The 144,179-nt window shown below is 35.2% G+C and overlaps 4 protein-coding genes across 4 annotated transcripts; 3 read left to right on the top strand and 1 right to left on the bottom strand.

The window, feature by feature from the left end:
- The first annotated feature begins 41,174 nt into the window (after nt 1-41,174).
- LOC102801547 (gamma-aminobutyric acid type B receptor subunit 2-like) lies at nt 41,175-84,684 on the top strand. Its single transcript, XM_085501693.1, has 20 exons — nt 41,175-41,663; nt 58,648-58,785; nt 61,918-62,088; nt 63,076-63,177; nt 63,967-64,032; nt 64,424-64,615; nt 65,081-65,308; nt 69,521-69,581; nt 70,117-70,197; nt 70,493-70,643; nt 72,188-72,320; nt 73,394-73,501; nt 73,829-73,951; nt 74,536-74,649; nt 75,318-75,542; nt 79,723-79,887; nt 81,101-81,245; nt 81,337-81,451; nt 82,634-82,977; nt 83,986-84,684. Exons 1-20 carry the CDS (start codon nt 41,376-41,378, stop codon nt 84,012-84,014), a joined length of 2,979 nt encoding a protein of 992 aa, XP_085357819.1. The 5' UTR covers nt 41,175-41,375; the 3' UTR covers nt 84,015-84,684.
- Nucleotides 84,685-88,880: 4,196 nt separating this feature from the next.
- On the bottom strand, nt 88,881-105,221 carry LOC100374263 (protein saal1-like). The gene is made up of 11 exons (XM_085501272.1): nt 105,039-105,221; nt 103,653-103,837; nt 102,432-102,737; nt 101,090-101,173; nt 99,788-99,867; nt 98,783-98,958; nt 96,308-96,431; nt 95,158-95,240; nt 94,320-94,487; nt 92,339-92,517; nt 88,881-91,194 (listed from the first exon to the last, which is right to left on the bottom strand). Exons 1-11 carry the CDS (start codon nt 105,049-105,051, stop codon nt 91,066-91,068), a joined length of 1,527 nt encoding a protein of 508 aa, XP_085357398.1. The 5' UTR covers nt 105,052-105,221; the 3' UTR covers nt 88,881-91,065.
- A 6,923-nt stretch (nt 105,222-112,144) lies between these two features.
- On the top strand, nt 112,145-112,726 carry LOC146740573 (gamma-butyrobetaine dioxygenase-like). Its single transcript, XM_085501842.1, has one exon. The coding sequence runs from the start codon at nt 112,145-112,147 to the stop codon at nt 112,724-112,726; it is 582 nt and encodes a 193-aa protein (XP_085357968.1).
- Nucleotides 112,727-114,976: 2,250 nt separating this feature from the next.
- LOC100372811 (gamma-butyrobetaine dioxygenase-like) lies at nt 114,977-124,229 on the top strand. Its single transcript, XM_002732622.4, has 5 exons — nt 114,977-115,591; nt 121,547-121,652; nt 122,373-122,572; nt 122,867-123,033; nt 124,034-124,229. The coding sequence occupies exons 1-5, from the start codon at nt 115,032-115,034 to the stop codon at nt 124,207-124,209; spliced, it is 1,209 nt and encodes a 402-aa protein (XP_002732668.2). The 5' UTR covers nt 114,977-115,031; the 3' UTR covers nt 124,210-124,229.
- Nucleotides 124,230-144,179: the final 19,950 nt, after the last annotated feature.

The raw sequence follows: 144,179 nt of genomic DNA, 5'->3' as shown, positions 1-144,179 counted from the left end.
CCGATAGAATAAATATCGCCGCGCGCATCGCGCATGATTGTTAAACATCTAAACGCTCAAAAGGGTAAAGGGTGTCACGTGAAACGTTATGTCGATTGTTTCTGTCTCATGCTTGGTGGCCGCTGTTTGTCACGCTTTCAACTGGTTAGGTAGATGCGTCCATGCAACACAATGATTTTTAACACTATTTTTATATATCAAATGAACAAAAACAGTGTACTCGGGTTATTATGAGATGACCGCGATTAGTAATATAATACATTAGCCCCGCAATCATTCATCCATGCGACATGATACATTGAGTGATATTATGCCAAGTATGGCAACTGATGCCAACTCAATACGATACACAAACTATTTACCACATTATGCCTGCAGACTCCGTACTCAATTAAAACAGCATAGATATATGTTAGTTCGTGCAACTAATCTGAAGCAGTTGGCTTATGAGTTCGCCTGGCGTTTGCTAAACCATGACGGAGAAGATGTGTTAAAATGTGTGTTACTCTCTAACAAATTATCGCTCTCGGGTAAATGATTGTTTGGGAGCGAAAGATACTTTCATATCTCTCTAACTGATAGGGCGATGCCATGATGTTATGGCTGTCATAATAAGTCACATGACATGTACAGCAGATTCAGTACCACAAGCTACGAAACTCCAGTGGTAATGTTATTCTTGAAACTGGCAATAATTTAATTTCCATTGATTAATTTCCACTTCGTAGTGAATTATATAGGTCCAATGTCACAGTGATCATTCCAGTCAAGCAGCACAACTACAACGAACTAGCCACAAAGTCCGCGAGACAAAACAGCTGATCAAAGTGACATAAACACCATTACATGAGTGTGCGACTAACTGACGTATGGCATGACGTGAATTTCGTATCTGATGTGTACTCTGTTTTGATTTCTAAGATATGGGGGAAAGCAAATGGGTAACCGTACCTTGAAAATACGTTTTATCTGTACACTATATCGCGCCTCTGTGAAGGTTAATTGTAGGACGTATTTAGTGCGTGCTTGAATTAAATCGCTATTATTATTGTGATATTATCTATGCAATGCAGCAACTAGAAACTTTAACCAAAGTTTTTTTTTTTCAATGAGGTCGTGACATAATTACCGTGGAAGGTGTGACGTCACAAATAATACAATAACACCCATTATTGTTAATGTAAGGCACCTTAAATGTGTCTGTTGGTAACATATATACGTAACTTTATCCACATTGCATTACACATACTGAACAGATACAGTCAACGTCAACCAACATATGTGTCCAGTTATATAATATATTTGGGACAATGTAATAAAGAAAAAGTTACACCATACTTATACTTTGTGCCGCAGTAAAAATGTTTTAATTATGTGGCATTAGATATGGTCAGAAGCGGGCCCACTATGCGCATTCACATAACGTTTATAGCTAGTGTTTATCGGAATTAAAGGGAATGACATAAAACATCTTTTACACGTGGCGTGGTATCCCGGATTTCATGATACAAATTACAGTTTTTTCATGCGAGAACAGTTTTTGGCTGCGTTGACTCCCGTCGCATAGTCAAACAACATGACTGTATCCACAGGAGTTCTTTCTAAACATGAAAGTAGTTTTTTTTTATTTTAGCCGTTCATTTCAAAATTTTTATTTTTAAAAACCAAATGTCACTACTACAGATAAAGCTTTGAAAATCACAGCTTAACTCTAAATCTAATTTGCTTACTGCTAATTTATTTATTGAAATTACACCAAAAACCAAATACTAGTAGTTTTCAGAAAACATAAAGCGGGGGAGTCGTCACCTGCACATGCGTCAGTTGGCTATAGCGTGTCATTGCGCGTCTACCCATGAGCTTTTGCATTTTTAGCGTGTGTTGTTATCCATCGCTTGAGACACAATTTCCGCGCATGCGCAGCTGACGACCCTCCTTCTTTAAGTTAGACATGGACCAATTTATTATTTGCTGATGTATTATAATTGTGTATTTAGTGTCTTTTTTTATTATTATTTATTTATTTGCATACGCACATATATTCATTGCAATTTTTTTACTATTTACTTGTGTTGACTTCTTCTGGGACATCGCCTAATTAGCGAGATGAAAACAGTGCAGTTCAAAGTATCCTTTCAGAAATGCTGATCGCCCACTCTTTTTGATTTTGAACCTAATTTTGGTTTTAAGTCATTTGGCTCGTTTTGGGGTAGTTTGGCTCGTTTTGGGTCATTCCATCGTTTGTCAATGCCCTACATGATATGCCTTGTCCCAACTCCGGCCAAATTAAGGACTGCACGCCGTCGCTCTAATACATTTGTTGGTGCATAGGGAGCTCAGGAACTATAATCAACTGTATGCACTCCATATGAGCGGGAGGTTTATAGGCTGGTATCTAGTGTAAGAAATAGACAAGAGATGAAGGCTCATATATTTTAAACTTAAAAAAACAGACGAACAGAATGAAAAATAAAATCTATAACAAATTCCAGGTTGAAGAATATTAGTTGCTCTTTCAAATTTCGCCAAAGCCTTACCTATATTTTACCACTGTGCCGTGCGTTCGGGTCAACCGTTAATTATTCATAAATAAGAATCGTAGGACATCGTCCCTCAATCCCTCAATCTCATCTAGTTGGTCACCAGTTAAACTTACAAATTGTGTTTTCTTTGTTGGAGGTTCACAATCCGTTTAAAAGTCACAACACGGAGGACAAGACATGTTTTACACGTAAACACAGCGTTCTAGCGTTGGTTCAGGATTGTGCGGCGAACGACGATCACCCGAGGACCGACACTCACAACTTGGATCCCGCCATTAACAAAAAGCAATATTATGGTTATATAATTTTCCAGATGTTTTATTTTGGTACTTTTTTCAACATTTTTTTCAAAATGCAATCACAATTTTTCCTAAAAATCGAATAAGTATTACTGGTTTTATGCATTTCCGCATTAAGCCTGTAGTCAATTTATGTTCCAGGGCCACTTTGTTTACAGTGACTGTGCATTATAAGCCAATATACCATTAACTGCATATGCAAATGTTGTGTTTTGACCAATCAAATCGATGGATTAACACCACAAATATATTGGTATAATATAATTTATAATAATGCATACAGACCATAAACACAAAACTAAAAAAAATACATGTTTTTGTAAGACCAGCCAATTGAAACCCACAGCATAAATGCACCAATATTAATTTTCAATCAATATATAAGTGTAATGTAACTTGTTGTGTTATGTTGTAGTTAAATCACAGTTAACAATTCAGCTAATCAAGCTAACTTTCCATTCTAGGTTTATCAAAAAAAAAGTAATATTTCAAGCCGTCCGAGGGCGCTTGCTTATTTTTCCACGAATAAGCACGACTGTTTTTAACTTATTACTCCTATAGGGATATCAAATAAATTACAGAGTATTGGCCTCTGGTAATACTTTAAACGATTATATATGCGAAATAATAATGAATAGTATACTGTCAATTTAGTAAAATCGTAACGAAATAATAAAGTGTGACCATAAATATCGTTGTTTTGTAATTATACCGTCATCGTCCATTTTACTAAATAAAACAGCGTGGAATGTGTAACGCAAACAGTAACCAGCGGAAAAGTAGTAATGTAAAATATATTAAACGAAAAAAATGTATTGTATTCTCGGAGACGATGTATAGTCAACGCCTATATATGAATGAGACGCCGACATGTTACATTACGTGAGACGCTGCAGGCCACCTTGGAGAAGTACAACACCCGCTTAGAACATCATACAATGCCCTTGAAAATACGGTATTTAAGTTATCTAAGTTGCTAGGTAACCATGTGTTCGACAATGTGTATTTCATGTGGGGACAGGGGTTACTATAATACTGCAAGTCATCTTGATCATGAAGTTATATTTTTACTGTACAACTATGCCAGTTTTGGTGGTGTATGTCCTTCATATCTTACGACGAACGTCAACAACCTAAGTCACAAGAACCATCTCCGCTAGGCAAAACAATGATGATTTGATGGCTGGTGGATTAGGAACGGTACATGCTATTCATGTGGCAGTGGCGAGCGTACTAGCAAACTTAAATGCTGATAAGTACAAAGGTCGAATTCCCATCACATCATCACTGTTACTGATTGTATGAATAATGTCAGTTAACCTTTGCATGATTTTAAGCGAGCATGGGATTTGAAATTGGTCATTATAGAATCCATATATATGCAATGAATAGCATAATGAGTAAAACATCATGATAACAGTAAAGCGATTTGTGCTTTGTGACATAAATAAGAGAGTGATCAAATCCAAATAAAGTTAAAGTGGATTCTCCCGCTCGCTAGGTGATTACTGACGCATTTAATAATGTTATTTTAGATGCACTGAAAAGAACAGGTGTACAATTGTCGGTTTAAATAATACAATGACAATAACGAGGTAGAAATGCAAAAAACAGCAAACACTACAAAATAGTAATTTCCTTCTACTGCAAATACATCATCTGTTCATTTTGAAGTGTGTCATTATACCTTAATGTCGGGTTGATTAAGTGGATGTAATACATCTATAATGAATCATGTTACATCACACATATTGCGGCTTACATTGCAGGTAATATGTACGTGCGATATTGCACGTCAATAAAACATACTGAATTATCAAGTATTATAAATTGAAACAGCATATTAATAAATGAAATGACAAACTGTCAAATCGCGTACGCGCATTGACTTAATAATACGTTCTGGTAATTCAATGTACATTTTGTTGATACCAGTTCAGATAATTCATTGACATTGACTCCATATAAATGCATAGTATTCGAGTATAATTAATAATGTGTAATAACAAATATATAATCTCAATATTGCATGAATATCCTGTCAATAATCATTTACCAAGTGAGCATGGCATAACCACACTGCCAGGCTTAAGGTAAGTTTGAACTACCAACACTAAAATTGTTATTTCTTGTTGTGAGTTTGTCAATGAAATGTTCAAAATACAATCCTACACTATATAGCATTCTCTATCATTCAACATTATTTCAACGTTATGATTAAATTTCAAAATTTATAATCACGAATATTAGTAATAATTGATTAAGAATAATCAATGGTACACATGTGACCTTTCTGAACTACGCATTGCAATTTTGAGGAACTTCCGAGAACATGTATCTATTGTATCGTTCAAGCTGATAATAATAAATGTGATGATTTGAAAGGTCTATTTAATTATAGTTGTAGAATATCTCCCACGTTCCCTAAGTTACAAGAAAATTGGTAAAACAGAAATAGTTAATGTCTAACTGGTTAAGATTATGATAGTCATCAGTTAACTAAATCCATAATAGTCCTACAACGCGACCTTCCTTATGAGTGTCCCATTTGCTATTGTTCTCTTTGGATATTCAACAACGTGTCATACTTACTAATAAGTGTGACAATCGGTTCCATTATATATATATATATATATATATCACTTTTGCCTACAATGAACTACATGGATGAAACGTCAAACTATTGAATCCCGATGGCTCACTGGTGAAATGCACTACATTATGTGGTTTATGTTGTGGGTTCAAAACTTTTCTTGACCAACTGTCACAGTGTAAGCAAGCATTGTTTTAGCTACATAACTATGACATAGTTTATAAAATTCAAATCAGATCGTGCACTTTGTGGCTAGGACTAAGCATTTTTTTAAAGATTTGTTTAACTATTGAAAAAGTTGGGCAATGAATATCAAATGAAAAAAAACATGTAGAGCCTCCAACAAACGAGCTTTTGTGTTATTGGTAAAAACAGGTGTGAAAAGGGTCTTATCGATGTCAAGTTGTATGCATTGAATTGTGATCCATGAGTAAATGACAAACAGTATAATACATCTTCTGCATTTATGTACACAGGTTCTCGTGGTATAAGTCTGAAACCCTCACTCAAAAGTGTTGGTTCACAGATAATGACCTACAGTTTCGCGTAAGCGCTATTGTGCAATTTAGTCGATCCTGATCGAACTGTGGGTTCATATCTGTTAAGCCATACTTTGTTGTCGGGGTGTTTACATACAAGTGACCTTCAAATGACGTCACAGCTCACTTTTTTACTGAATGATCGTGATATTAGATTGAAATTTAACAAGTGAATGAAATATGTGCAATGATCGTCAATCAAAAACACCTCACTGGGTGCCCACGTTCTGCTTATATGGTAGCATTTATTACCTCTCGTATAAAAAGTGCATTCTTAAATGTGTATTCCTACTGGTATGTATATCGTGCGTTAACACATCGCCATGACTTGTTGACAGTTTGTGCCAATCAAAATTTGCTTATCAAGAAGACACGATACCGGCGATTTAATTGTGATTTACGGGGAATACGCGCATGAACATACATCCGTACCTAGTCATTGAATTCAATGTTGTTTTGAACCACGTTATGAAGGCATCTGAAATGAAAATAAATCTCCGAACACAATTAGTAGGAAAAACAACATTAGGATGAGACGAAACCGGCATTATTAGCCACGCTAAGGAAATCAGACGTCGTTAGGAGTTCATCCTCGCATTATACACACTAAGTGAATACCCACGTAGTTTTCCATTGCGGATATCTAACAAATTACAAGTAAAATTTGTTTATAATCAAACTGTGTATCAGTTCAATGTACCTAGGGTTAATAAATATAAGGTGTGCATGTACACTCTTATTTGATGACAGAATGAATATAGTAAGCAGCATGAATAGACGATATGTGGTCCGAACCAACGATATGTGGTCTCAATCAATGAAATGTGGCCTCAGTCGACTATATGTTTTCTGAATCAACTATATGTAGTCTCAATCAACGGTACGTACAAAAGCAATCCTTTTACAAATGCGAATAAATGTAATGAGGTATCTAATAAATGTTACAAAATATAACTGAACGCAACGATACAGGAGGAGGTTAAACAATATTAAAGTTTAATATTAAAGTTTATTATATTCGTGAACACATGATCTTTTTCCATGACCATGAACATGATCATTAGATCAACTCAACCATAAAGAAACCTTTTTTACTAATACTACTAGTGGCATTTTCTTGTGGAAGAAATACATGAACATATTTAAACATTATTTAAACATTTAACCATTATTATTATTATTTTAAAATAAAGTTCCAGGGCATATAACAGCCCCCCCCCCCACCAGAATAACATCTCTAGTATAATCTAAAATTACAGACGCACATAAAATCTATGCGAGGTCATTAATACAATCGTGATGGCAAACAGACACAAGGACCAGTACGTAATTGGTATGTATTCAGAGATAATTCGTGCGTAGTACCAGATATAGCGTGTGATATTTGCGAGTATAAAATATAAATTATATTACTTCAAACTATGAAGCAATATTAGACGCGAATAATCCCTGGTCATTTATGCAACTGCAAGTGAAATGTGAAACTTACCACGAGAAAATTGACGAGTCAGCGTAAACAGTAGAAGATCGATATATATATATATGGCAGCTATACGGAAAACATAGTTAAATCCCGAAGCTGAGCTACCTTAATAGTTAATAATGTAACTGAATCGTTTTGTTAAGGCTATAGTATCATTCATTTTTAGCACCTGTATGTGATTGCTGTATGTTTATTCTAAAATATGGCATGGTCAAAAATCGATATTTAGATTGTTTCAAATAACGTAATCCTAAACAAATTTGTCGTAATTGAGTTTGACAAGTAACACGTACATTATCATAAAAAAACACTTGTCTAAGTAATGTCGATTTTCCTTTCATTCAGTAGTTGGCTAGCATGCAAAATGTGACGATGTATATTAAAAATAGCATGTTTAATTCATTTCAAAATCTTGATAACTGATCTTCATGTATTGTCCATGAATCAAGTACTATAACACCTCTGTGACTGATGTATCCATGCCCGTCAACAAATGTCGTCTTCCATTAGAATGAACATTAATTGACATTTTAGCTGTACGTATGCTTAGCATACTTCACTATCAAGAATCGATGCAAATGTTTACTAACTTCCCTATACTGAGCAAATAACCAGTGCAGCTTGTGCCTAGTCAATGTTCAGACGTATTGTGTCTATTAATCTATATATTGTCAAAATAGTCGAAAACATAACTTACACAGTAATGATAGGACCTTAATCCTGTTTTGTTTCATGTGTGTCAATCAGGTGTCGTCGACATTATGCCAGATTGTCCTGTTACATTTATACGACGGAACTGTATTTTTATACGACAATCATTTTTATATAACCGGAAATTATCTTTATTCGATGCGGTATCTACTATTCTAACATACACACGCATAGCTATGCATCATGTTATGATAAACGTGTAGCATTGTGGTGTACGGAATATGAAATCACACGCGCAACTTTATTTCTATACAATCTTGTACAAATGCACTAGAACAGTCTCTGTTGTTTCAGAGAAAGTCCAACTCACGCCGATAATGACATCACGCCCCGTTGCCTAGATATGGATATTTTATTCATCAGAAACGCCAAAAATATAAAAATAATCTCATGCCAAACAGTGGAAAGAATTGTACACGTTTGAAAAAAAATCTCCTTGAATGATATAATACTGTTCTACAGAAAGTGGTATCATTTTTTTATTTTTTTGATAACCAATGTACAACCGGGATAGCGGTCACAGCGGAAGATTGCGTTTACGGTGGTACAATAACTTGAGTCATGCTGGTGACTGGAAAGCTCCGTGGTAAAATCACCAGTGAGTCCAGTGAAATATATAATTATAGTAGAACCTGGTACGCGTGCCATTGACCTCACATAGTAATTTGCATGTATCTAACAAGTAGATAATGAGACGGAACCTAATCAATCTTCCATTCATACTTTGCTGATTATAACCCAATAATAGCATTATCAGCAAAATATACGCATAGAAAAATGAAATATAGTCCATCTTTACAAAATGGATAGATCAATGGACAAGCCGCTTAATTCTCACGGGGCGGCAATTTTAAGAAACGAATACTCGCTCTTTTGTAAGATAATAATGTAAACCTAAGCGGTGGTCCATTAAATAAAATATGTTTGTGAAATATGCCATCGATACTAGGCGTGTAATGGTAATTTTAGAACAAACGAAAATCACTACATATAACCGCACACTAATATAGAAAATATCTATCATTGTTTCCAGCCATCGTAAAGCACTTGCAATTTCCCACACCTTCTTTAATTTGGTTTTGAATCAGCGACATTCTTTTTCAATTCAGGATCTCTAATTATTTTTAGATCTTGCTGAGTAGACACGAATTTAAAATGTCTAATGGCATCACTTGTATTTTTCAGATAAAACCAAAATATCCATGGGTGTCTTAGGTATCATACTGGTTTATGGTGTGTGTGTATATATGCTGTTAATAATACCATCATCATACTGTTCTATTGATCTTAGTTTTCGAATATATAAAAAATACAACTCTGCGAGTCATAAATTACAAACGTAACGAGAAAAGTACAATCAATCTCTTAATTTGACATTTCATAATACTGCGTCTCTGTGTACAACGCCATGGGACATTGTTCGGTTCATTTGAAGATGTCTCTCAGATGTAGTTCCTCTGGCTAATATTTCAACAATATTTATCGACTCGAGTTTCTACTTGTTTATCAAGGAATAACATTAAACAATATATCCCGTTGATTGGATTTTTACCAGTGGGACTCTTCTCATGCTAAGAAATCATTCGATGTCAAACATATAAATATAATGGTTGTAAATCCCTATATCATAATAAAAACCGGTACTACATAACATGATTAATGTATGTAGTTATGATAAGTAATACAATCATGAACTCATACATTATGACCACTATCACAATGACAATATGAAATATCTGCATACTAGAAAAACATAAATATTTTAATAAATCATAAATACGTATAGCTAAATTATAGTCAAATATGGAGTTTTTGACATATTCAACACTACGGCAATGATTTAAATCTCTGTGATGACATGGCATTATGAACTTTACAGGGAATGGCAAAAGATATAATGAATTCATATAATGTAGAAGAAGATATATTAACTGTGTTTATTTTTAGTGGGCGTGATGGTGCAGATATTGTAATCGATATTGATGAGTTGAATAAATATTGTGTGTGAGTCTAGAGGATACCACCTGTTTTGATTTCAAAACACAAAACGTGCAATGGAATGTAATATAACATTATTCTATTATTTGATGACGTAACACAATGTCAAAAATGAACATTGACATGTTATAATTCGAGTCTAAAAACTTCGAGTCAACATCCCTGTATTACACAGCTGGTGTTTTTTTTTATGGAAGCAATAGTATATAATGAATATGAAAGAGTAATATAATAATATTTTCATGTGAAACATGTCTGTGGTATTAGACACAAAATATTTTCAGGTATATATCATATTCACTACTGTACATATAGCAAAGTATAGTTTTGCCCTCGGGTACGTGCTTAGTTCAAAGTTCAACCTATTTATCTTCACCTTATGTTAAACATGTCGTCACGTAAATATGACGTAACACTTTCATAAATATTTTCAAAATATGGTAAATCTGCCGAATTTAACGAGGATATTAGTTACCTGTACCTAAGTTATTTGCAAACATCAACCCTAAAAAAAGATTCCAAGAAAGGAAAACCTTGGTAATTTTTCTGTATTAGATGATAACTCGATGTTTAGTAATGGCCCTATTACAAATACTAGACATATACAGCGGAGATTCTTGCAATATTTTAAGCCAGGAAAGCTGGTTGTCTTCTAATCTGTTTGGTCAAACGGAAACATGACAAACTATTCGACGTTGCGAAGATAGAACAAAAAGAATTTTCATTCATTGCAGCATCTTACACCCGGTTTATGTCCGTATAGAGTAATATGCAAATATATACTAATGTTGAAATACATACTCCTATGCAATAGCAAGTCGATAGGTGAGTGAACTAGAAATGTGTAGGTTTTTTTGTGGAGGGGGGTTAAATTGTACGGCCAGTGATTCAAATGTGAATCTCTGTAAATCATGGTAATGTCTATAGTTTTTGATTAACATAAATGCGCTTTAACACTTTACAATAATTCCAGCATGAGTAATATATACGTATTTGTACATATGCAGATTAGTTATATTATGTACATTAGGGATGTATTAATCATAGTATCTTGACTCACAGAATGTGTAATACATGATAAAATAATATGCTTTTTATTGACATTCGTATTATAATCTAAGCATAGAGTCGCTAATATTGCCAAGTTCTAGCACGATATTGTGTTGTTCGTTACGTAGCCGTCACGGAGATAACTAAATTCATTAATTTAGCTTTACGCATTTTATGAAGTTTTCTTTGTCTTGAACCTTTCTAGAGAGAGTTCCATTTCTGCCATTCAACTAGTCTGAAAAGCGCAAGCTAATATTTGTTATACATGTATATGTGCGTGGAAACAATTACGTTTAGTATTCAACAAATGTCTGCCTTCGTACTAAATATAATCACCTAGGAACATAATGAATATAACTATTATCAGAAAGCATGTAATTAGGACAGCCAATGAATTGATGTAATCATTATAAAAAGTACTACATATTGTCAGTGTTAGTAGATTACATACTACAATGATAACGACATACGAGTTACGCGTGTGCTCCATTCATCGCCGTTCCCCGTATTCAAATCAGAGAACTAAGATTATCTTAATCACATTCTGTGTATTGCCTACTAGGGTCGTTACTTTTTTTAATATGCTCACAACGGTATGTGATAATAGGCTAACCTTTGACAGTAACAACATTTTGAGTGACCACGATTCACTGCATTGAGATAAGCTTTCAACGGAATTGATAGCAAAAGCTATATACAAAATTTAATAAACAAAGATAAAACACACATCAACGCCGCCCCCTTCTTCCTCAACCAATTCCATTCACCATTTATTCCCAATGAAACGAATTAATCCTAAACAGCTGAAAATATTACATGAGCATATAACATTATATGTGTATAACCTTTTACGCGTGGTTAACGTTTTATAGAACCCGTAATACGTGATTGTCGAGATAACAGAGCGCCGGGTAGTTAAAATCTTTCATCCGAGACGTACACCTAGTAGATTTATAGTTGTACAGTTGTACAGTCCAGACTGCAGTAAACCCGCGTTTTATTCCCTATTTGACGTGAAGCCGAAGGCATTCATAATGGCTACCCGTTTATATTATTATTACTACTCTTTACGCAAATTAAGTTCAAAGCTTTAGGCGTGCCGGGCCTTAATTATGAAATGTAGTTTGCTCATAGTGTGTGGAAATTATTTAGTTGCTTGGCGTACATTTTTAATTATAAAAATTGTAATTAAAAATACACAATGCATGTATTAAGTACACAGCATACATAATTACGCACGTTATAAAATAAATATTGAATAATGGAAAGCCTAGTTGCTAGGCAGCTATATACAGACAAACACATTTATCAAAATGTATGTATCATCAACGCTACAATGTTGTAGATTGTAAATCCATGTCACTGTAGATAAGTCTAATATTGCTACAGATGCATCCATTGTATACTGGCGAGCATATACTACCATAATGGCAGTATGTCGCTTAACATCAGCATTCTTGACTAGTTGATTGGCGTAGACGAGAGAGGGCGCACTGAGTTGACAATAAATAAATGCGAAGACGAATTTATCCCGCGCCCACAAATGCTCGTGAAGATTTTATTATGCAGACATGAAACATTTCTGATAGTTCTGAAAAGTATCGATTTGATATATGGCTGGATGCTTCAAAACGACCCGGTTAGAACACGGATTAATATATATATATATATATATATACATTCTACGCTTATACACCGAGTCGGAGTTGCTGTGGAGCCTACTCGGAGCATCAGCATACTTAGCGACGTTCATTTATGTGACATATTTACGCTTTGGTACGTCTAATATCATCAGTTTTTATTTATTATATATATTCGGTATTATCATGGAAGAATTCAGAACTATCGAGATGCTAAGAATGCTTTTATTGCAACTGTTCGCTTTGCTACAATGCTCCTGTGAACGCACGGTTACTGTTGCCAAACCAATTGAGAATTTACACATTGCGGCATTGTTCCCGTACACATCCACCAATCCAGAGACTGAAGTTGCCTGGGGTGTGAAACCAGCTGTGGATCTTGCTCTGAGACATGTTAACCAAGACAGTAATGTTCTGCCCATATACAATCTAGAGATGGAATCGTACGACACGAAGGTAGGTTAAAACAATCAGTGCTCTTTCAATAAATCTAATTAACAGCCTGGCATTAAAGCATTATCCATGCGTTGACGGATGGATTCACCAATGACGTAAATCCATTCAACTTTATACTATTTGTGCAGAGCGTGACTTTCTTTATTCATAATGTAATAAAATCCAATTTATTGTGATCGTTTTATGGCAAACGTGGCATGTGCTACAGTAACTACTGAGGGTATTCAATGCAGTATATCATTCGCTATTGAATCACCAAGAATTACTGGGCAATAACTGAAGTTTATTACTTTGCATGTATAACTAATGAATGGGAAATTACATGTGCAAATCATAGGTAATGCAATGAAAACCAAGTATGTACCTGTATGTTATCGGTTACAGTGTAAACTGAACGATAATACCTTATCAATAAAAATTGTCGCAAAAATGTCAGTCCACGTGACACTACGCGATGTGTAATGTAAGCACAGATTTATGGATTATATTGTGCAAAAAAAATTGAATCAATCAATCACAGAAACAATGAAAAAACGAAGTGAGTAAAATGGATGAATGAATCGGCCAATGAATGAATTTATCAATAAATAAATGAATGAATGAATGAATTGCACAAATATTGGGAATTGACACGCACACTCATACAAGTGTTTCATAAAACCAGAGGCAAAATAATTTCATTGCTTCCTTTTAATAGAAGATGATATAGTTTATATTACCAACACGTCGTCTATCATTAAATAAGTTGGCGAAGAGATCGTAAAAGGAAGTAATAATTTCTACTCACATATGACCTATTGAAGATTGATATGATCTGTAAATTGCTCTGTGTGCAATCTAGCTACATATAAAGCGAGTGTGACTTAACAACCTAGACAACACTTCGAGATTTTCCCCCAAACAAATTATAATTACACTGGTATTAAAATATATTTTAGTAGCTGTGACTCGTATTTTGATTGATTTTTTTCAGAGCTTAACGCATAAATCAAATGTCTCTATTGACACGCGATTACTGTTTCCATGAGAGCAGTCGTACACAAAGAAATAGTGGTGTGACTGGCTTACAAATCTATTCACTGATGATATAACTAGGAATTGCATCTTCGTCATAGCACCATCTTAATTATTAGTTATTCTAGGTCATACACGTGATTAGAAGTAGTTTTTGTTGAGACGCCCTAGACATGCATAAAACGCCTACATCATAAATCTTTCTACAGAAATCGCTAAACATTCTTTGCATAGTTTGAAAGCCTAAAGGCATGTTTTCTGATTTTAATTGTTCGCCTTTTCTTTCCATGTATCATTGAGGGTTTGTGATTACATGTGTAGTCACAAATCTGTACTACACAAAGAGCTGTACTATTCTTCCGTCTGTCTTTACATAATTTATGTAAGTGTATAACACTATACTATGAACACACACAAAAAATTCCCATTTACATAAAAGATATCATACACCAAAACACAATAATATATAGAAGAAATATGGCCTGCACTCATTTACATATACGTTTGTGTAATCAGTTGGGTGTGGGTATTAAATCAGCTGATAACTCTAAATATTAGAAATTAGAAATGTAGCGTTTTCGGATTGCCATTGTAAATTTTGACCAGCATGAAGGATGCGCTCTATTTCTTTCCTGTCTCGTTTGTTTTATGAGTTATGATGCAATCTGTTCTCAATTTTATTAAGTTTAATAAGTAATTTTGGTTCGGCTGTATTAGCACCATGTGTGTTAATTCAACGTTTTACGAGGTTACATAAAGCGATTGATTGATTGATTGATTGATTGATTGATTGGCGATGATTGATTGACTAAGAAAACATTATTCAATGCAGCAGCTAGTACATAACAAATATCAAAACCGTGTTTTACAGTCGGGTTGGCGTTTAGCTATTGGCAGTAAAGATAAATAGGCAAATAATTTGAGTAATCGTTCTCGTAACATCCTGTCGTTTGCCGTACCTTTATATTGTCTATTTACACTCACACGATGTCCGTGTTATTATATCTGCATCGGTATACAGACGACCTAATCGGATCTGTATTCAGACTAAACAAGTCATTCACCCGTTGTCTCAATAATGTTATCGAATAGTAAAGCATCAATCGATTCTCATTCTTCAGTTATTGTGTTCAGATCTTATCGGTCGATGATGTAGAAGAATTGGCAGGTGACCTTGTCTGCGCCGACGTTACATTTATCAATATATAACTACTACAGGCTTTGCATGTTCAAACAGACACATGTAATTGGGATAATTTGGTCTATTTAGTATTCATGAGTCGTATTGAAAAACCTGAAAAAATAGAATACTGCAACCTACGTCGATCGTTTGATTCTGCTCAGCGTAGACCAATTTGTGTTCTATTTGTATACACTTCAGGATCGTCATAGGTTTATGGCAATTATACGGCCTTGATTTCTGTCTCCAGAGTTTCACGCTTTCCCCCCACGGGATTGCAATCTCCTTGACATGCCTTCTGCCTATGCATATAGTAAGCGAATGAATCAATGTGGACATCCGAATTAAGGTTTAAAGTTTGCTTGAGCCTTTATATGTGGTCGCTCGTTCTCTAACAAAATCATATCAGTATATTAAAAACATTTTGTGCTTTGAGAATGTCAAACCGTTTGTGCAGTATTCCCACGGGGTCGTTTTCCATAAACAGGTATCCACATGTGAGTACTATATTATTGATGCGACTTAAAATGTTGGGATGTCGACATCTACTATATGGCGTTTATTAACCTTATCTTTCTTGCACGATGTATAACAATGAACATATTTTAAAATGAGATCAGGAAACAAGTACAACTAGTTGTACGAACTGAGACCAATATTCTGGCTGCAGTCAGGTTTAGATTACAATTACAGTGAAGGCCACAAAGTTGGGCCCTGCTTATAAATGTATTTATCATATTTATCAAAAAAAATGTAAATATTAATCATCAGCTTTCATTCAAATTCAAACATTTAATAGTGATCCATGATGTGCGCACGCAATCACGTCACGTGACATTGCAACTGCGACCGCCCACTTATTCAAAATGCGGCAATTGCTTGTTGGATATTGCTAAACTAATTCAATATTCTAATTAGAACTAATGGTGATTTCACAATACCATTTCCAGATTGGTCAATTCGACTTTTAACTTTCATTTTGATTTATTACACTTAATATCTATGAAACAGCTTTCTACTCTTTTAGTGTACCTCCTTTATTTATTTAGTTATTCATTTTTAAAACTTCTGTTTAGCTCTATGGATTACTAATTCCCGTAAAAAATACGATATACGACGAAATTATCGCGTTGCTGTAGAGAAAACTCATTCCATTCTCATAAATCAATTAACGCTTTCATTGGCATATGTTCCTGAACTAAAATAAAGAGAAAAGTCCTAGCGTTTATTTTCAGTCCGGAAACATTAAAACATTTTTTATACGCATGCGTATGCAATCGCGTGTTAATTTACAGTCTCGAGAAACATGCTTTATTCACAAGCTAGTGTACCCAACCTTTACCTGCGCGGCTCTTTCAGGCTCACACCACCTGTCGTGTTAAATTTACGGCCGAATCTTATATCAAAGTTATAGCTAGATATTCGTTAAATTGTTTGAAAACTCATGGTCTGACTCTAAATTTCGGCTTTCCCTTTTTTCTTATTACAGTCGTTTTGTGTATGTAGAATCTGTGATTGAGCACAAGGTAGGTTAACTGGGGTACAACACCCCCCTGTACTTTGAAATTACTTTTACTTGTGACAAACTCTGGAGCCTACTATAAATAAACCAAGTCTGACTGAGCCAAGCAGATAAGTGGTGGAGGAATGCAGCAAATGCCCTTTGTTTACGTATGCGTGTATCAGGTGTGTTATGTTATGTACATCCGGGTCGCTGTTTTCTGCTCACCATTCCATTGTTCTTCTACATGAACACGGATAATATGTAAATTTAAACAACAGCCGGATTGAAATGACAGGGAATTACTGGAAATCTCTATATTCCTGATTGTGGCATCGACCATTTCTTTAACGGGCGATCTTATCGGGAATAAATGTTACATATATTAACAAATGTAGCAGGTATCAAAACAGTAGTTTAGATAGATTAAGTATTATCATCATAGCTTGAGATACACCCCTCTTCTTTGGGTTTATGGCTTTAAAATCAGAGGACATCGGATTGTTTCCTTAAACATGAGATATGAAAATCAAAATGAAGATACAGATGCTATGTATACCGTTTGTTATATTTACTATTACAATAAAGCATTGTACAGTCCCAACTGAATCATATTATCATATATACTGAACTCGTATGACTGATCCATCGCTGTATGACATTTGTGTAGGCGATTGACAACACGTCTGTCGTACACTGTACGCTTCATCGAGCGCGACACATCTCAAGTCGTTCAGTCACGATGAGTTGTATCAGTGACTCTAAAACCACGATTACACAGTTTTCAGTCTGTATGGCGTCAGATTTGTTCAAATTCGACATGTTTGAACTTTTTGAGTCGTAGATGCAATGCGATTTGAAGTGTCTATTGATGCATGCGGCAGTCACTGAATGCATTCAACGGTTGTGAAACGTTATCCAAAGAGATAGCAATAGCGTATTCACATGATTCAATAATCATGATGGCTAATTTCTAGACGAACGAGACAGTAGACAGTTTGGTCGAACAGGTTTCAAATTGTCTAGAGGTTATAAAAGACAGTACTGTCCACTTTCGCATTTCATTTCTTGTAGCAGGCTGTGAAAGTAGCAGTATCTACCTGCTTCATCCATGCTCTCATCCAGACAGCAAAGAATTGCACAGTTTTTTTCAAGATGATTTAACTTAAATTTATCAATAGTTTATTTTAAACGAACCTATAATCTGGTTCATAAATAAATTTGGTGACGGCCGCTCATACGTACGTGTCTATATCGTTTATGAAATGTACCTTAAATGCTTTTATTTCACGCAAAACTACTGATACCTAATCGTAGTTGTAACAACCACATCTTGCCATGAGTCAACGTCGATGATTTACTCTATTTATTCATTTAATCCTATTATATATTAGTTGTCAATGTATTCCTCAACACACGAATTCGTGTCTGTCTATCTATTTGAGGTACTGCTACTTCTTGTATAGTAATATCTACTAGATTCACGTAGAAACATTCACGTATAAATATAATAGTCTCGGCCTTGAATCAGAATGACAGTATTAAATAAAGTACATCTGATTAGTGAACCTACAATATCAAATTTATTATCCTCATTCAATAATTTTCATTTGATACTTACGAGTTTAATAAACTGACATTATAAGGCCGTGTATTTGATGTCTGTTTATCGCATATACCCGTTTCACACCTCTTAAAAGAAAGCAAACAACTAATACGGGAAACGTAATTTGTGAGCCGGTTTTAGGGTGCCACTGGCGTTAATGAATACCTGGTAAAGAATATTTTTTTATTAGTGAGGATTTCGTGACTCGTGTGTATCCATTTTGTAAAATATTAACTTAACATTGGAATAAAACATTACTTGGAATTACATTTACAAATGCGATCAATATGTACACAAAAAGGAAATAATAACCAAGTTTGAGTATACATGATTAACTTTTCATTTAACTGTTATAATCATGGTGTAGAATGAAAAAATCCCATACTGTGATTTTTTTGACACGTTTAACAAATTGTATCAAGGCTACAAAAACTGACCCGATCTCCGGCATTTCATACGTTGTAGTCCCCGGAGCCTATTTAAATGTGTTTTTGTGATATGAAATTTGAATATGAACTAGCCTCTCATAGAAATATTTTACATCTATTTTACATCTGACGAAAACATTTTAAATCTTTCTCGTGATCACTATCGCTGTCAATGCCTGTTTACAATTAAATTAAAATCTGATGTATTGTACGTATGTTATATAATTCATTTTATAAGTACTAAATTATTATTATTATTATTATTAAATACATTTTACATTCTGTTTGTAACCATCGGCATATTCAGGTCAGTGAATTTGTGACCGGTCGTGTTTAGTACAAGAAAGTATAGAATCAGATAAATTGAAAAAAAAATAAAAATATATTGTTTGTCACAATTATGAGTAATGGAACAGTAACTATATTCCAAACGTATTGAGATTGGCTTTGATACAAATATATGCAAATTGTCACTGGAACACAAATGTCAACCTTTTGTGTGTATCTAACCACCGTTTCTGTTATATTCGCTGGCCAACCTTTTTTTTGATCGAGGTATTATCTTCAAAATTAAACCACAATAAAGTAATCAATACGATACGATCTAATTAGGTAATTATTTGTTAATTATTTCTCCCAGTGTGCAATCTGTCATAATCTTAGCTGTGATTGGTGGTTGCTTGAAAACAGGTCTGAACGTGATTTCTATATAACTTAGAACATATTCTTGTGAGCTTAAGTTAATACCTAAACTTACAACAATCTGCCAGCAGACAAGTAATAAAATAAAGTACATATATACAATACATCGTAAAAAATAGATAACATGTATGTGTATAGTCAAATACCATCTTCATCGTGAAATAGAAATTTGAACCTGGCTCACATCTTTAAAAGCATCGGTAGATTGACAGCTAATAATACAAGAATAAGTTGCTAATTTATTGGTAAATCACATGAGTATTTTCAGCTAGAAATGCGTGAAACAAACTTAAAACCGTGGACAAATTAAGGCTGGAAGAATTAGAAAAAGTGTAATATAGAATAATTAAAGTAATACATTTCATAACGAATTCAGCCATGGTGTTCAATGTTCGATATATTTAAATATCTTCATTGCATTTGTGCTATTGTTGTATTTTTTCTTATCCAATGTGCATGTGTTTTTGAATGAGAATGTAAATCCGTATCCAAACCTATTCTCGTTATTCGTGTTATACTAAAGTTGAATCATAAATAGGTCGTAGACCCCAGCACGTAACAAGGAACCAACATTCCTTCCTCTTCTCCTGAAAGTTAGAGAGGTCACTAGGTCCTAAAGCTCAAATGGGAGTTCACTTGTTATTTTTGACGTTTATTTGGCAACACGTCAATTAAAGCTCAAAGGACTGTTTCAGTTTCTCTAGGGAGGAACTACATCCTTATCGACAATGGTAAGGTGAATGTAAGTTATTCTTGCTCTTGTTACGGAGGTAGGTTACTGATGTATACATTTATTGTTTAGCTTAGCCATCTCTCAAATTACTGCCTGTCATGATGTTGTCACCATTCTCTTCTCCAGTAATTTCCATTATGTTTTACCCTATCGTCTTGACGTCTATTCGAGTCTTGTTGAGGATGCTGCCTTATCAGTTATGTCTTTAAATCATTATATTTTGTAATTTAATAGTAATTTGATAGTAGTGCCCGATTTCATCAGTTTTGTTTTTTCCCAGGAAGATAAAATTAAAAAGACAATTGCTTTTACAGGTTGTGTCCATGCATTTTACCATTCAGATGACCTAACCCCTGAATGTTAGCTGAATTTAATTTGGGAAGTATTAATACTGGTTGTAATCACATCAATAGAGTAATATATAAAACAAAAGTTCTTGCTTATATGTAAATGCATACACATATATTTTATACACTAGATTTTGTTCTTGTATAACACAAAAACCATGCCGAAAAATTTAAATTGCTACAAGGTATATACGTTGGATACTGGTAATTGTTTTGATGTTAATTAACACCTCAAACTAGTAAATATGTTTGGGTTGTACTAAAACTAAATCACATGTTGGGAGTATATATGCATGACTTGGTTCTATAGAAATCAATGTTACGGTATTAACCCCGCGATTCACAGTTTTCACTCTATCTGGACCATAAATTCAGCTGTCAGCGCACATTCATCTAATCTGAGATACATCTCCTGTGCATGACTCATGACATTCTGTATCATGCGACATGGCATTGAACTTATTAACTGTCATAACCATTATAGTATAACCATCAATAAGCTTGGGTTGAATTTGATAATTGCATGGCTTATGGATCAGATAAGTCATCTGAACTGTTAATTGCTCCTTTATTGCGTTCACATTAGCACACAATATAAATTATTCAATCTAATTCGCAGAATACTTGTTCACGAATGTAATTGAAACATAGTAATATATTTATCTAATTTGGTTAGTTGAAATGTATTTTTGATGGAAAGTGTATGTATTCTATTTAATATTGTATCTAGGTAAAATTCTTAATAACTATCTAATGCTTCTGAATCATATCATGTGAAGCAAAGATGTTTTTATGGGGACACCCATGCAATTTGTGAATATACTTTGGAAAATATTTTTTTGGTCATGATCATAGACTTGAATATTCGCGTATGAGTTCATCTTGACATACAAGTTCCATTTAGTTATTGATTATGATTTATTTGTTATTGTGTATTTCAGTTAAATAAGAACTCTGTTCATGAGATATTATATTTCGAGCACCTCTACATATTAACAATAAAACATTATAACTGTCATAAAAACAACGCAAGACATCAATTATGCCTTAATAAGGTATTTTAATAGTAGGGCGAGGTATATAAATTTAGAAAAAAATAAATAAAATACTTATCTTATTTCGATCGAAGTGAAGATATCATGGTGTGGGTACACATTATGCGGCTTATGTTGGTCTGTATGATGAGCGACAGTTATAAACTATGAAATGTAACGAGTGCTGTAGTTGCCCGGATGTCCCTAATCGCAGTTCCTTGTAATTTCCTGTCTTATTTGCCGAAATCGTAATTTGATTAGATTTTATTTATGACTCATACCAAACACATTTCCAAAGACCAGCTCTGACAAAAGTTAGGTTCTATTCATACAATAGCCATTTCGAATTGAACCTACTGTTTGTATCATTCCCGTCCGATGTGACGTTTTTCCAACGAACCGATAGCTCGTGATTTACTGTTGGGTTGAATGGTCTCTATTGTGTACTGTTTAGTTGGAAGTCGGTTAAAATGTGTCATTTTCTTAAACCGCCAAGTTAATATTTTTCAGATACTTAGATTTAAGCGAATAAAATTTGCTTCAAATCATACGATCATACAAACGCAGCTTAAATTAAATTACCTAAAAACCTCGTAATCTTCAACCCTGTACACAGTGTTCTCAAAACATGAATACAAATAATTGTCGTAAAATATGATTCAGACTAAATATGCAGAAAATGACATCATAGTACTACGTGGTTTCTGTATTTGCGAGTGACTGTTTTTAAACGTCCTTTCTGTAATTGAAGAAAGAAATATTGCAATGCATTCTGTTTCCATACCATACAGTCTTTGGAGTATTTTAGGTGAGAATTAAAATATAACAATACGTTACCATACATATGTTGCTTTGTGGTCGTAAACAGGTTTGCACCCAACATTTATTTAGTTTAGAGCACTGTCGCGAGCATTTACGTTTCTGTGCATCAGGAAATCTTGCAATAAATTAATCTATTTCAAGAATCATAAATGCACATCTAAAACTGTATACTTCTAATGCAGATGTTTGAACGGTATGTTTTATATGTTATGACATGTACACTGTCAGTTGTTTTTTTAGGACACTGTGATAGTACGTTCAACTTCATTAGAATATTTTATTGGAATTATAACAAGAAATAAATAATAAACGAAATTAATAAATGATACATTAATCTATAAACTCATGATGCTGTTTAATTTATAGAGCATTCTATCACAGCCTACGTACTTAGTAATCATCATAAACTATCCATAAAGGATCGTGTTATATAGATGAATTGTGGAATGAAGGATGTTTTAATTTAAAATGAATAATTAATGTTATATGCTAGGTTAAAACGCACAACCAAAAAAGATGTATGGATGGGTTAGAATTTATGTCAGACTAACTACTCTGTATAGTGTATGCAGTATAACTAATCTAGTGAAGTGACAAGATAGTTAACAATGTATCATAACTGAAATTTGGTTATTGACATAAAATTACAGAACATGATTTACTTTGAATTAAAAGACATGCAGTGATAATGTAATGCGCATTTTCTTACAGTGGCGACGCAGGCCAAAAACGGGGGATGGATCGTCGTCTGGATATGCGTCCATTCGTTCGTATTCAACCGTGTCTCATAAATGCTCCAATGTTTAAACTTAAAACATACATTATAAATTATATTGGACATATGCACTTGCATTTATTTCATGATCAGTTAAAGATGTCTGAATCCCAGTCATTTTAAGTCCACAAATGTATCAAAAACGTGTTTACCATTCCGGGACCGGATTTTATTTCTCGGACCGAGGTCAAAATTGCCAAACAACTGGGCAAATAAGTCTTGAAATCACACATTCTCACACAAATGATTCAGAAACTAAAATGCAGTTGTACGTGGTCGGCTTTTGTTTTGTTTAAACTGGCGGTCACCCTGGTTAAAAGAATGTAGCTACGCGCCAATCAATTTTCCATACATATAGGTCATATATATGGCGTCAGGTACTGTGTCTTTGACAATGACTTGTTGATATATATTCCATGATAGACGGTTTACAAAATGAGGAAACACGTACCCCGGTCAGAACTAAATTCTAAAATAATATACAGGTATATAAAGTCCTGATTTTAACCATTTTCTGATTCAGAATACCTGGTAGAGTAGTTTATGGTCATGTGACCAGTAGTTATCGTGCAAGGTATAATAAATATAATAGCACACATTCACTTTGCAGCACAGTTTAGATTGACTCGGCAAAAAATGATTTTAGTTTTCTACTACACACCAATGTTTTACATGCATTCAACATAACAGCAGTTTGAAATATGATATTAGAATGCTTTCATTTGATGTTCGTAAAGGTCGCTGGGGTGGACTTGTGTAATCTCGAGGGCAGAAATAATTGATTGCATTCTTGTCCATTGAGAAATTAACCATCTTTTGTTATTAGAAACTTCCAAACCATTTTGTGACATCTTTACTTTACATGACTCTGATGCACATTTGTCATCGTCCGTGAGGTCCCATATTTCATCTGATTGCATGTGCCTGTAAAAGTACACGCGACAAATGAGATTGGGGGCGGCATGTGGCAACGAACATAAAACACATTGCCGAATTGCCACAGAAAAATGTAAATACAACTCACTGACCATTCTTCGCCATGTATTTTGTCGAGACGATAACTGTACGAAGAGACCATGGCTAGCATATTTGTTAACTGGTTGAGTTCAATCCGAATTGCGTTTATTAGTTCACTTATTTATAAACTAGATCAATTCGCAAGAAAAATAATTACTTAAGTTTATAATATTAGATAATACCAGTATCATTGCGATTGAAAGATATTACGAGGCAGTCTCCAATATTGATAAAAAGGTTAAATAATGATCCATCATATGATGACTGCTTAACGTCGATTGTATTAGGATAATGAAGATTATATAAAAACAAAAGAAGCTTCATATTTTGAATTAGACAAAGTAGGCTCTCGCATGCACGAATACTGTTAAGTGATCTACTCCTGCTTCAACTTTGTGTGTTTTTTTAATTATTGTTTATATGTGTAATTTGTCTTACCTGTAATAGATCTGTGCTTGCACTATTTGAGTCGTGGATAGACATCAGGATGTCATTTGAAGCATGGAAAAAATTGTTTATTTAGAAAAATACTTACGATGTATTGCAAGTTACAGATAGTGTAAACTCCCCTAACGCCGTTAGTGAAAAAGGAATTACATCCCACATTCAGTGAGTTTGTGGATGTCGACATACATGGTAAGCATCGGAGAGGATTGAAAATAAACACAAACTTCTAGAAAAAAATACTATGATGGTAGTTTAGAGAAACGAACACAGGAACCTTGTAGAAATTTGCACTATGGCACAATTTTTTGTTCATTATCGCCTCCATAGTTAACTGTACAAAACTGGTGTTGATAGTGGATTATGCAGGTGCATAGTGTACTATCAGATATGTCATAGCTTCATCCACCGACATGTGATGTCATGGAAACAAGCTTGTTTGATGTACTTCCCACAAGACATGTAACCAATTTCTATAAAGATTTATTTCAGAACACGGTTGGTAACTCCGTCGTTACTCATTTATCATGCTATAATAAAAAATTACCTGCTCTTATTACAATTATCGGTGTGTAGGCGGAGTTTAGACAATAGGTTTTGACAAATAAATTCATGTGAATGTGATATACGTTGTGACATAAAAGAAAGATAATATTAATTAATAAAAACAAATGTTACAAAAAGAAAAACAGAGGTCGTGGCGCACTAATGATAATAGGATTTCATATGCATTTAGGTCACTATTACATACACCTATTATATGTGTTTATAAAAGGGCAATCTGAGGATTTAGGCACACTCTGTATATCGCATTGCTGCACGTTTGGATACCTTGTTTACTTTTATACTAACCGACTATTATATACTTAGACCTCATAAAAGCGAGCTTCATCCACGCTATGTACTCAACCTTGTAGAGTTTATTCAGGGATTCATAAGTTTTGCTTCAATGAAGACATGCCGCTTTTGTAAACCATTACAAAGTTATATGCATCGCCAATTTATAGTTTGGCGATTTAATGTACGCACGTTTGTGCATTGTTTGTCTATCTTCCAACTGCTATTTTGTGAAATTGACCATGTTTACGACCACGATTACGAGTCATGTCGAACTAATAACAATTGGCTTCGGTGAACACGCTATAATTTAATTATTTCGCATCAGATGTGCGACTAATTGACATTTCTGACCTAATCTTAAAACCTAATTTACTGTTCGCCGCATTCAATATTAATGCTAACAAAAATAATTCCGCTTCATGTCGGCTATTGCTGGTAAACTGATTTAGTGTTGATACATTGCACACTGGTATAAATTTCAGTCAATGCGTCCTAAGTTTGTAGGTATTTTCGGCATTAATGCCGTATTGTTATCTTAGTATATAGCTATAAGTAATCCCACAAAAGCATCATTACAGATTGTACAAATTATCTCAGCAAAATTGTTGTAATGCGCACCTTGATGCAAATTGTCTCACCAATTACGATAGTTTGCTTTTTAGTCTATGGCATATGCATTTAATAATCATCTGTCCAGAACAAAATTTAATTAATGTTTGGTGGGGCTTCTGATAACAAGAACAATATAATCGTACTAGCCGCATTAACCCATCATTCCGAAAAAAATGAAATGTTTATTTTTCGTCCAAGGAGAATTATCTGGGAAATGTGCTTCTATATGGTAAAGATCAAAAAGTCATGCACGCATAATACGTCAGCGGGTTGACCTCGTCAACATGCAACTGCATGCAAAGAAACGGGTCCCATGGCCCATGTAAAAAAGAATGTTTTGGCATGTGGGTATATGCGAAGATGACATGTTATAGTTTGTCTGATTCAAGAGTACAATGTGTATAAGAAGCCGAATATTTCAGGCACGTCAATCATCCAGTTCGTCACGAGAAATGGCCTAAAGCTGTATTACTTGTTAAACTTATTTAAATATGTAGTTATTTGAATGAAGCGTTCGCGAGTTATTCTTGTCAGAGCCTAACTGATTTATTTTTTTTATCTGAAATACCTAAAATCTCAACATACAACGCGGTTTTGAATCCACCTAGCCTAGGAAGTATGAAATATTCCATTTACCTGTTCGCTTGAACAGATGATAACATGATTACATTTAGAAAAAGAAGGACAAGGCAACTTAAGAAGTGGATATACATTGATCTGCCGACTTGCTTCTCATTGAATTTTGATTAATTAAGTAGGCCGCATTAGAGAGACGTCAGTTTCGCGCGCGATTTGATGGAGCAGCAGCAAACGCCCTAAGAATCTAAATAAATGCTCGTCAATGTACGGCTGTTTGTTAACAATTTCTGATACCATAATTGTTGCATTTGGTAGACGGCACATAAAACTTCATTTGTCAAACGCTACAAACGAAATATATCTGATAATATACCTCTAAACTTGATTTTCACACATGCAATGTGTCGCATATCTCCAATCTTATGTAAACAAAAACAACTACTTATACTATTTAAAAAATCGTCGGATAAACAACGCACTGTCAAGTAGCTCGATATATATTCTAAAGATTGCGCGTTAAACAAGGTCCAGTGACACCACTCACGTGTTTTATTTCAAAGGGAAATTGAATAAAAGGTTGTACTTGTAAAAATATAAATAAAACGTCAAGCGTCCGTGAAGAAAGCAGAACACGTTTCTCCTGTCACTTATATTCAAGCATCTGCGTATTTATTTGACATGAAAGCTTTCAACCACTCAATAACATATCTAACAGACATTCTTCCAACTGTCTATTGATCGGATATTTCATAATTCTGTCCCGGATATACATGCGACAATCATTCCACGTCATTCAGTAAATATGCCGCGACTGACTTACCGAGATACTTATTATATCAATTTTAGTGAGGCTTGTGTGTTTAATACATTATTTGGGGGGATCCTAGAAGTACTAATAGTAGATAAGGCCATAGTATACCAAGAGAGAATAATGTGGTGGTAAGCAATGCAAAACGAATAGAGGGAGAGTTCGTGACTGTGTGTCTTACATATTTATCATATACATTCAATACAAGATACAGCAGGAGACGCATTATTCGAGTTTATTACGATTTTATATGTCACAGGGACATTGTTATTTCAGTTACGTGAAAATACTGTATCTCGTGTATATGGCGTCGATATTGCGAGAACATAAGGCAAACCCATTGCTAAGTAGGATGTAGGTCAAACTGCAAAAAAAACATTGAACATTGATTTTCCTCGCACAGACCTGCGTGAACAGCGACCTCTGTTTCATTTCAAGTTTTACACAGTTGGTTATGTAGACTGTATGTATTTATGATTTGTTGCAAATTACTTTAAGCGGTGATTTCTTGTGAACCTTTTGCCTCGGTATATGGATAGTAACACTACCTTGTTGTACGCTATTTGTCAACGTTGACGATCACTATCATGAATGCATGTCTGAATGAATAGCGCTGAATCATTGGAAATATTATACTGCATCTGAACAGTTTCTGAATAACAGAAGACTACAAGATTGAAATAATTTTGTTTGAAATATTGTATTTCATTACAGTAACTGTCGATGTTTTCTGCTCCCTGCCTCAATATAAGTACATGAACTACATGACCATATATCATCAGATAATATACAGTTAATGATACTGGTATACTCGAGGGTATCATTGAAGTATATATCTTGCTCAGAAATGCATTTTACATGTACGCATGTCATATTCAAAAGAAAGACTACCATAATATGGAAACAAAATATATGGTCCACCATATGGGGAAATTTGAACACTGAATGCATTCAAGGTCAAAGTTACTATGTAGATTATTGCCTTCAGGTCATATATCGTATATCAGTTAAAAAATCCTTTATGCCAGTCATAATCTTAAACCAATTTTCAGTAAAACAAGAAGTAATTGGTAGATAGAACAAATCAGCATGTATGCATGAATGGTAATGTCAATTGTGCCGTATTCTACGTCCATTAGTCGTTGCTTGGATCATAATACTATCACTCTAAGTCCCCGAATTACGCATTCTGACATATTCACTTCCTTTTAGCGACGCACATTTGCAACGTTATCTTTTTTTTCTTCTGTTGATAACAGCATGTCGACAATAATGAGTTCATTCGTTTAACGATAATGACCACAACATAAAGACTGACTAGACATAATTGATATAAATGACACAGTAATCAAATATTTCCGTGCGCTGTTTGATTTGCATGAGTACATAAGATAATTAACTTCGTTGATATAAACAACAAAAAGAATAATACGTGCGCGCGATATTAGTTATTCTTAGATAGAGTTTATACCCAAATGACCGTCGACATTTTGCTGAATACGAGAGGACCAAGACTTGTATTTGCTCTCCAAAAAATATCTACCGTTTCTATGATTTACATAATAAATTGTACATGCGAACATGAAACTGAGTATTCTAACACACGATCACGGCAATCGCTTTGCCACTGAATAGAAAAACACTATTGGTTGCAAACAAGTCTCGTGACTCTCGCTCTAAGTGAGATCTTAGCGGTCATTTGCATACATGAATACATGCGTAGAATCCACTGTTACTGTTAGTCGCTCATTATTGTAATTATTATTTGCAATCAAAATGTGTTTTACTTCTTGTATCAAAAATTAATGTAGAACACGCATGAAACGCCGTAGCCCTGCAACGTGCGTGTGGGTATCATACATGCAGACACACACTGTAACGCAAATGGATATACTTGATACATTCGTGCTTCATTTGTAGTTCTTTTATATCATTATGCTTTTATTTTCACTTATTATGAATATTGTATTGCATATATTACATATATTACGGTTTAACATACACGACTGGTTTCAACGAATTATGATTCCTAATTTGCATATTAAATATACTGGTCACAACAAAACAGAAGTCCCACTTAAGGGAAAATCATGCGAGGTGCAAAAGTTGTTCATTAGAAATCGATAATCGATGGTTAGCAATTGGGCTGTTTAATTTAAATTACATATTCGATAGAACCGCTGCAACTAGGTTTTTGAAAAGATAGAACAGCATAAAAAATCAAGTGTTCTGAAACGCCGAGGATATTTTCAATGCCAGTCTGTGTTCGCCAGTGTAACGTGTAACGACATGGTTTCTGTGTCCATCGCATCACTTTTTCTCTGACATAACAATGACACATGATGAAACTGTACTGTTTTGAAAAGAATTAATTGGTTATCGACATCGATAACCTTTCTTATATCGTGCTATACATTCTTGTAATAAATCTTGTATCATGTAATTACAAAACATGAAAAATAAATCGAGAACCCACATTTGAATAAAAATTATGTAAGACATGCATTTGTCTTAATGTTGTTCGCGTATCCAGTACATGTTTTTATCGTTTTGTTGTCATCAGTCACCCTGGACTACTATTAATTGTAGGCCATATATTAATATTGATGATTTGTGGTTAGGTATTGTGACATCATTTATTGTTTCTAGCTGGGAGTTCCGGATTTCACGACTTTCGTAAATGTCGCAGTGAGAAGTAATACAGTACTGTAACACATAGTCAAAGATTGGATATCGGCAAATTTAAAATTGCTATAATTGGACGATGACTTTATGAATGGTATATGTGCGTCGGTAATATGTTGTACAACTTTCTAGTGGCATACATCATACAAAATTGAATCCCCGTCACTTATTGTGAACACGTGTCATTGAGAGTGTTCACTCACATTAGCATATCATTACCTGTATTGACACCCACGGAAATTAAATAATTCAAATCCAGTCTGTTCTATGGTAATTAATCTTAGCACGTGTCAGTGAATCCAGGTACGCACTCGATAGAGCGATTCAGAATTGGATTCACTACTAGACAGGTTCATTTTCAATTTACGCAAGAAAATAGCATATGGCGATATGCAGAGCTAATTTTTATTTGAACTGACTCACACATAAATATATTACAGCATGTGTGTAAAAAACGTAATTTCACCCTTGAGTGAAAATAAATCCACAATGGAGATTTAATCAATCGACATTATTCAATTGTACGACCTTAATTCTATGATCAAGTTAATCCACTTAATTCAAGCGCAGATGAAAATGTCTCTAAGATGCAATTCACCTCGTCATTTATTCCACCATTGTGAGTGCTATTCAACTTGAAAATAACATAGTTTTAAAAGTACAGATTTATTTTGGCGGGTGTGGCTATTTCCCGTTTGTAAATTATTGCTCTAAGAAAAAAAAATAAAAGCTAAATTTATAGTCGGTTAGAACAGCGTGAACAGTGTAGCAAATTGCAATGCATTATTCCACAGTCCGGTGAGCGTGTGATTAATCTAATATAATTTACATTATCATTGCTCGTCGGCTGAGGAGATATCATTTCCCTGAATCTATTATGAAAGCCATGACGCCCTCTAGTGATTGAATGTGGTTACGTTTTCTGCAAATATTTTCCTTTAAATAGATATTCATTATCATATTTTGGTAGGTAAAGTACTTGACTTGTTTTTCATGTTGTCATTATTTGGTATTGTCAGAACTGAGCTTAGTTGCATATCGAAAGGCATTACACAGAGGAAAACATAGATTACCAAAAAGGTTGTGTACACTGACTGTTTTTTTTTCTGGGAGCTCAGAGGATTTTGTAGCTGCGAATTTGTAAACTGGTGAAGTATATAAATAGATTGTCTTGGGAAAAGCATAAATAAATTGATTGAATCAAATAGAGTACACGGTGGAATTTGATAGTTGGTAATCAATGCATTAACATAATGTCATAAACCTAAATTATTCCCCCGGGCACACATCATATAAAGTACTGTGATAAGGTGTGTTCACAGTTCCGATAATATGTTTGATATTCATTCTAAATTAGATTGTTTTAATGATAAGTAAATACATATACATATTACATTATTCATGATGGTTTGATTTGTAATTTTCATCGTTTGTATCTTTCTACATGATTAATGATTAGTTGGAAAATAGGCAATATACACATACATCATGTTATCCACCTATTTCAAGCATTAAACTAATAATACAATGGCAATAATGACAAGTAAATATTGATATAAACGTCAATACATGCAAATTAAATTTTCTATAAAAACGCATCCCCCAAGGCAACGAACCCGTTGAATTCCAAAAACAGGCAATAGGAGAGACGACTCGACCTGAACGTTTACAATTGGTGGCCATACCAATTCGCCAGTAATTAGAAATAATAATTACGTTTAAAGCTTTTTTCATATAAAAACACTATCTCATTCTCATTTAATCCTATCAAATTTATTTTTGTTTCATTTATAAATTGTATCCGCTTGACACTGTTAGATAATAAATAGTACAAACATTTCGTAATTTAAACAATTCAGTGATTTCGGTATCAAGAACCCAATTATTATTCAATTCTGCAATTTATATTCGTACGTAATTGAGTTTAAAATGCAAAGATTCCAAAAATATGAAATGTCTTTCGGCGTTTCGCAAGCAATATACGATTTGTCATTACTTTACTCCACAATTCATGTGTCTCAGATTTTGTTTATATAATAACCAAAATAGGTAAAAAAGAATAGGAGCTTTCCGAGTTGCACACATAACCGACTCTGTGTACACATACTGCTCTTTGGAGCGATTACACTGTTTGTGTGGGCGACTTTGACTATACTATCAGTATTAAAATGTGTAATAATGTCTTTTAAGTTAGTATTTTTAGTCTTGGTCGGTGTTTATTAAGAACACTGTAGATTTTGAGGTATGTCTGTTCGATATTATCGATCGTAGGAATGAATACCTGTTAGGTGCTTCATTTCTCTGAAACTAAGCAAAAGTATATATAAATAACCGGCATAATCCTCTTTTCTTGACTTATTAATACTATAAATTATATTGAATATACTGTCTCTAATCACTATTTTTTAGAGTGCAGTAAATGGTAGCGTTGTAAATGCATAGATATGAATCTGTAGTATGACTTGTGATGAGTAATGTTGTTAACAAATTATTATATCCCCACATTACGTGCCACCATAACAAATAAATTGACTACTACCTCTATGGAGGAATCATGGGTCAGTGCAATACTGAAGATGGCAAATATTTTTTTTATTTTTCGCTAAAATAGGATAATTACACATAGCAGACAGAAATTTAAAAGCAGGACATCACATAGTGCTGTTAATATTGTTGTGACATGTTTTGATTTGATTTTTGCGTCTTGCTTGTACTTGTGATTTTAGAATACGTCTAGCGCCGTAAATATCTGATCAGTTCAATTGATGGGTAAATATCATTGTTAGGAGAGTAACTGAATCCTTCAGTATTATTGTCACCATTCCAGGAAAACTACTAGTCATTCTGATTTGGCATCCAGTCTGTTTGTTTGAATATATGACTATAGAGCGTCGTATTGGAGATTATAATCATTACCAAACCTAAACGTATTCTGAAATTACCCGGAAATAGTTCTCTGTTTCTAATCATCACTACATGATTTTAGTACAGGAACGCTAACTAGTTAAATGTTATTATCAGTTCCATAATAATTGTATAGGCACGATACATACAAATTGCTTACATTGGCGCCGTCTCCTTTTTTATTTTTCCCAAGAGAAAAAAGGCGCGTTAATTACGTCGGCGATGCCAAGCATGGCCCTTGTTTCATTTTGTCTATTTGCCATTTTAATTTAATATAACTCAATTTATAATTCAAATGAAAAAAAACTTCATTTCTCAAAACACATGTCTGAGGCAATTGAGAATTTCATGATGGAGTTTGTCGCATGGCGTCTGTTAAGATGTAGTTGCAGATTATTATAAACTGATGTTACGTAATTATGTTTAATTTATTTATAATTTTACATATATAGAGGAGATCTAATTAGTGGCCCGTGATATCAGATTTTTTATAATAATTGTCATAAGAAAATACGACACGAGTTAATAAATCTTATATCATGGGTCACGAAATATGATTTTTTTTTATTAATCACATGTATCTGTTTCGCAGCTATCTCCTCAGCTGGAACTAATCCAAAGATTCTGTCACAATCGTAATTTGAGTGTGCTCGTCAAAATATTCTTAACTTGTCTAGGGGCCTTAACACATCTCACGGCGGATACCAAATTGAGGTTGAGGGAATTTGAAACGGCGAATTCCCCATATACGACTATAAAAATTAAAACACCCATTGACGAACGTCAGAAACTAACAGTATATGGTAGGAGCATCCAGATTTGTAATTATTACAGTTACTACAAAATATATTGTCTCGCAACCACACGTATGCTTTGGCATTGCGTGTAAGAACCAATCAGATTTGCCGGTTAGATATGTGATACATCAGGGCTTACATGTGCGTTTTGCATGATAATGTGATAAATGAAAATATAATAGCATATGTATGTTGAGTGCTATATAGTGGCGTGCGATAACAAAAATGCGATGTATATTCATTTGACGCCGTTGTTGATTGGAGTAAATAGTCTTTCCATATTGTGAGTAGAACGATCAATGTATATTAGTTGAACTCGTTAAAAAGATTTACTGAATGCATAATTATATAATCTGTATTGTGGTACAACCAGAGAATCCCTTTTAATATCCCATGTAATTGATTTTCACTAAAACCCCGTCTTCTTTCATTTCCGTTTTTGTTCTATTGTATATTACTCACACAAGAAACACATTAAGCAATTACAAATAGCTGCATTTATTTTTAGACTGCATTAAGGTAACTGGTCCCCACTTAAACTTGCAGCTCTGTCGTTCAGCGCCAATTAGTGAAGATCTGAATGCAGTGTATTGCATTTTCAGTAACAGTAATGGAGTTTAGATAGATGGTATTGTGTAGTAAATGCTATTTGTTAATTCACCCAACAGAAAGAGAACTGAAAGACTTAACTATTGTGGGAGGGTGTGTAATTGTTATTTTTACATGGTTAACACTTAATTGTATCTCATTATACTGTTAAAATAAGGGGTTATTTTTTAACGCCGTTAACATCACAGTTCCTTGCTTTTGAGTCGATATTCAGTGCAGTCAAGTCTCAATAATTAAATCAACATTTTACTTAGTGCACAATAGAAACGAATCGAACACGTTTTAGTGTTTGAGTTCAATGTTAGTTATTAAACGATTGAATGCCCATGTACATTCACTAATTTCTCTAAGCGAAAATAGTTTTATGTTTCATGTAAAAAAAATTAAACAGGCATATTATTGCCAACTTCCTATAGGTTGGCCGTTCAAACCCAGGTGCTGATATAATAAACACAACTCCAAACGAAAACTACACTACATATCAGATTTACCGCATCGCTGCACTATTCAAAATAACAAAGATGCAACACAGTAAACATTACCGATTGAATTAAATGAAAACGCATCGCATAAACAGGAGTGAATACATGATAAAAACTCTAATGAAATCTTAAGGTCCTCAAGATGTATATGAGAAGTCCTGGTAGTGTCGTTATATCAAGTGTGGGCAATTCCCAGCCACAATTTTATCGCCCGCGTGTAATAAAGGTGTTACGAGAGCATATAATTGCCGAATATTTGTACCAGCTATTCCGCTACTTCGATATACGAAACATATACATATTCTGCACCATTGTCATGGGAAGCATTATTTAATAATTTGTTTCATTAGTATTATTCGACTTGAAAAACAAATTCTAGGAAATAAATTAAAAAAGGAAATAAATTACTTATTCAAGGAATTGTGCTATAAATGTGTTTTTACTCCAAATTTAGCTGTTACATTGTCCTTGTGCAAAAGCATTTCCGGGTATTCCAGTGCCAGTAGGAGAGTTGTCAATGTTAATTGTTAAGAGGCAATGTCATTCTGAATGAATGAATGAATGAATGAATAAATGAATGAATACTGCGGTATTTATACATGTACGCTGACCTGCTGTGTTTGTGTGTGTTATTTGTAACCAATTTGGGCTATGTTAACAGTTAGATATTACGGAGAACAATACATGAATATACAAAGACAATTTGATGCATAGTTTGGAAGTCGTAAAAAGTGTTTGCACATATGGAATTCACCAAAACAAATGAAAGTAGGAGGTAGCATTTCTAACAGGTTTATGACTGATGGTCAAGGATATTATGGTCAAAGAATTGTGTTTTTACCTAACAAGATTGAATATCACCTACTGCCAGCATGTTAACAAAGCTGTGTATGGAAGAAATTGAGCCTGCTGAACGTCTTACGTGGAAACGTCAATTGTTCAAGCCGATTTATTTAATGCCAGTGACAAAAATAGAAATAAAATAATGTGCACGGTATTATTATGATGCTTCACGAAACTGACGGGAGTGATTCACCTTGCTTTGTTTGGGAAACATCTGGCAAACCTACCACCTATCGACTGTAAACAAGTTGATGTATCTGTGAATATGCAAAACATTACTTTATTTTATGCAAGTTTAAACAAATTAAACATGTGATTCCATTGAGTGTCAATTCAGAAGACGTACCAACCATATATGTTGCATGTGAGGTCTCCAGTTCATACGACTCTTTATTAAGGCTCTATTTTTTACGATCAGTATTTCTACCAAGGAGATATCAGTATCTTGTATGCATGCATTGATTACAAACAAAATACCAGCAAAAAAAAAGTGGTGCGGTACGTGGACAAGATATTCGGTTTACCCAACGAATAGTGTGACGGATTTATCCCTTTCAAAAAAACGTAACTAAAACAGCCTAATTAAAAAATTTTCAATTGAAACCGGGAGTAAAGCTGCTTGTTTCCAAACTTGCCTCAAAATATCTACCTGAATTAGTAATACATTATCTTAAAAGTTCAAATTGATGAATTGTGAGAAAGGCATCTTTTACATGGCCTGCCGGCATACTTCTTTGTAAATTTAATTAGTCCAGATCATGGATAACCAATGAACTATCGTATTATCTGTATATCGATTTCTTGTTCTCTTATATGAATTGTGTTTATTAAAACAAATCTTATTGTTGTCCATGTAGATTGTAACATATTAATATAATATATATAATATATAAATAGTATGTCAGTCGCAACTTGTGTAATTCTGAATTTTGATTATAAATGTAGTTCCGACATTTTTAAGTGTAAGTCTAGAGCTGTTTTAAGACAAGACTGACTGATAACAAAAACAGTTCAATCACGGCAGCTATGTATATTGACATAGTGAGAGACAGCAACTACTGGAAAAGCGAACTTTGCTGATATTTTTATCAAACCTTGTTCTTAATTTTGTCTCTATTCCTTGTTTTGTGCTATTCAGTAAATTATTATTTTTATTTGTTAAGAACTGGTTCTCGAAATAAAATATGGTGGTCTGCCTTTACTTGGTTGTCTGTTTGTCTGTAGTGGGGGGTCATATCGGTATGATTAATGCTCGTACAATACTAATTAAGTAAATTATTCCTAATTGCATATATTTAGTTGGCATATTTATTTGAGATCATATAATTTGTATCTCAAATAATATGAGTGAAATTAGCATTATCTAAAGTAAACCATAAACATCATAGAATCAACGAATGGATTAAATTTAAACGGAGAATGCACTCAGATAGCACAGGGTGGTGACCTCTGCTACTCTATGCACCCTTTGACACAGTACAATCTCTATACAGGACAGGCTCCGTGCAGACTTTGCGGTATTCTCGTAATACCATTATATCATGTTTTTGTCATGAATTAATATTGATTTATGTATCAAAGAAATCATATAGGTGGTAATGAATAAGTGAAGAAACATTTGTGGTCGTAGTTGAATACAAATAGAAAATGGGGAAAGTTAACAAATATATAAGAGCATTTATGGTTTATTGTAGCAATTAAAAATAACAGTTTGGGCTTAATATAAAGATCCACTAAAACAGAAATGGTAGAAATGTTCCACGAGCTATCTCTCGTTCCTATTGCCATCTAATCAATATTGATCAACGCTGAGAAAATTAAAACAATCAGAGAATATATAAATGACATTGCTCTGTTTAGTCATATTCAATGAGAGAAGGGTCAGTAAATTAAATCAGTTGTGTATTGTGTGTGTGATTGATGTTATTCGAACGTGCTAATTGAAAAGAATACAAAATAAAGTTCCCGCCAAACGCCTCGATGCGTTAAAACTTGATATCAAAGAAAATAGGTTTTGACAGAATTTCGCTCAGGTGATGATAACCTCTGACCTATGAAACGAGATAATGGAAACATTTTTCAACTTCATCTTCCCTGGAATAAAACGGAAAGTTGTTATTAAGTGCTGTTGAATAAATAGAGCTGATATGTATTTCTTCATTATGCATTTAAATAAGATACTTATATTCTAAACTACTTCATACACATGGTTTGCTTTATATTGTCATAACTCCTACAGACACAAATCTGTATTGACAAACTGACAAGAAAATATGTTACATGGCGATAACCAAGTTCTCATTTCACGCCTGCGTTATAGGAAAAAGTTGCATTTTCCCGTGTGCAGCTTTGTTGTGCCTGAGAGTAAAGTAGCTATAAATTCACATATACATACATTATTTAACACATTACGATATGTGCAACGTGTTTCGATCGAACAGTCGCTTGATCCATCGCTTAATACTCTAAATTGGAAATCTTATAAGATTTACTTAAAAATTGAATTGCCGTTACCGTGAACAAACATATTTGATTTATTGCTGTTTTGTCCAACGTAGATGAGCGGTATTGTGCGAACAGTTTAAGCTTCATGTCGGAATGATTATACAACTGTGATTATATAATTGTGTCACCGTGATTAAATTTGAAAAAAAATGAAATTTCATCATTAAAAATATATATTCTATTTTTCTTGACTTAACCGAGACATGTGAAGCACATGCATAGTTTATAACATTTGTTCAACTGTTAGAACAGTTTTGGAAACAAATGCGTCAATCCATGTTTAACTGGCTTGTGAAGCTTGACAAATAAATATATTTTACTTTCGGCTGAAAGTAACGTGTGGTATTTAGATAAAGATTAATCATATTACCGACAGTAGTGCTTCGAGCAATACAACATGTTTTCTTCGACCTCAGTCCTGAATAACCTCTTTATCACACGTACAAGTACGTGCAATATACAACATATGTCCACAAGCAAGTGGACGAGCGTGAAAAGTAAACAGTCGAAGTCTGTGAGGAGCGGTGGACCGGACAGTGCGCGTACTGCAATACGCCTACTCGCTATTGATTAAATATTTAAATCGAAATAGATAATAAACTAGCAAATATTACTTATTTAGTAGTTACGTCGTATCAATTAGAATGTGGATGTTTGATTGAATGTGAACATTTCAAGAATATCCACAGTATGAAATGGAATCGTTATAGACTGTTACCATGGCATGCTCTAAAATAAACATAACGTCATCTCGTCTGGGCAACAATGAGTGAAATGTCATAACACAGCAGACTATCAGAGGTATTGGAACAATAGAAACACGGGGATATCATAGTTATTTTTAGGATAATGCACAATTATAATATAACTAATATTAGTATTAGATCCTGCACTGTAATAGGTACAGTATAAGATGTACCCAGGGAAAGTAGGCCGAGTTATAATATACCAATAGTATAACTAAAACCTTAAAATGATACCATGATGAGGCACATCCATAGTAGGTAATGACACCTTGCGACTGTAGGTTCACTTCTTTACATATACAAACGTTCATCCCAACGTATATTGTCTCCTAGGTGATTTACATATCCACTTGCGGCATTATGTTAAAAATGATAACTTTGCGATTAATCAACGTCATTGATAACATACAATACAAACACATTATGATCGATTGTAACCACGTGGTCTTTATATGACACATTTTAGTTCACTCATTTCTGATTACAATTGTTTCGTCGTATGTTTCGTCGCATTTAAAGATTCAGACGCTTCTTTGATGTATGTTTTAAAGCGTTTTTTTTTTGTCTCCGAATCACGCAATGAAAGAAAATCAATCTTTGAATGAGTACTCTTCGCATTGATCGATAACAGTAACGAGAACGTTCGATCTTCAACAACTCGATATAATTTCTATCAATTAATTAATTGCGCAATATATCATCATCACATGTTCCTGATAAAAGATAAGTCGGTATAAAGATAATCGATACTTTTCTGTTATTTGCTATGATAAAATTATATACTAACTGACGTCATTAAATAATCAACAACTATTTCAGCCATGATAAGTATGATCTACATCACAACATCCTCGCAGTGCGTACCTGCAGCCATGAATGTTCAAAAGAACGCAACCCTAGCGCGATTGTGCAACTGTGTATAGGTGAACACTGTACGTCAGATATTTGTAAACGAACCGAAAAAACGTGTAACTATTAGATTTTAATGAAGTGCCTCAGGAGTGTTACATTGGCCACGTCTCAGAATAAATCAGCTTCTACAAGATGTTTTTTATGATTAAATTCAGATGATTTAATAAATAAATTGCGTATTCTCTTGAATAAAGTCTGTGGGAAGTCCAATCCTATTTACGAGAAACCTAATCTACAGTGACAACGAGGAGTGCTTTATTTATTTATTTCTAATATTAAGAGGAAATAGAAGGTGCAGATGATCTGCATGAGTATGTGTATATTATTATAAACATCCATCTGTGTAACATACATGAAGGTATTGAAATGTATCAGATAGTTCGAGTAATGAATACGGAGTACTGTATTATGGCCGTACAATAGAACAGCTATAAGTTGTCAAATGTATACAATGTGTGAATACAGTGAAATCTTGCTAGAGCTGTGCATGTGTACAGTGTGTTAATTTTAAATAAGTGCAATTGAATTAGCAATTGCTTAACCAATATAATGGGAATGTGCCGTTTTACAGACATTGATTGGAATCTAATTATTATGTCCTGGTGGTCGTCTATACAGTCAAGTCACGCCCATTATTACGTGCTCGAATCTACGCAAATGAAAACTGGTTGGTTGAGGGCAGCTTTCAACTCCTTCATGTTTATTCGAAAGACGCTTATAATACACAGCCTCTTCAATATATCCACAGAGTGAATCGTTTTTACTTGTATACTTGAAGTACTGGGAGTAGCGGTGAAAGAAGTGTGCGTGTGCGCAATAAGTGAATGCTAGGAAATACAGCAGCGTGGAAAAAAAGAAACGATGAGCGCCTGTAGGCGTGAAAACGGTATGTGAATGTGTTATTATATACTTCACAGCGGCGATGTGGACTGTACCTGCATTTTTTTAACAATATTAGTAGTGTGGTAAGAACACAAGAACAAAGTGGTTTCTCGGCGACGATGCTGCTTATTCGCAAACAAGGGAATGGCAAGACTGTGTGTCATTACGATGAATTCTATCGATGTCAGAAAAATGTTTTTGGGTTTTAAGCTGATTCTTTCACACATTCAAGACACGATGCACTATTGATGAAAGAATGGAGAATCACTTTATATATGTTCAGACAATCTTCATACATATACTATTGTATCTGTGTCTATGTGACTGTAACAACGAGAAGATTATTAATGTAGATGTCCGTGCTCCTACACTAAAGAAATCTGAGTTGCACTTTGTCGCTTTGATGCCATTTTCATCGAAAGGTAGAGAGAGTAATGTGGCTTGGGCATCTAAACCAGCAATTGATCTTGCTATACTTCATGTCAATAATCACAAACACATTATGCCAGGATATAAACTGATGATGGACCCAGTTGACTCGAAGGTAAGACTGTTAGAAAGTGATTCAGTACACGAAATGTAAATAGGATTGTTAGGTATAAAAGAAAAATAGCTGGCTCCTACTGCTCTAACATCAAACTTCAAATGAAAGATATGACAGATAAATAGAATTTCTCACCAACTAAACAGCTGCAATATAATAGACATTCTATAGACATTGTAAGCATACAACGAATCGTATTAAATTTCAATAGCAGTAACATTATGCTTAGAGAAATTACTATGTTGTATATATAATGCCTTGCCCCAATCAGTTCAGGTCAAGTATTGATGGTCATTTGAAAATTAACTTGTAGGTCGATAACGTGCAAACTGTCATTAATTCTATAGATGTGTTAGTGGTATTGATTGTAGTTTCAAATAAAGGGATTTCACTGAGTGTATCTTTTCCATTATGTATGTTCATGTCGAATTCATCTAAAATTGAGTATTTACAAGTGTCCGCCCATCATCGGGGAGATTGTGGGTTCGACTCCCATTATCGGCTGCACATTAAGAAGTGAAGACAGATTTTATTCAGTCCAGTTGTAAGACCCGCGGATTGTTTGTAATTGGGAGAATGGCGTCCTTTCGAATTGGAATTGAAGCGATCGTTCCCTTATGCTCTCTCTATCCTCAGTGCATGTTAAAAATTTAATTTTTCTAGTCGAAAGGGTAGCGGTTACCGCGGGACAACTGACATATTCTTGACAATACATGTGTATGCTCGAATTGTGCTGTCTCTATTTTCCAAGTCTTCCAAATGGACTCCGAGCTTTCTGTTAGTATGAGTGGGTAATATGCATCTTCAATACGATAAACACAAAATATAAAAATGAATGTTTGAGGACATACGATGTTGTTATATATCTGATAACGAAAACAATAGAATTTACCAGTAATTTAAACTCCGTAGGACGTGTTCAAAAGTATTAATGGCGGGTTTAAATGTCTTTTTTATTTTGAAATTGTGTGTCGCGTTTATGTCACATTCGAATATTATAGAAATATTGACCCAGGTGAAGTTCGATATAAAAATTGTTCGACCCGAAGTAAGCATTGTTGACCGAGGCGAAGGCGAGGTATCAACTTGCTACGGGTGACTGTTTGACATGACACGTTGACATTGCGACGTTTACACATGATGCGCTCGCACACTAATAAAAACACTTGGACCAAAATAAAATGCAATTTAACACATTTCTGGTTAAACGGTCAATTTAATTAAAACCACTTGTATGTACGATACACAACGAGCAATACAATTACCTTGATGGAATAAATAAAAGCACAGTACGTCGGCATACGACGTGGGTTTTTTTTCTAACTTTTAAATCTTCAGGTGCACCTGTAACCGGCTACGTCATTGTATTGAAACTTTATAATGCAATATGCATGTAAGCTAATTCTGAGTGTGTATGACCTGCAAATGTCGACCCTCCATTAAAATGCAGACATGCTGCATTAGGTATTACATTAATTTTCCCATCAAACGATGCGACGACTAAACATCACGTAATAGTTGATTAATTGGAGAAAACAATTGATATTGATGATCAGACATTCCGTATATGTAAATACAGCGTGGTAATGATATTTAGACAACGTGTGACCTTAAAGTCAAACAAGACATTATTTATGCTCTTCGATAAATAACGCCTAGTGCTTAAAAGGGATTACGACATTTACAGAGAAAGGTGGCAACTCTTAAATTTTAATGTGCTTAAGCACGTAAAGGTAAAAATGCTTTCTCGATGTATTGTCGAGGAGATAGTTTAAAAGGTGATAACAAAGCTATGATTTCCCAATAAGCAGAGAATTATGTGGACATGTCAGGAATTGTAATCATATGTTGGACATCGTCATGGTATGAACAGCGAAGGGAGCCATGCAACAGAGTTATAATGGTGTACTTTCTAAATTGCATCCTGGGGGCGAAACATATTGTGTCGCTACGTTTTAAACGATGAATTATTAGTATCATAATACTCATAGCTTCAGCAATTTATTACAATGTTTTCATATTGACAGTTTTATTTATTGTGTGCTTTCTGCGCCTCATATTACGTTTTGTGGTTCCCTGTTCAGAATTGTTGCTTGTTCAGCGTTTCAGTCTATGTGTATATTTTGAAATATATTGTTTTCTTTTTGATTGTTTAGTGGCCAAAGTCGCACAAACGAGAACAGCTAGTCACTAATCTATCACTCAAAATCACACAATACGGTGTGATCACTTTAAAGGTGATCCATTACAACTTTACATAAAACAGTAGCTGCGACGTTTACCACTTTTTATGCCACGGGACTGTATTTAATAAGCATCAGCTGCTTGTGGGCCTGTCTTGATAGTAATTCGTTCAACTTGGGTGTAAACGACCTACCTTAAAACACATCATGCTATTGCATTGGCGCATAGAGTTAACATTCATTTAAAGCATACACAGCATCACGCACCACAAAAAATGAACACCAAAGAAGTGAACAAATACACAAGATTCATTTTAAAATCTAAAAACGGGTCTGAGTCATCTTTTTCTCAGTAAGCATTCACACTGAACTGCAATAATGATCTGAATGTGCCGTTATATAAAATAGATCGGTAGATTACATCAAGGAAGAAACATTCTATCTTTCCCAGCAGATTACATCGTTTGATTGGTGGCAGTGGAAATACAAATCTGGAAAGTAGTCTATGAGATCAAGTGTTGGAAAGAAGCTTTATCGCTTTTGTAGTGTTAGTAGCGCTTATGGGCATGCATGTACGGCAGTACATTTGAGGTAGTAACTGAATGAAGGCTTATCGTTGGACATGTTTCCTTTCTTAATGAACATGGCCATATCGAATGCCTCAACAACGAATTCACGGCGAATACAAAACAGCTATTTCTGTATGTTGTTCTATTATGCAATTTAATTTTGTAAAGAACAATATAATCGTTGAATAATACAATACAGTGATTTACATTATAATAATGTTAGAGATATAGAAATACACTTAATTGTTTCCCTAACTGGCATCTTCTACTTGACAGCACATGGTTTATGAATAAGTCATTTAAATCTTTACTTTCACCAGTATGTAATTAGAACTTGCATAGCATATCAGCTGAGTCAATATTATTGACTGAACAGAGCTGTTTTCAATTGATACTTTTACAATGTATATCCATTCCTCTTCTGACTGTCAGTCTTGTAATTCGATTTTGTTTCATTTGCAATTACAACAATGTCTTTTTATTTTATATTACTATTCTGGCAGTTTATTTGCTTTAATTTTACCATGATGTCATGTCTAATAGCTCACATTCTTAATAAATACTTAGTTTATCCCGGATTGCAATTAATTGTGATTGGAACGTTAAAAGCAACTACGCAGCTGGCGTCTAATTCGTAGCATATCACTGCTACATAAAGAGACAAAAGATTAAATTATTTTGTCGAGGTATATATTTACATGTATATATTGTATTTATAGTTGGGCGACATCTGGCGTAAAGGTGCTATTAGATAGGCAGGCTGATGCATTTCTATACTACAACAATTTACATACATAGTAATTACAGTGGTCGACTTAAATGAAGTAGTTTAGCGCAAATAGCACTGTCGACAAATCAAAGCTGTAATTCCCCTAATTTTGATCTGATTGTAATTATATCCTTTTTTTGAAAGTGAGTTTCAATACTATGGCTATGTTCATATAATGTAGATATGTATATTACGTTTCTAGGCATTTTCTACATAAATGTATATTCGTGTCTACCTCTTTATAAACATTGCCGTGTACTACACATCTAATATCCGGTGTAGATAATGCATCAAAGGGCACTCGTATACATTCCGAATATTGTGAATGCTGTCTCGTAATGTCGAGCAAGATAATCACTAACTGCGATTGTAACTACTCATTTCACCAAAATTGCTTCTCTGCGTGAGGTTGTGTAAAGTTACTATTAACATATGAATACGCTATGATATTCACGTATTTCGCGGAATGCTAAGAGTCGCCCCACTGTTTAGAGAAACCGACTACACTGTAAATTAAAAACATACATGCCTTCTTGAGGTAAGTGTGGGTGTAAATTGACTATAACCATACACATAAATGGGAAAGGAAAAAGCTATTGAAAAGTGACGTCGACAAGGTGCGATGGAATCCCAGCGTGATGCGAAATGAAACTCCGTGATAATAGCTTTTAATTTCAAGTCATCAAAATACAGCGGAGGATGAATGTTATATCTCACTTTTTCCGTTTATCATGAATAATACAATATCTTTCTAATTTGGAATATGTATTTTCTTCAGAAAAGTGTTCTGTTTTCGGAACATGGAGTTTTACCTCATCTATAATTTATGAATTATGAATAACATCGATATACAATTACGTCGCAATATGTCATCTTTGACGCGTTTACCCAATTAAGAGGATTTTTCCCTGTATAAATTATTTAATCTAGCGAGAAATGAATTTTGAAATATCAAGATGCCATCTAATGCTTTGACATTATTTTACGGTTTAAATATATCTAAGTGGCTGCAACTTCTATTTCTGATACCATGTGTGTATATAGGTCGACTTCAGAAATGTATTCACTCAGTATACAACGGTTTTCGCATTTTATTAAGATAGGTATATATGCTATCGTAGCGATCATAATATGTTGATTATCAATTGTGTCACATTTTAATCTAAATTTATTATTCGATCTTTTTAAACTGTATAAATATGTCTTCTAAAATAGTGATTTGGGGTGTTCTGCTACTGTAACTTAGTGACTGTAATATTATATGTTGTATTTCTGGTAATTACAGATATTTTCTGGATTATTCAAACCCGTTTATACTTGTGGCATCATTTTTTATGCTTCCAAATTTGTTTAATTTATATATATATTGGTAGTTTCTCGTGAAATGTGAAAAGTCGGTGATTCTTGTGCATCTTTTTTGCGATGGAACGATATATTAAGTCTTCAATACGACTCCCAGTTTTAGTAACACCACACTTGTCACACATCATTTACTAAGCTTGGGTTTGTGTTAGCCCTTGGCGAGGTGATCATGATATCCTATATATATATAAATTTAACTTGTTTTTGATGAACGAAGACATGGCATAGTTCCCATCATATTTAGGATGCTGATAATGTGTATATTTTTTATTGATTTACATTCAACAACCTAAAATTTTCTGTCTTTCCGTTGAGGTGTAATAAAAACTGCTAATTATTTAATTATTTAAATTGCCAAAGGATATCTTATTCTAATTCTGAATTGTCAACTGCATAAGTTGCATGACATTTTTTTTACTTTTTATCATACATAGATTATCTAAAGTGACAAAGTGTGAAAGTTATGTCTGTTTATTTGTGAGAAAAGCCGTTAAACTATTTACCCACATAGTAATTTTAAAATAACGGAATAGATTAAAAAAATAAACATGGTGAAGAATTATGCTGTCTAAAGCCATATATTTGAAGTATATCGTCGACAAGAGTCATACGTCATAAATTAGGCAATAAAGACAAGTTTCGTAATTCCATAACTTGCTCTCCGTAATAGATTATCGGTAGTAGTCCACACAAGCAGAAACATCTAACAAATATGTTCTCTTATTTGCATAGCACGTTCATGATATGCATACATTCAAACAACTTCAATATGTTGACTTATATGCAATTAACTTAATTAAGTTTCAGCCAAATTGTAAATACGTATTGTAAAGCTTCATTCAATATAAAGTGTCAAATTCATTTGAAACCTAATAGAAATAACTTACTAAACCAATTTCCAATGTTGTTTTCAATGCTATATAGCTAAATGCAATAAAATGCAATCCATTACACATAGTGGGAGAGACTGAACTGGAGTGTAAGAACCTCCATTTGCGCATTCTTTAGCGAACATATTTAACACCATAGTTCCAATTTCCGAATTGAAAACTAATGTTGTATGCATATAACATATCGGCACCAACAAAAGACCCTATTAAAATCAAACACGATGACATAACAGACATGTATTGAACTTATAATGTGTTTATATTTGGAAACATTTACTATTTTTTGAATAATCTGTTTCTAAAATATCAATATACATAAAACATTGTTTTTTTCCGCTCTTACACGTATACCTTATTGCTGACAATGATGATGATGATGATGATGATGCTACTAAAGCATACAGGATTTAGTTTTTAGATTCTCTTAATTTTCTAGTGGAATTCCTATTATTTATCATAATATTACGCACCCTTTGTGTAGTGATTAATGTAGAAAAATATGTTTTATCAAGTATTGTAATATCTTGTTTTCGGTCCATTTATACATGACTTAGTGGGCAATACAAAAAATAGTTATTTCAAAAAAGATAGCATAAATTAGCCAATGGTGACAAAAAGTTGTGCACTAAATATTCATTGTCCAACTGAAAATGTAAGACAATTGATGATAGGACTGCTTACTTATTAGGCTCATCAGATGCAAGTATCTACCAAATAAACATACAACCAATTTAAATTGTTCATCACCGATATCAGGTTCTGATGTCTGACCATTCATGACGGGATTGACAACACATGTGTAGCATGTGGTATGAATTTAAAACAGATAAATATGTTAATCTCGCCCCCTCAATATCTGTTGAATTGAATATATATATATTTTTATATGTTAATTAGTACGGCCAGCATCAAAATATATCACTTGTTATATAATACGTGACTAGAGGATAACTCACGAGTAAACCTACAATAGATTACAACAGTTTATTATTAACGAGTGTATACCTGCCAGGTCACCCATATTATGCGCATGTCACTCGCATTCGAACGGAATTTGTAGCGTCAGTATCCTGTATAATATTATCCACATTTTATGTACGTGGGAAATACTTTTGTTAAGCGTATAACAAACAGCCAACATTAATTACAAAGGTTGCCAAAACTAGATATTCTAACAATAGAAGTCTACTACATTAGCATCTTTCATATAATTAGAAAACTCGGGACGTCGCCCATTTTAAGTTGGCAGGTATATGAGTGTAGACAGTACCATTTGTTTCGAGCATTTTATAACATGAGTGTAATCAATTTGATATTATAAGGTCAAGAATTTGACATCCTGTTAATCCCTTACATTCTTTTCGTAGCTTCTAAATGCAACTAACAACTTACACTGAACGCAATTTGTGAGCGCATTTTCAAGACATCGTAGAGCATCATGGTTCATTTGCATTTTGTTAGTTCGCCGTATTGCGATTATAAAATATAATTGTATTTATGGTTTCGGAATGCATCAGTTAAATGATTACTAATTTTGGAGACAATCCAAGTCTCAAGTATACTGCAAATACTGCAAAGTATGCACTCAGACAGTACGCCGTCGCATCGCACTCCGCTGCGCGTCGGTCGATACTCCCGGTGTACTGCCTTCGTGCATAATTTACGCAATAACCTTTTAGTATGAAGACATGAATATGATAATAATAATAGTGTGAATATATTATACAATCATTATTACAACACTGAACTGCCTTGATGTATATGATGTATGTTTTGCGTTGCTTCAAAAATCGTTACTCACATGTTGTACGTAATAGTTATGAAACCTCAAGCTGTGGTGATACATCGTGGAAAATGACACATAGTCAATGTAAATAGGAAATTGATTTTGTAGAATTTAATCGCAAAAACCTAAGGTGAAACAAGATTTGATTCATTGTACCATGACCTTACTTGGTACCCGCTGAGCTCCAGAGAGCTTACTACAAACGCGGCTCAAACGCTAAATGATGCAACGCGCCGTAATACTACATAAATACGCCATGTGTTGACAGACTCTCACTAATCATTAAGATTGAGTTTCTGTAACTTTAACCTTTGAATTGAAGACTCGAAGGTGTTGAAAATAAATGTGAAATGTGTTATATTAATTCAGTCTCCAGTTTCAACTCATCGCTCATTCTGTAGTGTAGTCTGTGGCAACTGCATTCGTAATGTCTTTTAAAATACACTTTTATTGTGTTTCTTTCTGTCTCTATACAATTTAGTGGGAACGAATTACAACACTAACTCGCTGCTCCTGGCCAGCATTGTAGTTATGTTTATTAGTTGTAACACACAATACACCATTAATATATATGATGAGTTTTGTAATTTCAAAGAGCATTTGCAGCATGATTAACCCTGGAAATAATTTAAAACTCGTGCAACACAATTCAGACAATATATTTCGCAACTTTTTCTCGTAGCAGAGCGTATCAAATTACCCAATTGGTAACGTGTCACGGTAATTTATTTGTTTTATTTTCAACTCATCCTCTAGCATTCCTTCAACATTCCTTCAACTAAATGTATTGGGAACAATCTTGTTAATCAGTCGGCCATTAATAAATAGGCATTGTTCTAAAAAAAAGGCACGTGGCGTGAGAACTATTTATTGGGCAATGTACCCGGATGAATTTGTCACAAGTAGAATGCCCTCTGTTCATTTGTATGCATGCGTGGTACTCACTTCCAGTTTTGATCAATGTATTTATGCTCACATGAGATTTACCACTTGTGTTGGTTATAAATCCGAGGACTAATCTAATAGAGTGAAAAGAAGCACGTCATCTTGCTGTATTCCCTATGCCGCCGCTGCTGGGAAACTCCGCCTTCTGTTTTTGTTACGAAAAGTCCAGCTGTAGATAAATTACAATCGCGCGCATACGGATAAACTCACATGGCTGTGTGCGTTATATGATGGACGCTTTTAATAAATAAACGTTGTCCTTCTTCTTCTTAGACAATTTATTCGTACTGAAAATGTGTTTGAAAACAGTATTAGTATAATTTATCCTTTTGCATAATGAAAGCAATACCGGAAAATTGTCAAATGTTACATATTTTATACAGCTATGTAATGTTACGTTTATACCCAGAGTATTGTGGTAGTAAGTGTAAGTGGCCATAGCGTCGCTATTATACCCGCTCCCAGTAGGTATTATACATACGTGTGCGAGATTGGAATTCTCGACAAATTCATTCATTCATGATCACCAAAAATGGTACAAAGCGAATATTACCAGCCTGGATGGACACATCACATGATACAGAAACCACCAAATGGTTTACATTTTTTATATAACAGAGTGAACTGTAGCAAAACTTTTGGATTTACTTCTCCTCTATATACTAAAAAAGCGAAACTTAATTTCAATTTCAACTCAATTTTTGCAAATAACATCAATATACTAGAAAAGGATTTACTAATATTACTTTAGCTGAAGTCGTTTTTTTTATATTACATTTCTGTTAGAGTCACAGCGAAAATATTAGACCTCGTTAAGTTTGAATTGTCGTGTAAGATGCAAGTGACTTTATAACGTCGAGGTAGACATGAAATAAGACTAAAGGCGCCGAATATGCTTCTCTTGCTTTTTACTAAAACACGTAATGGTTTTTGCATCATGCACACGTAATGTTGACACATACTGTGACTATCTACAGCTGCCGAACATATCAATTACGTCAATAATTTATACTACTAATGTTACATTTCTAACATGATATTCGCTTGAATAAATTAAATGATAAATAGAAAATATCCTGTCAAGATTCTTGTGGTTTTTGACCTTTGTATTCTATATTTGTTTATACTAAATAAGTAAGACAGAATCGAAAGAATCGATAATTCAAACCGCAAGTCCGTGGAGATAAAACTTGAATCATTCATGCTTGACAATTATACTATATTGCCGAGGGTGAAATGTGGACAAGCCTCTCCGAAACAATGTTGTCCTTTGGGAATTTCGTTTTTATAAATTCACCATTTTATATATTGTGATGTGAAATTAATATCAGACGGTTGTGTTTACTGTGAATACAATATTCCCCGGTCTACAGCAGCTTTTGCATGTGGTAAATACGTGCCGCGTTCAATAAATCTAGCATTTGCGAACTAGTTTACGATATTTTAAATGTGTAATAATCATGATAGTGTATTATAATGTTGCAATTGTAAATATCATTTATAAACATGGCGACAACGCGATTTCACATTCAGCGATTCCTGTCTGTAGACTGTCTGGCTTGCATTCAATCTGTCTTAGTCCTAATAGCGGCTCATTTTTTAAACGTTTACCTTAATTGGTGCCAACGATATTTTACAGTGATTCTCATTTTAGGTGTATCAATGCCAGAACAGGCTCCCGAAGTAGCTTGTGCCTGGGGATTTCTCGCATCGTGACTACTATTACGATTAAAATTGAGATGTCCTCTAGCTAACTTCGCGGGTGGCCATACGAATACTCGAAAGCCGATTCACCTGATTGAGTATGCACTTATGTTCAGTTTATGTACGCAAATGTGCAAGACTGAGAGATCGTAAGGTGACAAATGCAGAGTGGTGGATTCTGGGAGATGCTTGTTTAGATAGTTCTGAATATGCCCTATGGTTACTGATCATAACCAATATAAACATATGAATACACGTACATACTATAACGTCGAAATTCAAGATGCAACATGCTATTATCAGCAAATGTGCAAGAAATAAAATGCTTCAATTTACTGTTTAGTTCCTAATTTTCAAGGGATATTGACAAACACAATAAAAAGTCAAGAACGTGTTATTAGTTTGGCAATGTCATGCTAGTAATAAACTTTTCGTGCAATCATGTATTTTTTAATCTAGTTATATTGTATTTAGTTATTCATTTGCACAGATATTTTTTCTCTGATAATCTCATTTCTATTTAAGCATACAACTATAACGTATTTTGATGTGTCACCATGAATCAAACATAATCTTACTAAATGCGGCGACAATGTGTTTATTTTCAAATTCGGATTATTTTAATACTAGTCTAGAGAAAACATACATTCTCTATTAGAGAGCGACTGGTTCGCTTTCACTGTGGCGCCATCCGCCAACAGTCTAAAATACAGTGATGTGTGGGTAACGTTATATATTACGGAGTTTTCACAGTAAATTTTGCATGACAGAGCAAAACATGTTTAAATGATTCAATTAGTAGTTGTTACATAAATCATGTTAACGTGGTGGTCGCAAGATAGTACCCCGAAGTATACCGACTTTCATGTGCCATAACAATGAAAATAGTGGCAGATTTACCTGTGGCGCGCTCCTACTAAAACATTTACATACGAACGAAAATGCACCTCGGTAATGACGTCATTAAAAAAGTTGAAAGTGAGTAAATATTCACTTATCCGAATTGTAATTTTACATATTCCGGCTTATAGGACTATTCGTAGTATAAAGAGCATATTACATTATGTATTTGAAATTACAGGACAGACTGCTGTATTAATGCATAAAAGAATCGGATTCTGCTTTGTTACGTTATACATTTTTTCCATTTCTCAAAATCGCGAACGATCTTCCATAATGGAATGCTGAATTTGTTCTAGTAATGCCGATTATGAACCATTTATGAAAAATTATCACAATTGTAGAATAAAAATCAGTAAATGAAACCAGAAAATAACATCATAGTTAATTTGCCATTCACCAAAGCGCCTCATCTGTGTGAGTCTGCGTAACGTACCACGTGCTTAAATGCATGGCGATGTACGTGATCGTATTGCTTGACCAACGTCCCAGACAGCACATAAATAGAAACGTAATGTGGGTATACACAATCCATCAGGAGGCTTCTGTTTTATCTTTTCCACGTAGCTATATCTAAATTTATTACGCATGCACTGTTACATAGCTTCTGAAATCTGCTGATAATGTCAACTACATGCGCTATCATAATAGAAAAGTCATGAATATTCATGTCTCAAATAAACTTGTCAGTGTGCAATATTTAAATGTACGAGGCGCCATGCAGTGCGGTGTTTATTGTTTGTTTGCCTTTAAAATTGAAATCCTAAAAGACGTTTGTTCTATTTATCTGGAAAATGAAATCAAGTTTGATTCAAATGAAACTGGTGATGTCCGAGAGACGGTTGACTGTACATTCAAATAATGGTAGTTTTGAACCAAACCATCAGTCGTTCAAATTTGATCGGATCAAAAAGCAAAATGGTTTGTATGTACATACGCGAGCCAAGTAAAACAAAGTAGCCACCGAAATATATAATTCTCACTTCCAGAAATATATATGACCTTCCGTGTTCTATGTTCTACTACCATGTACGAACTAGTCCACAAAATCACTGAAAGGAGAAAAATGATAGTTTTAATCACTTAAAAAAGCTAATCCGCCATTCGTGTCGTGTCCACATTTCAAGTTTCAACTAAAAATATCCGCGAATAAAATAATTTGATCCTGTTTATTTGTTTGATGTGAATACATACACACATTAGCTATGAAGGGTGATGGTCGGGGCGCCATGTCATGTTCGATTCCATAGCGACTTATTCAACGTTTGTAGTTTATTTACACGAAATTTGCATTGCGCGACGACAGCCACCCTTTAATAAACCCATGTCCATGTCTGACATCAAAAATGAACGTACGCATTCTTCAATGGTAAATCTGATATTCCAAGAACAACAATGTACGTAACATCTGCATCAGATAAAAAGACGAAAATTAATCTTACTAACGTCGACAGAGCATTTGGTTCAGCACTTCGTGCAAATTGATCTGTATTTCAACAGACTAATTGACCACTAATGCGTTATAGTTTACTTTGAAAAGTTAGGTTGCATTGTGTGTTCACTCTAACTCAAGGAAGACACATCTCCAATATGTGTATATAATTTCAGTAATTGCTTTCACAAGCATGGACATACATACTTGTCAATGATTGACATGAGTGAATGTGATTACAAGCATTCAAATGGACGTTTGAGTGTTTCGTCATAGTTTATTTTTCTGAATCTATACTGAATAAGAAATACTTTCGACTGGATTGAACTTTTACTGTGCATGGGGAAAATACTATCTCGGTTTCTTTTATAAGTACACACAGCTAACGCATTTTCATTCTGTCGTATGTGCTCAATAATATTTTCCGTAGTTGTTTGACTATTATGATGTGGTTAATTAACCTTATAATAGGAATAGTCACACGTTCGAAATGATTAGATTATCAGTGGTATTTACTCACAATTCGCTTAGTGTTAGAAACTGTATATCCAGTTAATTGTTATGAATACACCTGACATTATAATTATTATCAGTAAAAATGATACATGACATTTGCGGTGCTGACATTGTCGGGGTGTAGGTTCGTCAAACAATTATTTTTTGCTTGTTTTATATTTAGATGATATTGACTATACATATTCAATATTTCGAAGTTACCACTTAAATACCACTAAGGTAACAATGGTATAGATACCTTCGTAATGATTCTCCTGTTATCGAGAGAGTTTCAAGCCTAAATAGATTTCAGAATCTGCATTTATCCATGTGTTTATTTGAAAAAAAGTCCAGTTTTTTTATATTGCTCTCAGAGAATGATTTCAGAAGTGTTTTTTATGATGTCTAAATTGTGAAATACTTGAGAATGCTTATCACGTGCCTAACAACTTGGTATATTGTCACAAGAGAATTCCTGATGTTTTATTTTCTGTACATACATAGTAGACCAATATAGTGTGAAAGTGCCAGAGTCTTGAAAGCACTGGAAGCTGTTTAAGTTTGAACTCTCTTTACCGACTCTAAAACGTAAGTTGTTGGGAGAATGACTAATTTGCATAATCATTCACACTATGTAAATTATACAGTGGCTATAACTCTCACACGCCGATTACTCTTATTTTAAATTTGGTATTTCTAATAAATTATAGCGAGATTCAATCATCATCTTTCACAATTATTTATGTAAAGCCTTGCAAATTATGCAGAGCATTCGAATACACTTTCACACTTTACTTTTAAGGTAATTTGAATGTTTGTAGCTTATGGAACGTATATCTAGCTACTTAACGCAAGACAACCAAACTGAATAAAATCGTTAAGAAATTGTGCGGTCCTTATACTTATACTGATCCATTCCTCATATTTTTTTAGTATTGTACACTTTCATACATTATAAATACAGAAAATAGTGTCAGGTATGTTATTTTTCAATTTAGCTATTTTTATGCATGTCTGTATCTTTTGTGGTGTCGGCTGATAGAGACAGAGGGAAAATCAACAAATATATTATTGCAATAGTCCTAGCCAGTTTCAAAAAGAAGATTAAGATACTTCAATTTAAAACATATTAAAGCAATCGGGCTCGCTGTTTTTATCAACATTAATGAAATAATTCATGAAATTAAAGAAATGAACAAAAGGAAAAAATACAAACTAACATTCTGTGTTTAACAGTTTTAAGAATACATAGCTTCGCTTGATTGTATTGACCATGTGGCTAAATATGTTTGGGGAACGCTGCCCACAACTTTGCATCTGCATTTTTACATTAAGTAATTACCAAACAATGTGAAGAGCGTGTATAAGAGCGATCGGAGAAAATAACATTAATTACAGAAAGGAATGTCTTATCTAGATTATCTTCAACTACAGTAGACAAACCGCAAACTTCCAGCATATATAATGTCATAGTCCGTGTGTATACATAATTTCTTTCTGTTTACATAATATCATTACAATGTTTTCTTTTTACTCTGATCAAAATATGTTGTTTTCTTCGAAATCACGAAAATGGAAATATGTTAAAATAAACTCGATACATTCACACTAAAGACGGTTACATTGATTTCACTGTATGTACCAGAGCAATGTTCCACCTGATAGGTTCTCCAAAATCGCCATATTTGTTTCAATATACACATTAATAATGTCATAATCATGTTGTATGCGGAAACCTTCTTGCGCGATTTTACATAATCAACGTTATTAACTATGTCATATTACTTAAATTAAAGACACCCAAAACTAAAATTGTATTTATCAATTGAATGCTACAATAAATAAAATATTGCAATAGGCTATAGTATCAGGGAATAATCATAACAGTTTATCATTTAATAATAAACATAGTATTTATCCACATTGTGCCAGATCCAACAATCCTTATATCACTCATGGTAGGAGCTGTGTAACTGTGTAAGTGGGAAACGTTTTTAAGTATTAACTCGACAGCATTCGGAAATACCAAGCCCTGTAATATTTTTTCAATATCATTATCCATATCAACACATATATAAATAATTCAGGTATTATGATCGTGAAGGAAACGTATTTGGTGACCTGTTTAAAAGCATTAGCTATTTCAGCCTTGAATTTCTATTACAAATGTACATACACACTTACTGTGACCATGAACTTTATAATCTTTTGTCCTACAAATCTAACTGGATCTTGTGAGCTGGTTTAAATATGGTAGGCGCTAGCTATTTTACCCTTGCATTACGAATAATTGGAATGTTGACTAGCACTATAATTTGTACAGTTTTATAATAATTAATTAATCTTTCGGCAATCAATGATTATATATCTAAATTCTAATCAAAATTGGAACTGGTATTTAAATAATTAAAGGAAAACGAACATTCACATACACGGCGAGATTCAATTCCATACACAACACGAGATTCAAACACATACACGAGTAATACAATGGGAGCGCGTAATACGACCTTCCGTCGTATGTAATGGTAACATCTGCAAACTGGTATGATAGTCTTTAACATATAGTTTAACAATATGATTTTGAAATATTAATAAAAATAACAATCTTTCATGTTGTATAGACAGGAGACATATTTGAGACGATTGAAGTATGGATAAACACTAAAGCAGTAGCCAATATAAATATAATACAGCAGCATCTTGATTATGACATGTTCTCAGTTCTTAAATAGCAATTGATATTGGCCAAACATTTTTGTCACATGGGGGTTTGATTATGCTCGCTATTTACGTCAGTCTTCTGAAATACATACATTTGTTGGTGGCGTTACAAAGGAGTCGAATCTTGTAAGAAGCTAACTGGAGATTAGTGATCAAATTAGCTTCAAACTAATCTCCTTATTTACAATCTCGATCGACTCTCGTCTCGACAATACAATTTAATATATAGATTATTATAAAATGTCATTTCACGTTGTTTCAAATACGATATACTGTATATATATATCGATACTGACTGATGTTGATGACATCTCTCGAATAGTTTATATATTGTATATCTAATTTATGAACAAATTATTATTTGTGCAATCAATCTGCTGTAAATTTGTTTCCTTGCTTAATATACAAACGACCTTACGTATAGACATGCACTTAATATGTTGAACCGACCTCATACGAATTCACCATACTACTAGCTTTGCGGAAGATAACTTGATTGAAGTACTCCTTAAGGTGATCGATAAAAAATAAATGATCGGTCGCAAGGAGCAAGAAATTGGAAACATAATTAGAGTATCTGTCTGAAGAGGATTGAACTGCCAGCACATATCCGATCTCAAACAGTAAAAAACAATCGTAATCGTTATTAAAACTGACATGCTGTCTATTTGACTGGAAATCCTAATGGAAATATAAATTAAACTTTCGAAAAATGAACATCTTGAGCAAATATTATGAATATATGACGGCAGTCAACATTTTCATCAAAATGACGTTCAATTATTTTATTTTCCTTGGTTGTTGCAGTTTTGTAATGTCGGATTAGATTATTAATGTCACAAATATGTATTTGTTGTTTGTTTAATACTGAAATACAAGCATAGGTCATATAATGATATAGATCTTGGATTGTGAATGATTAGCTGATGACTTTAAAATGAATTATATTTAGCTGTGTTTAATAAGCTGAATGTTATCATTCGACTGTAATTCATCATTATCTTGTCATCCAACATATACTCTACGATCAAAATGTAATTAGGCTCCTCTGTGAGGGAAGGAAAAGGTCATCTGAAAGTGTAATTATCTTGCAGTATCTTGAATCAGGGACGAATGTTGCAAACTGAAATATGTATGTGGGTGAATAAATGAAGCGTAATAAAACACATAGAAGAACAATGTTATTTATACTGTAACAAGAACCATTGTTTTGAATTGTTCACAGTGCGAAATGGCGGAAGGAACAAAAGCCTTCTTCGAAGCCATGGCAGAGGGACCTCCTAAACTGATGGTGTTTGGCGGAGTGTGTTCCAACGTCACAGCTCCGATTGCAGAAGCTGTTATATGGTGGAAGTTAGTACAGGTAAGTCAACACTATGTTCGTTCTGCTGGGATTGTTCATGTATGTAATATCTCACTCACTCAAGTGTATTCGGGTGAACACCTGTCAGAAATAAGAGATTGACGTAATGTGTTTTATGAGTTGAAGTCATCCAGGGGAATCTGGCAAATTAAAAATAGTTATCATTGTTATATTTGCGTTTTTTTGTACAAAATGTTTTATAAATTTATATAACATCGCACTTAAAATTAAGATTAAACCTAGTTAAGATTTTATTTTGCGACGATACATTTTAAAAAATCACATCTCATATATAGTGTGTGTAATTTAAATTACAGGCATATTGCGAACATAAGAATGCGCAAGTCGAAATTCGACAAAGCGCTTCGCTATGAATAAATGCGCACCCCACCATGTAACGTTGACTGTCCTATAATACGACGACTAGAAATAGTGTGTATTACACGTGGACCTAAAGTGAATAGACTGAGATACGCACAGAAAAGTACATGTATATAATGTAGCAGCATCTTATAGCGTTTACGGACGCCCAACATATACAAAATATTATACGGTGGCGAAAATACCCTGGCACATATTCGGTGCTCTCGCTGTCATTGTATAAGGCGTTTTAAAACGGAGAAAACGCACAGTGACCGCATATCAACGCACAACGCTGGCGAAAGTAACGTGACAGAAACGTGCCAGAAAACGGTCAGCTGACAGAAAAAAAAACGGATAAATAGTCCAATTATATTTTTCAAACATAACAGACTAGACATTGAAAATTCCAAAAGCAAAATCCGCACCTACTGCGAAGGGTAAGTGCAAGGCGGCGTAGGAAGGCCCCAAGATCACCATTTCCTCCCTAAGACAATTTATGAGGGTAATTAAATACCGAGTATTCAACGAATGAAATTAATACAAATTACATTCATATTACAAATATTTGTAACAATTCATATAGCATATCATCGCACAACGTAATGAACAAATAACAAGAAGGTTATATATAAAAGTTACCAACATTTCTCTGGTGAATTGTAATTTATTCATTCACTACGTCTCCCTCGAACTCAACTATATCAATGTGCCGCGATTTCAAATAACGACAATCAATATTGTGAAAGATAAACGATATATAACTATAATGCAATAATATAATACACCGGTAATATCAGATTTATTTTCTACTCGTGACGCGTACTCACTCAACCTCGTGTTGATTGCTACCGGTGTTATTATTGAAATGGGTTTAATAGAAAACAACGGAGAATACATATTCAGATGTGAGTTCTATCACTCCTATGAGGCAGCTACACCCATCTTTATTCATGACAGTGAATCGAACCCCCTAACATATTCATCACGGTTAATCGAACTCCCGTAACATATTCACGACGGTTCATCGAACCCCCTAACATATTTATTACGTTGAATCGAACCCCCTAACACATTCATGACGGCGAATTGACCCCTTAACATATTCATGATGGTAAGTCGAACCCCCTAATATATTCATTTAAAAAGTACATTAACAGCTGATTGGAAATGATCAAACTAAATACTTTAGGAGTTCTTTTGAACTACTTTTCGTTTTGATTAATATGATTTGTTTAAAGAACCCACAAATAATGGTGCAACATTATAACATTCCATATAATATTAATTCACTTCAATTTACTAATATAGATATTTTTCATTATTACCTACAAGGAAAAAGAACTTATTGCTTATTCCATGGTGTAATTCTACACTATTTACAAGGGGTCAGTCTCGATTAGTCGTTGACTGTCACTATTTTTAAACTTCTGTAGGGTTTTTTTTTGTAATATTTATAACATATTTATATAAAGAAAAAAAAGAAGTTATAAGAAGGAAGGTATGACGAACGTGATATAATCTTCAATTCGGTTCTATCCTGCTCAAATGATGTCATGGACTATTGTATGAGATTTTCTCTCAAGAAAAACACATATTGTTAAATTCGTCCTGTTAGCCGTGAAAAACATCGTCGATTTAGAGCACATTCAACAGATTTAATGATTGATTAATTGATTGGTGCTCACTGCATGCAAAGTTTGTTTAAATAAACGTGAAATAAATTTGTGATAGAAGGATATAACAAATTTGTATTATAGACAGTCAGTTCGAATGAAATTTGAAACATTTGAACTGAAATGTTGTTGTTTTTACGTGAGGCGGTAATCATGCATCATTTGTATGGCTAGCTTGTTGAAGGGTTAGATTAGGCCAATTCTGATATCTCTAACACAACGATAAATATCATTAGGGAGAAAGAGTTGATTGAGCTAATATAAGCCCACTTGTACTAATCAATGTTCTTATCAATAGATACTTGATGAGCTATGTCTGGAATTACTCTAGGCGCATCTTCGCGGCACGGTGACATTCAGGCGGAAAACTTGTGATCACATGCGCAGTCTGTGATGCTTACGCGTTAGGGTGCTACGAATTTATCATTGCGTTTCATAATTTATTATTTCATTTATTAGGAAAAGAAACTAAAATCCACGCATTATTTCAAACCTGAATTAATAATGATAATAGGAGATTTAATATGCAAAAACAGATTGGCGGCAATGATTAGAAGACACTCGTCTATGACATGTCTTCATAGACTATCGGCCGTGGGTGATTAGTACTATTCCATGCAATGTTTTTGTTATACGGATACAATCATCTACTCAATGCCGAGATAATAAATCAAAAGGAAACGGGATTATCAATATTTTAGATTGATAAAAATAAAGATGTAAATGTGGTGAGAAGTTAGAGCGGGGGTAGTCACCTGCGCACGCGCGGGAATTGAGTCTCACGCGACGATAAAAACACGCGCTAAAAACGCAAAGTCTCATGGGTAGACGCTTGTTTGTAAACAATGACACGCTTTGGCCATCTGACGCATGCGCAGGTGCGACTCCCGCGCTTTAACACTCGCTAAAAGACGACACAGTATAAATGTTATCAACAATGAGGCAATCGGGTGGAACGTATTGCATATTATGATGAACTTGGTGTATGCCGTTGTTTAAATCGTTCCACGTTAGAATAAACACGATGTGGTTCAGTTTTGCCGTTGAACATGAACATTAATTGTTATATTCTCTGTATTTCATGTACACCGGTTAGCTGTCTTACGCAAACACAGAGCCATTTTTATCAGAACGTGAGAAGTACCCTACGTTTTTCCGCACCGTTCCTTCTGAAGCTGACTTCAACCCTGCCAAACTAAAGTTACTAGAATATTACAACTGGACCCGCGTTGCTACGATTCACCAAGACACGCCACGATTTTCTATGGTAAGTACACCGTACATATATGCTATATATTCATCGAAAATGCAGTTGCAAATCAATATTCTAAACATTACACGTCCGTTACTATGTTACGTGTCATTAGTAAGGAATGTCATGTCATGTAAGGTCTGCTACATATATATTGAAAAAGCCATTTCAATTAGTGTGTGTAATGTGTAATATGAAATAACCTATTTGTCTTGATGAGAATAACGCTTGCACTTAGTAAGTGAATTGAAAATTGTACACGGATGACCACATTCGAATATTCAAGCGTTAATATTTTGAAGATTGATATTGTAACAAAGGAACATATCTCAGTTGTACCCATACCTCGTATCAGTGTGTATGTACCTCAGGTGTAAATCGCAGATGATTGAGGGCGCGCTGTCTTTATTGCGTCGTCGTGTGATATGTTTGTACAGTTAAGGGCGTAAATGATACATTCAAGCGGATCGTCACCTGCGCACGCGCGGGAATTGGGTCCCAAGCGACGATAACAACACACGCTAAAAATGCAAAGGCTCATGGGTTGACGTTTGTTTGTAAGCAATGACACGATATGGCCAACTGACGCATGCGCAGGTGACGAATTGCCCGCTTTAAACTCGATGCAATTATGGTAACGCTGTTTCTCAAAATGTTGAGATGTCTGTGCAAAGCACGGCGAAGCAGGTGGTGGACACCATTCTGTTAGCACGATGCAAACAGCTAAAACAGATCAACTCAGTCTGTATGTTTGTCTAGCTCATCAATGCAAGTGCAGTATTGCGGTCAAATCAGTCTTCGGCAATAGACAATTTTAAGAATGATAGAGCTATATACTCAGGTTACAGCTCTCGCGAGTGCTCCGCTGACAGCTTAGGCTCGCTAAACACGGTCGTTTCTTTCGCACAGAGAGTATTTAACGTCACTTGTTTAAGGGTTCCCAATGGATATGCATTCTCACGCTCCACGCCTTATCTTGTATTATATGGATTTGCATTGCAGGCGCACAACAAATTAACGCGTGAGCTTGAAGACGCGGGAATTAAACTACTGAAAGTAGCAAGTTTCGCAAGTGACCCAGAAAGTGCTGTTCATCTTATAAGTGTAAGTTTTCGTGAATAGATACACCTAATTAATAACTGTTATGTCTGTCTTGGGATGTTCTATCATTCTGTTTTACAGATAATTGATAGGATGACCGCAGATAATTGATATACCGCAATGTAATTCAATATCGGTGGTCACAAGGGAGAATATACACAACCTATCCCCCATCGTTGCCATGGTGATATTGGTTTTCCATCAGAAACATTATATGCCTCATTACTCTCATTTCCATACATGCATCTTTCATCGTATAGGCTACTTTGTCCTAAATGCGCCCACGTAATGAGTAACTGTTGTTGGGTACAGTAATTGGAGCTACTTTAGACATAACGAAATTATAAACCATCAGAATATCCCTAACATTAGTATTTTACATTAACAAACTTTGTGTATACTATATATATATATAATGTGTTAATCCTGATTTCTTAAAAGTTCATGCAAATAACGAGACTGGCATTGAGTAATGCGCAGAGTGAACCACATAGAAGCTGTGTGTGGTGTGTGGCACAGAAAATTACCACGGATTTAACCGTTCAGACTACTTCAATTACTACGGTCAGACTATGTTGTAATAGGGTGAATAACTAGCCACTGCCCTGCCTGATGTGGTATGTATCAAGAGTTACCAATCAGGTACAATCAACAGGCCAGATTAGAGCGGATACAGTTAGCAAGTCCCTTGAGAGTGTACAACCATTGTGCTTGTACTCAAACCAACTAACGCCCGTCAGTGAGGATTACAGTATAGATTGATGTTTTCAAATTTTACCTACTTCTGAGCAGGAATCTGGAGCGAGAATTATCTTGGGTTATTTTGAAGAGGAGATGGCAAGAAAAGTCTTCTGTCATGTAAGTTAACGTGATTTCCCAGGCGGGCGCATTATGCTTTTAGTGTTGACACTGATATGTATGTGGAAGATTGGCTACAGAAGGTTAAACATTGAACGTGTGTTGTATGTCAGAATTGAGGATTACACACGTGAAATCTCTTTGATAAGGTCAAATGCAGAGCGTTTACAACCTGTCAAGAAAGGGGATTATAATACGTCTGAAGTAGGGCACTCTAAGAAAAAGCTGGTTAACGCAACTCATGTACTTTGCATTACAGTGATGTTTCCAGGAAGGGAAGAGTGGAACTTGTCAGTAACACTAGTAGCTGGATTTCCGTTTTGACATAACGTTTAATTTATCTGTTATTTTGGAATTATAACATCAGTTCTTACACACTCATTGCGCACAGGCATATAAGAGTAAACTCTATGGTAGTAAGTACGTATGGATTCTCCCCGGTGGCTATTCTGATACATGGTGGAACCACACAGATATATTAGACGATTGCTCCGCGGATGACGTATATACAGCTATCGATGGTTACTTAGCAACGGATATTCTACCCTTGAGTGCTAACGACGGGAAGACCATATCTGGATTTGTATGTATCATATAAAATTGGTTATATTTAATTAACGTCAATATTCACAATTCTGTGTATATAATTCCAGTTCTGTGTGTGTTTTATATGCGGAAAAACTTCGGACCAGCATTGATTTGCAGTATTGGTGGCTATAGTAATAATAGAAGCACGGTGATGAATCGTTCAAGTCACTGTGAATGATGAATACAAATAATAATAATGTAGAGAACGTTAGGCTACAAATAAATTAATTAAACACAAACACAGTCACAATTTGGAATGAATTAAGATAAGCCATGAATATAATATTTTTAGTTTGGAATAATAATCTTAACCTCGGGTATTATTTGTATATCTCTATAATTATATCTTGTGTTAATAAGGAATGATGCATGAGTACGTCCGACTGCTCAGTGGCACACTTTATCCATGTATACTTTCTCGTAATATATTAAATTGGATTAGTCATATTTCTATTTGCAGACAGCAAGTGAGTATGAACATCACTACAATGAAATACGAGGTGGCAATTTTACGAATCTCCATGGTTACGCGTACGATGGAGTGTGGGTTCTTGCACTAGCTTTACATACCGTCTTAATTCAACTTGGCGATGACTATACAGCACTGACTCAGTTTGACTATAATAACTCTTACATATTGGATATGTTCATGGAAGCGATGAATGAGACTGATTTTATGGGAGTAACTGTAAGTACAATATCTTACACAAGTTGAACATGTATAAGTATGCATTGTCACTTACACAACTGTCCCGATATACAATGCATAACTCAACTGTCCTGATACGTATGACTTAACTGTCCCGATATACAATGCATAACTCAACTGTCCTGATACATACGACTTAACTTTCCTGATATGTAATACAAAACTCAACTGTATTGATACATATGACTTTACTTTCCTGATATGTAATACATAACTCAACTGTCCTGATTCGTATGACTTAACTTTCCTGATATGTAATACATAACTCAACTGTCCTGATACGTATGACTTAACTTTCCTGATATGTAATACAAAACTCAACTGTATTGATACATATGACTTTACTTTCCTTATATGTTAGTAATACATAACTCAACTGTCCTGATTCGTATGACTTAACTTTCCTGATATGTAATACATAACTCAACTGTCCTGATACGTATGACTTAACTTTCCTGATATGTAATACATAACTCCACTGTCCTGATACGTATGACTTAATTTTCCTGATATGTAATACATAACTCAACTGTCCTAATACATATGACTTATCTTTCCTGATATGTAATACACAACTCAACTGTCTTGATACATATGACTTTACTTTCCTGATGTGTAATACATAACTCAACTGTCCTGATACATATGACTTAACTTTCCTGATATATAATACATAACTCAACTGTCCTGATACGTATGACTTAACTTTCCTGATATGTAATGCATAACTCAACTGTCCTGATACATATGACTTAACTTTCCTGATATGTAATACATAAGTCAACTGTCCAAATACATACGACTTAACTTTCTTGATATGTAATACATAACTCAATTGTCCTGATACGTATGACGTACTCAACTGTCCTGATACGTATGACTTAACTTTCCTTATATGTAATACATAACTCAACTGTCCTGATACGTATGACTTTACTTTCCTGATATGTAATACATACCTCAACTGTACTGATACGTATGACTTAACTTTCCTTATATGTAGTACATAACTCAACTGTCCTGATACGTATGACTTAACTTTCCTGATATGTAATACATAACTCAACTGTCAATACATGTGACTTAACTTTCCTGATATGTAATACATAACTCAACTATCCTGATACATATGACTAACCTTTTCTGATATGTAATACATGGCTCAACACTTCTGATACATATGGCTTAACTTTCCTAATATGTAATACATAACTCAACTGTCCTATAATGCAATAATGCAATGCATAAATAAACTGGCATAATATACAATGCATATCTCAACGTTCCTGATATGTAATGCATAATTCTACTGTCCCGTTATAAATTGATAAATAAACTTCTTGATATGTGTTAGATAATACAACTTTCTCTATATGCATGGCTTAACTTTCCTGATATACTAGGCAGAACCCAACTGTCCTATTACAATGCACTAACTAACTGTCCTGATACGCAATGCATAACTGAATAGTCCTAATATACAACATATAACTCAACTGTCGTGATATGCAATGCTTAACCCAACTGTTGTGATATGCAATGCTTAACTCAACTGTCGTGATATGCAATGCTTAACCCAACTGTTGTGATATGCAATGCTTAACTCAACTGTTGTGATATGCAATGCTTAACTCAACTGTTGTGATATGCAATGCTTAACTCAACTGTTGTGATATACAATGCTCAACTCAACTGTCGTCATATGCAATGCTTAACTCAACTGTCGTCATATGCAATGCTTAACTCAACTGTAGTGATATGCAATGCTTAACTCAACTGTAGTGATATGCAATGCTTAACTCAACTGTAGTGATATACAATGCTTAACTCAACTGTCGTGATATGCAATGCTTAACTCAACTGTCGTGATATGCAATGCTCAATTCAACTGTCGTGATATACAATGCTTAACTCAACTGTAGTGATATGCAATGCTTAACTCAACTGTCGTGATATGCAATGCTTAACTCAACTGTAGTGATATGCAATGTTTAATTCAACTGTCGTGATATGCAATGCTTAACTCAACTGTCGTGATATGCAATGCTTGACTCAACTGTAATGATATGCAATGCTTAACTCAACTGTCGTGATATGCAATGCTTAACTCAACTGTCGTGATATGCAATGCTTAACTCAACTGTCGTGATATGCAATGCTTAACTCAACTTAATGATATGCAATGCGTAACTCAACTGTCGTGATATGCAATGCTCAATTCAACTGTCGTGATATGCAATGCTTAACTCAACTGTCGTGATATGCAATGCTTAACTCAACTGTCGTGATATACAATGCTTAACTCAACTATCGTGATATGTAATGCTTAACTCAACTGTAGTGATATACAATGCTTAACTCAACTGTCGTGATATGCAATGCTTAACTCAACTGTCGTGATATACAATGCTTAACTCAACTATCGTGATATGCAATGCTTAACTCAACTGTAGTGATATGCAATGCTTAACTCAACTGTAGTGATATACAATGCTCAACTCAACTGTAGTGATATGCAATGCTTAACTCAACTGTAGTGATATGCAATGCTTAACTCAACTGTCGTGATATGCAATGCTTAACTCAACTGTCGTGATATGCAATGCTCAATTCAACTGTCGTGATATGCAATGCTTAACTCAACTGTCGTGATATACAATGCTCAATTCAACTATCGTGATATGCAATGCTTAACTCAACTGTAGTGATATGCAATGCGTAACTCAACTGTCGTGATATGCAATGCTCAATTTAACTGTCGTGATATGCAATGCTTAACTCAACTGTCGTGATATGCAATGCTTAACTCAACTGTCGTCATATGCAATGCTTAACTCAACTGTTGTGATATGCAATGCTTAACTCAACTGTCGTGATATGCAATGCTTAACTCAACTGTAGTGATATGCAATGCTTAACTCAACTGTAGTGGTATGCAATGCTTAACTCAACTGTAGTGATATGCAATGCTTAACTCAACTGTCGTGATATGCAATGCTTAACTCAACTGTAGTGATATGCAATGCTTAACTCAACTGTCGTGATATGCAATACTTAACTCAACTGTCGTGATATGCAATGCTCAATTCAACTGTCGTGATATGCAATGCTTAACTCAACTGTAGTGATATGCAATGCTTAACTCAACTGTCGTGATATGCAATGCTTAACTCAACTGTCGTCATATGCAATGCTTAACTAAACTGTTTTGATATGCAATGCTTAACTCAACTGTCGTGATATGCAATGCTTAACTCAAATGTTTAGATATGCAATGCTTAACTCAACTGTCGTGATATGCAATGCTTAACTCAACTGTAGTGATATGCAATGCTTAACTCAACTGTAGTGATATGCAATGCTTAACTCAACTGTCGTGATATACAATGCTTAACTCAACTGTCGTGATATGCAATGCTTAACTCAACTGTAGTGATATGCAATGCTTAACTCAACTGTAGTGATATGCAATGCTTAACTCAACTGTAGTGATATGCCATGCTTAACTCAACTGTCGTGATATGCAATGATTAACTCAACTGTCGTGATATGCAATGCTTAACTAAACTGTAGTGATATGCAATACTTAACTCAACTGTCGTGATATGCAATGCTCAATTCAACTGTCGTGATGTGCAATGCTTAACTCAACTGTAGTGATATGCAATGCTCAATTCAACTGTCGTGATATGCAATGCTTAACTCAACTGTCGTGATATTCAATGCTTAACTCAACTGTTGTGATATGTAATGCTTAACTCAACTGTTGTGATATACAATGCTTAACTCAACTGCAATTGATATCTAAAGTATCTTGTCATTCAATGCATCTCTCAACTTTCTTGATAATGCCCTGCTTTACTGTTCTGATTGCAATGGATATGGCGCACCTCGCTTATATTATTACAGTTCTAGTGTTGTACGTGTTCAGCTTCCAGATATGCGCCTTTCACTGTAATTTCAAAGTAGATGTTATAAAACAAAGAATAGTCTCTAGTGCTGATTTTCATTTGTAGATTATGTTACGTAAGATAATATTTATGTAACAGATACATGTTGATGGATTAACACATTCTATTTAACAAAATGTAAATGTATTTCGTATTAAGTTGCCTATTTCACTCATTTATTCATTCATTCAATCATACGTTATTTTGTTCGTGGCTGATTGTATTTAATTGTTAATTTCAGGGTCCAGTGAAATTCAAAGATGGCAATAGACTTGGTACAATTTTGTACAAACAGTTCCAAGGTATTATAGTAACTGTTTCTGTTTGTGGTTCACATTTAACATGTCATTAAATCAAGCAAATGTCATTTTAATTAATAAAAATGCGTGACTAAACAACTCAAAACAGTACATCCATAGCATCACAAAGTCATGTTTAAAATATAGGTATTTTCAAACATGCGTTATTTAACCATGGGAATAATATACATTACATAGGGAAACGGCTCTGAATTATCATGTTCCTATCAGTTCATGAAATTGGAGATATATTGAACTGGTTAGACATATACGAAATAATTTATGATCTTATCAGTGCAAATGTCTGGTCTATGTATCATGAAAACACAACTATGGGCCACGATATCATCTTGTTGTATCTACATATACTATCAACACTATTATTCATGTTTAAAAAAACACATTCGATGTTGGAGGGTATAGTTGTTTTAAAACTGTTTGGAAAAAATACGGTAGTCATGCAGTTATAACGGAAGTAACATATCAGCACTCTCTATTCGTTATACTCAATGTAGTTCCGGTTTTGTATCTCTCGAAGGTGCAAGAGAGAAGATAGTTGGTGAATTCTATGCTTACAGTGACATGTTTAACTTGAGTGCAGGGGACATAGTATGGGCCGGTAAGTAATGCATATAGACTATTCCAAATACTGCCGATACCACTAGCCTAGAGAGTGCGGATGTATAAGTTTACTTACAAATTATATTATAAACAGTTTCATGTCACCTGTATTTAACACTTATATTATTACACCAGTAATTATAACAGACAATTCCATATTGCAGCTACTAGAAACATTAATGTAGGCTTACCCAGTGCTCGTGACGTCGTCTGTGTTCACTATCGTATATATATTCACGTTAGAATTCAATAAGTCATGCATATTAATATTATATTCTTGTTTGTATCCATAGATGGTTCGCCACCCAGAGACCAGCCACTGATTTACCGTATACCACGGGGAATATCATTCGTTTTGTATATTGTAATGTGTTGTCTTAGTTACCTCGGTATCTTGCTGGCTCTATTGTTTTTATTTTTTAACATGAGATTTAGAAAACACAGGTAAATATAATTCGTGATTATTTCCTAGTTACACCCTAAACTTAAAATTTGCTGGAGTGTGTGCATATTATATTTTTTATAGAAGTGAATAACAACATTCATGACTAAAATATTGAATTAAATGCATGCTGACATGCGACGTGAATGTGAAGGAATAATTCAATCCTGTTAGTCGACCATGTGCTCTATATGCGTATCATTTCAGACAGACAGCCCACTTATACAGGCAGTATGTAATCATCGCGAATTGTTTTGTAACAGCAGCTGTAACGATCGATCAGACTGCATTTTGAACAAATACACAGACGGGCAAAAACTACTAGTAACAGCGTAAGATAGTGACAGTGAATATAAGCCACTGGGGGTGGAGATAAGAAACAACCTTGCAGACAGCGGAGTCGGTTTAATGAATAATGGATCAGAATAACTGATAAGCGTTTGATTGTATATAGGCTGTGCGTTATTAGTGTAAGAACAAATGCCAAGAATGTCGATAGTTTTTTTTTTGCATACAAAGACTTGCACGATCTCATTGTAAAATGGTATTAAACTAAAATCATACATACATACGTACATACATACAAAGCATACTGTGCTTACATTGCCATATTGTAAAACATACAGATTCAAATAATTTCAATCTTTTAATGAAAGATTTTGCCATCTGAACGCTTTTCCTCCTATTCAACAGTAGTTCACCAATGCCGCGATGGCCTCACGGAAATTGCAATGATCAAATGTCATATCGCACAAACAATACAGTATTTGCAAAACTTGTTATGCATGGTGTATGATTTATTTTTTCATGTTCTTCAATAACAATCGGTTTAAAGTATAAAGAAATTACAGTTACTTCTCAGTTATCTACATCGTATTCTGACTTGTTGTAATTAATTGGAAAACGACAGCCGCAGGTGTTGTTATACGTAGTCTATTAAGTGAATGCTCTCCATCTACGTTTGTGTGCAGCGCACATCTAGTATTATACCAACAATAATTCAATCATTATTGTCGTCGGATGTTTTCTTTGTACTCGTCATTCTGCTCTCAAGTTGATAGATTTCCCTTACAAATTGCGTGTCACCTGCATAACCTAAAGCCGTTAATTAAATCAGCGTCTAGTCACATTACATTTATACTACTATTACAGAAAAAGTCTCCTGAATGGTAATTCCATATCCATTCCGTTGAGGGCGTTATACTAAATTGGATTCGTTGCTTAGGTTCATATCATGTCATACGCTTTTATCGACATTCAAAGATAAAATAGACGAAATAAATGAAATTAAGAAAATGTCTTTATATTGAACATTTGGAGCTAATCCCCTCAAATTCATGTGTAGTTTCGTCCGTGATTTTCTTGTTACTTACAGAGCATCAAAGCAAGGCGAAATATAGATTGTCTTGTTTTATTTTTATTTTGTTGGATCCAGTACAATTCTCGAAACATTGAGCAACGAATTTGAGTAACAGCATGAAAATGTGGTAGTGCGTGTGCATTCAATGGCCACACTTGAATACTGTACTTCTGTTTGGATTTTCAGATATATAAAGATGTCGAGTCCATATATCAATAATCTTATTATAATCGGTGGAATATTTTGTTATGCGTCCATTTATGTTATTGGCCTTGACAATCACGAAATCGACGATTTGTCTTTTGAAATTGTTTGTTCAGTAAGTTTATTGTTCTTCTGTTATTTATTTCTTAATTATATTGCATCACTTTTAGATGCGTATACTCTTTCTTTTTATTTTTGTGACAAATATGCACATTTTAACAGTTATTGATTTCATGGCTAGACTTCAAGTTGCTTGACTGAAATTTCATGTTTTTCTATAGCGTTAATACGGTAAACCTAGAACAGTGACATTTGTGCAAAACTATGTCAAATTAGAACGACTAATACGTCTTTCTTAAAAGTCGACGAGGCGCTTCTATGACTTAGACGTTTCAAAGCGTCGATATTGTTTTAATCTGTAGTTGTTCATCAATAAAAATTATGTTTTGAAAGGTTTTACTCTATTCTACATGACGAACAACTACATAACCAAGGGCATTTGTCGATCCATATACTTCCACCCATATGCGTCATGCTGACGTCACAGAAGCGCCCCGTCAATGGAGAGCGTTGTTGTTGACTTGTTGTTCAAAGTTCGTATTGATTTTTTTGTCTGCAAATGGCCTACAGTATTGGCACTACCTTTCACTCGAGAATACAATCATGATTGGCACAGTTCAATTGAAAACGAACGATACTATAAAGTGGACGAGAATTTGAGCATTAGTCGTAACCTGAATTTATACTACGTGTCGATGCAAAGATACTGCTCAACAAAACATTATGTGTTTTATTATGTTGAAATTCTTAATCAATAACACAACTTGAACAAATGAATGACATTGTAATGTTTTCTTGAATGATGACCTCCAGAAAAGTACATTAATTATATCATATATTTTAATGTAGTATTAAAGCAGGGGGTCGTCACCGGCGCATGCGTCAGATGACCATAGCGTGTCATTGTTTACAAGCAAGCGTCTACCCATAAGCCTTTGCGTTTTAACGTGTGTTGTTATCGTCGCTTGGGACTCAATTCCCGCGCGTGCGCAGGTGACGACCCTCCCGCTTTAACTTGCGTCTGTCATCAATTTGTATATATTTTGGGTGTGCTTTGTTATTTCTTTATTTCAAATAATGACAAATAACAGTTACGTCTGTTCTGCAATTATTTATTTGTCTTCTTAGGCTCGAGCTTGGCTCCTAGCAATTGGGTTCACGCTTTCATTTGGAGCAATGTTTAGCAAAACATGGAGAGTACACAGTATATTCACTAATATAAAGATGAAGAAAAAGGTATTCATATCCGGATCTATTGTTGATATTCTGCCAAAATATAATAAGTTCGAATGAATCTCGCCACCCAAACGAATGGATGTTTATAATTATAAACATCCACAGTCAGTGTAAATTGAGAATGGAATGCATCACTATTGTAGTCATAACTATGATACGAATGTATTAGTAATAAAATGTCGAGTACAATAATGAATTTAACACAGTGGTGGTATGAGAATTGCATTGATTTTATAATTAATAACACCCAGATACATTCCACAAGTACTTGTAACATCGCTTTCGTGGTATCGTATACTTATTTTGCGATTTGTGAATTGTTTCCAGGTTATACGTGACCATAGGCTGTTTACTATTGTAGGAATTCTTTTATTAGTAGACGTTGTTATACTAATATCGTGGGATATTAAAGATCCACTAAGACGAAAACTTATCGAGGCACCAGAGGAGGTAAAAAAAACAGTTTATCAGTTTACTGTGTATGCTCCAGAATGACACAACTGGTCGCCGACGTCTCGAGAGCGAGATAGCGACGAGACTTGTTCGTTTTTGCCCCACAAATTGTGTTCAATTCTCACCCGTCATCGCCCCGTTATTGCATCTGTTGCTCCACTGATCTACATAACCATGGTATTTTAGAACATTGAATGCGATGACGGGAGAGATTGGAACGGAGATTGGGGCAAAATAAGTCTCGTGGTTCTCCCGCCTTCCACGACACCTATGCATCCATTTGCGTCTAGGTAGAGCAAGTAACCTAAAGTATTAGCGGACGAGATATTTACCAGCAAGATAAAATTAAGCAACGTGTTGAATCTACTTTGCCATAATGATATAATATTCTCAAACGTAAAAATGTGCACAGTTTACCGGCATGAAAGATTCAAACAAAACATCTATTATATATTGAGTAGACACGTGAGTTGCAATAAATGCTATCCATGTATTCATACTATCCATAAGTGCATGATTTATTTGTTTGTAAAGAAGCTTCATTCATGTGATTTACATTTAATGGATTGTATATATTACAGCCAGACCCAGGAGGAAATGCTGACGTCACTATTATCCCTATTATGCAGCAGTGTCAGAGTGTTCAGATGACGATATGGCTGGCAGCTATTTATGTCTATAAAGGGGTGCTTATGGTAAGAATATAGTATGAGAAATTTGTTAAATTATTTATCTTAAAGAAGGTCGGGAAATATGCAAACTACATTGGTTTGTTTTAATAGCTGCAATTTATGATTGGATGAAAGAGTACTCGTGTGCATTGCAGTAAAATAAATATCATTCCTCGAGAAACATTAATCCTAAATTGTCGTTATCGGTGTTATAGTCATAATTTTATAAAATATTACTTATGACAAGGTGATTTTCTATTGTCAGTAATGTGTCAATTTTTGTAAAACCGCACATTTTGTGTCCATTTTCTCCACACAAAAAAACGCGAAATGGGCATTGTACGCCATGTGATTAGTTTATCTAGTATCCGGTGACTAAGAATGAGACCCTTTCTCAAAATGCAAGTTATTTTGTATATTGGATATTTGTGTGAACACCAGGAAGATTTTCAATAAACAGTCAGCTGCATGTCAGGATTATTGCATTATTAGGACATATCTGAGGAAATTTTGATGTAAAATACGTTCTGCCAATGTGACCCTAGCTCTTTAAATAACCAAAGTACAAAGGAATGAAATCGCATGGTTTAAACAAAACTTGGATCATCATGTATCATAATGGGCCACAAAGCTACACAGTGAGGGGCGGCAAAGTGAAGTCACAACTGTTAACATATTCTGTATTTTATTAGGTGTTTGGATGTTTTCTCGCCTGGGAGACTCGCCACGTTAGTATACCTGCATTAAACGATAGTAAATACATCGGTATGAGCGTCTATAACATAGTCGTGGCTTGTATGATTGGTGCTGCTTTGTCTTTCATTATACAAGACGATACCAACGCTGCTTTCGGAATTATCTCTGTGTTTATTCTCTTCTGTACAACGCTAACATTGTGTCTAGTGTTTGTGCCAAAGGTTAGTAAAGATAATTGTTCTGTGAATTGCCAGTGTATCCGTGCTACTGAATGCAGGGCCAAGGGAAATACGATTAAAATATATTATGCTCTTATTTAAACACAAACTGAATACGCCCGTGTTCACCCAAACTGCTGTGCTAGTTATAGCAATGTCTCTCTTGTATTTATGTCCGCTGTTGTAAAATGGCATACTAGATAATGATATTGAGAAATCAAACATATTGCTGAAGGGAAGAAACTTTATTCTGTAAACAAATGTAACTACGTCGGTTTAGTTATCAGTCTAAAAGAAAAGGCCTCAATGCACCCCGCCCCCGAAAGATGGTAATAGTACCCAAATCGAATTGATCTGAAAATACCTATCACTAACGCCACATGAATACAAACACAAAAATTACTGCATCAAAATTGCCCAATAATTATATAAAGCTTGAAGCATAGTGGACGGAATATATCAGCAATGACAAGGAGACAAATCGTAACGCAAATAATAAATTACGAACTTACAGGCTGTTTTAAAAAAGGATATTCATATTGATCAGTATTTAATCGACTTGAAAAAAATATTGATCTTCGTGAATCTCTCACCAGATTCCGATAAAAGTAACCAATCATTGAAATTATAACGTTATCGCCATTCTAATGTACCTGCCCTTAAGCGAATCTGTGAAAACTATGACGATGTGCAACAATTTGTAATGAACTGTACTCTATATCAAATGCGGAAGAAAACATATTCTCAAATGCTGAAAAAAAAAAAAAAATAAAATGTGTATACCTGGTGGGTAACTATGACATGCCAGTGCCTCTCGCACAATTCATATTTTCAAGTACTCAACATAGATAAGAACATACACCTTTCTTTGAGCTTTTATATTTTTACATTTCGTAACCCATTCCGAGGGATATTATGTAGTAATAAAAGTAGTTATATAATTATTGTAAACGCGATGCCGTCGTTGTTAGTACTAATGCTACAAAGATCTCCCTTTAAATGCAACTTTAATAGTGAACACGTTTTCCTATGAAATTATACATAATCATCAATATAAATACCTCGGAAATAGAGATGTAATAGTTATATCCATATAATACATGGGATGCCCAATTATGTGGCCAATTATAACGAGAACTTCAGATTTAAATTAATAATCGTTGATGTCACTCAATAATAATGAGATACAGTATGAATTTTCATGAATTTGCCACTCAAACCATGATATAAACATCCGATGTGTAGGCCACAACTAGCCAGTGCAAGTCAGAAAGGTCGGTGTAGGATTGTGCATTAAACTGTTGCTGTCACTATACCGTGATATACCAAGTTGATATACGAAAAACGTATGCCGTCGTTACTGAGATTATTCGTTCGGGTAACTATGAATACATAAAATAATTTACTCGTAGTGTCCAACCAGGTCCAATTACAAGAGAAACAATACGGAAGACAACACTACATTTAGCTGTTTTGGGTTCGTTAAAATGTCGATTTACATAAAAATGTAGATGTAAACAACATTAACCGATGCATTCCTCGGTACTGTCTTTACAACGCATATGTTCGCGAGTGTCAATTCCGCCAGCAGAGGGTGGTTGGCGATTATATTTATACACGAAATCAACTAAATTCGCAAAAACATGAGATATGGTCCAACATTTCTTGGAATGACAGTCATTCCAATAATAATAATAGCACCTATTCAAATAAAGTGTTGATTTTTTGTACCACATAATATTATTATTTAGACAATTACTACAATCGCAGGCATTGACTTAACAATTTGAGCGGCCGGGGGTCCGTTTTCTGTTATTTTCACGGTGGTTATGGAAAGTGCGAAGACTTATTATAATAGATAGAATACTAGTAAATGGAAATGGGAAATCTAGTATGAATTACCAAGTAAATTGAATACATTTTATGTGTATTTGCACAATGCATGTCATATTATAAACCATAGATCCTCAAAACAGGTCTCTGGATAAACCGGTCTTTGAAAGACGCATTTAAATTCTGGACCTAGGATCCCGGATTTAACTTACAGCCCAGCTTGTGGCTTCATTAACTCGTTGGTGCCCCGTATAACACTTCCAGAAGTGGAGTAAACCAGCTGGAAAAAGTAAAACTTCTATGTGAATACATACACATCATTGACAAGCAGACATCTTTGTCGGGTCTCTTTTACAATATTAGTGGAAACAAGCCTCCCTGCACAGTTGACAGAGTAAATTCTAATAATAATTAGATATCGAATGAATTTAGCCAGGTTAACTGACGTTGAATACACCTTTACTCGTCGCCAGACGACAGTCAAACATTTCAGCAGCATTATATGGAAAACAAAATGTGACAACTGTGAACAACAACTAGTACGAAGACAATGAGAAATACATTTGTTTGAATAAGATAAAAATAAAATAAACATGTCGTTTGTGTTTCCAGTAATCTACTAACCGCGCAGCAGACGGAAGTTCTCAGACGATCACAAATGCACAAAGAAGTGCAAAAACAAACTTGAGCAAAAATATATTTTCAAAAATTTCATAAGAGAGTGATTCATGTAAATACTAAAGTGTATTTTGTTTAAAAATAGAGAGTAAATGAAAGGCTTGAAGAAAAAAGCCAAATCACAGCTAGCAAGCATGACAAAGATGTCGTCAGGCCCCAGCGCCCGACACACGACACACAGATTACCGTCTGTGAAATGGGAGTTAAACCAACGAACCAGTAAACAAGCAGACTTGTCAGGTAAAATATCACAAACAAGGTGTTTTCTGGCTCCAAATATCAAGTTAACTACCAACTAGAAACAGAGCAGTTCATGACACTCAAATTGTAATCGAGAGCTAATAGACGACGCTGTCAACAGAGATGGTGTTCAGCATCGGTGAGGTCATCGGTGTCTTACGCAACGAAATGCATTCTGGTCCACGCCGTTTATTGCTGTTTTGAAAAATGCGTGGATACTAATTTTACAAAACGAAACCAGAAGTCATCAAAACCCCATAGAAATCTGAAAAATATAATATATTGGACTAATGATTAATGTAGGTTTCGAACAACTACATATTATACGCAAAATCTCCTACTCGCGGCTCGGTCACTTCAGTTACAACGGTGCATTTGTGATATATTTTAATCCTGGATTTTAATACGTTCGTGTTTCTCCCAACCTTCAAATTCAATCTTTATTAAAATAGTTGCGTCACGGAATTGGCTAAAATGGTTCAACATACTATTATATTGATGATTTTGCCAAATGAGACCATTTTACCTAATCGCCTAACACCACGTCCTCTCGACCACTGGGCAACCCCAAAAAGTAGGCTGGGTGCCGTACGCGAGCGTCAGTTCGACTGGCGGCCAACTGATGTGACCATATGTCAGTTCACTTCCCAATCCAATGTCTCGGGTGTGGACTTTTTCACATTAAACTTCGTATTTTCATGACTATTTCATCATGTCAATCACTATAAACGCATTACTTCATCTTCCATTAAAAACGGTTTATATTCGAGTCATAATGCAGTAAAATGTCAGTGTTTTCTGTGTACATTCTCATATGATGAGGGGGTCAAGGGTTATTTTCGTTCAACGTAATTGCAATATTTTTTTGTTCGTACAACGTAAATAAAAAAAAAATTCTCTAATTCTGTAATCACAGGCTAGACGTACAACGTAATCAATCAAATATTGTTTTCGTACACTGTAAAAATGTGTCATTTTTCTCGTACGTACAAAAATTCACATCCAAATAAAAAAATCGTAAAGAATAATCCAGGGAAATTACATTTTAGAAACTGTAAAAACGACTAGATGACACAATTCACTACAAAATTGAATGTCAAGACGTAAAAGGCCCTCTAGCCGAATGAAGAGCATAACGAGGGTAATATGCGCATGCGTCTCTTCACACGGCGCAGCAATGGCGGAGAATTTGAGTCGGAGAGCTCTTCGGACCATTCAATGTTCCATTTGTTAACACTATAAACTGTAAAAACGTCTTTTTTTTCTTCGTAAATTGTGAAAAGCCCTTTTTATTTCCCGTAAAACCGTACCAGCTACCCCCCTTGCATCCCCTCTATGATCATAGTCGATGGTTCTGATAACAGTAAATACGACAACACAAACGCAATTAGAAAATACAGCCGACTAACATTTTCATTCTACAATTCTCCAGCTTTTAGAATTAAAAAGAGACCCTACTGGCGATGACCGGAAATTTCGATGTACGTCTACCAGAGGAAGTTTCAAAATTCCTTCCGGAAGCTGTGGAAATGACGTGTCTTCCAGACTTCGATATCTACGAGTGGAGAATGTCAAACTTAGGAAAGCACTAGGTGACGTAAGTGAGAGTTGTAATATAAGGAGTGGGCGATTGCATCCATTGGGTTGTCTAGGCAACAATCATAAATAACGCTTTGTAAATGATAGAATCATGTATGTATATAAATTCTGTGTGATAAAATGGGATCTGTACATATGGCTCGTTTCCCATATAACCACCATGACTGAAAGGAGGTGAAGTGAGCAAGCGACGATGATCCCGCGAGAATTCGCTGTTATTTTGCTAGTGTCCCTTGCTTACTCGCAAAACGTGTATTTACGTGCGTTTTGCATTTTCGCCCTTTGCTGTTAATCTTTCCAAGCGTCTACTGTGTTCAGTGACGCTGTTGGTTAGAAATACGTTCGGTTGAGATTGTTCAAGTTACGGACATCGAGTTACGAGCATCGAGTTACAAAAATGACCACGCCCATATTTTAGAAACTACGCTCACTTTTCCCGAGACCTCGGCCAAATTGTAACTCGGTGTTCAAATAACAGGTAACAGAACTTCGAGTTACGGGCAACATACATTTTTTGTTTTGTTTAACGTCTACATTTAGTAACTCGAACTTTCATTAACAGTTGTTTTTGTAACTCGATGCTCGTAACTCGATGTTCGTAACTCCAAAAATTCACCTTCTCCGTTTGGTTAACACGATATCATCATTTTCCTTCTCCGAGTACACGAGCACGCCGCCAACGACAATAATCAGTCGATGCCTGGAGAATGTTTCATCACATACCACCATAAGTGACATACTTTTATTTTATAAAGCATTGGTATGACTGTTAACTAATTTATTTTAGCTGGAATTTATTTTCGCTGAATGGACTTTTTTGGTTATTTGTATGGAATTAATTTTCACTGATTTTTGAAGAATGGAAAGTAAAATATATAAAAAAAAGTATATTCGCTGGATTTTATTTTCACTGAATCATTTCTTCAGCGAAAATAGTGAAAATTAATTCCAAGCGAAAATAAAGTATTCTACAGTATTTGTGAATTTCTTTTTTATTCGAAAAAACAATAAAACTTGTAAGCAAGTCTGTCTCTGTCGCTAAAGTCGATATATCTGTGCAATTTATAATTAAGTTTGTGTGGTTTTATTATTTAACAACTGCGATGCAATCCATGTGGCAGGTTGCCAATGAAGTCATGCTATGCAGTATTGAGCGCAGCGACAGTGCCGACCTTCAATGTGTTAACAATACTTCATATTTTCAATTACAGAAAGATCGAGAAGTAAGTAAATTATTAGAAAAACTCGGTTTGAAACCTCCGAATAATTACGAGCCATCGCATAGTTACGCTATGCCGGAAACAACAGTTTCGTTGCTGGGTAGCGATCTTAGTAAAGACCAGCGCCCTCTATCAGGTATGTATCCATATAGTTTGAATCAAAGTATGAAATCACTTAATAATAGTGTCTACGTTCAGACTAACTGTCAAGTTGATTACGTCACCAGATTCCGTGTCACTTGATGACGTTCGAGATAAGAACACATGGTCTGACGTCACTAGTCATGTATACGTCAATCCGCTTGAATCCAACCACAGTGAATATTATGAAATGACACAAATGTAAGTATCGTCATATTTGTATTGTGACATCAACAACTACGGCATCATGTCGCATTACTGTATGATTCTTTCCCATACATACGTCTGTCTCCATCCTGCCCATTTAAGACTATTGAAGGTACATTATTTTAGATGAAGTCAACGCAAGGTAAGGTCCTACACACTTGGTTTGGAATATTAAAAAAAAGGAAATGTGAAAATATTACTTCTGAAGAGTGCACTTGCACATGTTGTAAGGAAGAAGATGAAACCCTGGAGCATTTTGTCCTTTGTTGCAAATGTTGTACAAAGAGACAAGCCTAATGAGGGGGATCAAATATATCTTACTGGATAGCGGAAAAACTACAGTACACACTACTATAATGATGACATTTAAGCGTTTGACAAATTCGTCAAACAATTTCTTATCAGTGTTATGGAGTGCAGACATACCGCAAACAGTTTATTTTAGATGAAGTCAACGCAAGGTAAGGTCCTACACACTTGGTTTGGAATATTAAAAAAAAAGGAAATGTGAAAATATTACTTCTGAAGAGTGCACTTGCACATGTTGTAAGGAAGAAGATGAAACCCTGGAGCATTTTGTCCTTTGCTGCAAATGTTGTACAAAGAGACAAGCCTAATGAGGGGGATCAAATATATCTTACTGGATAGCGAAAAAACTACAGTACACACTACTATAATGATGACATTTAAGCGTTTGACAAATTCGTCAAACAATTTCTTATCAGTGTCATGGAGTGCAGACATACCGCAAACAGTTTCTTTTATTTATTTTTTTACTCTAATTATAACATTTGATCCATTTTTTGTTATAATTTTGTACTGTTGAGTGGTCATTCGTCTGTTTATTCAACCGTTTGAATGCTACAATTATTTGTGACAAAAACATTTCCACATTTTTCAATAATTTCTTCGTTAATTTCCGAATAGACCAAATGGATAGATGATGTGATAGATGACTCGCGTTGAATGTGACCTTCATATGGTTATCAGACAGGTTGTCTCATCTACTGTAACTTAGATGCAATATACACAGGACACAGAACCGTTTTATAAATTAGTGTTAGCTTTTCCTTCAATTATATTTAAAGGGTTACGTACTACACACCATTAACATCACAGTGTTGTGGACTTTTATTTTTAAAATAATTACATGTATATGAACATTACATTTTTCAGACAAATACATGCAGCACAATCCCCCGTCGATGAATCTAACTCACAACCAGAAAAGAAGCGAACCAGTGGTAAAATGGCAAGAGTTGAATTCGGCGCAGTATACGTTGATGGGCAGCCTCCGTCTTTCCCAAATAAACAGCCCAAGTCGAGACAAGAATCGAACCACGCCATTAGAAATGAAAGAGCTTCCGAGGGTGATGATGTTAATATTATCTATGAGAATGCGAGCAGTAGGTTGCTAGGCGACCACCATGGCGGTAGCGACTACTCCTGTGCCTTGATGTTAACAATACAAGAAACTCCCATTTTATCTGATTCATCGGATAGTTTAGATGATATTCCAGGTATGTCAACACAATACAGCCATTTTCAAATACGCATTTATCTTATTTATCTATTCTTTTATTCATTCATTTATTTTACTTGGCGAAGTAATTATCATCGGAATTCATCACACTCACAAATGCAAGGAAATAAATTACAGATATCTCATAACAAAATAAAAGTAGTTTACAGGGGTATATTTTTACGAATAAAATTGCACAGGCTAGCTTTACAACTATTAGAAGTCCTCTTCAAATCAAATGTCAAAGAATTCCACAGTTTTACAGAATGGTAACTAAATGTTCGCTGCCCTATATTGAAATTTGCTTCGGGAACATAGCAATCGCCTTGGTTAATGAAAGAATTGTAAACAGGTACATCACAATTCATACAAGTGTAAGACAAGCAGTGAAATAGAATAGTTTCATCAAGTGTAGAATAGAAACTGTATATCCACGAGAAATCAAAAGTCCATCAACAAAATAGATAAAATGATATTGTTGGCAACTTATGGGCGCTGGGCACCAACATGTATTTAGTTTTAATGACATTTATACACATAAAATTAGTAATAACCCAGTCCGTAATCGTTACTATTTATTTATTTCGGTCACAGTACACCAACGTATTTGTCTTTTAACACACACCTGCATACTCAGCTATGGGAAACCAGTTGACAGAACAAAGACAATAAAAACAAGTGTTTTCAAATTGGATTGTACGTAGTAGAACAAAATAATTAATCGAAAATTAAATTCGTCCTCCGCTAATTTGGAAGTTTAGCAAATTTGACACACTTTATTTGTTCTTAGAAATCTTTCCATTCGTCACATTTCATTTGCGGTGTTATGAGCCGAGATCCTAAATCTAAATAGTCTAGTAATTTTTCTTCTGTTAAAACAGGCATTGTTTTGAGATCACTCGGCATGCTTTTTTCGGGTCTTTTCAATGATGTGCAACTATTATGTAAACAAACACTCACGGTATCGTCCAGTCAGTAGCTAAATTGATCTCTATTTTGCTTTTAGTGACGGCGCATCTGGATACACCATACTAATACTCAGAAGCATCAGTAAACATGAGAACCTGAATTTATTGAATCAGATATGGACAAATATATGACAGAACTATCTAAGGTTTCTCACCCTGCAATCGGACATGCAAGCATTCAGAGAAAATAGAAAATAACTTAAAGGGATGAACAACTCTGGAAACAATATGGCTTACGATTTTGAAAAAGAAGTGCAATGGATAAAAGTACATAAACGGTGACGACAACGGATAATATATGGACAGCCCGCTTTGTCATCGGTGCCATATTGTTTACAAACTTGAAGGGCCACTGTATATAAATATATTTCATCACACCGCTTCGATGTGGACCATGTGCGACGTACCGGTACCGTGACCAGGCGTGTTAAATAAATTGTCCCAACGCCGCGGTGCATGGCGACGGCGGGTAACAGTGACGCTGAACAGAAGCTGTTGAGATTATTGTCAGACACAATTAGTAATCAAGCTTTAGTGCTTGTCTTCCAAACAATTATCAGTTGTGAAACGAAAGATGTGAATTTGTAACTAAACAGTGAGTTTTGTACATACTTGCATTTTAAAATATTTTGATTGACAGGCATAATACACGAATCTCGTATTCTAAGACTGTAATGTGTGTATATGTGTGTTTTTCATAATAAATGTTGCGTACACGCAGTGAATTGTAATCATGACATGCCACTTGTTAAAGTTGTCATTCAAAATGCGACTCCTCCCCGTGAAAAGAAAGAAAAGACGATGTTGTGAAATGTTATATTTTCGTGGTTTGATGGTTTAAAAACGTTCACTGGGACAAATATTCGCTAAAAACTACTTTATGTCTTGGGGCGGATTCACAGGGTCAGATTATTCGTATAAAAACACGATTGGAACTATTTCGGGATAATTGGATTCGCTTAAAATGTGCTACTGCAATGGTTTGTTTTCACAAAAATATTTTATTTGTTCGTTTTAGATTTTTTTCTGATAATTTCTGGTATTGATATCAGAAATGAGGAAATTAAGAACAATACTACCCTAAAACCCTAAACCCTAAAAACAGATGTGAACATCACAATCTGATGTCTTATATTATTGGTTCTCACCAGATTAGTCTGAGGCATTAGCCAATCAAAAGGCATTTCACAAGTGATTCATTATTCAATATTCGGGGGCAACTTGGTCAGTATTCTGAATACAAATTTTATAGTTAATTTATTTCTGTATATGAAAAAGAGTTTCTGGAACCTAAATTCCCATGAAGACCGGTACAAGGACCGTTACATGCAACTGAAAGCCGTACGAAAAACTGCCGGTGAGTTGTGAGCTTTTCGCGGATGCTCACCCACCGTCTCCTCTAGACAACCTAGTTTTATTTATGCCTCCCTTTTCCTATTAATTAATGCCGCGGTCGCAATTACGTCAATCTCGAAGTGGGTCATCTTTGTCATCATGGATACAACAATCTCGTCAGATTTGACAGACACTGTCAACGCATTTGTCTGAGAAAACTTATCAAATGAAGTACAAGATTTGACTTGTAATGTATGTGATATTGTCTTTTCCATATGGCTAACACTTAAAGGGTGGTAGTCAACGCACACATTTGTTTTGATAAACTGATTTTCCCATATTTCAATGCGCTTTTCTAATGAAATCATGAGTACGAGTTTTACCCTGAGCGCCATTTGCACTAATTACCACCGACGACTACTACTACTTCGATGCCTTCTAAACCCAAAAATATACCTAATTGAAGCTTGGTAACCTCTCAGTATGTGCTTGTTGGTGTGCGCAACAGTCAAAATCTTTGTTTATATGAGACCCATATATCACGCATGCGCGGCGCGACGATTATCGCCCTTTAAAAACTCTCACATGTTCTTGTAGCGTTTGCATAAACGTATTCACAAGGTATACATATATAAAACCTCGAAATTGGTAAAAGTCCCCATGCACGCAATAATCAGCATCATCACCACTCGCATAGTTTTGCATCCATTCAGAAATCCCCCTCAACAGTATGTGGAGGTTCAACTATTAAACTCTGAAGTGAGTGCAATTTGCTGAAATACTTTACCTTGACATTTTAAGTTGAAGCACATTTAATTAGTTGGAGGAATACTTTCATCCAGGGTAGGAGGCAGATTTTATTAAGAGGAACGTACATAATTATACTGGCTGTTGCAAACAATAGTACCATTCCTAGCAATAATTATTAGAACACTGTATTATACTGGCTGTTGCAAACAATAGTATTACTCCTAGCAATATTTAGAACACTGTATTATAATGGCTGTTGCAAACAATAGTATTAATTCTAGCAATAATTATTAGGACACTGTATTATAATGGCTGTTGCAAACAATAGTATTACTCCTAGCAATATTTAGAACACTGTATTATAATGGCTGTTGCAAACAATAGTATTACTCCTAGCAATAATTATTAGAACACTGTATTATACTGGCTGTTGCAAACAATAGTATTACTCCTAGCAATAATTATTAGAACACTGTATTATAATGGCTGTTGCAAACAATAGTATTACTCCTAGCAATAATTATTAGAACACTGTATTATACTGGCTGTTGCAAACAATAGTATTACTCCTAGCAATAATTATTAGAACACTGTAATATACTGGCTGTTGCAAACAAAAGTATTACTCCTAGCAATATTTAGAACACTGTATTATACTGGCTGTTGCAAACAATAATATTACTCCTACCAATAATTATTAGAACACTGTATTATAATGGCTGTTGCAAACAATAGTATTACTCCTAGCAATATTTAGAACACTGTATTAGGCTGGCTGTTGCAAACAATAGTATTAATCCTAGCAATATTTAGAACACTGTATTATAATGGCTGTTGCAAACAATAGTATTACTCCTAGCAATATTTAGAACACTGTATTATAATGGCTGTTGCAAACAATAGTATTACTCCTAGCAATATTTAGAACACTGTATTATAATGGCTGTTGCAAACAATAGTATTACTCCTAGCAATATTTAGAACACTGTATTAGGCTGGCTGTTGCAAACAATAGTATTAATCCTAGCAATATTTAGAACACTGTATTATAATGGCTGTTGCAAACAATAGTACCACTCCTAGCAATATTTAGAACACTGTATTATAATGGCTGTTGCAAACAATAGTATTACTCCTAGCAATATTTAGAACACTGTATTATAATGGCTGTTGCAAACAATAGTATTACTCCTAGCAATATTTAGAACACTGTATTATAATGGCTGTTGCAAACAATAGTATTACTCCTAGCAATATTTAGAACACTGTATTATAATGGCTGTTGCAAACAATAGTACCACTCCTAGCAATAATTAATAGAACACTGTATTATAATGGCTGTTGCAAACAATAGTATTAATCCTAGCAATATTTAGAACACTGTATTATAATCGCTGTTGCAAACAATAGTACCACTCCTAGCAATATTTAGAACACTGTATTATAATGGCTGTTGCAAACAATAGTATTACTCCTAGCAATATTTAGAACACTGTATTATAATGGCTGTTGCAAACAATAGTATTACTCCTAGCAATATTTAGAACACTGTATTATAATGGCTGTTGCAAACAATAGTATTACTCCTAGCAATATTTAGAACACTGTATTATAATGGCTGTTGCAAACAATAGTACCACTCCTAGCAATAATTAATAGAACACTGTATTATAATGGCTGTTGCAAACAATAGTATTACTCCGAGCAATATTTAGAACACTGTATTATAATGGCTGTTGCAAACAATAGTATTACTCCTAGCAATATTTAGAACACTGTATTATAATGGCTGTTGCAAACAATAGTACCACTCCTAGCATTAATTATTATTATAAATAAAAAATGATGTTGGCCTATTATGTAACACACAAAAATGGCTGCCAACACCTCCAAATGACCGCAAGTCCATAACTATTGACACAAATGTGATAATCTTGATGTCTATCCCCAGGTTTTTGGGGGCAAGGAACACATTAAGAGAGCTTTGGATATCAATGAGCTATTGAATCATTATGAAATTTAGTTCACGACCAGCTGTCCACTATCACCTATTGCACAAATACCTTTGTCCATGGAATAAGTTTCAGAGTTTTCAGTTTTGAGTGTCATCCTCTTCCTCAGTATCAACGTCTTGAGTCTTGTTTGGGTTGTCACAGTTTTCAGTTTGGCAAGGGCCACATACAGAAATGCAGGGGAGTTCATAGCGTCTGCAGCTGCATCGAGAGGAATTGCATCCCACCAAAGAGTTGCAATGCAAACAGTTAAATTTCAAGAGTTTGTCAGCCGCAGCATTTGAATACAGCAGTTATGATCATTCAGATGTTTCGGCGGCCATCTTGGATGCCATCTCAAAAAAAAACACTTTTCCGGGGGTCCTACTTTGGTAAACTTTTAGTATGTTAAAAAGTACACTGAAACCTACCAGAATCAGTTAAGAAACCTTTTGTATCAATTTTGGGGGGGTTGAGAGGGTATTTTCCATATATTGATCTGACTAATAAACTAATGAACATTGTCATGGAATTGATGACCAACTTTCTCAAAAGTATTCAAAATGAGTAGGTATTTTTCCAGATGAACAAATTTGTATAATCAACAAGTTTAGAGACTCGCATGCAGATAGATGGGTGTGCAATTAGAAAATCATTATAATAGACTTATTTTTATTAGAAAATGGACTTTAATAAAAAAAAAAACACCCACAATTGATTTTGTTGAACTTTTGCCATATTTCAAGTAAATCTGTTAACAATTCTTTATTTTTTTCGCCACAATAAGTTCTATTCCTAACAAAGGAACTCAAGAGTCAATATAGAAAATATTGACTAAGAAAAAAATGTTTTAACAGTTAAGGTAACTGAGGTTCATCATTTTTTATTAAGTTCTTGTGTTGACATTAATGGAAGTCAATTTAAAAAAATTTTCTTAAGCCGGAACCCTAAAAATAAAACCCAACCAACGCGTATGACTTTTAACCTCATTCAGGTGAACAAATAGTTAATCACGACAACAGCAGATACTAGAGATTCAGAATCAAACACTCTCAAACATGGCAGTGACCTTTTGTCATTTCTGGCAGCAGTCTAACACTACAGAACGACGTAAAGAAATGCACTACCTAACAACAGTGTGCCATTTAATCTGGTTGGGATCATTGGATCAAAATGAAATCCCCCCAAAAAAGCCACGCACAATCAAAATAATATGGGGCTACAGGTGACTTCTGAAGGCACAAACAAAAACGTTATGGCTTGATTTTTATTTCCACACCTATTTTGTCACAAATGTAAATTTACCTAATTGCAAAGTTCTCAACAATAGTAATATGTTTTTTGTAGAAACTTTTCCAGTATATGATTTTCTATCGCACCAATGATGCACCAGGGAATGAGCATAACAAGTTGCATCACGAAAAATGTTTCTGCATTAATGACGCATCGTCCTTAGAGGGAGCACTGCTCAACAGGAATGCTGTTCAACATGTATGAAGATATTGGCAGTAGTTTCTGAATTAAAACATACAGCACTATAAAAACAAAAACAATACTTGTCCATTCATGGACATATCGGTGAATATTATTGCAAAAGATGTACCATATTTCAGGGGAGTGTATCAAGTGCATTAAACAGCCACAGTTAATATATCACAGTCAACTGGGTAAATACAATTACATGATTTACAATCATTTACTGATTAAATGCCCCTTGCTCATGAAGTCTGAATTCAGCAGCGACCAGTTCTTATTGTACATCAATTTATAAACCTCCAGAATGCCAGATTCAATGTTAAACCATAGTGCTCCATATTACACACAGGTTTAGGTCCTGAAAGCCCTAGACAATCAGTAATTGTTTTATTTAAAATATGGGTCATAGTGTATATCGCCCTCTATGGCCACACAGATCATGTATGTTATAAACAGAATCTGGTATAGAGGGCGTTTCTCACATGTAGAAAATTAAACCAAAGACATGCTGGCCCATGCGTTGTTGTCTACAAAGCATCCAATACAAACGCAATTGTAAGTGCCACAAATGTTAACAAATCAACAATGAGAATTACAGAGAAATATTCAATACGTAAAAATCCACTTTAAATGTACATATGGGTAACAAACAACTCGTGAAGAAAACTAAAAAAATATATATTTGACATAGTTTGAATGATTTACAACTAAATGTAGAGTACAATTGAAAATTGAAAGACAGAAATAACAGGGTTTTTCATTTCACACACATAGGAACCAAATACAAATACATTGTACGCATCAGTTAAAAACTGAGTTTGTCACAGCTTTTTTTTTTTTCTTTCTCAGAATTTTAGAAAAAACGATAAATTTTCATGAAAAATCATAATGAAAGCACAAATTTTAGAATAAAAATTAAAAGCCACCAGTGCATGGCAAATTCCATTGTCTGATTCGCATGGTTTAAATGAAGCCGGCCATCTATAGTTGTGCGTAACTATGTTAGAAAAACCTGTATTTGACCTCAGATAATTTCAATTTGATTGGCATGCTAAGGAGCTGGATCTATCAATCTGCATTTTTGTAATGACTCTTATTTATTTCAAAATTAAACCAATAGATTTTGTCGTCTCATATCACATAGCTTACTCGATAAAACATGGGATTTCGCATAAGATTTCCCTTGGAAAGGCGTCACAACACCCGCTGTTGTGTCTTGATTTCGTCAACAGTGAATACAGATTTGGAAATTCTGCCAAAGTATAATAGTGAGGTAATAGCAAAAATTAATTACCCCTGGCTGGCGAAATAGTCAATTTTCAAAAATCAAATTATCCAAAAACAAATTTTCTTGACTACTCTGTGCAATATCAGTGATTTCATCATGTGTTTTTATCCTAAGATATGCAAGTAACATTCCTACACACATCGTCAGTAACATGGCCTTGTACATGTACTAATACATCATTTAATTGACTGGTCACTATGATGACACACTCAATGCCCACCGGTCCCTACTAACATTCAGCGACTGTATTTGATCTCTTCATAAACCATGTATATATCTCAGAGTTCCCACTCTAAAGTTTGAATGATGTCATCATCTACACCTTTTCTTTTTAGTGTTCCTTTCAATGTTTTCACATGGTTTCGCGGACACTTTTTGAGCTGATTACAAATAATAGTATTACCATCCTGTGAGAAAAGACAAACATACAAAGTTACCCGTAAATCTTCGCAATATTATATCAATAAATACATGAATACCCACAATCCTATGCAGTTTTACAAAAGCTAAAGACACACAGACATACAAAACCACATCTAGGTAGGAAAGCAATGACATTTTCAAAATGAATTAACATGTTCACTAGCATGACATAAAAACATAACATACAACATAAACAAGAGACCTCACAAGCAAAATAGCTCCGCAGTTTTTCTCAAAACAATGTTAAAAATGTTCTGTACAATGAAATTTTGGCTTTTTGTCATGACTATTGTTATTATATGGTTGTTGCCATGGCAATTGTGAATGCTATCATCAGATAAAAAATCTCAAAGCAGTCAAATACATTTTCCTGCATAGCAATATCAAAGCAATTGAGTTGGTAGTGTACAAGATGATTTAGAATATGGCATATGGCAAAAATTTCCATTAAAGATTCGTTAAAAATATTGTCTTCCCAATGTACCTACATACCAAGTATCAAAGTAATTGGTCTAGTAGTTTTCAAGAAAAAGTCAAAAATTTAGTTGTTGATGGCTAATCACCTATATATATATAAAGGTCTGCTCTGTCATCTTGGATGACAGTGAAGCTAAAATCATATATAGAAAGAAAGAAAATAGAAAGTTTGGCACATAGCAAGCATGGTTGATTGCAATTTATTTCTCATGTATGAAATTTAAATTATTTGTTCTACCCCAAGAAAGTACCAGGATGAGTGACCTTTAGATTACAGTGCAACAATCACCGGTCAGACATAGTGTAGTGGTTGTGCATCAGACTCATGAACAGTAGACCTTACCAAATCCTACTGAACGGTTCAACCCCATACCCTGGGTGAGTGTGCCACAGACTCAAAAGCAAACCCCACTGGCTGAGATTCATTCAAAAACGGAAGCGACTTTGGGGGAACCTTGATTAAGGTCTACAGTTGCTAAACCAGCCTAGTTCAACTAGAATAGTGCATTAAAATGCTATTTGGCTGCACATACAGCCCTGTCATATCCTCAAAAATGTGCTACGTGTGAGCAGTCAGAAGAAACAACAGTGACATTCAATGTCAGGAACCTTCTATGAAACACAAAACATTTAAAAAACAAAAACATTTACCCGTGTTTTGAGAACAGTAGACATAAGGTTCACTATAACATTTTGTAAAGTCTTGGCTTTTCTTTTTTCCATCTGTTCTTCATCCGCAGCAGCTAAAGATGAGGATGTGGATGAAGGTCTTCTTAAAATAGGTTTGATTTCATTTAGAATCACTAATAAATCACTTGTGATACCTTCATCTGAAAGGGTAAAAAAATTCTCTGATCATCTATCAATATTTATGAAGAACACAGGCAATATGTTAAACTGTGACATTTGCATCGAAAGAATTTCATAGAATAATCAACTGGAGGATGTTGCAATTGCTAACAACATTGCTATACATCGAACTGTATTGCTGTATTATTCTTGAACTGCGGAAACACTACACAGATTACACATTTGAATAAAGGCTAGAAATTGTTTGCCAGGGACATCGAGAACATGTAATTGATTTAAAAGTAACAAATGCTTTCCCTGAGTTGTTCGCATCTTGTCTTTTAATATTCAGCCAGAAGGTAATGAGCATATACGTATGTTACAAAATGTAGCATTGTGTTGCCACCTGCCAGGATTGTCTTTGGTGTGTGGCCTAGCGCTGAAAAAACTACAGTTGGTCAAACTATCCATGCAGACTATCGCTTGATCCTGTAACAGCACATATTTGATGCAGACACCACACTAGCTCTTGACTCCATGCATCCATTTCTTTGACATGCATTGCAAAATATTGAAATCATTGTTTTGATTCTTAAAGTTTTATCATTTCACAGTTCATAGCCCAGACATGTTGTAAATACAGTTGCTATGTTATCCAACATGTGACGGTTGAAAATCTATGTTCATATTACTGAGAGCAAAACAGCTTGCATCGTGCACACAATCATTACCATGCATTTCAGGGTGACTGTGTTCACAGCTGTGTTTCTTTAGTACAATTCAGCACAACAAAGGCATTCCCTTTATCTTTATGAATTTCACAATTCAAATTAAAATGATTGGCTGGTTGAATTCAACTGCCATTGAAATTTATAAAGATGATTGCCTTTGTTGCGATGGAAGTAATTAGATTTTAAGCCCTCAAGTAGCCGAATATAAAATGTCAGCTCAATGTCAAGGAAGAAAATCTTCTACTGTAGATGTATCTATTTATATAAATACAGCTATAACGAATTTAATTGGATAATGCATTGAATCATATACTGTACAATACTTTATTTTCGCTGAAGGGATGATTCCGTGAAAATAAAATCCAGCGAATATACTTTTTTTCCTATAATTCACATTAAACTCAGTGAAAATAAATTCCATACAAAATGCCCAAAAAGCCTTTTCAGCGAAAATTAATTCCAGCGAAAATAAAGTATTCCACAGTATCTCTAGTATTGTAATTAAATATATGTTGGCCATGTAGAGTCTGACAAGATGTATCCGTGAGTTGATGACCAAATAACCTTTGCTGATGAAGATGGTACCGTAACAAGTTTTAACAAATTGCTTGATGTTTTTTATACACCGTTAATACTTAAATGGCCATTCGAATTTGAATTTGGATCATGAAACAAATGCATGTACATATGTATGACATGTGAGTAAAGCGTGAATGTGATGAGTCTAGGCATTCAACAAGGAAAGCTCGCACAGAAACAAACACAGAAAGATGCACAGCAGAATCCTGAATTTGAATTGCCACACCTATAAATTTCTTCCAACTGTGCAAATAAAAACAGTTGTTTTATGATAATAAATTTTGGTTTTGGTTTTTTTTTTACTTGACTCCAAGATCTCTCATTATCCCTTCTACTGGCATACATACCGCAAAAATTTTTCTGTCACATTTTTATGATAATTTTTCAACAACAAAAAAAGATCACTCACATGTTTTATTCAACAGTTTTGCATTGACTTTGGATACAGTACTTAATGGAGGGTTCTGGTTGATAACGTTGGCTAAAATAATGAGGGCTAACAAAAATCAATCTCTGTTCACCTCGGTACTTACTTGACTGTAGATATTTTATACCATTTGATTTGGAAGTTATTAACGTGTCTAACACTGACACAGCTGCTGCTAGCTCTGTTTCTCTACCGACCAGAGTGACACTCTCTTCGCTGCAGATGGCGTGTAAGGAATCAGATATGAGAGGGCACACTGTACTTCCATTCTCAACTGAAATTAGACACCAATCTATCACTAGCAGTCATCACCATTGTATATTAGAATTAATACCAAGGATTTATGAGATATATAATAATAATAATTTTATCCAACATGAAAAAACATACTACAGAAGTTGTTTTCATGGTTGTATAAACAAAAGAAAAAAAAACAAAAATTTAAGAACAAATAAAAACAAGATTAAACTAAAAACTACAAATATGTATTTATTGAAGGATGAATAAAAGCTATTATACAGCGCTAATACTACTTAGTTTGGTGGAGCTGTTACATGTATAATTCATCTCTGATTTTCATACCTGACTGGATAAATTGTGCAACATCGATAGAGCACTTCTTCATAATTTCAATAAATTGAACTTCAGAGGCCAACTGTACGCAACTGATGTGATATTTGTGAAAGATCTCATTTGAATTCACACAAATTATGAGAGAAACTTTATTTAAAAATCTTAAATGTGAAATCCATCTTGTGTGTCCATCTTGCTTGTGTCTTTGCATATTTACCGAATGTGAATAATTTTTTCTTTTTTGAGTTTCTAATTTCTATTCGCACCATCAATCATTTCCAGGTGTCCATTGCATTCTATTGTACAGATTTGACTGAAAGAACTTCACACACAATAACCATGACAACAACATAGATAGATTGAAAACGCACCTATTGATTCAACTCCTTTCTCAGTTGTTGATAGCAATTGCAAGGAATGAAATAAATATTCAAGGGTTTTTGGTCTTGGTTTCCTGTCAGAAAAAAGTGAATGTCAATATACACTTAATACATGACAGCAGTATGTAACCTATAATTGCAGTCAGCTGGCGTACAAGTAATAATAAAATAAATAGGATATTTTACCATATGGGAGCCGCCATCATGAATACAGCACGAAACTAAATATTACTGTAAAATACATAATTTTCACTTTGATTTTATTTTTGCTATTTTTGCTGAAGGGCTGATTTAGTGAAAATAAAATCCAGCGAATATACCTTTTTTTCTTATATTTTATATTCAACTTGTCAAAGACTAGTGAAAATAAATTCCATGCAAAACACCCAAAAAGTCTTTTCAGTGAAAATTAATTCCAGCTAAAATAAAGTATTTTACAGAGACAAGTTGAGAAACGCATTTCATGCCAAACTCAAAAAGGCAGCCCCAATATATTAAATATAGCATTTGTTTTATTATCACTTGTACACCAGCTGACTGTGTATACTTGGTGTCGGCCGGTGTTGCAATCTACGGAATATGTTGAGGTGAAGTAGAAGGGGAAATACAACCGACATAATCATAGAACAGGGTACAGCATGTGAATGACATCAAATGAGGACAATGTATGCTAACAATGATCATTTTCAACCCCAACTGTGTACTTTGCTGGAAGATTATTATCTGAACAAGCCACATGAGAAATTATTGCAATGATACAACTGTTATAAAATACATATGTCACTAATTTAATTTTGTTTATTCATTTGTTTGAATAATGTCAAATGAATAATCATTTGTTTAAAATGTCTCCACAAATAATTAATCACATGTGATATGTTTAGTTATGTCATTTGAAACAAACAATATACTATAGCAGGCATTTTATCAGTTGAAAAAAATCCATCAGTTGCAATAGAAATATTGCAGTTGCAAAGGAAGGAAAACTGTAAATTGTTAAATTTTTGTGATAGAAATGTTTGCAATTTCATAATTTGAGAGTGTTTTGAGGAGATAAAAACAGAAATGATTAGAATGTGAATTTATCATTACTGTGTGGTGTACAAATTACATTTACATTTGTGGATAGTGAAAAGCTTACCTGACTTGCTGTATTGCTTCACATATAGCCAGTAATAAAGTAGATGATGACCACATTTCCAGCAATTCATCATCCATATCCAGTAACTTGTCCACTAAATCAGACATGTTATGCAGTAAATCGCCTGCAACAACAAAAACATTGATTATTGATAAGAATAAAGCGAGAATAATAGAGGGGCTATCTATGTATCAGTGATGTATTTTTGTTTCAAAGTGAGAAGAAACAATTGGAAATGTAGGTGTCATGTCTAAAATACCAGAAAGCCTGTCTGTTCATTCATACCTATAGTTTTTTTTTACTGCTAGAGAACAAAAAACTAGCTGGCATTGACTGACTACCAGCTGATGTATTGTTATCTATTATTTAATTTAACTTTACAGTAATTACAGCCTCTTATAGTATACTCAACGGTTAATATGTCCATTTGTTATTTATTTATTATATTATTTAGTTTTTGTTTTCTAGTTTTTCCTAATTAATTGGTGCCCATGACACTATTACATTTATTTTGTGTTTAATTGTAAGATTAAACTGTATTTATGTCACGAGATTTCACCTTTTCTTTCATGATCATTTGACTAAGGGGTCTTTCATGGCCATTTCACTATTAAAGGGGTCTGTTTTTCTCTCTACTAAGCGTCTCGCGCCGCACTTGCTAGAAGACCGCATCTTGGTTTTTGACGTCTATCCCACCACCATCCCCATTCTCCACCGAGTTCTGGTTTAACTGTTTTAGTTTTATGCAGGGTTTCTTCGCTATAGGTATACGCTCTTATCCCCCCAAGATATGTAGAGTTTTATAGTTTTCAGATCAATAATCATATATTCTGTGTTTATTATCATATTCTTTGTCAAAGTTAGTACTATTCTATGTCAATTTATCACAGATTCCATGTAAATTATATTCGATGTCAGTTTACTATCACCTTCATTAACATTTCACCAAGTAGCTAGCAGTCATGCTGCTTCTACTACTAACCAAACATTTTTCATGTAATGGCTAGCGACCGCAGTCGCTCAGCAGTATACCACAGTATACACACAGTTGCAACCTGTTCATTACTAACTCAATAACTACGTTAACTTCACGCGGCCGCAGTCGCATAACAGTATACCGCAGTATACACAGTCCCCTCCATTTCATTACTAACTTCACGTGCAGCCCAGGATGCTCTAATATCTGCACTGTTTGCATGGGTGGTTTTGGGGTGAGTCCCCCTTATGCCAGATAAATAGTTTTTTGAATCTTACTCAAGAATCTTATGTCATAAATTGAATAAACGGGAAGTAGACTTGACTCGACTAGCTCCCCTTCAGCTATTTTTCAGCCATATATTATTATCCTTAGGGACGACGTCAAAATATCGATGTCGGATAAAAAACTTAATTCCTTTAGTTTTTTTCCAAACCCCCCTACCCCCCACTGAAACTTAATTGATAAATATTGGTCATGGCGTCAGACTACATTTACCATTAAATACAAATTGATAATCGGACAGTAGTATTGCATAGACGTTGGTTGTCGGGTGGGTGTAAAAAGATTTTTCAAATGCACCTCATTTGACGCACAGATTTACTCTCGAACCAAACCATTTTTCTGTTTTTTTTCCTTTTCAGTTATTTCTGTCCATGATTGGATAGAAAAAAAAACGAACTACAAATACTATAAGATGTTTTTGACTTCATTAAAAAATAAAATCGTTTTTGTAGGATGGAAACTTTTTGAGGTCAAAACCCCCCACCCCCAAACTAAAGGAAATAAGTTTTTTATCCGACATCGATCTTTTGACGTCGTCCCTTATTACTGGTAGTATTAGTATTATGATTAAAATTATGAATATAATTAATTTTAATGTAAAATTAGCTTTCAACTATTGCATGTATTATACAAATGTATCTCAAATAATCTTATTATTATCATTATTATTATTAATTGTGATACTGGTGAGACACCAACTCAAAATATCTACATGGCTTGATAGCAGATCTGGTAATAATCGGAGACTAAATTTTTCCACCTAACATCATGTAAATTCTATGTGTTATCCCGCTAGTACTCAACACTGAGATGTCAGTGAAAATTCTTCAGCTGTGTATTTATTTTGTCAAACAACCTTTATTAGCAGAAATATGGTAGGACAGGGGATATTTGAGGTATTGTCAAGGGAAGATATCCAGGTATTTCACCGCCTGACAACCATCACGGAGAAAACAAATGCTGAAAACTCTCAGAAAACTGCATTTTGGGATATTTGTCGAGCCTCATGAACAGTGTATACAATATTATCCCTATATGTGCAAGATATATAATTTTGGTTTGTGCTGTTATCTTGACTTTAGCTTTTTCAGTTTTCACAGCAGCTCATGTAGAACCCATAGCAATACATGGTAGAGTGGTGCACGTCTTAGCAACGTATAACTTTCTGTGACATAGTGATGCCCCTAAGAATAAACAATACTATACACACTCACCATTTGTAGAGCTTTGCAGCACAAAGCACATTGTATCATAAATGGCAGGATCTGTTTTCAATACAGACAACCAGTAACTAGCAGCAGTACTGTTAGATATGCATGAATATATCAACCGCGTTGTTTCTACTAATGTAGGTGGGTCTGTGCATTCTAATAATGCTAATACAACTTCTCTGGAATTGTAGAAAAAATTATCATAATTGTATGAATACGGAAGTAGTTTTGTTAAAATACATTATGTATACCTCTGAAGCTGTGACTTGCTAAGTACATTTGTGAGTGCATACGTACATATGTAAATTACATGATTTATGAAAATGAAATATTAATTTACAGTACATTGGTGTATTTTAGAGTCCTCACAATAATACATTATTGCATATTTGGCAGAAAAAAAAAAACATACTTAAATTAGCAGTTCATAAAAAACTGTTTGAGTTCAAAAGCAAAGCAGACATCATCCTTATTTGGAAAATATGCCTCCGAATTGCAAAAATGTCAACTTTTTTATTTGTTTACCAAATTTTGTAAAATGCTTTTCACAAGTACAGACTGCTATATCTACACATTGGTCAACACATATGCAAAGGTAGTCACGTACAGTACGTACTAATCTCCAATTAATACATCTAGTACAGAAAACATTAGAATTTACCAGTTTATAAAAAGCCATATCTATGTTTGTTTTAAAAAATATCTGCACTCAAATTTTTCCTTATTTGGTTGTAACCTACGTCACCAACAGTGACAATAAATTTAACTGATTGAACGCTTGCACAGCGAAAAACGATTTCTCTCATTTCGAGCTGTTCATTAAATTACTAGTATTACTACAAGCAGGAAAAAAAATATGTAATAATGAGGTTCTCACAGGAATAAAATCGTATTGACAGACATGTAATGGATGTGAATGCAATTTAATACTGCCATTATACATTGCAGTACTCTTGGCATAACCGTATATTATATGCACACATAACAATAATAATTTAAATAACTTACATAAATCTTTCCTTTTTACTCATATCTATCACGATATCTTCATTGCATGCCATGTTTGCCAAAATACCAATACAGATTTCCTACAATGTAAAAACACTTACAAGTGATGGTGACACAGAATTGTACAGAACATAGCCATCTCAATCACAGTCATGTGGACTTCACATCAACCACACAACAGCGGTACAGTTTCAGAGAAAGCTCAGGTAATAGGCATACTACATAGTATTGGTCGGAACATTTAAACAGACTGATTGCACTTATTAGCTAATTAGATATACTGTAAAATTTACTAATTTAACAAGTGGAAAATGTTTGCGAATCAATGGGTAATTTATGCACAGACCAATTTACAACAACAGGGTCCATAGCACCAAGTGCCAAATGATTTCCAAAACTTTTCCAGACCTTTTCCCAAACTTTCTTGCATTTTTCCAACACATTTTGACCCTTAATTCAGGCCAACATCATCACCAAAGCTCATCAAAGTTCTAAGGATATGGTAGTTCCCTGGAGAAAACGGGCCTTTCTAAAATGAATTAATAACTAAGAAGAAATTTAAAGACTTCTCAAAGATTTGCTTATTTTTCCTGAAAATCAAAGACAACTCAAAGACGTTCTAGGCCTCAAAAAATCCAAAGACTTTCAAAGGATTTTCCCAATGCTACGAACCCTGAACAATATCCTGGGTTTCAAAGATAATACAACAGTACTGCTAAATAATCCCTCAAATAATATGATCAAATCTCTAAATATACAGAACATACCTTATACTAGAATAGGGATGTCACATATGTATTACAAGCAATCCCATTGAGGTATATCAACACAGACATCACAATTTCTTATCCACTCATTCTTATACAATAAATTATTATTCATTATTCAATATCAAAGACTGATCAAATGAGGATATTCAAAGTGATGATGATTACAAATGAACTGAAGAAGTTAAATAAATTGCGAGGTGATCACAAAATCGCAACATACATTTTTGGAATTACAGTACTGCGAGTGATTACAATATGCTAATGAACTGTTTTTTTGAAAATGCTAATAATCTCACTCAATTCGTTTATGCTATCAAACCTTCCACAAGTCAACCATGTTCTGTGATGCTGAAGATTAGGAATGCATTTGATTGGCACAAGATCTTCTTCACATGTCACTGTACATACAGTAGGTACGGTATATAATTCACATACCCTCATCTTTCAAATCCGTGACAATATTGATTACTTTAACAAACCAATTAATAGTTTTAGTTAAACAGTTGTCTAGTGAATTGAAAATGATACTCACAGTGGCTCGCGGTGCATTTGTCTTGGCAATAACACCAACTAGGATGTCTTCCGTTTTCCATTCATGGAGAAACACAGCTACATCCTACAGGCACAATGTGATTGTAAAGCTGATATTGTGATTGTTTCATTGGTTTTTCTATAAAAACTGCAAGAGGGAGCACTGCGATTCAGCAGCGCTGCCAAGTGGGAGAGATAGGGTTCTCCCTACTCGGGTGTGGAGTTTTTGATAATTCTAAGTTAAAGTGGAGCATTCTATAGTTTCCTTGGGGCCAAAATTACTATCAGACAGGTCACAGTTGAAGTCTGTGTCCACATGTGATCCCTGGTCAATCAGAATTTTACGGTTGCCAGAAGATCTGCTCCCCAGGGTAAGGGGGTGCATGGCCAGGGCATGAGGGCGCTGACCCTGTTACCTTGTTTAATAAAATCCCTGGTGTTTACAACTCACATAATAATGTGTAATAGATAGTCAAGGTCTACTAATACACACTGCATCTACATGTATGTACTCCAGAATTGTGGCTCATTGAAATATAATGCAACACATTCCATTGCTGAACATAATAGTTAAAAGGTGGTGGTTGCTGCACATTTCATGTAAACAAATAGATGGTTCAAACAATGAATTTTACGTGCGTTTTATACTGCACTATGGGTCCCATATCAAACACAGTGTGACCTGACGAACATAGCCCATTTTGAACAGGAATATTTCACAAATTTGAGTGTACATTATTTTGATATATTCAGCAACTATAAGTTTAATATCACTAGCATATGCCAGAAATAAATACTTTGCCAATTCATTCATTCATTCTCGCGCATGTCTTTTTTTTTACTACACTCCAAAAATACTCTGACAAGGCCTGTATTGAGGAACTGATTTAAATATGCATGAGTATATGTCATGGAAGCAAATGACCAATCAGCACTAGATTTATAATTAGAATTAGGGTATGGATAGTGTGATTCTACAAGTAGATTGATTGGTTCCTTGGAATGAAATGTATGTGCACTGATTGGTGCATTTGAAAGCTACTGAATATCAAAATGTAGGTGTATTTTTCCAGGTACAGCTTTCTTGTGGTACATGTACATATGTATTCCCCAGGTGCTGCAAACAAGCCAGGGTTAGCTCACTTAAATATCCCACAATGGAAAGCTTCAACTGATTTCCCATAATTCCCTTCTTTACCAGATTCACTGTTTTTCATTTGACAACATTTCCCACAATGCACTGGTTCATCTGACGTACCTACATGTACCTGTCAATTTCCACAATTCAAACCTTTAGTTGATTTATACACATACATTCAAATTCCCATAATTCAAAGCTTTACCTGATTCATGGACATATCCCATAATTTACAAAGTTCGTTCTCAATTTCTTCATCAATATCGATGGGGCTTGTACTTGAACTTGGTAGAGCAGCTGGACAAGGACTGGCAGTAGAGCTTTCAACACTGGAAGGGGTCAATGTTGGACTGGCATGACATCCTGAGGTGCTGGTAGAAGTCACAGTATCCACAACACTACACGTCTTTTCCACTTTTGTATCACAATCTTTTTTATCCTGCACATCTTCCTTTGATTCATTGCATTTATCGTCCTCCTTAACTCCAAGTACTTCTTCTTTATCAACTTCCTATTTTTTTTAAAAATACATTCGGATGAGTAAAATCAAAGCTTGTAACACAGTGGTTGCTGAGGCGAAAAAAGAAAAGAAATTAGTTTCTTTTTTTGTTATTTATTTTACTCCTACATGTAAGACACATACTAGTACATTACTGTGTTTCATAAGAACAAATTGTTTTTTTCAAAATAAGTGACAAACATGATCATCCCACACTTTTTTGGTGGTTCGCACACTGACCAGAAACATAACATATTTTTTAAGACCTAATGATCATACAAAATGAAATGTAAAGATTAGGCCAGACTTTTATTATCCCTTGTTTCGCGAACCCGCCGAATGAACAGGAGCCAAAAATGAAATAAAAATTAAATTTTATTTCAGCGTAATTTCTCGCACCCGCCGAATTGTAAGTGCAAAAAATTACTGAAAAAAATTATTTTTATCTTCATTTTTTTTCCGACCGCCGCATAACAAATCCAAGTTGCATTTTCGTGGGAGTACCATGATCAAAGTACCGAAGTCTACCGCAGATGAGAAACAAGATTATACATGGAATAAAATTTTATTTCATTTCTTCTCTCTGATCAATGATCTCACTTACAATTCTTGGAGAATCACACAAATCTAATGGAATAAAAGAATTAATTTTATTTTTTTCCGCCCCCCATCAAAAAATTTGCATTATACAAACTTGAGAAGCAAGGAATAAAAAAAGTATGGCCTTACATGCCAATGACAACCTTGTCTGCATTCTGGACACATTGAATTTGCCAATAACACAATAATTGAAGGTAAAACAATGAACTTACAGCCTACGTGGTATTTCCTTCATTTCAGGCATAATCATACATGTATACACACCAAGTTTAAGTTTGCCCAAAGCAGATCACACAAGTTTACTAACTAGTGTTTATATTGCCGTACCTTGATTAGTTTCATTAGCGTTGTAAAAACCCAGTGTTTACTGAAGACAGTACCACCAATACATATCTCAGCATTCAACTCATCATCATCGGCCTCTTGTGACTTAGATGTCGGAGGTGGTGATGGATTACGATCTACTATAGGTGATGAATACAGCCCCGTAGGATAGGACAAATTACTGTCACCTGAAAGGAATAATTATACAATACCAAAGCAATCCAAATATGGAACAAGTTTATCCAAATATGGTCAGACAGGCCAGTAATGTAGAATATGATTTGCACAGGTGTGCATCAGTGTTGTGGAAGAAGGGCCAATATGAGATTCTGTATTTTTTCTATTATGTAGCTCATGCACTCGCATATTTGCCAGAGGAGTGGCTATGTTCAAAATAAGTAATATTTTAATAATCACATTCAATATTATGCTATTTTTGATTTACGTCTCATTAATTAAAGATGTGCTTCTAATCAAGCAAATAGAGTACTCAATAAAGGATAATTATAGATGTGTGTCAACAAATTCCATTCATATTGTACATCCACAGTTGAGACAAACTGATCAAAAATAATAACTGACAGAAGTGGGCACAATATTGATGTCTAGTATTCGCAAACCATGACAACAAATTGTTTTTTACTATGAAATTATGGATATAGAACACAGGTGGAATGTTTTGTGACATAGTTTGTTATCAATAGAAAATTGAATAAAGTATTATGTCAGCAACAGTGAAAAAAGAAAATTGGCGGAATGTTTTTTTTTTTTTTTTTCATGGCCAATTTGCCAAAGGTCACACTATGGGAAATTTCTGTAGGTTTTTAATTTATAATGCCATCGAAACGTTTCATAATTCTATTTTATTGTTATTATTTATAGCCGTCTTCCAGTATATGTATATTTTTTGTTTTGTTTATTGATAGATTTTAAAGCCATACTGTACATATGTCTACGTGTGAGATGAATGAACTCACACAATTTAATTAATTTAACTTTACTACATCATTTAGAGATTCAAAAAATTGTATTTGTATTAATTTTGGGGATACCTTAAATATAGTAATATTTAGTTGAACTTTAATATAACTCATTCTTCACCATCTTAAGGGTAGGCATACTTCGGGGGCTGGGGAACCCCTGGGTTTTGGGAGCTGTCGTTTTCATAAATCAAATGCACTAACATCACAGAAATGTATACACCGGTATGGTTGTAAGACCGCACAATCGATTTCGGGCGCTGCTGTAGACACAAGGTAATTAGGCCAGGGCGTCTCGACTGCATCAAAGTGCTGAAGAAGAGTGTACTTGATGAACTAGTTCGATAATACTCATATTATCACACAGCACACCCACAGAAACACTCACTGTGAAAGGATCAAACATTACCTTCTTCTGACATTCCGCTGTTTCTTCTGCATCAATTTACTTTATATTTGCGAACAAAACAATACTGAACCCGACACTGATCAAATGCCATGTGTTCGTACATCAGCAACAAAGTCGGTCGCCATTTTGTGAAAACATCAACAGCAAACTTTTACCGTGAGGGCGCACTGTACTGAGCTGTTCGTTCGTGTGCTCCTGTGCATTTCTCCATTCTGTCTCGCTAATTAGGGTGTATCAGCAAATTAATTACCAAGTACAGTATGAACATCATATAAAATAACATGAATAGTTATTTGAAAACTCATCTTGATAAAAACAGTATTGAATGATTTATCCCCGGGGGAGGGGCTACTTGCCCGACTGGGGTGTCATTTCACGTTATTTTGTTTAGAAATGGGTGGTCATTTATCAATGGTTTGGTTTAGAAGTGTGTAGCATTTATTTACTTTTTCACAGGTTCTTATATTTATAGCCAAATACCGGCAAAGGCTGAATAAACTGGTTGCGAAAGTTGTGAGCTGGGCGGGTTTTTTTTTCACTGAAAACACTTGTGTTTAGAAGTGGGTATATAAATAGAAAAAAAATGGTTTAGAAGTGAGTATGGTTTACGAGAGGCGGGCTTCACACCCTTACCCACTTAATGTGGAAGTAGCCCCCCCCCCCCCCGGGGGGGAATATCATGAAACAAAAAACGTTATTTTGGCGGGAAACATCATAGCAATATTGTTTTGTCGAATGAATAATGCTACCTGCGTGAGACATTTCTGAAAATTTCCCAAAAAAATCATTCATTGTTGCCTTTATTAAGATGGAATATCAAACATTTGTCCTAACATAGACATATTTCCCTATCAATAATAATATAATCTCTATCCAGTCTGAACTTCGTCCAGGACGGAAGCTTACTAGTATATGTTAGATCTTCCTTTCGTCCAACCATCATTACTCAGACCTGCATGTAAATATATCAACATCTGTCCCGGGTTTTACAGTCTTGTTAGGGATGGTTGGCCAGCGGACATTTTAGCAAAACTCGAATTGTGTGTTCAATGGTTTATCGTTTTGCACACAAATGATGACTGCGTCCAGAAAACGGTTTACTTGCGCTGGTGCTAGTTTGTTCCGACCATGGAAGGTACTAACCTTCCATGTCCCTACTTAGCCTGACATGTAGGCGTGAGTAGGCCCTCGCCGGCTGAACGGCATTAGACCTCACGTGTGTTGGGTTTGGAGCACCGCGGAGGGCGCAACTCACGCGACCTCGTCAGGCTAGTTCCGACTCACAGACAACTAATTAATTCATTAGTTGCCTCATAGATGGTTGTCTGAGGTTCTGCGATACAAACTTATACTACAAAAAATAAAAATCAGACGTAAAATAACAGCCAATCAGCTGTCGGTACTACTGCTCTACAAAAGCGTAATGAACCCAGCCACTGTGAATCTGCAATAACACAGAAAACGAAATTTGTGATTTGTGTGAGACCTTTGCCGATTTTAAATACTACAACTGAGAGAGATATGTACGACACGGCGTCTTCCTTAAAAAGTATATGACATTACTATTAAAATTGGGGTAAAGTTGAAATGCCACAGTTTGATATTGAAGAACAGAAACAAATTACTAGTAATCGATTCGAGTTTTCATTTAAACATTTACAGCCAAATTGGTACTTTGTTCTCCCAGGCTCAGATATTAAATTCACGGAGCATTAAATGATATGAGGTCAATTGGTTTCCATAACAGCTTGGGAAATGACCGTGGCCTTTCGAACCGTGATAACAATGACCACAACTTTTACAGAATAAATAAAACCACAATATAAACAAATGTCAAGTTTATCTGCTGAAACGTTAGACTAACTATAGAGGTAAACTCCATGGACTAACTAACAAATTCCTGGATCCAGACTTTATTTCATTTCTTACACGCCATGACATTATTTGTCTCACAGAAACATGGGCTAGTAATTCCACACAACTCGATTTACCGAATTATGCTACAATAAATGTCGTTAGAAAGAGAACAATGCACTTTGGTAGAAATGGAGTGGAATTTTAATTTTCGTAAAGAATTTCATAATAAATGACATCAAGCATCTGCCAGGTGTCAGTGGGGATATTTTGTGGGTACAAATTAGCAAAAGTTCTAGTTAAGTAATCAACACTATGCTAGTACGTACTGTTTTCTTATCGGGAGAGGGGTCCAAATATGCAAATGATGTTACTTTCTAGGTGCTTGAAAATGAGTTGGCTAACTACTAGTATACTACGAAATGCATTAACTGCCCAATTGTGATATGTGGAGATTTCGATGCTCGCACTGCCAACCCACCTGATTTTGAGCATGGAGTGGATGATGACGACATAAACAATGGTGCATTTGTCTTCGCGACTCTAGTGACACTGTCTTGAATAACTTTGACAAAAGTTGCTTGACTTGTGCAAGAATTCCAGCTTTTTATTTCAAATGGTAGATATTTAAGGGTGCGTGGCTGAAATGGTAATTTAACTTTTTTTTACAAAATTCTTTGAAATGCATGGAGAAAAGTAGCCTGACGAGGTTGCCCCCTCCGCGGTCTTCCAAACTAAATACAGTTAGTGAGGTCTGATGCCGTTCGGCCGGCGAGGGCCTACTCACGCATACATGTCAGGCTAGGAGAAAAGTGAACGTTCGAAATATAAACAAAATAATTAAAATAATATTTGATGGGACAAAGAATGTAGTCAAATGAAATTGAATGTTAAATTTTTGCTCAAAGCCCACAAACATGAGCCTAGTTCTTCCACTTCCAGTGATTATAAAAAATGGACAACGTCATTATCGCAAGCTATTACGTCATAAAAAGGAGAACTTTGATTTCCGTCAGCAAACTCGTCTCGCTGAGTCCGCCTCGAAACCTAACTCTAAGCGTATGTGGTCACTGGTCAAACCAGCTACCCCAAGTATTCGAGAATCAATCTCTCCTCAAGATTGGTTAGAATGTTTCTCAAGTTTATTTCACACCCCGGGGAATCAATCATATGACATTGAATTTGAGGACTTTTACAATGAAATGGAAGAATACGTTGATGCAACATTCTTTTTAAATCGATCTAACCAATCACACTAGATGAAATGAACTTCACAATAAATGATCTGAAATCAGACAAAGCTTGCGGTATTGATGGTATCCCAGTAGAATATTTCAAATATCTAGGTTCTAATTGTATTCAGCTTGGATGGGATATGTTCATCAAAACACTTTATCCGGGTGCCACGAAACAGTTGGTATATAGAGCCATCACATTACTTTCTATTAATGACAAAATGTTTTGCTCTATTATACTTATAAACGCTTATCAAATTTAACTGATGTATATTGTTCCATTGCCGAAGAGAAAGGGAAACGGAGCACAATTGATAACACTTTTTATCTTGAACACTGTAATATGGAAGTACATGTATCTATCAAAACACAAAACCTGGTTGTATTGTGCCTTTATTGATTTCGAAAAAGCATTTGACAGGATTGACCACAACGCGATGTTTTATAAATTTCTCAGACAAAGTATTAGAAGTTATGAAATGAATGTATAGCAATGTAAAGTCGCAATGTTAAGACACCTGTTGGTATCACAGACTTTTTCAATTTTAATTAGGGTGTACAGTAAGGCTCCACATTGTCCCTTCTTTTATTATATCTTTTCAATAATGATATAGGTGATATACTGCAAAGTGGGTTTTACAACGAGGTATCTGCTTTATGCCAATGATTTATCCATTCCTTGTAGTTCTAGGATTGGGTTGCAGAAGCAGTTGGATAAATTATGTGCTTACTGTAAAAAATGGTAACTCAAAGTCAACGCCAACAAGTCTAAAAGTATAGTATTTAGAAACTAGGGCTTAAATGAAATGAGCATTGGTATATTGAAAGTGTAAGGGTAGAAATCATCATATACTTCAATTATTTGAGTATAACACTTTCGTCATCGGGTTTGTGGACACACGCTCAGCATGCTATGGCAAGTCGTGCGAGTAAAGCAATGTATATTATTATAAAGATATCAAGCCAATTTAAGAAAATTAATTAATATTGCACTGAAGATCTTTGTCGTCAAAATCGTACCAATACTGAATTATGGTTTTGAAATTTGGGGATTCCATGCTGGAGAAAATATTGGAAAAAGTCCTTCCCTCTTTTTGCAAGTATATACTAAATGTTGGTTATGATACCTGTAAAGCCGCTAACGTGACACTTGGCGAACTTGGTAGATTTCCGCTGAAAACTCTTAGGTATCGTATTGTTAAATATTGGTTAAACATCCTGGATTGTGACAAGACGTCGTATATTAAATGTTGTTATAATTACCAATTTGATAACAAAAAAAAAGAACTGTTGTTTAGTTTTGGTTTTGGTACTTATATTGCTGCACAACAATGGTCAATAAATCTGCAATCTTCTTCCAAGCATGACACCTATCGTCTCTATAAAAAAAAATTATAATCCGGTTTTAGAGAAATATCTGTTCTTTATTAATAAAAATTTTCTTAGGAGTTCCATATGTAGATTTCGTATTTCTTGTCACAGAATGCGCATCGAGAGTGGTAGGGCGGATAATATTCCCGGATAAAAAAAATCTGAACTTTATGTTCTTTACAGAAAATGGAAGATGAATTTCATTTTTGTTGCGAATGTCCCTTATATAAACATTTGAGAGCGAAATTTCTCCCCCTTACAAATACCCATCAAAAATAATATTTATTTCACTTCTAAATTCTCATAATCCGTTTGTACTTCTCTCTCTTTATCAAAGTATATATTTTACGGTTTAAAATTAAGAGACAATATTATTTCCGATGTTGATTAAGATGGCATGATCAATTGTTTTTGTAAACTTTTTTGTTATATTATAGACTACCATTGTCCAACTTTACGTCGGCGTATCGTACTCACGTGTGTTTCTCCCACATCGGCGTAAATTACGTCGGTGTACTTAAGGGATACAAAATGTGAATATGGTATAAGATGCTGAGCAAATGACAGGTGAAATTCAAGAAAATACTTTTAGCTCTTTTAGTTAGCTAGCGTGACAATAAAAGGGCAAATGCCTGGAATTATCGTGTGATTTCCCACTCATGTTTTCATTTTTTAAAGTTCTGTATAAGAGTGTCAAAAAAAGAAACCGATATAATAATGAGTTTGCGTTAATTGTCATTCCATCTCAGTAGCCTTACAGTTCGGTTTCAAATACCCCGGGAAAGTGTTCTATGTTCTTCGTGTGATTAGGTGTTCGTATGCAAAGGATTTTTCACACAAAACCGACGAATTTGGTCGAATTGTGTTAGCGGTTGGCTTAATATTACCCCCCACGGATCGTTTGGCTGTGAAAGATTGGTATTTTTCCTGATTTGTGGGAATCCGAAAAACGCGTTTCACAATTTGTTTCATGCCTTAATCAAGGTGGCAGCGCCCATAAAAACAAATATCGCATTTATTTTATTATCAATCGTGCGCCAGCTGACTGTATAAAGCAGGGTTTTCATTTTACTCTCAAAAGTTGCGTGAATATAAAACTTTTTCTTTTAATTTGTTGCACAAATAGTGAGAAATGCCAGAACCATCGAATATAGAAAGTCTAAGCAGGCAGAACTCGGTTTTCGTTGTTTTGCACTTACTTGGTATTCTATCGTATTTAAAAAAACACGAACAAGAGACTGTATGCAAGTCCAGCTTCGTACACGTAAATATTACAATGTGACCCTTCCCTGGCACCTAGCCCTGACCCTTGCTTTGCCTCTATAAATCCCACGTGACATGTGTTGTAAATAAAACCGGTTGAATCCAGTTTCACAAACAACACCCAATTTTGTCATATTAACCTCCAATCAAACACATTGTCAAAACACAACCATTTTAAAAATAAAATCCTCACCTTACGGCCATTTTTAAAGTTTAACTCAACATCAGCTGTTACATTCGTTAGCAAGCTGCTCATCAAAAACAGCTTTTCACAACCGACCCAGAAACATAATCAGCTGTGATGTTGATTTCGGGATCCACGCGAACTTGAAGTGCGAACTTGAAGTTGAACTAAAATTCATATTTATTTACTTATTCATACTGTCCTGTTGGCTATATAATGATGAGTATCTGCCAATCACAGTGACCTTGATCAATGATAATAATAACAATAATAACAACAACAACAATAATAATAATAATAATAATAATAATAATAATAATAATAATAAATTTGTATTACACCGTAATGAAATTATAAATTTATTTTTGGCTGAAAGTGATAAAAGAGAGAGATAACAAGCAGGTTTTAGAATAACATAAAATCATGCTATAAAAATAAAAACATACTTTCAGATACCGTGTCACGTGTCTATTAATAATGTACACCAAGTATAGGTGTGTATACTAACAATACATTTGTGTATACACGGTGGGACATTTATTACAACTTTTAACTCGAAGGTTAAACTGAGGTCAGTATGGACTGACCGTAAACCACGGCACAATTCGACGGGATCGTTACAATGGGGGGAATGCGACAATGCATACATTCAAATTAGGTGGACGCTCACTCGCCCTAAAAATCAACAATAGTGGTGTTGGGACAAACCATAGTTACATACGCACAACCAGAATAAAGCACGCTACCGGGCGAATATTCCCAACAGAGTCAACGTGAATACAGCTACGCCAAAAACAATTCTACTGTACTGTTATAGTACCTAACTCCTTTGGCGATGTCGCGTGTAATAACGCCATACCCCTCCCTCTTTTTTACATGAATGTGTTGTCGGCATAGAGCAGCCAGTCAAAACTAGTTTTAGATTATAAATATACCCTAGTTCATAGTAACCGAGCTAGTCGCGAGCATATTATTTTAACGTCAGAATGGCAGTGTCAAGGTTATTCCGGGGTTTTGTCTCTCATTGTTTTCAACGTCCACTGAACCAAAACGTATGTGTGAGTGCAACTTCAAGTTCAATTTGTCATGGTACCCCCGTTCGATCGACTCTTTCCGCATTGACAAACTCGACACACTGCTGCGTTCAGCGGATAAGACACGTCCACACTAAATATCGCAATCAAGTGCATCAGAGCGCCATGGAAGTCAATGTGCCGCATACTGCAAATTTCAATCCAAGTATTATTATGGCAGTCGAAAAAATCGACCGAGAGAAATCAGTCCGATTAGAGTGGAACGATGGATGTGAATCGAAATACCCGTATATTTGGCTTCGTGAAAACTGTCGTTGCTCATCGTGTTACCACGGGGCGTCTAAAATGCGTCTAATACCAATTGCAAATTTGGCCATTGATGTACTACCGGAGAAAGTGTGGCAAGACGATAACATTGACGGTCAAGGCATTTCCATATCGTGGTCCGACGGTCATCATAGCCACTACTCTTCGACATGGTTGCGGCAGTTTCAGTTCAGTGACGAACCTCAAAAGAAACGTCTTAAGTTGTGGGGATCAGATTTACAGGGAAACATACCCAGTTATAAATTTGGAGATATATTAGAAAGTGACGCGTTATTGCTTGAATGGTTGGAGTCGTTGAGAGATGTTGGATTAGTTCTCACTAAAAACGTGCCAACAGTGCCAGGGCAATTGAGCAGACTGTCCAAGCGGGTGGCGCCGATACGTATGACAAATTATGGGTACGTATATACTATAGTATAGAACAGGATTATTGAAATTGGTGTCACCGAATATAAAATATGAAAATATTTTTTCAGTTTGTACACTGTACTTGTGTATCGGTCATCTATTTTTGGATATCCAGTTATATAAAGCGAGGGTGTCATCACCTGTCTGCCGCAGGCGCAAGTGACGACTCCCTGTTTTAATTTAACGATAACTGCAGCCTCAACAAGCTAAATAAAACCGCAATTGAAACAGCTGACCATATCAATACACCGAATAACAAGCATATGACGTGGTAAGTGTGTTGACCTAGTTCGTTGTTCAATTAAAATAGGATCCGTACTGCGCATGGCTGCTTACATTAAAAATGTTTAGGGGGGTCTGAACTGATGGATTTTTATTTTCTAATTTTTTTCCGGTACCCCCAGATGTAGAATGAATTCCACTGTAATTTTTGAGAGAAAAAAATATTTTTGTTCATTTATAAAATGCAACTAGACCCACTGGAAGAGAAATGAATTTCTCTATGGTGATGAAACAATGAATCATTAAAGTACCTTCTGTTAATAGGTTGTCTGGAATATGATAGTGAAAACAAGCGAAAACTCCTTAGCAATCCTTGATGCTCGTGAAACCCCCCAAAATAATACGGAAAGTGATGAATCCAGTGATGATTCAGATGATATTGAGATGGAGTCTTATCACCATCAGGATGACGTTTAGCCAGTTTAAAAATATTTAAATTACCAAAAAACTAACTACTTGTTTACCTTTAAAAATTACCAAAGCTGTGTGCATTAAAAAATAAAATTGACTGTTCACATACTACTTTAATGTTTTTGAATTGATTTTTTTTACTCAGGTGTCTGTGACGAACACAGTATATCACTTAAAGTATGTGACAAGTATTGACAAGTATTGTTGTACCCATTGTAAAATGTGAACATTTAAATCCAACCCATGTAGGCCATGTATTGTTTGTTAGTTTCTGCAGTTTGTTGTTGATACTAACATTGTTTTAAGTACGTGGATAAGGATTTCCTTTGTATTTTTTTCTGTCCTCTGATATTAAAGGAACTTTCAAACAGTACAGTTTATTTCAAGTCCCCCCCCCGTCAGCAACTGATCTCTCCAGACTCCCCCTAAGTATTTTTAATGTATGCGGCCTAATTTCGGATTGGATGAATTTCTTTAAACAAAAAAAAAACATGTTACAAAGATTTAAACATTCAATTGTTAATTCCAGTTGAAAAAATACATATATGTAATAGAATTTAGGCCAGAAAAACATGTTCTCCAGCTTAAACTCCTAAGATGATATAAACAAAACAAACAGATTTATCAGGCTTTCTGCCTTCAATGTTTTCAGAAAAAAAAATAATCAGTTTTGTAGTGTCTATTCGAGAATTTCCCAAACCAATAGGTCACCTGTATATATCAATAAACAAAAAAACTTTACTTACGAGTCTAACAGTTAATGTGGGTGAAGTACGCCCTCACACATCGCTTTTCAGGTATCTCAACTATCAAATTGTGAAAATATTCTTTCTGTTAAATTAGCTAACTCTTAATATATTAGCGACATTATAGATTAGCTAAATTAGCTAAGATAACGTGTTAGCTAAAAAGACATGGTGCAACTGGGTAGATTGGGTTTTCATTTAATTATACTTCATTTATGATGTCGCAGTAAATTTATCCATCTGCTACATTAAAGGTAGATATGACAATGCTGTGTGTAAAAAAAAACAAATCTTGCAACAATGTTGCCCAGCATGGCCCACTTTTATGTATAGGGCGTTGGTTCTTTGAATTTAAAATGTTATGAAATTAAAAATAACGAAACTGCAAAACCATTGCAATTTCGAATTAAAACAACACCTGAAAAAACGGTGAATACCACTTTCTTTCCTGGTAACGAATGCGAATTACTCGTAGTATTTTATTAAAGCGGGAGAGTCGTCACCTGCACACGCGCGGGAATTGAGTCCCAAGCGCCGATAACAACACACGCTATAAACGCAAAGGCTCATGGGTAGACGCTTGTTTGTAAACAATGACACGCTATGACCATCTGACGCGTGCGCAGGTGACTACTCCCCCGCTTTAATATACTCGTGTAGTATATCTAGCTAATGGATAATTTGAATTTATATTGTATGATTTAAGGACAGGTTAAAATCGAACATGACTGAAATTCGGTAGCCTAAGGGGTCGTCACATTTCGGGGTTTATATTAAACTGATTGTTCCAATCTTTTGTCAGTGACAAACTCGTCCCACTGCGTTGAACGGGAAGACAATTACACACTAAATATCACAATCAAGTGAATCAGAGCGCCATGGAAGTCAATGTGCCACATATTGCGAATTTCAATCCAAGTAGTATTATGGCAGTCGAAAAAATCGACCGAGAGAAATCAGTCCGATTAGAGTGGAACGATGGATGTGAATCGAAATACCCGTATATTTGGCTTCGTGAAAACTGTCGTTGCTCGTCGTGTTACCACGGGGCGTCTAAAATGCGTCTAATACCAATTGCAAATTTGGCCATTGATGTACTACCGGAGAAAGTGTGGCAAGACGATAACATTGACGGTCAAGGCATTTCCATATCGTGGTCCGACGGTCATCATAGCCACTACTCTTCGACATGGTTGCGGCAGTTTCAGTTCAGTGACGAACCTCAAAAGAAACGTCTTAAGTTGTGGGGATCAGATTTACAGGGAAACATACCCAGTTATAAATTTGGAGATATATTAGAAAGTGACGCGTTATTGCTTGAATGGTTGGAGTCGTTGAGAGATGTTGGATTAGTTCTCACTAAAAACGTGCCAACAGTGCCAGGGCAATTGAGCAGACTGTCCAAGCGGGTGGCGCCGATACGTATGACAAATTATGGGTACGTATATACTATAGTATAGAACAGTGTAGAGAAGAAATATTAAAACACAGCTTCTCTATTCCGGGACTGTGTTTGAGATTAAAATATGAACACACGGCGTCCACCTATTTTATTTCCAGTTTGGACACTGTAGTGATATTATATCCAAATAGCTAATTTTGAAACAACTGAAGCCTCAACATTCTAAATAAAGCCAAAGCCAAATAAAACTAACACTAACCAAGCAGAGAAGCTCGATTGTTAGAGTTACGAACATGGAGTTACAAAAACACCGAGTTACAAAAATGACCACGTCCATATTTCAGAATTTGCCTACTTATGCAAATTAACGCCATAGATTGCTTTAATTGTTTAATTTACAGTTAATTATACCTCGTGTTACGGACAACATATACGTTTTGTTTGTTTAAAAATTAAAATATTGAGTTTAAGGTAGCAGGATAGTTTTTTTGCATGAAAAATGTAAACACCTATAATCGGAATAAATTTTACAAGAAACCATACAATCTATATATGTTTAGAAAGCTCTTGTCTTGTATTTTCCTACTATTAATATTTTGTGAACATTGTGTTTGTTTTAGCGTCACGTGATTCTGAAAATCAGCGGGGCTGATAATTGAACTAACGTGAATACAATTTTAATTGTCATCTCTACAGTCATTCATGCGATCAAAAACTTTACACTGTTTTGAAGCAAAGGTCATGAAGTTTAAATCCGTATTTCTATTTTTTGCATTAAGTTTTTTTTTTCTTTCCGAAAATCACAAATTTCAAGCACGTTGTTTTGGTGTTAAAGTTAGAGTATACCGGTGGTTTGCACGAGGTTTGTGAAAAAACGCAATAGAATTTTGCAAATATGCAAATACGGATATGAAGCCAACATATCCAAGAGTAGGAAAAGTTAAACGGCGACATCGTAGCGCTATTCACTGAAACGCCATTTAAAATTAGGTCAACGGTAATTGCCAAAAACCGAACACCGAGAAATCGGCACTTTTATGATTTCAAACTTCAATCAACGTTAACTCCCGTTTTAGGAGCAAAATTTACATGGGCTAATTGTAAATGAAATGCTTTGAAAGTTGTTTTCGGGGAAAATCATGAACCGACATTTATATCTGTGAAAAACTTTGTTTTTTTGCCGTTTTCTTTCACGCTATGGAGTTTTGTGACGGTCTGTGCTGATAACGAACGGTGACGTCATTCATTAAAGCTTGGATTATGCAAAGTGGGCGGTTCTGTTTGCGAGTAACAAACAATACAGACACTACACTTGGCAGTTGAAGTGTTTGCAAATACAGTGTATTTATTTTTGGGACGTTGTGTTTGTAAACTTATTAGTTCAAGCATGATGCCACGAGTTTCGAAGTCTCCTGGAGGCAGCTCGTACATACTGGCGAAAGGGTGTACCCGTTACTGGTTGAGGTAACCCCTAATAGCTTGACAGTTTCACCAGAGCGCGCCGTCCCTTTCCAGTCGCTCGCATTCCAATGGCAGCCTTTCTATTTATTTCGAAAACTGACCCCTTCTTTCGGGATGACGGGAAGCTAGGCTGGCTCAGTTGCGATCGAATACAATCTCCTTGCGTTCAAAGAAATTCAAACTGACTGCCTAGACCGTGACGCCTGCGCTCCACTATTGAGATATTGCCTACTTTGCAAAATTGACAAATCTCTTTTTCTAGGGCGCCATTCAACAGTGACATGTCAACGAGTCGAATCTCGCCGTCTTCAAACGATCGGCCGTGACATTCACTCTCACTTTCTTCTTCTACGTCGAAAGGTAACAATATTTTCCTGCGAGATACAGACATCTCTCGAACGTTTTTAACAGGACTCTCAGTGTCACGGTAAAACTTTCTTCGCCCACTTCATGGCTGACACTGGTTTCGACGGGGAAATCCGTTCTGTACGCGAACCCAGCATCGTCTCTTTCTTTTTTGACAGGAGTGATCATTCTTTTGACGTTTTTCTTCTTTCTTCCTCGCTTTCTTTTTCTTGGAAATTTTCGCGTGCTTACTATCTCGTCCATAATTAGTGAATGACAACTAAACTAAAGAATTACTGACAACCCTCTCCTTATTTGCATATTTTGCACATTAATGAAGGAAGCTGCCCTGTTTTTTAATTGGTGTGAATAGAATAATTGTAAAATGTGACCCAGTGATGTATGCCGGCATGTAGCATTTCCTGTGCTATTAAAAATCAAATCCCGCAAAACAGAGTTTTACCGTCGCAGTAACCTCCGGTCTTATACTTGTAGATGAATCTCTTCAAAATTTAATTGTAACCGGACTCACTGTTATCATCTATAAAAACTACCTAGATTTTAGATGATACTTTTATTTTTTACCGAAGTCGTACGAAAAAGTCAACCCTTGCCTTGCGTGAAACACTGGCCCACTATCCGATGTCAAGACGTCGGCTCGGGGGGGGGGGGGCACGCTACTATTTCGTTACCGTGCATTTTGTTCGCATGAGCACATTAGATAAAACAACCAAGTATTTATCAGACAGATTTATTACATGTAACATAATTTACGAATTTAGAAAAACCTAAGCATGCAAGTATGCCTACTTGGTGAAAACTCCTCTGAAAATGGATTATATAAACCAGGTCCAAGCATATTCTTATCATTGATCAACCTTTGCATATAGTTTGTGGCCTGTTACCAGAATTTTCATGCAATGCATAGCCACCACTAATGACCGTATTTTATTGTTTGCAACCATATTTTGTAAAAGGGAGCCCCCTCCTCCAATGTAACTGCATTACTTCTGGACTAGGAAAGTAACCCCGTGGTCAGACACCTTTCAATGACAAAGCCAAGAAAAAATATCACAGAAATTTATTGTAAGTTTTTATTCTGTTAACATATAATTACATTGAAGTGGTACATTCATGTACTTTTTTGTTTATTCAAAATTTGTTGTTCAAAAGCGATTGTTTTGTCTTTGCTGTACTTCCTGTCTAGAAAGGCAGCAGTGCACACATCTTATCAGCTGTGTGTAAACTGTTTGTAAATAGCAAATAAAGAAAGTGGCTCAACTTAAAACTATTTACCCTCAGTTCAGTTATGTTTGTAAACCATGCATATTAATGAGATGCACTAGTTGGGTGTACACTGGATAAACACAAACTTGGCCATTTGTTTGCACACAAGAAAAAAATCAGTTTACTTGTACAAGATATTTTTTTTTCAATAAAATAAAAACACCAATGTATGTAGCATACCATATTTCATTTATTTGAGCATGCGATAAACTTGTTCCTTTCAACTGGATTTAGTCGCAAAGGACGTTTGTTGAGTTTAAACAACAACACAAATTTAGGTTGCTCAAAATCTCGATGTTCGGTTAAAGCGCGGTGGTCATCGCGCAAGCGCGAGTTCGAATTCCATGTAAATAAACAATGTATTTTACACACGTTGTATACGTCGCTATGAGTCCCATGTCGAACAGGACGCGGCACGACGACTACCGCTCTTTAAATATTATGTTCGAGTTACAAAATTTGGACATTAAACAGCAACAAATCGCAGCAAATAATTTATTTTTACTCGATGTCAATTCAGCGGCTCAACTAAGCAACCAGCATACTACATATATTAAGTATATTGGGTTATTTTTAGTTCGTCATGTGAAAAAGGGATCCATACTGCGCATGTCTGCCAATGCGTAACAATCAGGCTGACCCGGTCATGTCAGAGGTTGAATTAGTGGTGAGCAAAATAAAATGTGAATCGGCATAATTTCGGCTCGCAGAATCAGTGAGCAATAATTTCTCTTGAAACTGATAAAGGGTTTAGCATTCTAAATCGTCACGGGATCTTTTTATGTACATGTGTACCCAGAACGTTTTTTATCTACTTTCTTTTTTTGATATAGTGGTATATACATTTCCATACTACATTTTAAAGAATACAAAGACTTTTAAATATAAATATTAAATAGAAGATATGGTTCTTCTACATCGTCTTCTACTCACCCACATTAAGTTAAACGTGGCGCTTTTGTTTACCATTTACGACTAGGATTCCTTTACATAGGTGATCCGAAGATCGATTAGACCTGGTGTGACTTGTGGACGTGTAGCAAGGATGAAGTGGTTATTGAGATCACGTGAGACGAAGTAAGCGTGTTGTACGAAGCTAATTTGTGGTGCGATGTGATCATGTGGTGCGATGAGGCTATGTTGTATAAAGAGACTTTGTGGCGCAAAGCGGTTTTAGTACGAAGTGACAGTGCCCCTTTCATGCAGTGTGTCACAGTTTATACCGAAGCACGCCCAGCTTCACAGTCCTACACAATTAGTGATTGTTCACATGCTGTTGAACTTGAGTCACTCTGCAACGAGTTTATACAGTCCGTATCTGCTTTTTACCTAGCCCGTACCATCTAAGATGAAAGGGAAAGGTATATTAAGGGAACAAATTTGTCCGGCGTTGTCGTCGCTGTTGTTGTTGTCGTCGTTGTCGTCCTTAGTAATTGTTATTGTGTGCACAATAACTTTACTAATTCTATTCCAAACTTCATCAAACTTGATCACCTTATTCATCAGTATAAAGTTTTCTGAGTTTGAACAACAGATCTCTTGTATGAAAGTATCATGCAACAATTGAGAAAATCTGATAAGATATTTTGACTGTTTCTACTTGACTGATCATTGGTGATACGCATCAAAGGTCACTGATCTCAGTGGAAATATGCATTGTTGTATGTGTTCAATGAAGCAAATCATTTATCTTGTAATAATATCGTTGGTAATGTGTCTCCCAAATCTTATGGGAATACTATACTGGGTTTTAAAACCAACTGATGGAGAGATTTTGTGCGCAGTCTGATACACATTTGCAAACCTACCAATAAAATTTTTACATAAAACAAGATGTCAGAAAATCAATATAAGCACTCCTATGAATTGGGTGCCAAACTGAACAAGACCTGAAGCTAATAGAAAATCTGTTTAGTTCAAAGTTATCAAATCAAAAACAATACATAAAAAATACATAAAAAGCAAAACGTTGCATCCACATTTTGAAAAGAAAATTGTACTAAAATATATGTATTTTGTATTTGACAAACAGTTCATTCAACAAATGAAAATTCAGGGGAATTTGTTTCAGCTATTAGAACAGAATGATATAGTTTTTATAATACTAATTTAAAAAACGCACTTCAGAAACAAAGATTGCAGTATTAGAACAGAATGATAGAGTTTTTATAATACTAATTTAAAAACGCATTTCAAAAACAAAAATTGCAGTGTTTGAAGATGTAGATGCTCGGGAGGCAACAGTACTGTTGACTTCTCTCTCCACTGGACACCAACTAACTATTTAAGTTGATTTGCATACAAAACAGAGCTTGCAACATGATAGCTATTCATGGAGGGTGTTTTTATTTTTACTTTTCATATTATACAGTAGTTACACAATGAATATAATAAGGCAGTTCATATTTGTCTCAGTAAATCATTAATTTTTTACATACACCTGTTCAAAATATTGGACAAAAGCCAGCTAAGATTTTCTGTTATCTTGCATGTTTTATGAATCTATTCACGTCTAAATGCAGCACTTTTTTTCTGCGATGAGACATTTGTTTTTTATACTAAAATATCTGAATTACTTTGAATAAAGCTGGAAATTATGTCCCTTAAAATAATTAAACAAATTAGGCACCAATGTTTTTGTAAGATGTTTACATATATTAAGGATATTCGGTAGACTAATTCCCCGCTTTTGGTTCAATCCCAAAACTTGTTTGTATTCAAAATTAATTATGACAATGCATATTTATATTGAAAACTATGATAAAGGGAATAATATTATATAACAAAGGGCAAGGTCACCAGAGTTCAACTATGTTTATTACTAGTAATAACATAACAGCGTAGATGCTAATGTACGACAGTGTTCACTTCACACCCTATACGTTTGGTTATTTTCAGGCACGAGTTCTCTGTGTTAAGCAAGCACGACCCATCTAACTTGGCGTATACTGGTGCCAAGTTGGCACTGCACACCGATCTGCCCCAGTATGCATATTCTCCCGGGGTAAGTTATTTGAATACACGGACGACCGTATGTAAGTCCAGCACACTTAGTACACTGAGTTGTCGCTACACACCGACGTACTACCGCAGTTCGCTTATGTTCCCGGGGAAATATAAGTAACTGACCGGGAAACACGCATTACCAAAAGCACGTAGTTCCCAGTTGGCGCTAAACTCCCGTCTACTAATTTCAACAATCTCAACATTTCAATATGTAACGGTGTGTAAAGTGGTCAGTGGAGGCACAGTCACTCTCCTAGTAGAGTGACTGTGGTGGAGGGCACTCACAACTATCTCGTTTCAGACAAAAGGGGTTTTGATTCTCGTCATCGCATCAGTTGGATCCAAATCAAATGCATATATATCTTATTTTTGTAGTATTAAATAATCTTAATAAATTTGTCAATTTTCCCTGGGACGAGAAACTTTGTTTTGGGAGTTTCTATTCATTTTATGCAAAGCATAACATTCGTGGTTGCTTTACCAATTGTACTATATTCCTTAATGAATTTCAAGTATGTAATATTGATATTTATATTAATTATAAGTTATTTATATTGACCCATTTTACATGTGTAATATGTCCACCATGTATGCATTTATATAACAGAAATCCGCCGTGAAAATGTGAGATTTTATTGCGAGTCAGATACAGAAATAACCGCTTTCAGTTTTAAACTCACTTGATATATAGTGCATAACACTCCGTTCGTACCCACAGATCCAACTGTTACATTGTATTGCCCAGACAAGTTATGAGGGCGGAGTTAGTGAGTTTGCTGATGGCATTAATGCCGCCATGCAGCTGAAAGAACAAGATCCTAAAGCATTTCACATCTTAGCAACAACAATGGTTGATTTTATAGATACTGGGACTGACGCATATCAGTTCCACCTGAAATATTCCAGGCCATTGTTCACGTAAGTTAACTTTACACAGCTGTTGATCAATATTTGATGGTCTGTATTTGCGCGAATACCATTATTCTTGCGACGTAACTCATTCGTCAGTTTCGGGCCGAGGATAAACAAAATCCGTCTAAAAGAATCATTTTTTGCATGCTGCCAAGCTAATGGCAAAATAACATCACAATAATCGACAACATCATACAATAATAAAACAACACGCCACTACATCGTATTCATCCTATAATCCCAACAACTTGAACCAATCAGGTGTCTTAAAAGTCACCTGCATACTACATTCCTTCACAGATTGAACACTTATGGAGATGTTGATAAAGTACATTACAACAATGGTGTACGTGATTCTAGTCTACGTTTGCCATTGGACAAAGTATATGATTTCTATAATGCACTGAAAGCATACGATAAACTACTCTACAGTCACAAAAACTTGGTCACAATCAAACTGGAGGCCGGTGAGTGAATCGCATTTCTTCTTTTGAAGATAAACCAAGAATATCCCCGTGTATTTAAGAATGTTTTGAGGTACATGGAATAGTATACATGTGATGTTATCATAATGAACTAGGCAAAAGCGCTTGCACCGTGGATAACTGTATGTATTCTAAAGTGAATGCACATATGTGCGAGATTTCGGTGATGCCTCATTAAACAATCGCGAGTCTGATGTATTTTGGAAAGTAATATACAGGTCTGTACATGAATGCTAGAAAGCTTTATATATATCCCAAATTCTCAAACACTCCTCGGCATTTCAGAGTTCATTGGCGATATGTCTGACCCAAGCAAAAACAAATTTAGATACGTTGGCGTTAGGCCTAACAGTTGGTAGTACAGCTGAGTACCTAGACATATTTATTTCATGGCCCTCAACCTACCGAGAATGTTCTCTGCAAGTGAAGCAACTGAACTTCCGAGGAAGGGGAGTGGATACTGTGACATACGCTGCGACATGTATACTTTGGGACCCCAGCATTTTGGTCAAAACATGTTCACTTTTAATTGTCAGCATATTCATTCCATTTGGCAGACCTGCATCTGATGAAAGCTGAAACGAAAATACAGATATACATTCCAGTCAAATTGACGTAAATACTCAAAAATACTTCACATCGCGTATTTGAGATAACAAATTGTGCTCTAGAGTGGGCCTACATTTTTTGTGATTCTTGTCCATCAACCACGCCATCAGCGACAGAAATCAGTCGTCTCCAGACAGAAGTCTACCTACTCGTATACGACACCATAGTCACCACTTAGTGAACTGTACACGTTCATTGTTATCCTCACCCAGAGTAAACTTTGTCACTTCTCCCACTTGAAATTTCTACCGGTTATTTCAAGATATTGTTAGGTAGCGAACCTGGTCACAGCGTGGTCACTTGGTGGCGTGACCAAAACATTACATGGTTATTGTGTGTATATCTGTTATAACATTATAATTGTTCTTTACAGGTGATATGATTATGTTTAACAACGCAAGGACGCTTCATGGACGCAGTCAGTATCAAATTGATGAAGGTACATCGGGAACAAGGCATCTTGAGGGCTGCTATTTTGATTGGGATGAAGTATATTCCAGAATTCGTGTTCTAAGAGAAAGTCTTGAAATGCCTCATCGTGAATATTAATATTTGAATGAACTAAAACACTTTTGTATGAACACGAATTCCAATGATGAGGTGATAGTTGTATTATGCTCTACCTTGGATGGGTCTTGAATGGGTTTATTTACTAATTTAGGCTGTTTATATATTTCCATAGTTGTCTGATATCAGCACATTTTCCGTGTACGCTTTTCAGATGAAAGGACACGTACAATGATGTAGTATTGTCAATTGTACAACAAATTAAATTTTGAAGTGTTTGCTAATAATAAATACTAGGTTATAGATGGTGTCCCGTATATACATGTCTAATTACTGACTGATAAAGCAGCTGAGTGAATTAAAATGAAATGTATGCAAACGATTTTGAATTTATTATATTAATGCTGCTTATTCATCGGTGGAGTAAAACATTTCGAAATGTGATGGCCACATATGTTCAATTCATCTTTAACAAGAGCTGTTAAGAAAGTGCTCCCATGTGAAGTGAAGAAATAAAATACAACTATATCAGTCTCGGTCTTTACATATGCTGCTTAGTAATCCAATTAATTAATGATAAACCATGTTTTTATTATTATTATTATTATTATTATCATTATTATTATTATTATTATTATTGTTTAAATATTTTAGCAAAAACCAATATCAGTCTCAAGTGACAAAGACACCCCTCACGCAAAGTTATCACTCATTATACTAAGAATTGATGGCTTACGTGAGTTCGTGTAGTGGACTGTATTATTTTAATATATTTTAATTTGTTATATTTAATACAAATCTATGAAATGTTTACATGGAATGATTACAAATAAAATATATTATAATACATGTTAATGAACTTGACGATTAAGAATGAAAATTTACAATGTGTAAATTTGTCTAAACTTACTGTGAAAAATGATTGATATATATATATAAAACAAATAAACCTGCTTCTCTTTGTTTCTGTATTCGTGTTTGTATTTTTAATTAAAGAGGTGTAGACGATTGGCACATTTCTATGACTCCTAATTCTAATATTCAAGGCATTTAGTAAGTCATGTCAACATTCTGCACTAATTTCATACTGAATAAACTATTGTCACTGCCATAGTCCCCATTTAGGTTTTAGTTACTGTGTCAATTATAGCCATTGAAATATGCAGATAGATCATAATTAAAGTATTCAGCATTTTAAAAATGCATCCATGTTACTTGCAGTCAAAGTGACACCTCCTAGAAATAATCATATTTTCACATCGTACAAAACTGTATAATCCACACATTGGACCTTTCAAATCAAATAACAAAACACCACATCATTTGCGTTGTTCATTTGTGTCATTTGTGTTGATAAACATTGATTTTCCCACAATCCAATGTGCTTTTCTAATAAAAAATGGTTTGACCTGGGCGCCACTAACACTAATTACCGCCGGTGACTCCTTCGATACCTTCCAATCATCTAAAAACACCTAAATACCTAAATAAAGCATAGCAGTCCCAGTTTGTACTCGTTGATCTGCGCAACAGCCAAAGTCGCCATCTTTGTTCACCATGCAATAATTCTAGAGATAATGATGGGAATGCCAAGAAATGACTAATTATTATGCAAATTATTTGAACCAAAAACTAATCGGTTTGTGCATTGTCCCAAAGTTTCAATAAAATGCAATGATTGGTTCTTGAGACATCGATAGAAAGCCAAAAAAATACTAATTATCATGCAAACCAAAAACTAACCTGTCTATGAAATGTCCTATGGCATACATGTACCACAAGTTTCATTAAAATGCGACAATGATGGACAAACTCTGATCCAAATGACCTCAGAGAAACTTCCGCTGAGACGATGAAAACATAAGTAACAGCAAATTGTTTGTCTAAAATCGCTGCCAGTTGGCCATTTTTGTTCAATTCTGCAAGTATTTTACATGCATATGAAGGACATGATGTATTGTCTTTGTGTAAAGTTTGAATGAAATAAGTCAATGAGTGCCTGAAATATGACCCTGGACAAACAGATGACCCAACCAACAATTAGTAGGAAAAGGGGATGGCGTAACCTTCTCTTAATAATACAAAATATGCTCATCAAATCATGAGATAATAAGACATTTACCCACTGATAAAGACGTGTCTCTTCGTCTTACCCTTAGATCTGTTGAATGAGTAGAAATGCGAAAACGAATTAAACTAGAAACAGGGTTCTAACACTTCACAAAATTTAATAAATGAGAAACCTAACACTGATGTCCTTGCAGGATTGGTTTATTACAAAAAAACGCCTCATCACTGTTCGACCAGACACTAAATGGTACAATACCCAGATCAATGAGGCCAAGAAGAAATGTAGTAACTCGAAGTTCACCATCAAATCTTCATGGCAGAGTGCAAAAATTGTTAGAAATTACATCCAGAAATTCAAGAGTGCTTACTACACAAATCTAGTCGAAGAAAATGCTGACGACCAGCGAGCGTTATTTCACACTATCTGGTGCATCACTTCAGAAAAATCTACCTGCCTCCAAGTCACCCAAGGATCTTGCTGAACAGTTTGGGTTTTACTTCATCGACAAACGCAATCGCACTGCATTGAATTCAACAATTTCTGCAAACAATAACCATGACATTATCATCAATGCCAGTTCTTCCTTCGACGCATTTCACACAACCAATGCTAAAGAGATTTGCAATATAATTGTCAAATCACCATCTAAAATATGCACACTCGATCTAATTTCAACTTCTTTCTTGGAGAAATGTATACATATGGATCTTCTCTTCCTGACTTGATCAATGCTTCACTTCAACAAGGCTTAGTGCCAGACTCTTTCAAATCTGCAGTTGTTACTCCACTACTGAAGAAACCTAATTGATTTCAATGACTTCAAAAACTACAGACCTGTATCAAACTTGATAAATTTATGAGAATGTGGTAGCACTCCAACTGAATACATACATGTCTGATAACTCACAGATTGAACCACGACAATCTGCATACAGAAAATTCCACAGTATAAGACACCGTTCTTCTCAGAGTCCATAATGATATATGCATGTCAATTGATTCTGGTAAATCCATTCTTGTGGTTCTACCTGTACTTGATCTCTCTGCAGCATTTGATACAATTGACCACGACACGTATACTTCTCACAACATTGTCTGATCTTGGTATCACTGATATTCCACTACAATGGTTGACATCCTATCTCAGTAGACAATATCAGTCTAACAATTAATGGCATTCTTTCAACACCACAAATTATAAATTCTAGTGTACCACAGGGATCCGTTCTTGGTTCCTTGCTTTTTTGTATTTACATTTCTCCACTAGGATAGCTTATCAGACAATAAAACCTCTTCTTCCACCAATACACAGATGTAACCAGCTATACCCATCCTTCACTCCATCGGACACTTCATCCTTCATCTGCAACAAGTCGTTCTATCTTTTTTTGTTAAATTGGACATATACGCCACTATCTCACCAAACACACCTGCCAAAAACTTATTAAAGCAATACTCAGTACTAAACCCGACTATGGATTGCCATCAGACCATATCAAGCCACAGAATGCAGCAGCCAGAATTGTCATGCATAAAAAGATACGTGACCACATAACATCTAACCTTAAAGAACATCACTGGCTTCCAGTACAGGACAGAATTGTTATGTGCATCACCTACAAAGCTCTGAATAGCCTTTCAGCAAGTTGCATAGCTGACATTCTTCACTTCAAATCAACTCCTCGCACTCTGCTTTTCAGTCAAATGTTTTTTGCATATTTGCATACTCCCAACTTACATCATCTGGTGGGCGAGCGTTTTCCCTGAGCAGCTCCATGCTTATGGAGCACTTTACCAACAGAATTGCGTCAAAAACCTACAATAGATACATTTAAAAAGAATCTTAAAACTACCTTTTGACTAACAACTTTCGGTATACCTTGAAACTGGGAATCTCGAAGTGGACAGATGCACAAAACGTATATTACATTGATTTCCAAACCTACAAGTTGACGCAACAATATACATGGATGAAAATTTTGTCGCACATCAGAAGGATTAGAACAACACCCAGTGTGCATAGCATTGAGCATAGGTGACTATAAAAAAACAGTACCAGTGGCTGATTTGCTATATGCACGACATGTTGTGCTGATCCCAGCACTGAGAAGGGTGCAAGTTCTGTGCCTGGCGAGCGGGCTACACCCGTGTCACTACATGCAGCTATGAAGACAATAATTTCGTACAAGATTAAGCTGATAAAGTTAAAGGGTGGTAGTCGTCGTGCCACGCATGCGCGAGATATATTGGTCTCTTATAAACTGGATAAATTTTGAGGTGAATGGAAGGAGTCACTGGCGATATTCAGTGCAAGTCACGCCCAGGTCAAACCTCATACTTGCGATTTCCATTTGAAGAGCCTATTGATTTGAGTTTATCAACACAAATGTCCCACATACGCAGCGCAATGACCACGCTTTAACTAGTTCTAGTTGGAATCTTTCAGAACTGGTCACTTGGGGGGGGGGGGGGGGGAACTGGCATCTTTAATACTAGTCGTGCGCTTATTTTTGAACTAGGAAATTTTGTCAGTAAAACTCATTGAGTTTTTTATTCTATATAACTTGTGTCGAATGGTGGTACTGGTATATACGACTGTGTGGTAAACTAGTAGTTTTCTGATGGTGTTCAGAGACTGGTTTCCCATTAGGTGCAGAATTGTTGCCATGACCGACTGAATTCCTTCAAAAGGTTTGACTGCCAAAATATACACATCTGTAGGTAGTTTGAAATGGAGGGTTTTAATTCAGATAAAGACCTTGTACATGTATACCAGGGAATGGAGCTTCTTTTCAATTTGTAAAAGTAATTTGTCCGTTCCTCTTTGTTCATGTGTACTGTCAATCAGAAAATTTGTTTTTTAACAGAAATCAATAAATGACATATTTAAGACGAAGAAAGCAACATTATGACTTTTTTTTTATTTGTAAACAAAACTAGATTTATTTTCATTTATTCATAACAAAAATTTTAAAAAGGTTACATTTTTGTGAGGAAAAAAAAAGCAATACAAATGTACAGTACAAGGTTCAAATAGTTGCTGGGTTTTATTTTCGTGTATTTCATTGATGGCTTAAAGGGGCTAAGTTTAAAACCCAGTGAATATCTCTACAAAATCAAATACGCTGAAAATTAAACCCAGTGAATAATTCTCCTACAGTGCTCTGAATTAACAGTTTAAAAATAGTTAAGTACGAGTATATAGCAGTGGTACAAGTAACTGGTAGGATAGCAGAGATTAAATTGTTAAATGCGTTACAGCTGATATGCAAAACTGAATACCGGTAACACGCAGGGGGGATTAGTACAAAACATTACTGATAGAATATTGGCATTTGTGACAGAGGACAGGAGAGATCATTTGCACAATGTTAGAGGGGGCAAATATAAATGGCCATATTCAAGATGTAATATTTTTATAACAATCCTCTCTAATGGTGTGTGTGTGTGTGTGTGTGTGTGTGTGTGTGTGTGTGTGTGTGTGTGTGTGTGTGTATATATATATATCAGTAATTTTAATGAAAAAAAAGTACATTTATCTTAGTAATAGTGACACCTGTTGTTTAGTGTGATGAACCCCCACGGTTGGGTACAGGAGCATAGAAGTTTTTAATTAAAATTGTTTTCCATAAGAAAAATGAAACCATCATACATGGCCTTATAAACAGCCTTTTACTTCATAGTGGGGTGGGTGGAGTAAAGCTGTGATTATTTTTATTACTTTCTGACCATCTAGTTTGCCATTTACCATGTCCATATAAACTAAAGCTCCAGCCAATATCAGATTTGACTACTTGTTTCAAGCTATGGCACTTGGAAATGAGTGTTGTGACATGTGGCAAATGTCCAACTGTCTTGGTTAATAAGATTGGCTATATTTCAACTAGAAACAGGTAAACCAGTATACCTGTATGTACGAAGCCAGTGATCGTTATTCAAGCCAAAGAAACTGCATCTATTTATATAAATACACATGGACAGAGAATATTTTCTTGGAGCACTAAATGTGACAATTGCCCTACTGTCTGTGATAAATATACCACACCAGCTACATAGTGCCCGACGAGGAGTTGGGTAGGTAGTGAAGAAAAACATTGACTGAAGCCTGGCAGAGGACTGAATTGTTGTCAACAGCAACAAACATACTGGGAAAGTCAAAGACAGTGAAAAAACAAACAAACAAAAAACACACAGGCATATAAATACTAACTTTCTAGGATCTTTATTGACTCCAAGTAATCCAGAGTAGAACGAGATGAATCAACGCTATACTCCGCCATCTTTATTTTAATATTAGATGCAACCATTATTCTGTAGGGGACAACGGGTCATAACTTGAGGGGAGTTAACACCCATGATTTTTAAAATGCCTTGATCAATAAGAGTCTAAGTTACAGGGAACATTATTTTCATTTTTCAGTGGACCAATAAATGCATTTGACAGGAAAATAGAAAAACTCTACCACAACAGCAATTAGAACAGCTTGCTGCATTATAAGTATCACTTCCCTGTCAAATTAGTGGTTCATGCTTATTTGAATCTGAACATAACAGGCCAATTCTATCACACCTTGCTAGGCTTGAACTTCCATCCAATCAGAGCATTCCAAATGAACATGATTCTCCACAAAACTAGAGGGCGCTCTGACCAAAAAATTGCCATGATCTAAATAAAAAGAACTGAATGTCCACAGTTATGTCTGTAGGTGTACCTTACCTGCATGCAAAATAAAGTCCAAGATTGGTCGGTTATGTACGTACTTATCCAAAATGAATTCATAACCATTTTAACACGTAGCCAGGGTAATGAAATTAAACGGTACCCACCGAAAAATACACAGGGTCAGAACCCTGACCAACATATTGAAATAAAGTCCAAGATTGGTCGGTTATGTACGTACTTATCCAGAGTGAATTCATAACCATTTTAACACGTAGCCAGGGTAATGAAATTAAACGGTACCCACCGAAAAATACACAGGGTCAGAACCCTGACCAACATATTGAAATAAAGTCCAAGATTGGTCGGTTATGTACGTACTTATCCAGAGTGAATTCATAACCATTTTAACACGTAGCCAGGGTAATGAAATTAAACGGTACCCACCGAAAAATACACAGGGTCAGAACCCTGACCAACATATTGAAATAAAGTCCAAGATTGGTCGGTTATGTACGTACTTATCCAGAGTGAATTCATAACCATTTTAACACGTAGCCAGGGTAATGAAATTAAACGGTACCCACCGAAAAATACACAGGGTCAGAACCCTGACCAACATATTGAAATAAAGTCCAAGATTGGTCGGTTATGTACGTACTTATCCAGAGTGAATTCATAACCATTTTAACACGTAGCCAGGGTGGTGAAATTAAACGGTACCCACCGAAAAATACACAGGGTCAGAACCCTGACCAACATATTGAAATAAAGTCCAAGATTGGTCGGTTATGTACGTACTTATCCAGAGTGAATTCATAACCATTTTAACACGTAGCCAGGGTAATGAAATTAAACGGTACCCACCGAAAAATACACAGGGTCTGAACCCTGACCAACATATTGAAATAAAGTCCAAGATTGGTCGGTTATGTACGTACTTATCCAAAATGAATTCATAACCATTTTAACACGTAGCCAGGGTAATGAAATTAAACGGTACCCACCGAAAAATACACAGGGTCTGAACCCTGACCAACATATTGAAATAAAGTCCAAGATTGGTCGGTTATGTACGTACTTATCCAAAATGAATTCATAACCATTTTAACACGTAGCCAGGGTAATGAAATTAAACGGTACCCACCGAAAAATACACAGGGTCAGAACCCTGACCAACACATTGAAATATAAAGTCCAAGATTGGTCGGTTATGTACGTACTTATCCAAAATGAATTCATAACCATTTTAACACGTAGCCAGGGTAATGAAATTAAACGGTACCCACCGAAAAATACACAGGGTCAGAACCCTGACCAACACATTGAAATAAAGTCCAAGATTGGTCGGTTATGTACGTACTTATCCAGAGTGAATTCATAACCATTTTAACACGTAGCCAGGGTAATGAAATTAAACGGTACCCACCGAAAAATACACAGGGTCAGAACCCTGACCAACATATTGAAATAAAGTCCAAGATTGGTCGGTTATGTACGTACTTATCCAAAATGAATTCATAACCATTTTAACACGTAGCCAGGGTAATGAACCAATGCATTGCCTGATATTAAATGTTAACTAACGTTTTAGTACATATGTATAAGCATTCAGTAATTTTAATGAAAAAAAAGTACATTTATCTTAGTAATAGTGACACCTGTTGTTTAGTGTGATGAACCCCCACGGTTGGGTACAGGAGCATAGAAGTTTTTAATTAAAATTGTTTTCCATAAGAAAAATGAAACCATCATACATGGCCTTATAAACAGCCTTTTACTTCATAGTGGGGTGGGTGGAGTAAAGCTGTGATTATTTTTATTACTTTCTGACCATCTAGTTTGCCATTTACCATGTCCATATAAACTAAAGCTCCAGCCAATATCAGATTTGACTACTTGTTTCAAGCTATGGCACTTGGAAATGAGTGTTGTGACATGTGGCAAATGTCCAACTGTCTTGGTTAATAAGATTGGCTATATTTCAACTAGAAACAGGTAAACCAGTATACCTGTATGTACGAAGCCAGTGATCGTTATTCAAGCCAAAGAAACTGCATCTATTTATATAAATACACATGGACAGAGAATATTTTCTTGGAGCACTAAATGTGACAATTGCCCTACTGTCTGTGATAAATATACCACACCAGCTACATAGTGCCCGACGAGGAGTTGGGTAGGTAGTGAAGAAAAACATTGACTGAAGCCTGGCAGAGGACTGAATTGTTGTCAACAGCAACAAACATACTGGGAAAGTCAAAGACAGTGAAAAAACAAACAAACAAAAAACACACAGGCATATAAATACTAACTTTCTAGGATCTTTATTGACTCCAAGTAATCCAGAGTAGAACGAGATGAATCAACGCTATACTCCGCCATCTTTATTTTAATATTAGATGCAACCATTATTCTGTAGGGGACAACGGGTCATAACTTGAGGGGAGTTAACACCCATGATTTTTAAAATGCCTTGATCAATAAGAGTCTAAGTTACAGGGAACATTATTTTCATTTTTCAGTGGACCAATAAATGCATTTGACAGGAAAATAGAAAAACTCTACCACAACAGCAATTAGAACAGCTTGCTGCATTATAAGTATCACTTCCCTGTCAAATTAGTGGTTCATGCTTATTTGAATCTGAACATAACAGGCCAATTCTATCACACCTTGCTAGGCTTGAACTTCCATCCAATCAGAGCATTCCAAATGAACATGATTCTCCACAAAACTAGAGGGCGCTCTGACCAAAAAATTGCCATGATCTAAATAAAAAGAACTGAATGTCCACAGTTATGTCTGTAGGTGTACCTTACCTGCATGCAAAATAAAGTCCAAGATTGGTCGGTTATGTACGTACTTATCCAGAGTGAATTCATAACCATTTTAACACGTAGCCAGGGTAATGAAATTAAACGGTACCCACCGAAAAATACACAGGGTCAGAACCCTGACCAACATATTGAAATAAAGTCCAAGATTGGTCGGTTATGTACGTACTTATCCAGAGTGAATTCATAACCATTTTAACACGTAGCCAGGGTAATGAAATTAAACGGTACCCACCGAAAAATACACAGGGTCAGAACCCTGACCAACATATTGAAATAAAGTCCAAGATTGGTCGGTTATGTACGTACTTATCCAGAGTGAATTCATAACCATTTTAACACGTAGCCAGGGTAATGAAATTAAACGGTACCCACCGAAAAATACACAGGGTCAGAACCCTGACCAACATATTGAAATAAAGTCCAAGATTGGTCGGTTATGTACGTACTTATCCAGAGTGAATTCATAACCATTTTAACACGTAGCCAGGGTAATGAAATTAAACGGTACCCACCGAAAAATACACAGGGTCAGAACCCTGACCAACATATTGAAATAAAGTCCAAGATTGGTCGGTTATGTACGTACTTATCCAGAGTGAATTCATAACCATTTTAACACGTAGCCAGGGTGGTGAAATTAAACGGTACCCACCGAAAAATACACAGGGTCAAAACCCTGACCAACATATTGAAATAAAGTCCAAGATTGGTCGGTTATGTACGTACTTATCCAAAATGAATTCATAACCATTTTAACACGTAGCCAGGGTAATGAAATTAAACGGTACCCACCGAAAAATACACAGGGTCTGAACCCTGACCAACATATTGAAATAAAGTCCAAGATTGGTCGGTTATGTACGTACTTATCCAGAGTGAATTCATAACCATTTTAACACGTAGCCAGGGTAATGAAATTAAACGGTACCCACCGAAAAATACACAGGGTCAGAACCCTGACCAACATATTGAAATAAAGTCCAAGATTGGTCGGTTATGTACGTACTTATCCAGAGTGACTTCAGACCCATTTTAACACGTAGCCAGGGTAATGAAATTAAACGGTACCCACCGAAAAATACACAGGGTCAGAACCCTGACCAACATATTGAAATAAAGTCCAAGATTGGTCGGTTATGTATATACTAATGGCATATAATATGGTAATTCTGGAACGCCCATTGGCCAATTCAAGACGTGAATGATACTCGTCCTCTGGCTGAAAAAATCTTCGTTGTTCGATCTACTCACACATAGATTCTTATATTATAACATTATATTTCGTAAACTTACCATTGCATTGTTTAAGCTCATTTCATCATTCTTCCGTTCTCGTCTGGATTTGACTTCGCACACAAAGTAAGCAATTTAACGACTAAATTGGTTGACAGTGCAGCAGTGCGGCAATCAATTTGCCTCTAAGTTTGTTACTAGTGTTTTCCTGAAAGCTGCATTGCTTTTAAAACTACTGTCTTGTTAGCCAATACCATTGCTGACGTAGTGTACAAAACAAAAGTAACCCAACTGCGTCTTGGTCAGTCTGAGCTTGTTGTGACGTTCGTTTGTTTGTTAATGTCTTCTCGCAACTAGTCAATCATACTATTTAAGGTTTTTTTGTGTAAACATTTATTTGATCAAATTATCGTGAATAAAAGACTTGTATGTATTTAATTTGTTCATTTTCGTGATTTGTCGAAAGTTGACGAAGGGCGTATATGCATGCGAAATCGAGGCTCATTATCGTGCTAAGAAAAGCATACGCGCATGCGTATTGATTCAGCGACAATCGGCTACCCAAGCCGGAGGGAGATCGTAGTATGAAGATAAAACAACTCATTTAGATCTAAATTAATTAATCACGGTTTGCATTTTATCCGATGCATATTGGAATTTATAATGATCACTCCGATACCAGAATACCGGTGGCTATACAGTATAATTTAGTAATGTCCGCCCTCTCACACAGTGGGGGAGATTGTGCCCTGTACCAGTAAGTTCCAGGTTCCAGGGAAAGTTACAGAATACTACCAGAGTCAATAAAAAAATAGTTGTGGCCAAACAACACGGGCAGCTGACAATTTGTGTCCTGACTAAATGATTTCGTGCTGCTGGTTACATGAGAGTACCAAACATGACACTCACAATGTGATTTTAGGGCACGTTTTTGTTAAAATATGTAACATCTGCTCTACTAATCTGAAAGTGACGATTGATAGCTTGTTTTAATGGTATTCAACTAATATCCACGACAGTGCAAATTAAGGGATGGTCATGAATTTCGGTTTTCAATTCAGAATTGTCTCAAAGACAGGAAACAGATGTTGCTATGTCAAGAATTCGAAAAACGCTTGTCGTCTTTGTCAAGGACGGGTAGGCGTTAGATTGACTTAAAACATATGTGATATGTCATGTCCCATTGGGGGGTAAAATATATATTTTGACTTTGTATATAAATAATGTTGTCAATGAAATAATCAAGCAATGTTAGGGAGTTACAATTACAGAAATAGTTTGACAAATGCAACATGGAATACTTCAAATGGGTATGCTAATCATTATTACAAATTATCGTGATTCGTTGAAATGATATATGGGTCCTTCTTGACAGGGGTGAACGTAAGTGTGTTTACAAAGTATACCCGTGAAGAAACATATATAAAAAATAAGAAAACTTGTTCGTCTACATACATGTATTTATTTAAAATAGTGAGCACTTCTCGCAAATTACCAACCTCTACAATTATCATTTAGTTTTTGGTAAAAATACAACTAATTTGTCATATATATAAAACTTCTTATTGTGTTTCCTTCAAGTCACACAAGTCCCATATAGTGGTTGCAATGCCCATTGATCAGTAGACTGCGTTACCGGGTCTACTAAATATTAAAATTACTATTTGCAAAGATAAGATCAGAAAATTTCACGTACAATGTTATTAAAAATAACCACAAATACACACATTTGTATATGCAAATATTTACGATTCCGTGACTTTTGGCAAAGCCTGATACCATTCTTGTGCGCGTGGGGATAAATATTTTATCGCCAATTCATTCACGTCTTGAAACACCTTTCCAGGCAATGGTTTTAATTCTCTACTAAGAGTATGTAAATGACAATCTGTTATTCTTGTCATTTGCTTAATTTTCCTGAACGACACAACAATCGGAGTTTCTTTCGGATCAAGAGTCTTACGCACCCAGGCTGTTTCCGGATGAGAAAATGTTTTGACAGTACCATCAATTAATCGTTCACCAATTCCAAAATTAAAATAGTGAGCCTCGTCAAACGAAAATTTGATTCCGTTGACATCTTTGTACCTGTATGTAAACTCATTTTTTAAGTATGAAGAATAATCATAAATGTCATCAATTGTCAACAGTTTGGCTTTATAGTGGCCCGCAAATGACGACTGTTCTATCACATTTAACCAATCTGTAGGAAGCTCTATGACATCGTGTTTCCGTGAATTCTTTTCAATCAGCCCAAAGTGACGATCTGCAAAGCTGTATGAATGTCCCTCTAACAGCGTTTTATAATCTATTCGCTGGAAAGTTCCCTGGTCATTTAAACTCTGAAGATACCACATAAATTTATTGTTTAAACATTCACCTGCAAATGGCAAAAAAGAAAGTCAGGAAAGACAAACTTGTCACTCAATGCCCGAAATTATTGTCTAGCACAAATATACTATATATAAAAAAGATATTCACCTGGATGGTTATCCGAACTCAAAATAGCATGCCGTGAGGTTATATTCTGTTGCACGAGAAGGCTTTGGAATGCAGAGATGATTTCATTTGGACCTTTACCTCCGTTCATTTCATCCCAAAGAAAACAATGAAAAGTTCTTGTCTTAGCAACGTCCACTCCAAGACATCTCAGATGTAATTTACTGCGAAAGTGCCAGTCTTGAGTGGAGACCTAGTGGTTGAAATAAACAAATAGATCAGATAAGGCACTAGATATGATATATCGTCTATGAACGGTAATTCGAATCATCAATTTTGGTCAGCTGAGGAAAGCAGGGATCGATATGATATCAATAATTTATCGACTGTTTAAATATGGAAATTTACGTCCGATATTAGATCGATATTAGACAGGCTTGATGTTGGGTCTTAATCAGGATTTTTGGAATCGCGAGCTCCCTGATAAACATATGGTACTATAATCTATAATTATCAAATTATCCGATAATAAAAAAAAATAAGCAATATCCCACCTTCATGCTAGAATTATTTTATATGAAGTAATCTAAATCAAATTCTATGTGAAGTAATCTAGATAACAACATGAAAGTGTACGGCATTATAGAGAGCATGTAATTTAACATTAAAACTAATATGTCTTACCTTTGGACATGGAAGGCTTTTTGAGAAATCTAAGTGAAATACAGCAACGTCATTCGTTGAACAAAAATTATCCATCTTTAGTTCCGACAAGCAAGATGTCTGTTTCCAACTAACCACCACGCATTTATATTGCAGAGCAAGTGGTTCGTCTTCTGTAACATAGTGCCCTCCCTCGGCGGTTGAACACATGATGAGATCAAATTCAGTCCGCTACGAAAATACTTCGGGAATTTCCCAGTTTTGTGTGTCGGGTGGTTTCATTGCCAAAACTGTAAAATCGTAATTTATATTACCATAATGTGTTTCGGCAATTGACAAATGATCCTGTAGGGCCTTCTGGAAACGCCGTTTGTCCTCGGTCGTTCTTGCATATTTAATTTTTTTGGCCATCACATCACATCGCTGACAAGTATCTCGCCGAGGCCGTTTAAAATGGATATCAATGTTTTTTAAAACGTGTGTTCGAAAAGTTGAAAAGGAAACGTATCGTCTGTTATTATTTCGTTGTTTCTTCAGATAATCGCGATAGCAACTACTAATACTATTTGAAGCTGGCATATATTTTGTTTCAGTGTTTCCAATATTACAATAATGGGGGGATTCGAATGTATAACTTGCCATATGATTGTCGATGTCCATAACGCATTGTCTGTCAACAGATCTGTGGTGCAGTCCGTGTTTTCCGCGGCGGTCGGATTGAATTGTCGAAAGTGGTCTTCTTTTCCCCATAAGAGTTGCAATACGTTGCTTGCTGATTCCGAAGATTTTCAAAAATCCCAGACGGCAGATACGCTTTCTGTTCATTGTAACATCAATAATATGATAAGTGCGTGAATTGTATCGGCGTACCGTCCGTATATCCATTAGTTGTATTAAAATGAGATTCTGCTCATCATAGCATTTAAGGTCAAAATCACGGCGAATCATTCTGATATTTCGAACGCCTGTTTGGATTAAACAGTCATTGTTACACGAACAGGAGAGCGACATCCGGTCAACAAAAGGAAATGCTCTGTTTTTCCTCGCTGTAGTAGATTTTGCAAACTTTCTCGTGATAGTTACTTTTCGTTTATATAACCCTTTACGAGGTAGTCTTTGAACTGTTCTATGAGCCCATGGTTGTTCAAATGACCAGGTATTATAACAGAATCCTCCACGTACGGCCATCGTTCAATACATATGCGTACTAAGTGTAGCGTGGCACAAAGATTCACATTCCTTGACAGAGGAAGTTGACGTTGCATTTGTGTACGACCTTGTGAATATATTAAAGAAACAAATATGCAACCTGAGGTTCGCGGTTCCACAATCCCAGTTTAGCACTGGTGCATCATGGGAGACATAATTAAATGGGCTGTTCAACTCACAGATCAATTTATATAGTTGTTGATAATGACGATAACTTTTCCTCGACCTCGTGTAAGTTACAAAATTCTGATTCCAACAACGTAGTTTAGAATTATAGACCCTACAATAATACGAAACCAGTTTAATCTCGAAGTACTGTAGACTATATAGTACTAGTCAAAAGTTTAATGTAAACTATAATTTGCATGTGTATCGCTAACCACAGTTCCTCCACTGAGATGAACATCTCCTCGGCACTTATGCATAAATTAATAAATATTATCCAACAATTCAAGTATTAAATCACAAATAAAGAATGTGATTGTTTTGGGTGTGGTAACGCGATTTACCAGGGTTGAAACTTTCCGTCGTGGTATAATGAATATGAATTTTAAACTACACGTGCATTTTCATGAAACCGATATGATCACATAGAGACTTGTAACTTTAAATAAAATTTACCGACTTTACTTAAAAACACGCAATATTTGTAGACGTGACACAGAACAGAAGTGCTCCCAACGAGAATGATATGACGTCACCGCTGTCTCCCCACTGAAGAGCAACGCGCACTGTATGCGATTCACACCTTAGAACAACAGCGTTCCCCAACTGGCTGTTGGGTACTGTGCGCTAACTATGTCATCTGGCTACACCAAGCACGGGCTAAAATTTAAGCTAATCTCATATGTTTTCATATAGGCTAGTCCGAGTTGCGTCCATGTAAGGATGAAACAGTGTTTAGCACTGGCTAAGAGACGCCCAAACTCATTGTTCGTCGTGACTATGAGTACCAATCACAATCCTATCCTCATTCTCAGCGTGATTACCATATTGATAATTTTTCAAGTCACTATAACTATGCATATGATTATACAAGTCCATGCTACAATGACACTCGCTCTCATAAAGAATCAAATCTCAATCATTTTAACTATGATTTACGGGAGTTCGGACCAATTTCCCGTGTATTAATTTTACGATCTGTCACAGCGGCTTACAGTGATATATTTTGAGTTTGTTCTTTGTTTGATACATACCAATCAACGTGAACATTATACTAGTGTTTGGCAAAAGAAATAGAAAAAGAAAAAAACGTCTACATCTAAATGCTTGGTTCATGTTGAATCCGTAGGACTCGTACAGTTACGATCACACGGTAATCGCGGAACTTTCACACTCAGGCAATAACACAAGAATGCATTTAATAAACCCGTAACGAAACGTAACTTAAATCAATTTACATACAAAACATATGTTTGGCGGTATTAACAATTATCAGTATCGATCATCGGTTCCATATATTCGGACACATTCAATGACCTAATACGTGAATGCAATTTTGACCCTTTATCATATTCGATGCGTAATATCACAAGATTCTTTCGTTTAAATTATATTTCTAACGAAACAGTACCAGTTGCTGAATGCAAACCCTGTTCGGCATTTGTTTGAGCTGCTTTCGTTGACATTATCTAATATAGAAAGACAAATTCACGGTTGACGAAAATTCAGGGCGATGTGTTCGTGTAAAATATAGCGCCCGCACTCAGTGGGGGGGGGGGGAAATAACGCACACATACAAGTTTAATTATGATTACATCGCGTTCTACCTTATCTTCATTTTGGGTCTCGTGGAGACCACAGTCTATTGATCAGATCAAACATGACGGGCGGTGCCAGCAAGACGATCCACTCACGCAACTCTTACGGCTATTATTCTGGATTCGGCTTTCTAGTACAAGATGGAAAGGGTTAAAACACGCCCGAGTATGGCACAGGTGTGACACTTCTAAAGACGGATTTAGCATTCCACCATGCACAACGAAACTAATTTGATGGACAGTACGAACTGCTCCATTCGGAGTTATCCTACAAGTCCCGTACCCTCTGCTTGTAGAACCACTCCAAACCCAACACCCATACTTGCCACAAACTATTCGTTTTTCCAAAATTTTGAGTTTTAGAGCAGATTTTTCGTTGGCTGAGAGATCGCTGATTGAGGTTGCCATATCTATTGCGCTCATACGCGAGTGCCCTACAAGAGTTTCAGTCTTGTAGTAGTAGCGGTGACAGTATTATGCAAATGCATGGGATCGACGTCTCAAATACTAGTGAAATTGTAGCAATAAGAGAGACTGTCAATTATTCGATTTACGGAGATCGTATTACAAAAACATCGAAATACGAAAAATGACCACGCCCAAATATTTCATCACCACAGCAATAAGATAGCATTGCATTAGAAGGGAGGGGGCAATTTGAAATTAAAACTGGGCGATTTGCACGAAACACCTTGTATATTGTTTGTTTATGAAAGCTTCCCTATTGTTATGTATATTAGTAAACACCACGGTTACATTGTTATACAAACAGGTTAACCAGTGTAACTGTAAATGTTTATTAGTTTGCATATGAGAAATGAACGATGAGAACTATAGAGCACCTGATATTGAGTGGTATAATCGAATGGAAAATGTTACCCGAGATAGAATGTTTCCGATGGACAATTATGACCATAGGTGAAACCCGTATTTTTAGCATCAAAATAAGTTTGAAGGTTGCCCTCGTGTTTTATAACATTTTTCGTTTGAAAATTGTGGCATAGGTCTGCTTTCCAAATAAGAATTGCGTGCAAAATTGTTTACAAGACTCATTGAAGGATTTCAAATGTATAAGAAATGGAATAAGTTTCTAAACCAAACACTATTACCCGACCCTCCTGCGTTTCCCAATTTGATTGCATATGCCCTCCCAAGTATATCTACAGTTATATCTAGAGTGGACGTTCACAAATTAATTGAGGGGTGAAAGTTAGTGTTAGGATTAGTGGTGGGTGCAAAAGGTACTCTTTCCTGAGAAATTCCTTAAAATATATCACATATCTATATGTTTTCTCAAGAATCGTGATCAGTCATCATGACCATCGTATTGCTATTAACTGATAGAAACATTGTATTTCTAAGGATGCAATAAAGTTATTATTATTATTATTATTATAATGACCCACAATAATCTATATTACATACCACATAACACACCCTTTATTGCTTTAAGTATTGTTGGTTTTATCAATGTAACGCGATTCCATCTGTTCCCTTTGATATATAATGAATAACGTTAAAAACATTTCGTTGCATGGACGTATTTAGCCAAGCAAATAGAAAACAACGTCACAACCATATGTTGACGTGACCAATTATTTTGATAACAAATACAAGGTCATGATCGGTCAACCGTAGGACACTTTCGTGAACATCAACGTTAGGAGATGGACTTCATTTTCGTATAAAAGTGATTACTTGCAAATTTCTACAGGATGAGTGAACGAGTGTGTATTGATATTTGTTTTACTGATTTTCAAAATGCTCGTAAGTGCGTTATGCATTATTTGATCTTAATTTTTCCCGATCCTTATACGACGGCAACGATTGGTCACGGAGTTTTAAGTCCTAGTCGAACTCTTCTGATATGAAGCCCTCGCCGATGTATATTACAGAAAATCTCTCGTAGTCTTACTTCATCCTATGCACGGAGTAGCTGGTGTTCAATTTGATCAAGTCTAAAAGTAGCCCAGGTCCAGTTGACTCACTGTTAGACTGATAACTTTGTCTGGGTAATATTATAATGGAAGCTAACTTTAGCAAATCGGAATTGTCACCACACACTCGACTCGACAAATTATAGTGATTCTTTTTTCATAAATTTGTTTTTTGGAGAAATTAAATAATGCATTTTTTTTATCATTGCGTACCAAGGAATTGTTCTAAAAGAAGTGATTTTTATGACAAGTTTCTCAAAATACATTACTGTAACACACACAAGAATGTTATTTCAAGGTGCCATCTTAAAAATTATGTGTAGGCTCTACTATAACGCTTCGAGTTCGAGCCGAATTCAAAGTTCCACTACCAGCGGGGAAGTGAGCGGCAGTCGCGCCCCCCAAAAATGCGCGACCACTTGCGCCTACTGACTACCGAGCATGTTGCAGCACATATACATATATATATAATCTTTAATTCGGTTCGGACCTCGTTACTATCATAACGGGTTATTATTCATTTTATAAAAGCTAATTTTCTGCGCACTGTTGTGTGTGTGTTTGCAAATATGTTGATTTGAAAAAAAAATATTTGATCATTTACTAGTAAACTAACGGTCCTGTGGAGTGGCTAAATTGAAAAGTAATTACGTGCTGGTGCACGGACGCGACAACTTTTGTCTCTTGTCGTACACACGTGTAGATGTTGTGCTAAAAATAGGTCATCATCTAGGTGACGCAGACCAAAATAGAAATTTGCAACAGTGTTTAAATTGCGTTGAGAACGAACGCGAATGTATTAGACCATTTCAGAAATTATATGCCGTGGTTTCTGAAACCCAAGGTCATTCAATTATGTGTGTCGTTCTGAATGTAATCACGTGTGAAAGGTATACAACCATTATCCTTTCTAGAGTGGGTGACAAATTGAAGGCAAAATTATGTTTTTAATTGAATTTGCATTTATATATTTATTATGCGAAGAAAATAAAATGAACATATATACACATGAATAGTAGTAACATTACATTTTATTTTATTTATTTATTGAATACTCGTGTATATTTATCACCCACATTCTGATTTTTACGCAAATCGTTCCACCCAGTCAAATTCATGACAAGTGAGTCTTATTATTTCAAGATGGCTAGCAAAGGCAACGTACGCAAACTCATCAACGGAGTAAAAATAGGAATC

This window comes from Saccoglossus kowalevskii, chromosome 7 (genome assembly GCF_978046115.1).
Source record: "Saccoglossus kowalevskii chromosome 7, keSacKowa6.1, whole genome shotgun sequence".
Lineage (NCBI taxonomy): Eukaryota > Metazoa > Hemichordata > Enteropneusta > Harrimaniidae > Saccoglossus > Saccoglossus kowalevskii.
The sequence above is the reverse complement of the archived record's forward strand: the minus strand, read 5'-3'. Positions and strand labels throughout refer to the sequence as shown.

Coding starts and splice junctions, on each gene's coding strand:
- LOC146740573 (XM_085501842.1), top strand. CDS start 112,145: ATGGAAGTCAATGTGCCGCATACTGCAAATTTCAATCCAAGTATTATT.
- LOC100374263 (XM_085501272.1), bottom strand. Junction 99,868..101,089: donor CAAATGCACCGCGAGCCACT/GTGAGTATCATT, acceptor TTTACATTGTAG/GAAATCTGTATTGGTATTTT. Junction 94,488..95,157: donor GAAAGGAGTTGAATCAATAG/GTGCGTTTTCAA, acceptor GTCTAATTTCAG/TTGAGAATGGAAGTACAGTG.
- LOC100372811 (XM_002732622.4), top strand. CDS start 115,032: ATGGAAGTCAATGTGCCACATATTGCGAATTTCAATCCAAGTAGTATT. Junction 115,592..121,546: donor ATACGTATGACAAATTATGG/GTACGTATATAC, acceptor GGTTATTTTCAG/GCACGAGTTCTCTGTGTTAA. Junction 122,573..122,866: donor TATTCCAGGCCATTGTTCAC/GTAAGTTAACTT, acceptor ATTCCTTCACAG/ATTGAACACTTATGGAGATG.
- LOC102801547 (XM_085501693.1), top strand. CDS start 41,376: ATGGAGAATCACTTTATATATGTTCAGACAATCTTCATACATATACTA. Junction 79,888..81,100: donor TTAGGAAAGCACTAGGTGAC/GTAAGTGAGAGT, acceptor TTTCAATTACAG/AAAGATCGAGAAGTAAGTAA. Junction 81,246..81,336: donor AGACCAGCGCCCTCTATCAG/GTATGTATCCAT, acceptor TTACGTCACCAG/ATTCCGTGTCACTTGATGAC.